The sequence below is a fragment of the Musca autumnalis genome, unplaced genomic scaffold, assembly GCF_047663935.1.
Source record: "Musca autumnalis isolate F117 unplaced genomic scaffold, ASM4766393v1 scaffold_5, whole genome shotgun sequence".
Classification (NCBI taxonomy): domain Eukaryota; kingdom Metazoa; phylum Arthropoda; class Insecta; order Diptera; family Muscidae; genus Musca; species Musca autumnalis.
This window is the reverse complement of record NW_027412088.1, coordinates 123,654,494-123,798,672: the sequence shown is the minus strand read 5'-3', so window position 1 is coordinate 123,798,672 and position 144,179 is coordinate 123,654,494. Positions and strand designations below refer to the sequence as shown.

Sequence of the window (144,179 nt, the reverse complement as noted above, 5' to 3'; positions counted from 1 at the left end):
CCACCTTGATACGCGTAAGCGTGGATCAACAAATTAAAGCTAGGAATAATTACGATAAAGATTAATAATATTATACCAATATGTCAGTAATAACATTCATGAACGTAAATTCTGATTCCTAAGTAACTAAAACGAACGATTTCTATAAACGAATAATTAAGAAATGATGGAATCCGATATTCGCTCTATTCAAGAATATGGAGACGAGTCATTGAACAATTCAATTTTAGTTTGCAAGATAGAATTTTACCGATTTGTTTCAACAACTAACTATAGTGGCCGATTTCAATGTAACGTACGAGATTACGTACTAGAGGCGGGAGGAACCGAACCGGTGAGGAGGTACCCAAAAATAGACTTTTGGGCCAGCAACGGATCTAAAACGACTTAAGGCGGTTCTGCTTCAAGTACTTGGGGGTAGAGATCAGCACCAAGTAGCAAGTCTATTGGGCTGTCATCGAAACTATCTGTTAAATCGAGATTAGGAAGTCGAGTCTTCAATTCTGAAATGGGTGGAGGCGAGTTCAATTTCCCTTTGACTTTAGGCAAGACTAATGCTTTTGTTTCCAAAAGTTTTGAGTTATTTTTTGGGGACGACAACTTAAGAGAACAAGTTTCTCTTGGTGTACCTGATTTTGACTTATCAGATAAAGATCCGGCAGGGCGACTAGAAAAGCCGATAGTTTTCTTAAGTTTCTTGGAAACAATTGAAACTGCCGACGAGGGGTCTATAAGAGCACGAACAGTGTGCGATTTGCCATTGTGAACTATATTCACTTTCGCAGTTCCCAGGAGCACAATATTATCTATTGAAGGGATAGGAGCCGGATTTAGCTTGTTTTTGTCGGCAGTTTTTCGATTTTTGACATTTGTAAAAGGCGGAGATGTGCATGGGCGGGACAAGGAAGAAGTAAATACTCGACTTTTGACCTTTGTAAAAGCCGCAGCGGAATTTTGTGGCGACAACTTACAATCAATGGCTCGAATTTTGACATGTTTCAAAGCCGGAGCGGAGCTTGGTTGCGACAAAGTGGAATTAAGTTCTCGACTTTGGACATAAGTAAAAGCCGGAGATGTCTTCAACGCTGGCGATGCAACAACTTTTCGAATGTGTGGTCGGTGGAGAAGGCTGTGGTGCCTGTGCTTTCAGCAGTTGCAACTTTGTTTGCTGTTACAGTTTTTAACAGCATGGCCACGACATAAGCAATTTATGCAATGATTATTCTTTTTAACAATTGAGAATTTGTCCTCAAACGATAGTTTAGAAAACTGGGGGCAGAGTCGCAAAACATGTCTCTGGTTAGGACAAATTGGGCAACAAGATTTCTGGGCTGAATAATTCGATGAAGTTTTTGATTTGGACAACGATTTATTCGAGGATCTAGATGCAGCAACATTCTTGGTCGACGATTGTGTCAGTTGATTCCCGTACATGTTGTAGATACAAACCAATATTTGTATCCTCTCTGTGAGGAAAACATCTACGTCATCATAAGAAGGCAACGACGACTTATTTTTTAAGCTTTGCTTCCACAGATTAAAAGTCAATTTTGGCAAACGCTGCAAACAAATACAAACTATTATTGGATCCCAATGAACCGTGACGACGTCATAGACAGTCATTGCAGCAAGACAACTACTAATCTCACGCTGGATGGTTTTCAAACCAGAGCAAGTTTTTTTTATCCAAGGAAGGGAGATTGAGCAATTGCTGGATGTGACTATTCACCACTATACGTTTATTGTCATACGTATCCGACAATGCTTCCCACGCTAAGGGGAAACTAGAATTGGTGAGTGGAAGTCTTGAAACGATTTCCCGAGCCTCACCGTCGGTTTTCTGCACTATGTTGTACAGACGTTCAACGTCTGAAACACGTGAATTTTTAACAAATAGAGTGGTGAATATGTTCCTGAACGATGGCCAAGACATAAAGTCTCCACTAAAGACTTCAATATCAATGGGAGGTAAGAACAAACTATTAATGCCGGCAGGGTCATTGGGGCAATTGGAAGAAGCTTCAGGCGGACCAAGTACGGAATGATGTGTGGGGAATGCAATAGTTTCACACAGGTACTGATGCTAATAGTCGACCAAAGTGACTTTTAGATACAATTATCAATTGCAATGAGAAAAGGCAATTGAGTTATTTCGTGTTGGTTACTATGGAGAGACCAAATGATCTGAAGCAAATCTAACCAGAATAACAACAACACGGATTGTGATATGCATGATCAACGCGACGTTGGATGATCAGTACACAACGATTTCAACAAAATTTGTGTGGACTGTATATGGGGAGATGTAAGAAACGAATTTAATGCACACGCGTAGGGGGACTGAAATTCGACCAATGATTTTGTTATTGTTCAAATTAGTAACCGAAAATGAATCGAAAAATACTAACACTCGCGGGTAGCTCACTTTTTTGGAAATCTGAGTTTACGTACCTAGTGTTAGTATGGTGATTTGATGTTAGAATAATGATGCAAAATCCATTCAAAGCAACAACAAATGATGACTTCAAATCTCGTTGTATTTCATACAAGAGAGGGAGCGGCAACAACAAAAGGGCTGGCTTTTATCCGGCTCGATGCGACCAAATGTTTAGGTGAGGACGGGGAAATCCGTTTGATGAGCAGTGGAGGGAGAAAAGAAATAAAAACACATGCAGTATGAATTTAAATATAATAATATGCTGGAAGTTTGTTGGTGATTCTTTTCAAACAACAAAATAGATTACATTTGTAATCGGTGATAGTGGCGACAGAAGCCTTTTAGTAATAGCGCGTAGACATTATTTCTCGACAAATGACTGATGACAAGTGAACGCAGAGGTTCTGAGTGATCGCAGAGGATCCCATGTCATATACTAATACAATTACAATTATTCCAGTGAGATTAAGAATGTAACAAAGTGAGCAAACCGACAACAACCGGTGCCCAGCGGCGATCCGCACACCACGGTCTCCGCAGAGGGAGTTGAAGAGGAGATGCCAGTGCGCCAATCAGCATCCGTGATTGATAGAGCAAGGGAAGTTGAGAGACAAAGTATCTAACTTATACAACCTGTGTGAGTGATACTTTACATATCACACAAACACATGTTCGTGGTACTTGATTTCACTAGCAATTCAAGTCGTTTTGGTTTTTTATACATAACAACAATAAATCATATCACTCATAGAATGATGTATTTCAATACATATAATGTGTTGGATTTGTTATTATCACTGTACAAGAAAATTGAACTTTTTTTAAAACAACAAGAAACTCCGCACAGCTTAGGAAAGAGGACCGAAAAAAAGAAAATAGGTGTAGCGGCGTTTTGAAAGCTTACGTCGGGAAGTAACGTAAATAGGCGTGGCAAGTTCCGCCCATTTCTACAAGTTTTGAAATATTCGACATCAGATTCCTTGGAATCCTTGCAGTTTAGGTATAAAGTGTATTTGGCAATATTACAGATAACAATGCTGGGTATCTTTTTATGAAAAAAATTTACCCTCATGCGAGTCACTGAACGGACCTTTTTGTTCCCTTTTTTCCAAAACTTTTAAAAACTCCTTTAAAATGTGATCGTATCAGATCAAAATATTCTACAAAATCATTTGTCATAAAATTTTACTATAGGTGGTCACCGAATACACCAAAATTCTAAATCGTACCTAAACGCCAGGAATCTGCCAAAAGTAAAATCACGTTTTAGTGTTAATCTTGTACTTTATCTGAGTTTATTAAGTTTTGTCCCACAAAACTTCATTCTAGATAGAAGACCTCAAAGACAAAAATATTCTCCATCAAATTTCATTATAAGTCGATGAATAAATGAAATATGTATTTACAATATATATCAAAAAAATATATACATCAATTTTGCCAACAAAACACCCAAATAGTTTTTGAATAAATTTGTATTGTTCTTTTTACGAGTTGATGCATGAAAGTAACATGAAATTTAGTTTTAGACGCAAGGTCTAAAAAAACGTAGACTATCCCCGCATTTTCACATACAATATCAGGAACCTATGACTTATCCTGATGACGTTATTTTATTTTATAGTACTAAAATACGTAATTTTACAAAGTCAGATCTGGGTTATCAATATTTTCCCTATATATATTCACAATAGATATTTCAAAAACAGTTTGGATCGAGCTCACATCTTCTGAAAGAATTTATTATGAAAAAACAACAAAAAAATATATTTTGTGACCGCAGATAACGAAAATGTGAATAACAACGGTAAAATATGGTCCTAAATCATATATAAAAAGCGAAAGCTTCTTTAGATGTTAAATATTATAGCTACAAATTTCTTTTGTTCAGAGACTCATAATGAAATTTGATTTGGAACATTTCTTCTTTGAAGTATTTTAGGAGATTTTGACTCAGTATTCAATAAATTTTAATTAAGAGTCTAAAAGTTTAACAAATAATTTCTACCTATAATATCTAATTTTGTAACGTCATTTTATTAACAAAGTATTTTACTTAGATATCAAGTTTGTTCTGCGACTTACAGTGAAATTTTGTGCAGAATATTTCTACTTTTAACACATTTCGTCTAAAGCTAAATTTCAGGTTACTTTCATGCATCATATCGAAAAAGGAACAAAACAAATTTATTCAAAAAAAATATTTGTGTGTTTTGTTGACAAAGTTAATGTATATATTTTCTTGATGTATATTGTAAATACATATTTCATTTATTCGGCAACTTATATTGAAATTTGATGGAGAATATTTTTGTCTTTGACGTCTTCCATCTAGAATGAAGTTTTGTGGGACAAAAATTAATAAACGCAGATAAAGATTAACCATAAATAGTAAAATTTTATGACAAATAATTTTGTAGAAAATGTTGATATGATACGATCACATCTTAAAGGAGTTTTTAAAAGTTTTCGAAAAAAGGGACCAAAACGATCCGTTTAGTGCCTCGCATGAGGGTTAATTTTTTTTCATAAAAATATACACTTGTCTACTTTTTTCGGTCCTCTTTCATAATCTGGCCGAATTATCATGCAATTATTTTTTGTGTTGTACAGTGTAATAATCATAGAATATCATTCAAATATGAAAGAGAAGACGAAACCTATTCATTAACGTAAATAAAAATATCTTTGTGTTTATTTCAGCTTGAGTCCATATTTTGTTGTAATTCAATTGTTTGTATAACAACAAAATATTTTAAAGTGGATATGAAATTGATTAGTTGCGGGCGAAGGGTAGGGAATACTATAGTTTCAGTTGTCACCAAACAACTTCATCAGTTCCCTTTTTCGCCGACTCTGTATCGATAAACAGGTCAATAAATCCATCTAGCGAATTAAATAAAATGAAAAATTTGCTGTATGGCCCTAAAGCTGTTTACCCTACAATTTGAGTTGAACTAAAGAATTTCATATCCACCACTGTTTTTATGTCATCTTTGCTTCGCAAAGAATACGAACATAGGAATGTTGCTTCAATAAGCGGGGGTAAAAACAACAAGAAAGTTGTTTTTGCATTACGCATTGGTCAACAAGGCCGTGCTGATGCCTATTATTGTTGTTGGCGTTTTTTATTGTTGGACTGCAGAATTTTACATCTTTCTGTTTATTTCAGCTTGAGTCCATATTTTGTTGTAATTCAATTGTTTGAATAACAACAAAATATTTTAAAGTGGATATGAAATTGATTAGTTGCGGGCGAAGGATAGGGAATACTATAGTTTCAGTTGTCACCAAACAACTTCATCAGTTCCCTTTTTCGCCGACTCTGTATCGATAAACAGGTCAATAAAGCCATCTAGCGAATTAAATAAAATGAGAAATTTGCTGTATGGCCCTAAAGCTGTTTACCCTACAATTTGAGTCGAACTAAAGAATTTCATATCCACCACTGTTTTTATGTCGTCTTTGCTTCGCAACGAATACGAACATAGGAATGTTGCTTCAATAAGCGGGGGTAAAAACAACAAGAAAGTTGTTTTTGCATTACGCATTGGTCAACAAGGCCGTGCTGATGCCTATTATTGTTGTTTGAATAACAACAAAATTGTTTGAATAACAACACAATTGTTTGAATAACAACAAAATATTTTAAAGTGGATATGAAATTTATTAGTTGCGGGCGAAGCGTAGGGAATACTATAGTTTCAGTTGTCACCAAACAACTTCATCAGTTCCCTTTTTCGCCGACTCTGTATCGATAAACAGGTCAATAAAGCCATCTAGCGAATTAAATAAAATGAGAAATTTGCTGTATGGCACTAAAGCTGTTTACCCTACAATTTGAGTCGAACTAAAGAATTTCATATCCACCACTGTTTTTATGTCGTCTTTGCTTCGCAAAGAATACGAACATATGAATGTTGCTTCAATAAGCAACAAGAAAGTTGTTTTTGCATTACGCATTGGTCAACAAGGCCGTGCTGATGCCTATTATTGTTGTTGGTGTTTTTTTATATTGTTGGACTGCAGAATTTTACATCTTTGTGTTTATTTCAGCTTGAGTCCATATTTTGTTGTAATTCAATTGTTTGAATAACAACAAAATATTTTAAAGTGGATATGAAATTGATTAGTTGCGGGCGAAGGGTAGGGAATACTATAGTTTCAGTTGTCACCAAACAACTTCATCAGTTCCCTTTTTCGCCGACTCTGTATCGATAAACAGTTCAATAAAGCCATCTAGCGAATTAAATAAAATGAGAAATTTGCTGTATGGCCCTAAAGCTGTTTACCCTACAATTTGAGTCGAACTAAAGAATTTCATATCCACCACTGTTTTTATGTCGTCTTTGCTTCGCAAAGAATACGAACATAGGAATGTTGCTTCAATAAGCGGGGGTAAAAACAACAAGAAAGTTGTTTTTGCATTACGCATTGGTCAACAAGGCCGTGCTGATGCCTATTATTGTTGTTGGCGTTTTTAATTGTTGGACTGCAGAATTTTACATCTTTGTGTTAATTTCAGCGTGAGTCCATATTTTGTTGTAATTCAATTGTTTGAATAACAACAAAATATTTTAAAGTGGATATGAAATTGATTAGTTGCGGGCGAAGGGTAGGGAACACTATAGTTTCAGTTGTCACCAAACAACTTTATCAGTTCCCTTTTTGCCGACTCTGTATCGATAAACAGGTCAATAAAGCCATCTAGCGAATTAAATAAAATGAGAAATTTTCTGTATGGCCCTAAAGCTGTTTACCCTATAATTTGAGTCGAACTAAAGAATTTCATATCCTCCACTGTTTTTATGTCGTCTTTGCTTCGCAACGAATACGAACATAGGAATGTTGCTTCAATAAGCGGGGGTAAAAACAACAAGAAAGTTGTTTTTGCATTACGCATTGGTCAACAAGGCCGTGCTGATGCCTATTATTGTTGTTTGAATAACAACAAAATTGTTTGAATAACAACACAATTGTTTGAATAACAACAAAATATTTTAAAGTGGATATGAAATTGATTAGTTGCGGGCGAAGGGTAGGGAATACTATAGTTTCCGTTGTCACCAAACAACTTCATCAGTAGTGCGATTCTGTAACTTTTTTTAATAACGAACTGACATCGGTAGTTAACGAAAATATTCGGTTGAGTTAACGAATGTGCTATTCTGTAACTTTATGTTAACGATTGTAGAAATCGTTAACTCATACCGACGGAAATCGATAGGAAGGAAATGTCAAATATTATATTTTAATATTAATTAAAATATATTTTGAAGCTGAAAACATTATTTCGTCGCGAGTACAAAACATAAAGCGTTTAAGAAGGAAACAATTCAGATTTTTGAAGGAATTTGGCTCAAATATGTGTCTTTTGGATGAATACGGAATGCAGTAAAGAAGGATTTCTTAAGATGTTTTTATTGTGTGTGTGATTTAAAAGTAATAAAAGTGATAAAGCCATCATTAATCTTTTTTAAAAGCGCAGTTGTATTTTTTTTAATTAAAAGTTGGGATCATATTTTGGGTTGTGGCGCTCTGTATGGAAATTCAGCTTTGATATTTGACATGACTTAAGCAGCTTCAGTGATCGTGGATCCACGTTACCGTCATTTGAGTTTATATATTCACAAATTCAATTCACGCCCACATGTAATGAAATTATAGCGGAGAGTATGAAAAGTTCGAAAATCCAATCTTATACGCCATTTTTAGCATTGTGATTGTTAGTGATGCTGAGTTAAAATCTATAAGATTATCACAGAGCAAAGTAGGTTATAGTAATACTATTCACGTGTTGGCCTCAATGCTAAATTAAAGCCAACGAAAGCCTCCTAGAAAGATAGTGTTACGGACATTGGTATAGGTCTTACATAGCAGTACCACACTTGAGTTCTTTTGAAGCATTAGATAACGTTTTTCCTCTTTAGTAAGTAAAACAAAGGTTAGCGTAGTCTTCATATGTAGGATAGCATGGGGCAGCTTCGCCACTGTTGCGCCTTCGCCAGCGCCGATTTAATTGATGCTACATGAAGGTGGTCTAAAGGAAATTTATGAGTTAATCGAAGATCAAAGAGAACTTTGATGATCTTTATGCAGATTCAATAAAATCGGCGCTGGCGAAAGCACAACAGTGGCGAAGCTGACCCATGTTATCATACATAGTTAACCCTTATGTAAACGCTTTAAGAAGATTTTTCTCAATAAGGCAGAATTTACCTTGTGTACACTCCTCATTAACATAACATATGCTCATATAAAAACGCCGTTTTTAAAAGAAATCAACAAAATATTGCAATAATGTACTGTCGTTAAGACTTAACAACAACTTTTTTTTGGTTGTAAACTTAACAATAATTTTCGGTAATTAACGACAAAATTTACCGACAAAAATTGTTAAAATTGGTATACAGAATAGCACTTACCGAAAATTATCGTTAACTACCGACATTCGTCGTTAATTCTGTCGTTAAAGAGTTACAGAATCGCACTACAGTTCCCTTTTTCGCCGACTCTGTATCGATAAACAGGTCAATAAAGCCATCTAGCGAATTAAATAAAATGAGAAATTTGCTGTATGGCACTAAAGCTGTTTACCCTACAATTTGAGTCGAACTAAAGAATTTCATATCCACCACTGTTTTTATGTCGTTTTTGCTTCGCAAAGAATACGAACATAGGAATGTTGCTTCAATAAGCGGGGGTAAAAACAACAAGAATATTGTTTTTGCATTACGCATTGGTCAACAAGGCAGTGCTGATGCCTATTATTGTTGTTGGCGTTTTTTATTGTTGGACTGCAGAATTTCATATCCACTTTAAAATATTTTGTTGTTATTCAAACAATTGAATTACAACAAAATATGGACTCAAGCTGAAATAAACACAAAGATGTAAAATTCTGCAGTCCAACAATAAAAAACGCCAACAACAATAATAGGCATCAGCACGGCATTGTTGACCAATGCATAATGCAAAAACAACTTTCTTGTTGTTTTTACCCCCGCTTATTGAAGCAACATTCCTATGTTCGTATTCTTTGCGAAGCAAAGACGACATAAAACAAGTAAGAAAAGTCTATAGTCGGACGGAGCCGACCATGGGATACCCTATACCACTATCCCTGGACAATCGCTCTCAACGGAACTTCTTTTCAATGATTGCGAAAATTTAATTATCAAATATCAGAGATGTAATGTATAATACTTATGACCAAAACCAAAAAGTTATCTAGCATGACAAAGACATTTTTGAAGCAGGAAAAGAAAATTTAGTTCACACAATCTAAAATGTAATGAAACCCACTTATGTACTACTACTACTTCCGTTGTTTAACCGCAACGTTATTGAAACTTTTACCAATTTCACACAAAAGTTTCAGTCCATTTAACCCGCTAATTATTATCTATCTTCACGTTGGTTTGAACGCTTCTTCTTCATCATAAACTCAAACTTTGTTTAAAATTTTGCGGGTTATTATTTTGACCTACAGAGCCGCTACAATGATGCTTAAAATTTTGTTTTTGGTCCATTTCATCCCCTGAACATTTCACGATCATCAACAAAAACTAATCATTTCCATTCTGGCCCGAACCCAACCTCCTTTAAAAATTCGTTACAATCGGTCCATAATTGCGGCCTTAAGCTTGTTTACAATTTTTAATGGACGGACACACATCGCTAAATCGCTTTATCTCATCGAGATATGAAATTCGGCATACCAAATAAGGGGTCTAGGGCGAATAGTTCGTGGTGTTACATAAACTTTTGGAGAGATAATAGGTAGAATGGGATAAAAGTGTGGTTCTCTACACAGAACCCATTATATATTAGGCAGAAGGCCCGTTATCTAGCAAACACTTTATTGCAATTTACATCAGAAATACATATATATTTCCTCAAGGAATTAAAATATCGACCAAAAATAAAATTTTTATATTTTTCATACAAAAGTAGTGGTCCATTTCACCCGCCAAAGAATATCAGATCATCATTCAAAATTGTAGGCATCTTTTTCGACCTATACTCTTGCCCGGTGAAAAATTTCGTGACTATTGATGTATAATTGCGACTTCTAGCGAGTTTATTATTACACTACAAACAAATAACGGAATATATTAGGCTGTAACTCTGTTATCTTATCATGCACACCAACATAATTGGCATCAATTGAAAGGTCAAGCGTTCCACTTTCAAGTATATCTCACTTGTCCGGAATGTCACTTCCAGGAATTAAGATATAAGCTGTATATTAAAAATTTTCACAATTTTCACACAAAAGTTTTGGTCCATTTAACCCTCTAAATATTATCCGATCGCCATCTCAAATTGCAAGCTTCTCCTTTGTGATATACTCTTACCTTATTTAAAATTACGCGTTGATCGGACTATTATTGAGACCTACAGAGCCGCTAGAAAATTGGATAAATATTATGTTTTTGGTCCATTTCACCCGCTAAATATTTCACGATCATCACCAACAAGAATAGGGATCTATTCTGATCTGAACCCGACCTCCATACAAAATTTCGTGACGATCGGTCCATAATTGCGGCCTGGAGCGTGTTTACAATTTATAATGGACAGACGGACGGACGGACTGACGGACGGACGGACACACATCTCAAAATCGCTCTATCTCGTCGAGATATGAAGATTGGTATACCACATTGGGGGTCTCCGACGAATATTTCGCGGTGTTACATGAATTTTTACCAAAACAAACTTATAATACCCTTTTCCACATTGTGGTATAGGGTATAAAAAACAGTGGTGGATATGAAATTCTTTAGTTCGACTCAAATTGTAGGGTAAACAGCTTTACGGCCATACAGCAAATTTCTCATTTTATTTAATTCGCTAGATGGCTTTATTGACCTGTTTATCGATACAGAGTCGGCGAAAAAGGGAACTGATGAAGTTGTTTGGTGACAACTGAAACTATAGTACTTCCTACCCTTCGCCCGCAACTAATCAATTTCATATCCACTTTAAAATATTTTGTTGTTATTCAAACAATTGAATTACAACAAAATATGGACTCAAGCTGAAATAAACACAAAGATGTAAAATTCTGCAGTCCAACAATGAAAAACGCCAACAACAATAATAGGCATCAGCACGGCCTTGTTGACCAATGCGTAATGCAAAAACAACTTTCTTGTTGTTTTTACCCCCGCTTATTGAAGCAACATTCCTATGTTCGTATTCTTTGCGAAGCAAAGACGACATAAAAACAGTGGTGGATATGAAATTCTTTAGTTCGACTCAAATTTTAGGGTAAACAGCTTTAGGGCCATACAGCAAATTTCTCATTTTATTTAATTCGCTAGATGGCTTTATTGACCTGTTTGACGATACAGAGTCGGCGAAAAAGGGAACTGATGAAGTTCTTTGGTGACAACTGAAACTATAGTATTCCCTACTCTTCGCCCGCAACTAATCAATTTCATATCCACTTTAAAATATTTTGTTGTTATTCAAACAATTGAATTACAACAAAATATGGACTCAAGCTGAAATAAACACAAAGATGTAAAATTCTGCAGTCCAACAATAAAAAACGCCAACGCACGGCCTTGTTGACCAATGCGTAATGCAAAAACAACTTTCTTGTTGTTTTTACCCCCGCTTATTGAAGCAACATTCCTATGTTCGTATTCTTTGCGAAGCAAAGACGACATAAAAACAGTGGTGGATATGAAATTCTTTAGTTCGACTCAAATTGTAGGGTAAACAGCTTTAGGGCCATACAGCAAATTTCTCATTTTATTTAATTCGCTAGATGGCTTTATTGACCTGTTTATCGATACAGAGTCGGCGAAAAAGGGAACTGATGAAGTTGTTTGGTGACAACTGAAACTATAGTATTCCCTACCCTTCGCCCGCAACTAATCAATTTCATATCCACTTTAAAATATTTTGTTGTTATTCAAACAATTGAATTACAACAAAATATGGACTCAAGCTGAAATAAACACAAAGATGTAAAATTCTGCAGTCCAACAATAAAAAACGCCAACGCACGGCCTTGTTGACCAATGCGTAATGCAAAAACAACTTTCTTGTTGTTTTTACCCCCGCTTATTGAAGCAACATTCCTATGTTCGTATTCTATGCGAAGCAAAGACGACATAAAAACAGTGGTGGATATGAAATTCTTTAGTTCGACTCAAATTGTAGGGTAAACAGCTTTAGGGCCATACAGCAAATTTCTCATATTTATTTAATTCGCTAGATTCATTTATTGACCTGTTTATCGATACAGAGTCGGCGAAAAAGGGAACTGATGAAGTTGTTTGGTAACAACTGAAACTATAGTATTCCCTACCCTTCGCCCGCAACTAATCAATTTCATATTCACTTTAAAATATTTTGTTGTTATTCAAACAATTGTGTTGTTATTCAAACAATTTTGTTGTTATTCAAACAACAATAATAGGCATCAGCACGGCCTTGTTGACCAATGCGTAATGCAAAAACAACTTTCTTGTTGTTTTTACCCCCGCTTATTGAAGCAGCATTCCTATGTTCGTATTCGTTGCGAAGCAAAGACGACATAAAAACAGTGGTGGATATGAAATTCTTTAGTTCGACTCAAATTGTAGGGTAAACAGCTTTAGGGCCATACAGAAAATTTCTCATTTTATTTAATTCGCTAGATGGCTTTATTGACCTGTTTATCGATACAGAGTCGGCGAAAAAGGGAACTGATAAAGTTGTTTGGTGACAATTGAAACTATAGTGTTCCCTACCCTTCGCCCGCAACTAATCAATTTCATATCCACTTTAAAATATTTTGTTGTTATTCAAACAATTGAATTACAACAAAATATGGACTCAAGCTGAAATAAACACAAAGATGTAAAATTCTGCAGTCCAACAATAAAAAACGCCAACGCACGGCCTTGTTGACCAATGCGTAATGCAAAAACAACTTTCTTGTTGTTTTTACCCCCGCTTATTGAAGCAACATTCCTATGTTCGTATTCTTTGCGAAGCAAAGACGACATAAAAACAGTGGTGGATATGAAATTCTTTAGTTCCACTCAAATTGTAGGGTAATCAGCTTTAGGGCCATACAGCAAATTTCTCATTTTATTTAATTAGCTAGATGGCTTTATTGACCTGTTTATCGATACAGAGTCGGCGAAAAAGGGAACTGATGAAGTTGTTTGGTGACAACTGAAACTATAGTATTCCCTATCCTTCGCCCACAACTAATCAATTTCATATCCACTTTAAAATATTTTGTTGTTATTCAAACAATTGAATTACAACAAAATATGGACTCAAGCTGAAATAAACACAAAGATGTAAAATTCTGCAGTCCAACAATAAAAAACGCCAACAACAATAATAGGCATCAGCACGGCCTTGTTGACCAATGAGTAATGCAAAAACAACTTTCTTGTTGTTTTTACCCCCGCTTATTGAAGCAACATTCCTATGTTCGTATTCTTTGCGAAGCAAAGACGACATAAAAACAGTGGTGGATATGAAATTCTTTAGTTCGACTCAAATTGTAGGGTAAACAGCTTTAGGGCCATACAGCAAATTTCTCATTTTATTTAATTCGCTAGATGGCTTTATTGACCTGTTTATCGATACAGAGTCGGCGAAAAAGGGAACTGTTGAAGTTGTTTGGTGACAACTGAAACTATAGTATTCCCTACCCTTCGCCCGCAACTAATCAATTTCATATCCACTTTAAAATATTTTGTTGTTATTCAAACAATTGAATTACAACAAAATATGGACTCAAGCTGAAATAAACACAAAGATGTAAAATTCTGCAGTCCAACAATAAAAAACGCCAACAACAATAATAGGCATCAGCACGGCCTTGTTGACCAATGCGTAATGCAAAAACAACTTTCTTGTTGTTTTTACCCCCGCTTATTGAAGCAACATTCCTATGTTCGTATTCTTTGCGAAGCAAAGACGACATAAAAACAGTGGTGGATATGAAATTCTTTAGTTCGACTCAAATTGTAGGGTAAACAGCTTTAGGGCCATACAGCAAATTTCTCATTTTATTTAATTCGCTAGATGGCTTTTTTGACCTGTTTATCGATACAGAGTCGGCGAAAAAGGGAACTGATGAAGTTGTTTGGTGACAACTGAAACTATAGTATTCCCTACCCTTCGCCCACAACTAATCAATTTCATATCCACTTTAAAATATTTTGTTGTTATTCAAACAATTGAATTACAACAAAATATGGACTCAAGCTGAAATAAACACAAAGATGTAAAATTCTGCAGTCCAACAATAAAAAACGCCAACAACAATAAAACAGTGGTGTAAACCTTGTTGACCAATGCGTAATGCAAAAACAACTTTCTTGTTGTTTTTACCCCCGCTTATTGAAGCAACATTCCTATGTTCGTATTCTTTGCGAAGCAAAGACGACATAAAAACAGTGGTGGATATGAAATTCTTTAGTTCGACTCAAATTGTAGGGTAAACAGCTTTAGGGCCATACAGCAAATTTCTCATTTTATTTAATTCGCTAGATGGCTTTATTGACCTGTTTATCGATACAGAGTCGGCGAAAAAGGGAACTGATGAAGTTGTTTGGTGACAACTGAAACTATAGTATTCCCTACCCTTCGCCCGCAACTAATCAATTTCATATCCACTTTAAAATATTTTGTTGTTATTCAAACAATTGAATTACAACAAAATATGGACTCAAGCTGAAATAAACACAAAGATGTAAAATTCTGCAGTCCAACAATAAAAAACGCCAACAACCTAAATAAAAATAGGTAAAAAAACTTTTTAAGTTAAACATACATTGCAATGTTTAAGATAAATGTACTAAAAATCAAAAAATAATAAAATAGATACAGTCGTGGGAATTATAAACATATGCATAGACTAGACTAAAATAAAACCGTGAGGCACGTCAATCGTCTACAATCGTTGATTAAAATGTTTGTTTTGTAATGTTACACTATAATTAGGCAGTTGTTCAACCGACAACGATGGACGTGTGATAAGTAGGGCTAGAATGTGAAAACAAGCTAGCAAGCTCGATTATAAGCGAGTTTTAGGGTTTCATAGTGGTGAGCGAGTAGTACTTTGTCGATTAAAGACAAATTACGAGCAGTGAAACGCTTCCTCGCCAGACAACAGTGTGAATGTCCAACGATAAACTAGTTGAAACATCTCTTTTATTTACATGGAGTGTATAAATATTGGAATTTCCATGAGCAAGAAATAGTAAGTAATTTCCTCACCGTCTGCGGGCCAACTGCCTAACGACGAATTAAACGATTCTTCTACCGCACATTAAGTCGATAATTTGTAGACAATTGACGTGCCCCACGGTTTTATTTTAGTCTAGTCTATGCATATGTTTATAATTCCCACGACTGTATCTATTTTATTATTTTTTTGGTTTTTAGTACATTTATCTTAAACATTGCAATGGATGTTTAACATAAAACCGTTTAACTTAAAAAGTTTTTTTACCTATTTTTATTTTTTAGTTTTTATTTCGCATTATGTTTAATTCGTTTAGTGCTTCATTATAGCAAGGTTTCTTGCCCGTTAGTTTATTGCAGTCCAACTCCTCTATACGTAGTCCCTGCAAAGATCTTACTCTACTAAGAGCCACGTAGGCTTGGCCTTCTTCAAACAGTTTCGCACCTAAGTATACGACTGCGTGATCCACAGTGCTGCCCTGCATTTTATGTATAGTAGAAACCCATGATAGTATTAAAGGCAACATTCTTCTTTCAGCCGTCCCGTAATTGTACTTAGCTGGAAACTGTATGGCTTTCGGGTGTATAAGATGTACTGTATAGTGCACTGTATTCTTCTTGTCAAGCCCTTTTATTTGATACCCATATTGGTGGGATTGATAAAAAATTGTTATCAGCCATTTGGTAGCGGCGGCCATCTTAGATTTCAATTTTGCATAGTAAATTGTATTCTACTTGTTGAGACCTTTCATTTGATACCCATTTTGAGGGGATTGATAAAACCTAAGTTATACGCCATTTTGTAGAGGCCGCCATCTTAGATTTTAACTTTATATAGTACATTGTATTCTACTGGTTGAGCACTTTCATTTGACACCCATATTGATGGGATTGATAAAACCTACGTTATCCGCCATTTTGTAGCGGCCGCAATCTTGGATTTAAATTTTTTATGGTATATTGTATTCTGCTTGTTGAGCCCTTTCATTTGATACCCATATTGATGGGATTGATAAAACCTACGTTATCCGCCATTTTGTAGCGGCCGCCATCTTGGATTTCAATTTTTTATACTATATTGTATTCTGCTTGTTGAGCCCTTTCATTTGATACCCATATTGATGGGATTGATAAAACCTACGTTATCCGCCATTTTGTAGCGGCCGCCATCTTGGATTTCAATTTTTTATAGTATATTGTATTCTGCTTGTTGAGCCCTTTCATTTGATACCCATATTGATGGGATTGATAAAACCTACGTTATCCGCCATTTTGTAGCGGCCGCCATCTTGGATTTCAATTTTTTATAGTATATTGTATTCTGCTTGCTGAGCACTTTCATTTGATACCCATATTGATCGGATTGATAAAACCTACGTTATCCGCCATTTTGTAGCGGCCGCCATCTTGAATTTATAATGATAATGAATAAATATAATTGTATTGTCACCAAAATCCAAGTGTATACAAAATTTCAGATTAATCGGTTGACAGGAAGAGGGTGAAATTTGAATTACTAAATTTGACCCAAGAATAAATAATAAATAATAAAACAAACGGGGTGAGCTAAATAAAACCATTTAAAAAAAGAAGTTAACAGTGCATTAAATACAATGTTCTCTTGTCAATGGAGTTAACAGATCAATGTGCTGTTCATAACAGCTAGCTGTCTGTTCACCGACAAATTAACATAACATATCCAACACATATAAGATTTAACAAACACCAACACAGATATCTTATTATATGTAAAATTAATCAGCAACTCCAACTGCTCCTACGCCGCAATTTGTATGCACTTTTCTTGCCAATTTATTTTTATGAAACACAGTTCTTATACTTCATATGAACTCTTAATAGTGCCCATTACTACACTACAGCACTTGAGATTATATAACCACTTTGTTTCCAAGAATCTCTGATAATTGCGGCTTCCGAGATCGAAAATAGACAAAATGATCAAACTGTAGGATGCTGTCACAACTGGCCAACACACGAAACAACTGAATATGGCACAACGTTGGAGTTGATTCTTAGACACAGCTACTTGTAAACATTAAGGGCAGCAATATAGCAAGGCAGGAAAAAGGAAAATCCTAAAAACTATAGAAGCACTAAGTAGTACAGACGTTCAATGTCTGAAAGACGTGAATTTTTAACAAATAGAATGGTTAATATGTCCCTGAACGATGGCCAAGACTCCCCACTAAAGACTTTAATATCAAGGGCAGGTAACAACAAACTATTAGTGCAGGCAGGGTCATTGGAGCAATTGGAAGAAGCTTCAGGTGGACCAAGTACGGAGGGAGAACCAGACTGCACAGGAATAGGCAAGATAGGCTTGTCCAATCACAAAATGGATGGAGGTGCTACTTCAGGAAGATTTAACGAATTTTAAGGGTGTGGTGAGGGAGCGATAACAGGTAAAGGAGTTTCATTGCCTAGAGGCTTAAGGCGTTCAATATGCTTGTCAATGGTAGACAAACTCCGGAGATAGGCAATGTAGGATGTACAATATTTTTCCTCAACGACATCATCTCGAATGTCGTGAGGAAGTTTTTTCATTCATCATAAGTGCACTTGACTTTAGACCACAATTTTCGAAACTCAGAACTGTGGATTTCGAAATAATATACATTATTGTTAGATTCATTTCTCTGTTCAAAGGAATCACACGTCTCAAAACGATGTCAGCAGCTCTAACAAAACGAGTAACCGGGGTGACTGACATTTTGCAATGTATATGAACAAAATCACCAAGGTAAATGAGCAAAACTTGCAATTAATTTGCAACAAGCAACTAAGAAAGGTAAAAAGAAGATACAATTCAAGCACAAATTGCTGTAGCTCCAAGGAAATAAGAAATGTCCACAAAAAAACTTCCAAAATTGTACAGTTGTACCGTAGAGATTTGGCAGGGCGATAGCAATTTTAAATCAAATGGGAGATAAGTTCAAGAACCTTTCTCAGGACGAACAAAAACTACTTTAATTTGGCCAAAGAATGCTAAAAAGTCTCAATTTTACAAAAGTTTATATGGTGCTACCAAGTGTAGGGTGTATGAAAAGGTGAGATTTTCCAATGCTGGGGTGTACTTGTCGAAATTCCTACGAATCAACGCAGATAAAATAATTTGTCAGAAATATGTCTTATTTGGTTGACACGTTGGTGCAAGGTATGCCAAAAGTAGGGTGTATTTGTCCAAAAATACCGAAACCCCTACGGAGACTCTAATAATTTTCCAAAATGTTTAACAAATATTGCCCAAAACAATATAAAAATGTCGAAAAACAAGTATTTTCACATATATTCTCTGCTAGAATTTGAAGGGTGAATTTGTCCAAAAATTCCAAAAACCCTACTGCCAATTAATTATATTTCAAAAAATCATCGAAAAATAGCTTTCAAAATTAATTATTAAAAATTTACAATGTGCTGTTTTACCTCACTGTGCTAACCTATCAACGGATATAGCAAAAAGAGGAATCGACAACACAATTGGCGCTAGCAGAGAAATGACTATATGTGAACAGTGAAGCTGCAAGTGAGTGCACAGGATCAGCAGAGTTTTTTAAGGGACGCTTAAAAAGGCAGGAAAGTTGTTGGTAGAATTACCAAGTAATTTCTCAAATTAGTATAATTACCTATTAGACAAAAAGTAGGAGAATAGAAAAACGACTGTATATGGGTAAATGTGAGAAACGAATTTAATGCTCTCGCGTAGGGGGATTGAAATTCGACCAATACTTTTGTTATTGTTCAGATTAGTAACCGAAAACAAAACGAAAAATACTAACACTCGCGGATAGCTCACTTTTTTGGAAATCTGAGTTTACGTACCTGGTGTTAGTATGGTGATTTTATGTTAAGATAATGATGCAAAATCCGTTCAAAGCAACAACAAATGATGAAATCAAATCTCGTTGTATTTCATACAAGAGAGGGAGCGGCAACAACAAAAGGACTGGCTTTTACCCGGCTCGATGCGACCAAATGTTTAGGTGAGGAAGGGGAAATCCGTTTGATGAGCAGTGGAGGGAGAAAAGAAATAAAAACACAAGCAGTATCAATTTAAATATATTAATATGCTAGAAGATTTGTTGGTGATTCTTTTCAAACAACAAAATAGATTACCTTTTGTAATCGGTGATAGTGGCGACAGAAGCCTTTTAGTAATAACGCGTAGACGTTATTTCTCGACAAATGACTGATGAAAAGTGAACGCAGAGGTTCTGAGTGATTGCAGAGGATCCCATGTCATATACTAATACAATTACAATTATTCCAGTGAGAGTAAGAGTGTAACAATGTGAGCAAACCGACAACAACCGATGCCCAGCGGCGATCCGCACACTACGGTCTCCACAGAGGGAGTTGTAGAGAAGATGCCAGTGCGCCAATCAGCATCCGTGATTGATCGAGCAGGAGAAGTTGAGGGACAAAGTATCTAACTTATACAACCTGTGTGAGTGATACTTTACATATCACGTACACGTACTTGATTTCACTAGCAATTCAAGTCGTTTTGGTTTTTATACATAACAACTATGTACCCAATAAATCATATCACTCATAGAATGATGTATTTCAACTACCTTTCCCGTTTAATTGCCTCACAACCTAAATCCCCAAAGTTTTTCATATAAATGAGTTCAAACTGTCCCGGTTAACTACTTTTCTATAAGTACCCAATTCGGACATTTTCTCGTCAAATATTTTCTCCAAAAGGAACATTTAATAATACTTTTATCGGTTTATTACCCGCACTGGTGTACCTGAATTGTGATGAAGATGTCCAGTGCTATATAATGCTCAATTTATGCTAAATTTCTTATTGGTTAAATAATACAACTTATATATTTTTAGACCTGAAATTAACTATTCTACTATACATCGTTTTGTTTCATGACGATTATGTTCTAATTGTTGTCATCTTCGTAAGGTTGAGATGAGATTTTTATAACTACTCATATGAGGTAGCTATGCGGGATTTTCGTAACTACCTTTCTCGCATAACTGCCTCATTCTTTTGGAATTTTATGGGAGGTAGTTAACCGGGGTGCAGTGTACATATAATGTGTTGGATTTGTTATTAACACTGTACAACAAAATTGAACTTTTTTTAAAACTACAAGAAACCCCGCACAGATTACGAAAGAGGACCGAAAAAAAGAAAACACGTGTATCGGCGTTTTGAAAGTTTACGCCGGGAAGTAACCTAAATAGGTGTGGCAAGTTCCGCCCATTTCTACAAGTTTTGAAATATTCGACATCAGATTCCTTGGAATCCTTGCATTTTAGGTATAAAGTGTCTTTGGCAATATTACAGATAACAATGCGGGGTATCTTTTTATGAAAAAAAATTACCTCTTTGTGTTTATTTCAGCTTTAGTCCATATTTTGTTGTATTCAAGTATTTGAATAACAACAAAATGTTTTACAGTGGATATGAAATTGATTAGTTGCGGGCGGAGGGTGGGGAATACTATAGTTTCAGTTGTCACCAAACAACTTCATCAGTTCCCTTTTCCGCCGACTCTGTATCGATAAACAGGTCAATAAGCCCATCCAGCAAATTAAACAAAATGAGAAATTTGCTATATGGCCCTAAAACTGATTACCCTACAATTTGAGTCGAACTGAAGAATTTTATATCCACCACTGTTTTTATGTCGTCTTTGCTTTGCAAAGAATACGAACATAGGAGTGTTGCTTCAATAAGCGGGGGTAAAACAACGAGAAAGTTGTTGTTTTTGCATTACGCATTGATCAACAAGGCCGTGCTGATGCCTATTATTGTTGTTGGCGTTTTTTATTGTTGGACTGCAGAATTTTACATCTTTGTGTTTATTTCAGCTTTAGTCCATATTTTGTTGTATTCAAGTATTTGAATAACAACAAAATGTTTTACAGTGGATATGAAATTGATTAGTTGCGGGCGGAGGGTGGGGAATACTATAGTTTCAGTTGTCACCAAACAACTTCATCAGTTCCCTTTTCCGCCGACTCTGTATCGATAAACAGGTCAATAAGCCCATCCAGCAAATTAAACAAAATGAGAAATTTGCTATATGGCCCTAAAAATGATTACCCTACAATTTGAGTCGAACTAAAGAATTTTATATCCACCACTGTTTTTATGTCGTCTTTGCTTTGCAAAGAATACGAACATAGGAGTGTTGCTTCAATAAGCGGGGGTAAAACAACGAGAAAGTTGTTGTTTTTGCATTACGCATTGATCAACAAGGCCGTGCTGATGCCTATTATTGTTGTTGGCGTTTTTTATTGTTGGACTGCAGAATTTTACATCTTTGTGTTTATTTCAGCTTTAGTCCATATTTTGTTGTATTCAAGTATTTGAATAACAACAAAATGTTTTACAGTGGATATGAAATTGATTAGTTGCGGGCGGAGGGTGGGGAATACTATAGTTTCAGTTGTCACCAAACAACTTCATCAGTTCCCTTTTCCGCCGACTCTGTATCGATAAACAGGTCAATAAGCCCATCCAGCAAATTAAAGAAAATGAGAAATTTGCTATATGGCCCTAAAACTGATTACCCTACAATTTGAGTCGAACTAAAGAATTTTATATCCACCACTGTTTTTATGTCGTCTTTGCTTTGCAAAGAATACGAACATAGGAGTGTTGCTTCAATAAGCGGGGGTAAAACAACGAGAAAGTTGTTGTTTTTGCATTACGCATTGATCAACAAGGCCGTGCTGATGCCTATTATTGTTGTTGGCGTTTTTTATTGTTGGACTGCAGAATTTTACATCTTTGTGTTTATTTCAGCTTTAGTCCATATTTTGTTGTATTCAAGTATTTGAATAACAACAAAATGTTTTACAGTGGATATGAAAGTGATTAGTTGCGGGCGGAGGGTGGGGAATACTATAGTTTCAGTTGTCACCAAACAACTTCATCAGTTCCCTTTTCCGCCGACTCTGTATCGATAAACAGGTCAATAAGCCCATCCAGCAAATTAAACAAAATGAGAAATTTGCTATATGGCCCTAAACGTTGTTTTACCCCCGCTTATTGAAGCAACACTCCTATGTTTCGTATTCTTTGCAAAGCAAAGACGACATAAAAACAGTGGTGGATATAAAATTCTTTAGTTCGACTCAAATTGTAGGGTAATCAGTTTTAGGGCCATATAGCAAATTTCTCATTTTGTTTAATTTGCTGGATGGGCTTATTGACCTGTTTATCGATACAGAGTCGGCGGAAAAGGGAACTGATGAACTTGTTTGGTGACAACTGAAACTATAGTATTCCCCACCCTCCGCCCGCAACTAATCAATTTCATATCCACTGTAAAACATTTTGTTGTTATTCAAATACTTGAATACAACAAAATATGGACTAAAGCTGAAATAAACACAAAGATGTAAAATTCTGCAGTCCAACAATAAAAATCGCCAACAACAATAATAGGCATCAGCACGGCCTTGTTGATCAATGCGTAATGCAAGTATTTGAATAACAACAAAATGTTTTACAGTGGATATGAAATTGATTAGTTGCGGGCGGAGGGTGGGGAATACTATAGTTTCAGTTGTCACCAAACAACTTCATCAGTTCCCTTTTCCGCCGACTCTGTATCGATAAACAGGTCAATAAGCCCATCCAGCAAATTAAACAAAATGAGAAATTTGCTATATGGCCCTAAAACTGATAACCCTACAATTTGAGTCGAACTAAAGAATTTTATATCCACCACTGTTTTTATGTCGTCTTTGCTTTGCAAAGAATACGAACATAGGAGTGTTGCTTCAATAAGCGGGGGTAAAACAACGAGAAAGTTGTTGTTTTTGCATTACGCATTGATCAACAAGGCCGTGCTGATGCCTATTATTGTTGTTGGCGTTTTTTATTGTTGGACTGCAGAATTTTACATCTTTGTGTTTATTTCAGCTTTAGTCCATATTTTGTTGTATTCAAGTATTTCAATAACAACAAAATGTTTTACAGTGGATATGAAATTGATTAGTTGCGGGCGGAGGGTGGGGAATACTATAGTTTCAGTTGTCACCAAACAACTTCATCAGTTCCCTTTTCCGCCGACTCTGTATCGATAAACAGGTCAATAAGCCCATCCAGCAAATTAAACAAAATGAGAAATTTGCTATATGGCCCTAAACGTTGTTTTACCCCCGCTTATTGAAGCAACACTCCTATGTTCGTATTCTTTGCAAAGCAAAGGCGACATAAAAACAGTGGTGGATATAAAATTCTTTAGTTCAAATCAATTTGTAGGGTAATCAGTTTTAGGGCCATATAGCAAATTTCTCATTTTGTTTAATTTGCTGGATGGGCTTATTGACCTGTTTATCGATACAGAGTCGGCGGAAAAGGGAACTGATGAAGTTGTTTGGTGACAACTGAAACTATAGTATTCCCCACCCTCCGCCCGCAACTAATCAATTTCATATCCACTGTAAAACATTTTGTTGTTATTCAAATACTTGAATACAACAAAATATGGACTAAAGCTGAAATAAACACAAAGATGTAAAATTCTGCAGTCCAACAATAAAAAACGCCAACAACAATAATAGGCATCAGCACGGCCTTGTTGATCAATGCGTAATGCAAAAACAACAACTTTCTCGTTGTTTTACCCCCGCTTATTGAAGCAACACTCCTATGTTCGTATTCTTTGCAAAGCAAAGACGACATAAAAACAGTGGTGGATATAAAATTCTTTAGTTCGACTCAAATTGTAGGGTAATCAGTTTTAGGGCCATATAGCAAATTTCTCATTTTGTTTAATTTGCTGGATGGGCTTATTGACCTGTTTATCGATACAGAGTCGGCGGAAAAGGGAACTGATGAAGTTGTTTGGTGACAACTGAAACTATAGTATTCCCCACCCTCCGCCCGCAACTAATCAATTTCATATCCACTGTAAAACATTTTGTTGTTATTCAAATACTTGAATACAACAAAATATGGACTAAAGCTGAAATAAACACAAAGATGTAAAATTCTGCAGTCCAACAATAAAAAACGCCAACAAAAAAATTTACCCTCATGCGAGTCACTAAACGGACCTTTTTGTTCCCTTTCTTCCAAAACCTTTAAAAATTACTCTAAAATGTTATCGTATCAGTTCAAAATATTCTACAAAATTATTTGTCATAAAATTTTACTATAGGTCCCCGAATACACCAAAATTCTAAATCGTACCTAAACGCCAGGAATCTGCCAAAAGTAAAATCACGTTTTAGGGTTAATCTTGTACTTTATCTGAGTTTATTAAGTTTTGTCCCACAAAACTTCATTCTAGATAGAAGACGTCAAAGACAAAAATATTCTCTATCAAATTTCAATATAAGTCGATGAATAAATGAAATATGTATTTACAATATATATCAAAAAAATATATACATAAATTTTGCCAACAAAACACCCAAATATTTTTGAATAAATTTGTGTTGTTCTTTTTTCAAGTTGATGCATGAAAGTAACATGAAATTTAGTTTTAGACGAAAGGTCTTAACAAATGTAGACTATCCCCGCATTTTCACATACAACATCAGGAACCTATAACTTATCCTGATGACGTTATTTTAGTTTATAGTACTAAAATACGTAATTTTACAAAGTCAGATCTGGGTTATCAATATTTTCCCTATATATATATTCACAATAGATATTTCAAAAACAGTTTGGATCGAGCACACATAATCCTCTGAATGAATTTATTATGAAAAACATCAATAAAATATATTTTGCGACCGCAGATAACGAAAATGTGAATAACAACGGTAGAATATGGTCCTAAATCATATATAAAAAGCGAAAGCTACTGGAGATGTTAAATATTATAGCTACAAATTTCTTTTGTTTAGAGACTCGTAATGAAATTTGATTTGGAACATTTCTTCTTTTGATGCAATCCCCAATAATTGAAGTATTTTAGGAGATTTTGACTCAGTATTGAATAAATTTTAGTTAAGAGTCTAAAAGTTTAACAAATAATTTCTACCTATAATATCTAATTTTGTAACGTAATTTTCTTAACAAAGTATTTTACTTAGATATCAAGTTTGTTCTGAGACTTACTGTGAAATTTTGTGTAGAACTAAATTTCAGGTTACTTTTATGCATCAACTCGAAAAAGGAACAAAACAAATTTATTCAAAAAATATTTGTGTGTTTTGTTGACAAGGTAGATGTAATTATTTTCTTGATTTATTTTGTAAATACATATTATTCGGCAACTTATATTGAAATTTGATAGAGAATATTTTTGTTTTTGACGTCTTCTATCTAGAATGAAGTTTTGTGGGACAAAAATTAATAAACGCAGATAAAGATTAACCATAAAACGTGATTTTACTTTTGGCAGATTCCTGGCGTTTACGTACTATTTAGAGTTTTTGTGTATTCGGGGAACTATAGTAAAATTTTCTGACAAATAATTTTGTAGAAAATTTTGATCTGATACGATCACATTTTAAAGGAGTTTTTAAAAGTTTTTGAAAAAAGGGACCAAAAAGACCCGTTTAGTGCCTCGCATGAGGGTTAATTTTTTTATAAAAATATACCCGCATTGTTGTCAGTAATATTGCCAATGACAGTTTATACCTAAAATGCAAGGATTCCAAGGAATCTGATATCGAATATTTCAAAACCTGTAGAAATGGGCGGAGCTAGCCACGTCTATTTAGGTTACTTCCCGACGTTAACTTTCAAAACGCCGATACACGTGTCTGCTTTTTTCGGTCCTCTTTCATAATCTGGCCGAATTATCTTACAATTATTTATTGTGTTGTACAGTGTAATAATCATAAAATATCATTCAAATATGAAAGAGAAAACGAAACCTATTCATTAACGTAAAAAAGAAGTTAACATTGCATTAAATACAATGTTGTCTTGTCATTGGAGTTAACAGATGTCTGTTCACCGACAAATTAACATAACATATCCATCCAACACATATAAGATTTAACATAAGAAATTATCATATCTAACAAACACCAACACAGATATCTTATTATACGTAAAATTAATCAGCAACTCCATTCAACTGCTCCTACGCCGCAATTTGTATCCACTTTTCTTGCCAATTTTTTTTTTTATTTTATGAAACACAGTTCTTACACTTCATATGAACTCTTAAGCAAATGGGCACTACAGCACTAGAGATTATATAACCACTTTGTTTCCAAGAATCACTGATAATTGCGTCTTCCGAGATCGAAAATAGACAAAATTATCAAACTGTAGGATGCTGTCACAACTGGCCAACACCCGAAACAACTGAATATGGACAACGTTGGAGTTGATTCTTAGGCACAGCCACTTGAAAACATTAAGGACAGCAATATAACAAGGCGGGGAAAAGGAAAATCCTAAAAACTATAGAAGAAAAAAAAACCAGAGGACTTGTAGTTTTAAGGCAAATTAGCGACCTCCGTAAAAGCTTTTCTTACCAAGAGGAAAATTACCACATACATGGTATTGCCAGGAAATAAAAACAGCGCTCCCAGGAAACAAATAAAGTTTAGACAGCTCCAAGCGAAACTATTTTATAACGGCCAAGGAAACAGTGGATTTTAATGCGAAAGTATTCCTTAAGAACGACAAATAAAATCCAACCCTTGACGCAGCTCCTGATCCTCAATAGTAAGTTGATAACAGATTCTTCCTTCAGAAAACAGCAGATGACAAACTCGATCAAATATTTATCACTCTTTAAACAATAATTTTGATAGATGGGTATCATTCTGTGAAAAACCAATAATCTGATTTTTTTTTCCTTTTTTAGACCTAGAGAATACGCACAGTTTCGCAGTTAGAACAAAATGACCCACATGTCTCCTCAGTTACCACCTTTTGTAACTTCGGCTAAGATACAGGGAATACTGCTGTATACTTAACTGACATCAAATTTCCAAAATCTATCATGGCCACTTTCTACTACTCGGGTCCCCCGATCCATAGCCTGAGACAACCCCTAAGCCGCCGAAGGTCTTGGTTCCAGATCAGCTAAGTGGGAAGCACATCCGCTAACGACCATTAAAACCGATATGATTTGAAAACTCGTTACAGTATTACAAAATTAAAACAACCAAAATGCCAAAAATAAAAATCTATAAATAGACCTATATTAATTGCGCCAAAAAACTCTCACGAATAAAAACAAAATCAAAAAGGAACTTTGAACATAAGTACTGGCATGTAACAACATAGCAATGTTATTCAAACGATGAAAATTAATATAACATTGTAAAATCTCGCACGGATGTCCAATAACGTGGAATGTGCGAGCGTGCCAAAGTAAATTCAGAAATCAATCAAGCTAAATCGCCACTACTAGATTTGCACCAAAACCGTGTACCATATATTTATGCAAAACATCGCACGACATGGAAAAGGAATTATTAGCTATGTCTTCTTACGTGATAATTAGTAATAATTATTACTTATGTTGCAGATTTTGACAGTTGTATAAAGGAAAATTGCTAAAAAAATGTTTCAGCAACATTTAGTAAGTAAAAATACACCCCTATTGTTGACGTCTAAAGCAGAGTAGAAATAAGTTTCGGATTATAGGCGCAAATGTTACGAAAAATCATATGCAGTTGATTGTTAAGTTTTATATTTCAAATTGTGCATTCTACATATTGTTAGATAAGTACGCCAAATCGAAAGGGGAAATAGAAATTGTATGTGAAAGCATGGGGTAATTGATGGTTTCACATTCTGTGTGCGTTCACACTACGTGGGCGATAAATTGACTAACGATAGAAATGCAGTCTTCTATATTGTTTGATTGGTCATAAATAGTAATAAATGTCACGCACTCAATATGTAGTCAATGTAAATGCATATCTAGTGATACATATACAGTTAAGTCATGCTAAACATGCTATATATATATATATATATATATATATATATATATATATATATATATATATATATATATATATATATTATAAGATTAATAATAAAAAGACAATCCAAGATAGAATAATATATTTTTCCAATTTGTCATATTATTATAATTGCTAAGCCTTCCATTCAGAAGACGTATGTTTTATATGTTCCTATAAACACAGTGCTTACAACTCGGCTACGCTCTCTTGCACACGTCCTCGTGGGCATCTTCAATTCCAGCTTCAATTAGACAGTAACTATAATTTAACAACCGTCATCTGCACTGGATTGTTATTGTAGCCTACATCCTTTAAATGTCTATAAATATGAAATGAAGTATACATTTAAGCAATAAGTTTAAGAGCAAGTATTCTTTCCAATATTCTGTTATGTATGTTGTCATTATCAATTTAAATAACGTTATATTCACATGCAAATAAAGACTAGTGAATATATTTTTAACTGTTATTCATTCCTGACTTCGGAATCGTATATGATTATGTAGTTTATGTATTTTTTAATATTTATGATTATTGAAATATATCCCCTCTTTTCCTATTAACCCGAAGGGATAAGACAAATCTTCGCAAAAGTTACTAATTAAATTATATGTAAAACCAACATTATTAACTATTATTTGTTCCGGCAAACATTGCCTGCAAAAATGTATACACTTGAATACTAATAAATTTTGACAGCTATTTCGAAAAAACCTACATTCTCTAGAAGAATTATATTCGTATAGAATCTGCCGAAAATTAAAATGTGAGCAGCAGTTCTCGTTTAAATATCTTGGTATAATTGTTTCGCTATTGAATGCATTGAACTGAACACTTGAATTTTCTACTGAGAACTATGAATTACCCTGCTCTCATCATTGTTTATGAATCACTGACTCCTTCCTATTTTCCCCCGGTTCTAAAAAATGCATGTTTATTAGTGGATCCAACGTGATTAATAATGTTTTAATACAAGACACGCTCGTAATAAATCTTTCATTTGCATGAACTATTTAATCATCTTCTTGAAACCCTATTAAAACAGTTACATTTTTAAAAATTGTGATGACCATCGAGATTCTGTCTTATAGCATTATGTTTACGGCTGCATCATTAGTATTCACTTGCGCAACTGGACCAGTGAAAATTTTGGCACCTTTATATCTATCAATACCATCTCCCCATCTCGGCGTTGGAACAGCTTTCCTATTCAGATATCTGAAATCTATGCCATTCTGTATTCGCAATTCTTCTTTTAAACCAAAAGACTATGGCTCGAATACGAAGATGATGAGTCCTGATAAGGTACATAGGTCAACATTCCTTAATTTTTCAACCACTTCCTGTATTCACTTGCTCATCTGGACTAGTCAGAATCATTCAAACTTATAATTTCTCACCGAAAAATTGGTATTTTACCATTATCAGAACAATATGTCTACTATTCTCTTTTATGTTCGGATTGTTTATACTTAGTATTTCGGTAAAGACATCCACTTCTAACTGAATCAGGTGAAACATATATAAATACAATTCTATTAGGAAAGTAGTCATGATCTATCGAAATTTGATATCATTCACCTGCGCAGCTGGACCAGTGAATGGCGGCATTGGAAGAAGTTGTCATTCTCTAAAAGTTGATAATATTCACTTGCGCAGCTGGACCAGTGAACATCTTTAGCCTTTTGTATCTATCAATTTCATCTCCCAATCTCGGCATTGGAATATCTTTCCTTTTCAGATCTCTGAAATCTATGCATTCTGCATTCGCCATCCTTCTTTTAACTAAAAGATTGTGGCTAGAATGCGAGGATGATGAGTCTTGAATAAGGCCATCATTCTTAAACTCTTTTACCATTCTGCGAACAACTTTTCTTCCCTCTAAATACATTTTACATAGCTTTAAAAACTCTGCTACCTCAAAATGAACATTTTGATTTGCTAATCCCTAAATGTGGGCTATCATTAGCAAATCTATATTTGGGTACTGGTATCAATTACATTATCGTGTAAAAACCAGAAGTTATCAATATATTCGTGTTCATGCAAATATAAATACACAACCCTTCTTTTCAAAAATAAGTAACAAAACGCAGTGCATGTCATCAAAATCTTAAATAATTTTCAACACAATAATTTAAGGACATGCCATTATTTACAAAAATAGATTTCATCGTTTGATTGTTCATCAAACACTCTGGTTTAGACAACAACATTGTAATCATGGAAGCTCAAGCATATTTTGAGTACATCTGCACTCAATTCTACATCTAATTTATACAGCTAATAACAGCTGCAACTGACCTTCCACTTTCTGCACATAGCACAACTAACACGTCCAATGAACACAACATGTAGAACATCATGACTTTGCGATGTTATACCACGAGACAATGATCGTAAATTTAAAGTTTCCCACTAAATTAAATTTTTGTGAAGTACATGCCTATTGATCCTTCCATTGAGTTATAGAACTTATTCTTGCGTTTATAGAATCCAATTTTCTTTTCTCAATTACCTGCCCTTCGGTCATTCATTTAACTTCCTTTGATCTTTCTTCACTTGAGTTGATATCCAATTCACAACCAGCATGATTTTAATTTATCGCTATGAGATTCCAATGCAAAATTGAACTTCCGGTAAGATATTCTGTTCTTTTCACATAGCATTTGTTTTTAGTTATTTTCCAAACGTTTATTCGAATCAGCGTTATATCAAATCTTTCAACCGTCCATTCTTTGAAGCAATTCGCCAATTGTTTTAAATATACATATGTATGTACATATATCATTACTAATCCAAATTAGCCTCAGCCCAAATTTTCCTTTTTGGCAGCTGATATTTGTTTCAGGATCACAAATAGAACGAGACTCCAAATCTAAGTTGTTGCTTCTTGATATTCAGTATCTGTTCTATGCGTATATTGTTTTTTGCGCATCCCATCGCTGCTTTATAAGATTAATAATAAAAAGACTTCTTTATGTTTCAACAATCCAAGATAGAATAATATATTTTTCCAATTTGTCATATTATTATAATTGCTAAGCCTTCCTTCCAGAAGACGTATATTTTATATGTTTCTATAAACACAGTGCTTACAATATATATATATATATATATATATATATATATATCGCCCGACCAACTTTCTACTGTTTCGAATGACATCTTCAGATTCCTGTACGGTTGCAAAATCGACAACGACCCTCATCTTCTCGTTCCTTTCGAATATTTTCCGGGCCGATTTTAAATTTGTTGGGAGCTCCAGTTTATTAAGTAGCATGTTCTTGACTTCCTGTAATGGTTCGTTAGAACATCTCAGCCCTCTGACGAAAATTTTACAACTTTATATTTGCTCTTGCATCCATATTAAATCCATTTGGTTTTCTTCACATTCTCGGCGTAAATTTTTCAGCTCTTGTTTCAATTCTTGGTTTTCTGTTCTCAATTGTTCATTTCGGAGCTCATTGAAGACATTTCTATTTTAACCTCTTCTATGTCTTTCTTCGTCGATAATGTTTTCAACTTCTCGTCGAGATTTGAATTGATAGTGCTGGTTATGAGATGTATTAATTCCACTTGTTGAAGGGGTTTCTATGTCGGGAGATATTTCATTTCTGTTCCGTTTTGAGGATTGAATATTAATTGTTTTCTGGCCAGCAGCTGAATGCGTTGGTGGTGTACGTTGCATGGTTACAATTCAAAACCAGAAAATTTTAACGGAAATAGTTCCTAGTTGGCAACACTAATTGATTTGAAATCGATAATCTTCGGAATGTTATCGCTTTTTATGAGTATATTGTCAGCCCTATGTTTGAACGACAAGGTCGGCGGATGTTATTGTTTTGATTTTGTAGTGTTAGTGCGAAAAAGGATTTTCCAGTGTAAATATAAAAGAAAGATTTGAGATTTTTGGGAAGAAATGGTGAATTTACTGACTTACGAAGCAAGCAGTAATGTCAGTTTCAACTTCGGAAGTGGTACTTGGCCTGCACTTCTGTACGGATTTATATTCAAAGTGCTGTGACGTCTCTTTCCACAGGTATTAATTGATTCCGTCGGAGCGGTTTCTCAGGAAGTCTATACGGTAAGACTGTAAACTAATCAAAATCAGGTATATAAGATACATTATATAAAGGTGGAAGGACGACACAGTCGGTACGCCTCAAGTCATCAGTTATTTGGCGGTATGTTAAAACTGCATATCGACACCAACATTTCTGAAGATTTGTATACCCTCCACCAAAATATGGAGGGTATAATTAAATTTGTCATTCCGTTTGTAACACATCCTAAAAAGTATATATATTCTCGATAAGGGTAAAATTCTATGTCGGTATAACCATGTCCGTCTGTTGAAATCAAGATACAGCTCGCAATTTTTAAGATAGAGCTTTGTGATTTGGTATAGAAGTTTCTAATACTCCTCGGATGTTTGGTATTGAAAAGGGCGTATATCAGTCTACGTTTTGACATAGTCCCATAGAACGGTTTTTTGTTTTATTATCCCATTAAAATGGCTGAAATTTGGTATTTAGTCTTCGTTGGGAGTATACAACTTTCCCCTAGAATTTTGTCTGTATATGTCCACGCCTTCCACAATGCGGACCGGGTCGGCTAATGTTTAGTATAAAACATGATTATTATAATTGATATATCCTTATTCCTTTAAGACACTTTGTACTTACGACCTTTTCTTTGTATCATAGGACGTGTTTTAACTTGTACTATCATTCTGTAACAAAAAACGCGATTTCCATAAAAGTAGACTTACGACCTTTTCCGACGGACGTATACCCAGAGCGTGTGTGGTGAAAAGAGAACACATGTATTCTTATGAGAACTACCGAAAAACGTCGAGCGTATACTTTTTGTAAGTTGAAAAAGTTTAACTTTGACAGAACGTTATTGTTTGTATGTGTGTGTTTTGTATTTTAAAAACAAAAGCCCAACAAAACATGAAATACAATTCATTGCAGAGGAAAATTATTTGTTTTACGAATAAAAACATTTAAGTAAGTTTCGGTCGCGGATTTTGTGTTTCAAATGTGATTTGGGACTCAACGTATTTGGGTAATACGGACGCTCAGAGAGCGTTGTTTTGGTTGGTTGGTGAAATGTTTGTGTACGTCCCGTCGTTATTTTGGGTTAGCAGTAAATAAAAAGAAAAGAAAGGAGAAATAAAAAGACAGTTTTTTCGTGTTGTAATTTGTATTTGATTAGAAGTCAAATCTTTTATTGAATAAATAAAAGGTTTTGGTAACGATATTACCTGATAGTTTGCAACGTTTTGCAGGGAAAATCTTACTATAAAGCGCGCGTTTCAACGATCCAAACGAAAGTAAAAGTAGATGATGAGAGTTGGGGAAATTTCAAATAACTCAACGAAAGAATTATCGTTAAAATCTGCAATGAAAATGTTACAAGGATGTAACAATAAGTAGGTTGCAGATTTTAACGATAATCTAGGCCACAACAGATTGGCCGTTGATAAGCGAACATAACATCAAAAATTAACTATTTAACTTGAACAGTCAGGGTAAATCTCTGTCACAAAGCCGACTGATGCTTGTTTTAATTAAAAACTCTAAACGCATGGAAAAGCGGACAAACTTGTATAAACATATGTATTGTATTGAACATACCTATTGTACTCTTTTTACTTTTATGCGTCAGGAGATGCACAAATGTATCCCTGATGTGATTTAACCGTCGCGAGATGTTGTTTGTTGCGTGATTTTATGGAGACTCAGTTTATTGAATAAAAAGGACTTAACTGTAGACCTTAATTGTATATGTATCACTAGACATGCATTTACATTGACTACATATTGAGTGCGTGACATTTATTACTATTTATGGTCAATCAAACAATGTAGACTGCATTTCTATCGTTAGTCAATTTATCGCCCACGTAGTGTGAACGCACACAGAAGGTGAAACCATCAATTACCCCATGCTTTCACATACAATTTCTATTTCCCCTTTCGATTTGACCTACTTATCTAACAATATGTAGAATGCACAATTTGAAATATAAAACTTAACAATCAACTGCATATGATTTTTCGTAACATTTGCGCCTATAATCCGAAACTTATTTCCACTCTGCTTTAGACGTCAACAATAGGGGTGTATTTTTACTTACTAAATGTTGCTGAAACATTTTTTTAGCAACTTTTCCTTTATACAGCTGTCAAAATCTGCAACATAAGTAATAATTATTACTAATTATCACGTAAGAAGACATAGCTAATAATTCCTTTTCCATGTCGTGCGATGTTTTGCATAAATATACGGTACACGGTTTTGGTGCAAATCTAGTAGTGGCGATTTAGCTTGATTGATTTCTGAATTTACTTTGGCACGCTCGCACATTCCACGTTATTGGACATCCCTGCGAGATTTTACAATGTAATTTTAATTTTCATCGTTTGAATAACATTGCTATGTTGTTACATGCCAGTACTTATGTTCAAAGTTCCTTTTTGATTTTGTTTTTATTCGTGAGAGTTTTTTGGCGCAATTATAATAGGTCTATTTATAGATTTTTATTTTTGGCATTTTGGTTGTTTTAATTTTGTAATACTGTAACGAGTTTTCAAAATCATAACGGTTTTAATGGTCGTTAGCAAATGTGCTTCCCACTTAGCTGATCTGGAACCAAGACTTTCGGTGGCTTAGGGGTTGTCTCAGGCTATGGATCGGGGGACCCGAGTAGTAGAAAGTGGCCATGATAGATTTTGGAAATTTGATGTCAGTTAAGTATACAGCAGTATTCCCTGTATCTTAGCCGAAGTTACAAAAGGTGGTAACTGAGGAGACATGTGGGTCATTTTGTTCTAACTGCGAAACTGTGCGTATTTTTAGGTCTAAAAAAGGAAAAACATCAGATTATTGGTTTTTCACAGAATCATACCCATCTATCAAAATGATTGTTTAAAGAGTGATAAATATTTGATCGAGTTTGTCATCTGCTGTTTTCTGAAGGAAGAATCTGTTATCAACTTACTATTGAGGATCAGGAGTTGCGTCAAGGGTTGGATTTTATTTGTCGTTCTTAAGGACTACTTTCGCATTAAAATCCACTGTTTCCTTGGCCGTTATAAAATAGTTTCGCTTGGAGCTGTCTAAACTTTATTTGTTTCCTGGGAGCGCTGTTGTTATTTCCTGGCAATACCATGTATGTGGTAATTTTCCTTTTGGTAAGAAAAGCTTTTACGGAGGTCGCTAATTTGCCTTAAAACTACAAGTCCGCAGGTGTTTTTATGTTTTTTATATTGCTGCCCTTAATGTTTTCAAGTGGCTGTGCCTAAGAATCAACTCCAACGTTGTGCCATATTCAGTTGTTTCGGGTGTTGGCCAGTTGTGACAGCATCCTACAGTTTGATAATTTTGTCTATTTTCGATCTCGGAAGACGCAATTATCAGTGATTCTTGGAAACAAAGTGGTTATATAATCTCTAGTGCTGTAGTGCCCATTTGCTTAAGAGTTCATATCGACGCCTCCAAACAATAGTATGCTAAGTCGACTTAGCATGTTTTCAAGTTCTTTACATTTTTATATTTAACGTCCTTTAACTTAAATTCAGTCAAATTTTGGTAATAATAGGACGATCCGAACAGAAGTTATAAACAAATATTTACTTAGCATAGTACTGAAGGTCAAAGAAATTTCCAAACTTTTAGAGCTTGTCCTGCAAAACTCGCTTTTCAGAATTAGCATACTATTATTTGGAGGTGTCGAACGTCCTTTAACTTAAATTCTTTCTAATTTTGGTAATGATCGGTCAATCCGAACAGAAGTTATAAGCAAATATTGACTTAGCATAGTACTGAAGTTCAAAAAAATTTCCAAACTTTGAGAGCTTCTCCTGCAAAACTCACTTTTTAGACTTAACTATTATTTGGAGGTGTCGATATGAAGTATAAGAACTGTGTTTCATAAAAATAAATTGGCAAGAAAAGTGCATACAAATTGCGGCGTAGTAGCAGTTGAATGGAGTTGCTGATTAATTTTACGTATAATAAGATATCTGTGTTGGTGTTTGTTAGATATGATAATTTCTTATGTTAGATCTTATATGTATGTGTTGGATGCATATGTTATGTTAATTTGTCGGTGAACAGACATCTGTTAACTCCAATGACAAGACAACATTGTATTTAATGCACTGTTAACTTCTTTTTTACGTTAATGAATAGGTTTCGTTTTCTCTTTCATATTTGAATGATATTCTATGATTATTACACTGTACAACACAAAAAATAATTGTAAGATAATTCGGCCAGATTATCAAAGAGGACCGAAAAAAGTAGACACGTGTATCGGCGTTTTGAAAGCTTACGTCGGGAAGTAACCTAAATAGGCGTGGCAATTTCCGCCCATTTCTACAGGTTTTGAAATATTCGATATCAGATTCCTTGGAATCCTTGCATTTTAGGTATAAACTGTCATTGGCAATATTACTGACAACAATGCGGGGTATATTTTTATAAAAAATTAACCCTCATGCGAGGCACTAAACGGGTCGTTTTGGTCCCTTTTTTCAAAAACTTTTAAAAACTCCTTTAAAATGTGATCGTATCAAATCAAAATTTTCTACAAAATTATTTGTCAGAAAATTGTACTATAGTTCCCCGAATACACAAAAACTCTAAATAGTACGTAAACGCCAGGAATCTGCCAAAAGTAAAATCACGTTTTATGGTTAATCTTTATCTGCGTTTATTATTTTTTGTCCCACAAAACTCCATTCTAGATAGAAGACGTCTGTACAATTTTGGAAGAGATAGCCGTTTAGCGGACTGTAGCGTGTAGAGAAAAGAAGCGGTGGCAGACTCCTTCAGAAATTGCAAACAGTAGAAGCAAATGAAAAGCGGTAGACATCGATTTATTTTGTTGCAGACAAAATAAGGTTTTATTTTACTGTAAATATTTCGTCTTGATGACGAGGCGGTATTTATTCAAGTGAGATGAAAAAATGCAGCCATTTGCACACATTTTTGGTTACAATTCAGCAAACGAAAAATGACAGCAAAGATATGAAATGGTAGCCTCTCAGAATTGAGAAAAAGCTTTATTATTTGAGGCTACCAGATCGTTTAGGACAAGTTTCATGTGTAATTCAAAAAATAGTTCATTTATGATAATTCAAATTCTTAATGCTAGTGGTTGAAGTCGCTTCAACATGGCGGCCTCCCTTGCGTTGATGCAACTTAGTAATCGCAGGCTCCGGATATAACCCAACCGAAGACCGTGCTTTGTGCGATTGGGGTACTAGACGACGTTTGAATTAATCCTGCCCTGAGGATCTTAGGAATGAAGTCGTTAGCCAGGAGGAGTTCAATATTTTTTGGGTTGTAAAAATGCGGATCTGCTAGATCCGTCAAGTGGTTGTAGATGGATTGTAATGTCTTCTCAGTGGTTGGTTCTGCCAAGATGGGTGAGAGTTGTTTCTTTACTTCTCCCGTGATTTGAATTTTCACCGTGTGATCATGAAAGGACTGAAGGTTGAGCGTGGCAAAAGTTTTTCCTCCTCTCTGGGTGACAGGTAACTCGATCCTTTCTACTAAGTTCATGGAGATGAGTGTTTGGGTTGCTCCTGAGTTTAGTAACTGCCGTACTTTATCACATCCTTCTGTGGTTATTACCTTTGCCAGGTCAGTTGGTAAGAAGATGTGTCTTTTTGCACGGCAGCTCAGTCTTTCGCTCACGTTGGATCACGTCGTTGCGCAACTGCGGAGGAAGATGGCTTCGACTTGTTAGCGGGAGTTCTGGTTTGACGCTTGTTGGACTGATTCTGTCTCGCTTTAGTGCTGGTGTGATCGGGGCTACGATTTGGTGATGGTGAACGACGAGATACGAAGGGCTTAGAAGAGGTTGTGTGATTTTTTGCGTCCATATGAAGCATTGTATGGTGGTTCTTGTCACACACCACACAGGTTTTGCGACTCGGGCACCACTACAATGTAATTTTAATTTTCATCGTTTGAATAACATTGCTATGTTGTTACATGCCAGTACTTATGTTCAAAGTTCCTTTTTGATTTTGTTTTTATTCGTGAGAGTTTTTTGGCGCAATTATAATAGGTCTATTTATAGATTTTTATTTTTGGCATTTTGGTTGTTTTAATTTTGTAATACTGTAACGAGTTTTCAAAATCATAACGGTTTTAATGGTCGTTAGCAAATGTGCTTCCCACTTAGCTGATCTGGAACCAAGACTTTCGGTGGCTTAGGGGTTGTCTCAGGCTATGGATCGGGGGACCCGAGTAGTAGAAAGTGGCCATGATAGATTTTGGAAATTTGATGTCAGTTAAGTATACAGCAGTATTCCCTGTATCTTAGCCGAAGTTACAAAAGGTGGTAACTGAGGAGACATGTGGGTCATTTTGTTCTAACTGCGAAACTGTGCGTATTTTTAGGTCTAAAAAAGGAAAAACATCAGATTATTGGTTTTTCACAGAATCATACCCATCTATCAAAATGATTGTTTAAAGAGTGATAAATATTTGATCGAGTTTGTCATCTGCTGTTTTCTGAAGGAAGAATCTGTTATCAACTTACTATTGAGGATCAGGAGTTGCGTCAAGGGTTGGATTTTATTTGTCGTTCTTAAGGACTACTTTCGCATTAAAATCCACTGTTTCCTTGGCCGTTATAAAATAGTTTCGCTTGGAGCTGTCTAAACTTTATTTGTTTCCTGGGAGCGCTGTTGTTATTTCCTGGCAATACCATGTATGTGGTAATTTTCCTTTTGGTAAGAAAAGCTTTTACGGAGGTCGCTAATTTGCCTTAAAACTACAAGTCCGCAGGTGTTTTTATGTTTTTTATATTGCTGCCCTTAATGTTTTCAAGTGGCTGTGCCTAAGAATCAACTCCAACGTTGTGCCATATTCAGTTGTTTCGGGTGTTGGCCAGTTGTGACAGCATCCTACAGTTTGATAATTTTGTCTATTTTCGATCTCGGAAGACGCAATTATCAGTGATTCTTGGAAACAAAGTGGTTATATAATCTCTAGTGCTGTAGTGCCCATTTGCTTAAGAGTTCATATCGACGCCTCCAAACAATAGTATGCTAAGTCGACTTAGCATGTTTTCAAGTTCTTTACATTTTTATATTTAACGTCCTTTAACTTAAATTCAGTCAAATTTTGGTAATAATAGGACGATCCGAACAGAAGTTATAAACAAATATTTACTTAGCATAGTACTGAAGGTCAAAGAAATTTCCAAACTTTTAGAGCTTGTCCTGCAAAACTCGCTTTTCAGAATTAGCATACTATTATTTGGAGGTGTCGAACGTCCTTTAACTTAAATTCTTTCTAATTTTGGTAATGATCGGTCAATCCGAACAGAAGTTATAAGCAAATATTGACTTAGCATAGTACTGAAGTTCAAAAAAATTTCCAAACTTTGAGAGCTTCTCCTGCAAAACTCACTTTTTAGACTTAACTATTATTTGGAGGTGTCGATATGAAGTATAAGAACTGTGTTTCATAAAAATAAATTGGCAAGAAAAGTGCATACAAATTGCGGCGTAGTAGCAGTTGAATGGAGTTGCTGATTAATTTTACGTATAATAAGATATCTGTGTTGGTGTTTGTTAGATATGATAATTTCTTATGTTAGATCTTATATGTATGTGTTGGATGCATATGTTATGTTAATTTGTCGGTGAACAGACATCTGTTAACTCCAATGACAAGACAACATTGTATTTAATGCACTGTTAACTTCTTTTTTACGTTAATGAATAGGTTTCGTTTTCTCTTTCATATTTGAATGATATTCTATGATTATTACACTGTACAACACAAAAAATAATTGTAAGATAATTCGGCCAGATTATCAAAGAGGACCGAAAAAAGTAGACACGTGTATCGGCGTTTTGAAAGCTTACGTCGGGAAGTAACCTAAATAGGCGTGGCAATTTCCGCCCATTTCTACAGGTTTTGAAATATTCGATATCAGATTCCTTGGAATCCTTGCATTTTAGGTATAAACTGTCATTGGCAATATTACTGACAACAATGCGGGGTATATTTTTATAAAAAATTAACCCTCATGCGAGGCACTAAACGGGTCGTTTTGGTCCCTTTTTTCAAAAACTTTTAAAAACTCCTTTAAAATGTGATCGTATCAAATCAAAATTTTCTACAAAATTATTTGTCAGAAAATTGTACTATAGTTCCCCGAATACACAAAAACTCTAAATAGTACGTAAACGCCAGGAATCTGCCAAAAGTAAAATCACGTTTTATGGTTAATCTTTATCTGCGTTTATTATTTTTTGTCCCACAAAACTCCATTCTAGATAGAACACGTCTGTACAATTTTGGAAGAGATAGCCGTTTAGCGGACTGTAGCGTGTAGAGAAAAGAAGCGGTGGCAGACTCCTTCAGAAATTGCAAACAGTAGAAGCAAATGAAAAGCGGTAGACATCGATTTATTTTGTTGCAGACAAAATAAGGTTTTATTTTACTGTAAATATTTCGTCTTGATGACGAGGCGGTATTTATTCAAGTGAGATGAAAAAATGCAGCCATTTGCACACATTTTTGGTTACAATTCAGCAAACGAAAAATGACAGCAAAGATATGAAATGGTAGCCTCTCAGAATTGAGAAAAAGCTTTATTATTTGAGGCTACCAGATCGTTTAGGACAAGTTTCATGTGTAATTCAAAAAATAGTTCATTTATGATAATTCAAATTCTTAATGCTAGTGGTTGAAGTCGCTTCAACATGGCGGCCTCCCTTGCGTTGATGCAACTTAGTAATCGCAGGCTCCGGATATAACCCAACCGAAGACCGTGCTTTGTGCGATTGGGGTACTAGACGACGTTTGAATTAATCCTGCCCTGAGGATCTTAGGAATGAAGTCGTTAGCCAGGAGGAGTTCAATATTTTTTGGGTTGTAAAAATGCGGATCTGCTAGATCCGTCAAGTGGTTGTAGATGGATTGTAATGTCTTCTCAGTGGTTGGTTCTGCCAAGATGGGTGAGAGTTGTTTCTTTACTTCTCCCGTGATTTGAATTTTCACCGTGTGATCATGAAAGGACTGAAGGTTGAGCGTGGCAAAAGTTTTTCCTCCTCTCTGGGTGACAGGTAACTCGATCCTTTCTACTAAGTTCATGGAGATGAGTGTTTGGGTTGCTCCTGAGTTTAGTAACTGCCGTACTTTATCACATCCTTCTGTGGTTATTACCTTTGCCAGGTCAGTTGGTAAGAAGATGTGTCTTTTTGCACGGCAGCTCAGTCTTTCGCTCACGTTGGATCACGTCGTTGCGCAACTGCGGAGGAAGATGGCTTCGACTTGTTAGCGGGAGTTCTGGTTTGACGCTTGTTGGACTGATTCTGTCTCGCTTTAGTGCTGGTGTGATCGGGGCTACGATTTGGTGATGGTGAACGACGAGATACGAAGGGCTTAGAAGAGGTTGTGTGATTTTTTGCGTCCATATGAAGCATTGTATGGTGGTTCTTGTCACACACCACACAGGTTTTGCGACTCGGGCACCACTCCCGAGTGTGGGCGGTACATAGACAGTTGAAGCAGAATCCTTTCTGCTGGGCCTCTGATCGTCTTTTCTGGACCGTCATTTTTGAAAAGGTAGGACAGTATTTTATAAGGTGCCGTTCTTGACATATGCGGCACTTTGGTACGCTAGAAGGATTGTGAAACGTAAGATTATATAAAATGTGAGCATAACGGTTAAAACTAACAGTTGGGGAGGATATAGAGTTTTACTAGAGGGCGAACAATTATTCCGTTTTGCGTGCGAGTTTCTGCCACACGAACTTTGGAATCTTTTCCCTTGAACACTTTTATTACTCGTCCAAGTCGCCACTCAGTAGGAGGAAGATTATCACCTTTGATAACAACAAAATCATCTGGAGCTAAATCTCGTTGAACTCGTTTCCATTTATATCTGCGTTGTAATTCGGAAACATATTCGCTTTTGCAACGTCTGGCAAAATTAAGCTGTATTGTTTTTAAGCGTTTCCACAAATTGTCGGAGGACGGCTCAGGTATAGCTACAAGAGGTGCACCGCGTAACAGGTGACCAGAAGTTAGAGGTACGAGCTCATTTGGTTCATCCGTTAGAGGAGAGAGAGGTCTGGAATTTAAAATGCTTTTGATTCTAACTAGCAATGTCGAAAACTCTTCATAGGTGCATTTATTGTTTCCAGCAGTCTTCAGCAAATGGGCTTTCATGCTCTCAAAGTCCACCCATATGTGGGGCATGGGGCGGAATGAAATGCCAGGTGAAGCCGTGTATGTTGTATTTGGTGACAAGGTTTTGTTCAGCTGACTTCAAGAACTTTATGTACTCTTGGGACAATATGCGACTGGCTCCGACAAAATTGGTACCGTTGTCAGAAAAGAGTTGATTTGGAAGGCCTCTTCGTCCAACAAATCGACTAAATGTTGCGAGAAATGCTTCAGAGGTCAGTTCTGAGCAAACCTCCAAATGAACTGCTCGAGTAGAGAAACAGACAAATATTGCTGTGTAACCTTTTTGCAGCTTAGCGTTGCGAAGATTGGAAGTTTTGAGGTCAAAAGGGCCAGCGAAATCAAGACCGGTGTTCGTAAAGGGCAGTGAAAAGGTGCATCGTTCCGGCGGTAGTTCGGCCATGATTTGATGTGATGTGCGGTGTTTGTAAATGGTGCATTTATGACATTTGCGGATACAATGGCGAACTGCACTTTTTAGTCGGATTACGAAAAATTCTTGGCGGATAGCCCTTAGCATTATTTGATGTTCTGAATGTAATAGAAGTTGATGTATAAATTCTATGAACAATTTACAGAATATCGATTTTTCTGGTAGAATTATTTTCTGGTCGGCCATTCACGCGAAGTATTTTATGCTTGTCTAAGAATGGATTCAAGGTAAGTAATCGGCTCCTTTTGGGAATCGGTTGGTTTGACACCAGGGCCTCGTATTCCCAGGCGTAGTGAGACATCTGTGCTAGTCTTATGAATCTGTATTTGACAAATGAAATTTCAGGGGCTAATGATCGGTCAATCCGAACAGAAGTTATAAGCAAATATTGACTTAGCATAGTACTGAAGTTCAAAAAAATTTCCAAACTTTGAGAGCTTCTCCTGCAAAACTCACTTTTTAGACTTAACTATTATTTGGAGGTGTCGATATGAAGTATAAGAACTGTGTTTCATAAAAATAAATTGGCAAGAAAAGTGCATACAAATTGCGGCGTAGTAGCAGTTGAATGGAGTTGCTGATTAATTTTACGTATAATAAGATATCTGTGTTGGTGTTTGTTAGATATGATAATTTCTTATGTTAGATCTTATATGTATGTGTTGGATGCATATGTTATGTTAATTTGTCGGTGAACAGACATCTGTTAACTCCAATGACAAGACAACATTGTATTTAATGCACTGTTAACTTCTTTTTTACGTTAATGAATAGGTTTCGTTTTCTCTTTCATATTTGAATGATATTCTATGATTATTACACTGTACAACACAAAAAATAATTGTAAGATAATTCGGCCAGATTATCAAAGAGGACCGAAAAAAGTAGACACGTGTATCGGCGTTTTGAAAGCTTACGTCGGGAAGTAACCTAAATAGGCGTGGCAATTTCCGCCCATTTCTACAGGTTTTGAAATATTCGATATCAGATTCCTTGGAATCCTTGCATTTTAGGTATAAACTGTCATTGGCAATATTACTGACAACAATGCGGGGTATATTTTTATAAAAAATTAACCCTCATGCGAGGCACTAAACGGGTCGTTTTGGTCCCTTTTTTCAAAAACTTTTAAAAACTCCTTTAAAATGTGATCGTATCAAATCAAAATTTTCTACAAAATTATTTGTCAGAAAATTGTACTATAGTTCCCCGAATACACAAAAACTCTAAATAGTACGTAAACGCCAGGAATCTGCCAAAAGTAAAATCACGTTTTATGGTTAATCTTTATCTGCGTTTATTATTTTTTGTCCCACAAAACTCCATTCTAGATAGAAGACGTCTGTACAATTTTGGAAGAGATAGCCGTTTAGCGGACTGTAGCGTGTAGAGAAAAGAAGCGGTGGCGGACTCCTTCAGAAATTGCAAACAGTAGAAGCAAATGAAAAGCGGTAGACATCGATTTATTTTGTTGCAGACAAAATAAGGTTTTATTTTACTGTAAATATTTCGTCTTGATGACGAGGCGGTATTTATTCAAGTGAGATGAAAAAATGCAGCCATTTGCACACATTTTTGGTTACAATTCAGCAAACGAAAAATGACAGCAAAGATATGAAATGGTAGCCTCTCAGAATTGAGAAAAAGCTTTATTATTTGAGGCTACCAGATCGTTTAGGACAAGTTTCATGTGTAATTCAAAAAATAGTTCATTTATGATAATTCAAATTCTTAATGCTAGTGGTTGAAGTCGCTTCAACATGGCGGCCTCCCTTGCGTTGATGCAACTTAGTAATCGCAGGCTCCGGATATAACCCAACCGAAGACCGTGCTTTGTGCGATTGGGGTACTAGACGACGTTTGAATTAATCCTGCCCTGAGGATCTTAGGAATGAAGTCGTTAGCCAGGAGGAGTTCAATATTTTTTGGGTTGTAAAAATGCGGATCTGCTAGATCCGTCAAGTGGTTGTAGATGGATTGTAATGTCTTCTCAGTGGTTGGTTCTGCCAAGATGGGTGAGAGTTGTTTCTTTACTTCTCCCGTGATTTTAATTTTCACCGTGTGATCATGAAAGGACTGAAGGTTGAGCGTGGCAAAAGTTTTTCCTCCTCTCTGGGTGACAGGTAACTCGATCCTTTCTACTAAGTTCATGGAGATGAGTGTTTGGGTTGCTCCTGAGTTTAGTAACAGCCGTACTTTATCACATCCTTCTGTGGTTATTACCTTTGCCAGGTCAGTTGGTAAGAAGATGTGTCTTTTTGCACGGCAGCTCAGTCTTTCGCTCACGTTGGATCACGTCGTTGCGCAACTGCGGAGGAAGATGGCTTCGACTTGTTAGCGGGAGTTCTGGTTTGACGCTTGTTGGACTGATTCTGTCTCGCTTTAGTGCTGGTGTGATCGGGGCTACGATTTGGTGATGGTGAACGACGAGATACGAAGGGCTTAGAAGAGGTTGTGTGATTTTTTGCGTCCATATGAAGCATTGTATGGTGGTTCTTGTCACACACCATACAGGTTTTGCGACTCGGGCACCACTCCCGAGTGTGGGCGGTACATAGACAGTTGAAGCAGAATCCTTTCTGCTGGGCCTCTGATCGTCTTTTCTGGACCGTCATTTTTGAAAAGGTAGGATTGGAAGTTTTGAGGTCAAAAGGGCCAGCGAAATCAAGACCGGTGTTCGTAAAGGGCAGTGAAAAGGTGCATCGTTCAGGCGGTAGTTCGGCCATGATTTGATGTGATGTGCGGTGTTTGTAAATGGTGCATTTATGACATTTGCGGATACAATGGCGAACTGCACTTTTTAGTCGGATTACGAAAAATTCTTGGCGGATAGCCCTTAGCATTATTTGATGTTCTGAATGTAATTGAAGTTGATGTATAAATTCTATGAACAATTTACAGAATATCGATTTTTCTGGTAGAATTATTTTCTGGTCGGCCATTCACGCGAAGTATTTTATGCTTGTCTAAGAATGGATTCAAGGTAAGTAATCGGCTCCTTTTGGGAATCGGTTGGTTTGACCCCAGGGCCTCGTATTCCCAGGCGTAGTGAGACATCTGTGCTAGTCTTATGAATCTGTATTTGACAAATGAAATTTCAGGGGCTAATAAAACGCTTTTTCGCAGACCACCAGCTTGAATCCTTTTGCATCCGTGTATAAATCGGAACACATATGCAAACACCCGTAATGTTCTATCCCAGGAAGAAAAACGTTCGAGTAGTGAGCCTCCACTAACTTGGGTATGGAGTGCAATTACCTTTTGCTCATGGACAACTTCTTGAAATTTGCATTGTTTTGGCCAATGTTGGGGGTCCTCGGATAACCATTTTGGTCCATGCCACCACAAATTGCTGGATTTTAATTCGGTGGCAGTACATCCACGAGTACCAAGGTCAGCTGGATTATCGACGGTTGAAATATGTCTCCAATTAGCATTGCCGACATTATCTAGAATTTCCGAAACTTTGTTGGCTACAAATGTTTTCCAATGGTAAGGGGGTTTACTGATCCATGCCAGTGTAATAGTGGAATCAGTCCATAAATGGACTTCATGATTCGCAACATTTAGATTTTCTATGACATTTTTTACCAACTTTGACAACATTGCTGCTCCACACAGCTCAAGTCTGGGCAGGCTTACAGTTTTGAGTGGTGCTACTTTACTTTTTGAAACAAGTAGATTAGTGTATGTAACGTTTTGTGCAGAAGTGGATCGGATGTATATACATGAGTAGTATGCTTTCTCTGAAGCATCACAGAAGCCGTGTATTTGAGTTTTGTTTTCAGGAGAGTAGTAAATCCAACGAGGAACTTTTATGTTCTGTATACCGGAAAAGTTCGAAATAAAGGAATTCCATCTTTCAAAGGAATGTGACTTAATCTCCTCATCCCAATTGGTTTCATCGATCCATAATTGTTGCATCAAGACTTTCGCAAGCACTATAATTGGAGTTAACCACCCTGCCGGGTCGAATAACTTTGCTACTATAGACAAAACATTTCGTTTTGTAATCGAAACAGTTGGTAACTCTATATGCGACACTTTGTAAAAGAAATAGTCCTTTAGTGCATTCCATTGAATGCCTAATGTTTTCGTTTCGCCGACATCCTCTATTTGTAGAAATTCTTCGCTAAGAAGATCCTCGGGGGGGAGATTTTGTAGAATCTGTGGATGATTTAAAGTTATCTTCTTTAGTGGAAAGCCGCCCGAATTAAGTAATTCTATTACCTCATGAAGATGAGATCTTGCTTCGGTTAACGAATGGGCTCCGGAAAGAATGTCATCCACGTAAATATGACTTTTTAGAATGTAAGATGCAGTTGGATGTGACACTTCACTATCTTCACTGAGTTGTAGCAGAGTTCGAATAGCCAAGTATGGGGCACAGTTTACTCCAAATGTAACAGTTTGCAAGCAATAGTCATGAATTTTCTCCTCTGGAGAGTTTCGAAACAGAATCCTTTGGAATTGTTGGTCATCTTTATGCACAAGAATTTGGCGGTTTTTTTTTTTTTTTTGTATGTCGCCATTAAATGCGTATTTGAAAAGTCTCCATTTTAAACGACGTTCATTAAGTCATTTTGTAAGGTGGGGCCCGTGTAAAGGATGTCATTTAGCGAGGGACCGTTTTCAGTTCTCTTGGATGCGTTAAAAACGACTCTGACCTTTGTTGACATTCTTTCAGGCTTAACTACGGCATGGTGTGGCAGGTAATAGCATAAGAAGTGTTCGTTGTCAACTATTTCTACACTCGAAGTTTGCTTCATGTGACCAAGCGATACATATTCGGAAAGAACCTTATTGTATTCGGCGGCTAGCTCGGGATTTCGCTCAAGGGTTTTTTCCATCCTTAGAAATTGACCCAGAGCGGCACGTCTTGAGGATCCGAGATACATATCAGGGGTTATGTGTTGTTTAAACGGAAGCTTTACTATGTATCTACCATCAGATCTACGGTTCACAGTCTTTTTGTAGAAATGCTCACACCACACGTCTTCAGCCGACATGGGTTTCTCACTGGGAACATCCTCTATTTCCCAAAACTTTTGTATTTGACTATTAAGTGGATCAATAGTTGCAGTCCAAGAGGCAAATGAAACGACAGATTGTGATACGGGCTTGGCACTAAGGATCCACCCAAATTCCGTATTTTGGGCCAACAAATTTCCAGAAACATTCTTTTCAAGTCCAGGTTTCATAATTGTTGGTAGTAAATCGCCACCGATGAGGAAGTCAATAGGAGCGGGTTTAAAGAAGTTAGGATCAGCTAACTCCAGAGATTTCATGTAAGCAAAGTCTTGAATTGAGGTTGGGGAAGCGGGCATTAAGTGATTCATGTTTGTGATCACGATAGCGGAAACGGTCACCTTGAAATCTGATTTCCTAGACTTTAACTTTACTTCGCATGTCTTTGAAGAATTTTCTAAAAGCGTTCCACCCAGACCTGAAATCATCGTATGTGATTTCGTTGTCGGAATCTTGAAACGATTTATAATGCGGCTAGCAACAAAGGACTCTTGTGATCCCTGGTCGATGAAGACTCTAATAGTGAAACTAATACCTGGATGTTCTACATCCACCAAGGCTGTTGGTAAAACAGTTTTTTGACCAGATTGTGGGAAATTATTTTGAACATTAAATGTATTGGAGTAAGCAGCCGCGGATGTGTAGGCAATTCATCGTAGAAAGCCTCAATGTGATAAGACGCGGATGCTGATCTTGGAACTTGCGAATTTGGTTGGAAATGATTGTCTCCACCATAATGTAACAGTGTGTGATGCGGTTTCTTGCAGATTTGGCACAAGTATTTACTTTTACATTTCTTAGAAGTGTGTCCATATGACAAACAGTTCTCGCAGATTTGGTTTTCAGAAACAAATGTTCTTTTTTGTAAATATGACCAGGCACGAAACTTGGAGCAAGATCTTAAAGAATGATCTTGGTGACATGCTTTGCTTGCCTTATGAGATGTGTCAGTAGATGCATTGTACGTATTGAATTTGTGGGAACTGTGGTTGTTGTTGGATGGTTTCCTCATGTCATATATGGACTCGATCATATCTAATCTCTTGGAAATAAAATCATCTAATTGATCCCATGATGGCATTTCCTTATGCATACGGTCGGCAATACCAGGGTACATGGTGGTACCACCAAACAAGACAGTGTTGGCGTACAAGTCCTTACGGATATCAACATCGCACTTCATGATGGAGTTGTAAGTGGTTTCGTGGATACCGCAGGCTTCCATACCCAAGAAGGAAGGTTGGAACAATGCTTCTGGGAAACGGAAACATTCATTGCCAATGGTGATGACATGACCATCGGGCAATTCGTAGCTCTTTTCCAAGCTGGAGCTGGTGGCAGCGGTGGCCATTTCTTGTTCAAAGTCCAAAGCAACATAGCACAATTTTTCCTTGATGTCACGAACGATTTCACGTTCAGCGGTGGTGGTGAAAGAGTAACCACGTTCAGTCAAGATCTTCATCAAGTAGTCGGTCAAATCGCGACCAGCCAAATTTAAACGCAAGATAGCGTGAGGCAAGGCTGTAACGAACACTTGACGGTGTTTGCAAATACTTCCTTTAGAAGTATCATGTTCACAGAAACATACATTTCGGCATAAACAAACACTAGTAACAGGACTACGGGAGTTTTTAATTTGCTAGCAATAGCAGTCGGCTGGGGGGTTCGCGTCCTGTACTAATATTTATCTGTTCGAACGTTGCAATAATAATACTTAACTCCCTTTTTAACATAAGAAATTTGTATTTGGCCAATAATTACCTAGGTCCCCTGAAACTAATTGACCCCTGTAGACCTACTAATCTGTCATGAAAAAATTAAGAAATAAGAAATGGTATTGATTTAGGTTGTTTTTCCTTGGGCGACTCCTCGGTGGTTTTTGGAGCGCTAGCCTCATTACCCACCCTACCTATGGTTCTACTCGGCGAATACATTGTTATAGAACCCCTTAACTAATGAAAGAAACTAGATTTTTATTTCGTTTGCAACATCTACTTTAGGGAAACTCCACAAGTTTAAAATTTAGAGATCCATATTATATATCCAATTTATTCAACTTATTGCATGCATGTAAATAATAAAAAATCTTAAATATAATATCGCCAATAATAATTCAGTATAGTTTGACATTTGTTTTCATTTTGTAACTTAGTGCTATTGAGGGAAACAGAATTAATTACTATACTTTATAGAATGTAAATAGAAATTACAAGAACGTAGGATTTGATAAACCGACAACTTTATAATCTAGATGTAGGGTGCTTTTTCGAAAGCAAAACAAAACTAATAAAAGTAGAAAAAAGATAAAAGTAGAAAAAAGAGATAAACCACAAAAGTGAAAAGATGGATTATTCGTTGATTATTCTTTGTTACGGATAAGTGTGAAGTAAAATGGGGTGTTTAATAAAGCAAAAACAACATTCACTTACCATACAAACAGCTGATATCCATTGAAGAGGCCTCCCAATTGATGTCGTTCGATGTATGGTTATTATGCTGGAACAAATCTATACGCTTAAGGTTTTGAATATTTCATTAAGTTAATCACTGATTTCAACGTTGTGGCATATCCCTGTTTAGATTAATTTATGCACTATAACTAGGTTTCTTTGTAGGTTTAATTTTAATAATAACATTATACTTTTCCTGACACTTTCTATGAAATTTTTATGCATTACTTTATGTGTATTGTATTACATGCAAATTTTAACAATCAATTACAATTATTATATTTTAATTCACTTTTCAATATCCACTGATGTATTTTTAACTCTTCAAACCGTTCAATTCAACGCGTCACACAAAACTAGATTTTTGTGAAGAATGCAAGAAGAAATTAGTTGAAGGTCATAATTTGTTGTTGTTTTACAACAGCAATTAGAGACAGAAGAAGAGGAAAAATGATCAATGAATATGGAACAGCTATTTTGGTTGTCGTCAAATCAAAGAGAATGCAAAAGAGTCAGGAAAGTTTTATATGAAGTTTTTGTTGTTATCAATACTTAAGGTTTGTTTCTTTCTTCTAAGAGGATCACAATTGAATTCTCTCTGTAACCAGGTTGGTTCCAGATGAAGTTCCAATGGATATTAGGGAGGTCCAATAATATTAAAATACTGTTCAGAGGTGCCGCTACTGTGAAATCGCTGGTCGAGAAGATTTGAAAATTGCTCCAAAAATAAAAACGACCAAAACTCCAATACTTAGTTTGATTACCAAATCATGAATCCAAGGGAAATTTGGTGAATTCAAATGATGTTCGAGACTGCACTTCTGTATGATGGTTCTATACTTTTCAACCATCTGAAATCCACGTTTGTAGAATGCTTGGGGTACTGATGACACTTTCCTGTGAAAATAATGAGTTCACCCACTGTTCAACTGTTCTTGACTCCGGATATAATGTTATGACCCGTCTATTTGGACATGTGACAATTGATGGCTTGGAGAAGACACGCCATGTACAGTTGCGTTGAAAGTGCAAATTTCACCTTAAAACTTCTTATTGATTTTGGTATTGGACAGGTTTGTTGGATATTCGTCTGCAGATAAGGAAAAAAATCGTTTTCCTTGGATAGATATAAACGAAACCTCCACCATTTATGTCGGGTCGCTCCAAAATCTGGAGCTAACCTTACAATTTCCAAGTAAGGAGTAAGTTTTCCTAAATATTTCAAAAATTACCACTTTTGTTCAAATATATTTGAGTAATAAAGTTTACCTTTTGATATTTTAATTGAATTTTCGAATAATTATAATAATATCCGTATATAGGAAAATTATGACACTTTATTTTTTTATGAGGTTAAATTTTTTTTTAACTTAAGGATCAGAAGATAATTTGAAGTGTACTCTATGCGGATTTACAGCGAAAAGAATGTACTTAGGAAAAAACGTGTTTCAAGAAACCTCTAGTTAATCGATTTTTAAGGGGTTAAAGCGTAATGCCAAAATTGGTAGAAGGTGATAAATGTTGCCAGATTGCGACATACCAAAAGGAATTGAAGATAATCAGATCGATAACTCTTGGAATATTGGAATCGGTAGATATTACGACCGTTAAATTTATTTCCTTTATATTTAAAAATAAAACAATCAAAAATCGCAATTTCTTAATGAAAGTTCACTACAAAACCGCATAATTCGGGCTCATTGAGCAACAGAATTAGGAGGAGAAAGAACTTTCAAGGCCTGATATCCTTACCATGAAAAGTTCCTACCAGTTTTCCATCCATATCTTCCAATATGTAGTAATGGCTTCCAAGTTTTTCGCGAACTTTCGCCTTAATAAAAACTGGAGCCAATTTGGAGTTAAATTTCTTCTCTAAATTGCTCTGGGCAAAATTTCTCCTAAAGACTTCTTGTCCCACATTAAAGGTAGTTAATCTTGTTCTAAGATTATACTGATCTTTATTTTTTTCATAGGCATCTTTTATATGTTTCCTGATATCATTGCGAATAATCTGGAGATGATCTTCCCTTGCTAATGTTACCTGAGGTTCTTCTAAGACTTCTAAGTTTTTTAATAGTTTATATGATGACCCGTGGGTTATCATATTCAGCCCGAAGAGAGCACGATATGGTGTCATGTTTATAGCCTGATGATGAGAGTTTCGTAGTGCACAGCATATGGAACTTAAATGTTTGTCCCAAAGTTGGTGATCTGTTTTTATATATGCTCTGATTCCGGCTATCAACGATCGATTTACGCGCTCGGACGCATTTGACTGCGGCGAGTAATACGCAGTATACGAATGGGTTATTCCATAAGAAGTGAGAAAGGCATTGAAGTCGTGAGCCTTGAACTGCGTTCCATTGTCACTCACAATGGTTTCTGGCACACCGAACATGTGGAAAATATGTTTTTCAAGAAATTCTTGAATGTTGGAAGACGTAAATTTTCGGAGTGGACATACCCAGTGGTATTTCGTGAGGTGATCCAAGACTATTAGTAGACCTAGTAGACCAGACTTACTACGTGGATAGGGTCCCAGAATATCTATATAAAGTCTTTGAAAGGGTCTGAAAGTTGCAATTTGTTTTCCCATTGGGGGTTTCATTATAAAATTTGGCGGCTTTGTCGCTTTGCAAACTTCGCAAGACTTTATATAGCTTCGGACGTCCCGTACCATCCCTGGCCAGTAAAAATTTCTTCTGAGAATTTCTAAAGTCTTAACAGTCCCACCGTGAGACGCTATGGGGGAATCATGAGCCCTACTCAAAACAGATTTCCTCAGATTTTCTGGAATCCAGAGTTTCCAGGCAGAGTTCTGTTGATCAGGGTCCCCCGAATAATGTTCCGCTCTCAGGTATACATATTCATCGACTATTTTAATGTCAGGATATTTTTCTGAATTCTCAGACACCTTCTTTTTAAGTTCCTCATAGTCTTGATCTTTAAAGTGGAGAGAATTCAAATCCACTTCGGGTTCAACCATGTCCAGACTATCGACAGATGCTTCCGGTATTCGAGAAAGAGCATCCGGTACAATATTGTCTTTTCCCTTTCGATGGCTCACAGTAAAACGAAAGGATTGAAGTTGAAAAACCCACCTTGCCAATCTCCCACTCAAGTTTGGCTGCTTCATCAGCCACACCAAACTAGAGTGGTCAGTGATAACTTCGAAGTCCTGCATTTCGAGATAGCATCTGAAGCGTTTTATCGCTTCTAGAGCAGCCAAGCACTCGCGCTCGGTAACGCTATAATTGCGTTGTGCCGAATTAAGCTTTCTGCTCATAAATGCTATAGGACGTTCTCGGTTATCACTGTCCAGTTGGATAAGCACAGCACCAATTCCATAGTCGCTGGCGTCACAATGCACGAAAAATTTCTTCGAAAAATCCGGGTTTATAAGGACAGGTGCAGAAGTTAAAAGTGTTTTAATTCTTTCAAATGCACTCTGTGCCTCGGGTGTCCACACGAACTTCTTTTTGGTTGATACCACTTCGGTTATCGGGAAGACTTCGGTTGAGAAGTTCTCAATAAACCGACGGTACCAACCCGCAAGTCCGAGGAACCCTCGAACCTGCTTCAGGTTCTTTGGAATAGGCCAGTTTATGATCGAGCTGATCTTATCGGGATCGGTGGTTATCCCGCCATTTCCAATAACATACCCTAAATAATTCACACGTGTAACGCAGAATTTACTTTTCCCTATATTTAGGGTCAAATTTGCCTTTTTAAATTGTGAAGCAATACGAACCAAAACCTCTATATGATCCTCAAAGCTTTCGGAAACAACCACTAAGTCATCCAGGTAGCCAAATACGCAATGTCGGAGATCTGCTGGTATGATCTCATCCACAAGACGGCACATAGTCTGTGGAGCATTACAAAGCCCAAAGGGCATCACGACGAATTGGTATAAAGGTCTACCTGGGATAGTGAAGGCTGTTAGAGGTTTGGAAGCTTCATCTAAAGCTACTTGCCAATAAGCATCCTTAAGGTCTAACTTAGTTATTAGATTGGCTTTAGGAAGCCTAGCAAAGATGCCTTCTATCGACGGAAGAGGGTATGCGTCTTTTTTGGTAACGCTATTCAATTTGCGTGCGTCTAAGCACAATCTAATTTTGCCTGGTTTTAAAACAAGCCTCATCGGCGAACTCCAGGCTGATGTTGAAGGTTCGATTACTCCCAAAGCAAGCATTCTGTCGATTTCTTTGAAAATCACCTTTTCGACAGCCGGTGATACCGGATAAAATCTTTGTTTGATTGGAAGTGCGTTGCCTACGTCGATAGAATGTTTAATTAAAGGCGTTCGACCTAAGCCTTGAATTTCAAAGTTAGGGAATAGTTTTATCACACAAGCGAGTTGTTGTTTTTGGACAGTGGAAAGAGGGTATGAAATATCTTGGTTTGGATCATCTGTACCATTCGGTAAGTCAGTATTAGGTTCTTGTAACTCTGATATATCTTCAGGATGATTAAGTGATATCATGTCAACAGAGCCGAGAAAATTTTCGAACAGATTAAATGCTTTGAAAAAATCAATACCCAAGATTATCCTTTGGGATATCGAAGGAATTAAGAATAGCTTAATGGGGTGTGTTTGGTTTTTAAAGGTTATTTCAACATCTAACCAACCAACAACTTTTTGAGGACTTCCATCAGCAGTTTTTACATACGCTTTAGTTTTTGTAAAATTGTCGTATTTTTCAAAATCAGTGGTTGCCAGATCAGCGCCTAGACAACTTATATTGGCTCCTGTGTCCAGGAGACCAAATTCTTTAAAGTCCAAAAAAGAAACTTGAGCGTAGAAACGCTTATCCTTGAGATCGTTGACTATGGCGGATACTAAAAACCTTCTACTTAGCTTCCTTAATGTCCAATATTTTCGAAGCCTTACAGTAGATCTTTTGGGTTTTGAAAAACAAGTTGTGGTTAGAGTGTCTACATTGAAAATTTTATTTCTTTTTTCTATGTAATTCTCCCATCGTACATGGTAAGGAAGAATCGGATATAACATGTTGGAAACATTATTACTGAATTTTGAATTATTCTCAGGTTTAGAGAGAATCTGTTTTATTTGGCTTGAAATTTCTGGTTGAGTAGAAAGTCCGGTTTGAGTAACGAAATCTGTTTGAGTAATGGCATTTTTTGAAGAAGTTTGTTTATGTACTATGGTTCCACTCTGGGAACTGGAGGTCTTACGTTTTTTGAAGGCAAAGCTTTTTTTGCCAGACAAATTTTGCAATTAGGTTTGTAAACCTCTTTTGCCCCGCAACCATAGCAAAATATCTTCCTGTCTTTAAGACAATCTTCCCAGTGATGTCCGACTTCTTCACAATTCCAACACTGAATCTTGTTCGGATATGTTTTGATGGCATCAACTGAGGCGTCAACTAAGGCAGAGTTAACAGACTCAGAAGTGTTTTCTTCTATGTCCAACTCGGATATTTGTCTTCTAGGTTGAGGTAGGTTGACATTTCTAGTTAGTAAATTCCTTCTGACATGTTCGTCACTCAAAAAATTTTCTCTTTTCTGCACAAGTTTACGCAAATGAGAAATTGAGTCTATTTGTAGGTATAACAAATCTTGCCTTATTTCAGGTCGAAGATTTCTTGTGATGATTTCCACAAGTTCTGATTCTGACATTGGGGAACTAAGCCTGTCAACAATGGAAGATATAGCTTCATAGAATATGTCGAAGCTTTCAGCAGGTTTCTGCTTCCTATTCCTCAGTTCTTCCCTAATATCAAAGCAAGTCTTAAAGTCACGATATTGTGATCTCAATGCTAAACAAAAATGATTCCATTCTACATTGAGCACTTGCTTTCGGTACCGCCAGTACCAGTTTTTGGCTTTACCGGTTAATAGAATATTAAGATGTTTACAAATCAAGGAAAAGTCACCGTTAAAATTATCGTTGGTAAGGGATTGCAATCGGTATATAAATTCCTCGACATTTAACCCATTTGGGGACCCGTCAAATTGCAAATGCCAACTATGAATTATCGAGCTGATTTTATCCGCGGAAAAGTTAAATGACGACAGACTAGAACTATTTCCGGAATCATTTGAGGATGCAGTATTAAGATTTGGATTTAAAGAAGTATCTCTTTGTAATGCATTGTCATTAGATGAGTTAGAACAATCATTATGTTGTTGAATTGGTAAAGGGTTGTTTGAAGATCTAGGAAGTATGTTTAGATTACCTAAAAGTCTAGTTATGTTTTGTTCTATTAAGCGATTTAGCTCATTCATATCTACTACAGATTGAGTATTATTATTCTGAAAAGATGTTTGAGGTCTATGTCTTGGTGGAGTATTCATATGTTCAGGATTTATAGAAGAAGTATTTGAATCCGGATTACTTTGAGTGTAACTTCGAGTGTTATAGTGAAAAGCTTTGGCTCCTCTCGGTTTACCTTTTTTATTGCCTTTACTACCTGAAGGATACGACTGAGTAGGGTTTTTAGGTAGTGGAAGAGGAATTTCTACCTCTGAATCAGTTATAAATGTATACTTTCGAAGGTCTGCCAGATTGCAAGATTTCTTGCAGATCGGACATTCTGCTGAAGTTGCCAAAAATGTCTCTATGCAACTTCTATGAAAAATGTGAGAACATTCTTTTATTATCAAGCATTCTTCACTTTCTGAAATCGGCTCTTCACAAATGAAGCAGTCCAAAATAGTGTCAGCGTTTGTAGCTGTATCCGAAGGTGGTATATTAGATGTTGGAGGAGGAGTTCGACTAAGCGACATGTTTATAGTATTAAGTTTGTAATGGTTCAGAAAAAGATTATAAATTAGAGGAAATGTAAGTCCGGAAAATCAGAATTTGTAAACACAAAAGCATTTAACTGAATACGTATCAGATAGTACTAATATGTTTTTTTTTTTTTAATTTAAAAACAATAAAAATGTATGTATGTATAAAGGAGTTTCCAAAAAGATTACGATGTGAAACGAAATAAAACGACAACTAACAAAAATCAATACAGGAATGCAAATATTGTCTATTAAGGTTTATGGTAACGTAAAGATCAGTGATATCAACAAACCAATTTGAATCCAATTACTACGAGACCTGAAGGATTCCTCCAAAATAATCTGGACAAAGATCTGCAGACAGCAACATCTTTGTAATCCTGAGATATATTTAGAGGTAATTGATATCTAGTTTATATTCACTGATGCAAATAAGATAACATAAATCCATTACTTGGTTTCATTCTCAATATTTTTGCTTTCATAAATCTAGAAGAAATATACAACTACTAAACGGTTAGTCTGCTCGAAACTTTGAAACCTCAAACAACCAAAAATATCCAGAGAAGTGATGTATATTTTTCCACATAAATGTCTACAATCACATTGAAAAATCGCAAAGCAACTTAAAGTTTGAACTCTAAAATGTAATAAAATTTGAGCCGAAAGGAAGATGGAGCTCCTTCGGCCCCACGTGCTGGGCGCCAATTATTGTAACGAACACTTGACGGTGTTTGCAAATACTTCCTTTAGAAGTATCATGTTCACAGAAACATACATTTCGGCATAAACAAACACTAGTAACAGGACTACGGGAGTTTTTAATTTGCTAGCAATAGCAGTCGGCTGGGGGGTTCGCGTCCTGTACTAATATTTATCTGTTCGAACGTTGCAATAATAATACTTAACTCCCTTTTTAACATAAGAAATTTGTATTTGGCCAATAATTACCTAGGTCCCCTGAAACTAATTGACCCCTGTAGACCTACTAATCTGTCATGAAAAAATTAAGAAATAAGAAATGGTATTGATTTAGGTTGTTTTTCCTTGGGCGACTCCTCGGTGGTTTTTGGAGCGCTAGCCTCATTACCCACCCTACCTATGGTTCTACTCGGCGAATACATTGTTATAGAACCCCTTAACTAATGAAAGAAACTAGATTTTTATTTCGTTTGCAACATCTACTTTAGGGAAACTCCACAAGTTTAAAATTTAGAGATCCATATTATATATCCAATTTATTCAACTTATTGCATGCATGTAAATAATAAAAAATCTTAAATATAATATCGCCAATAATAATTCAGTATAGTTTGACATTTGTTTTCATTTTGTAACTTAGTGCTATTGAGGGAAACAGAATTAATTACTATACTTTATAGAATGTAAATAGAAATTACAAGAACGTAGGATTTGATAAACCGACAACTTTATAATCTAGATGTAGGGTGCTTTTTCGAAAGCAAAACAAAACTAATAAAAGTAGAAAAAAGATAAAAGTAGAAAAAAGAGATAAACCACAAAAGTGAAAAGATGGATTATTCGTTGATTATTCTTTGTTACGGATAAGTGTGAAGTAAAATGGGGTGTTTAATAAAGCAAAAACAACATTCACTTACCATACAAACAGCTGATATCCATTGAAGAGGCCTCCCAATTGATGTCGTTCGATGTATGGTTATTATGCTGGAACAAATCTATACGCTTAAGGTTTTGAATATTTCATTAAGTTAATCACTGATTTCAACGTTGTGGCATATCCCTGTTTAGATTAATTTATGCACTATAACTAGGTTTCTTTGTAGGTTTAATTTTAATAATAACATTATACTTTTCCTGACACTTTCTATGAAATTTTTATGCATTACTTTATGTGTATTGTATTACATGCAAATTTTAACAATCAATTACAATTATTATATTTTAATTCACTTTTCAATATCCACTGATGTATTTTTAACTCTTCAAACCGTTCAATTCAACGCGTCACACAAAACTAGATTTTTGTGAAGAATGCAAGAAGAAATTAGTTGAAGGTCATAATTTGTTGTTGTTTTACAACAGCAATTAGAGACAGAAGAAGAGGAAAAATGATCAATGAATATGGAACAGCTATTTTGGTTGTCGTCAAATCAAAGAGAATGCAAAAGAGTCAGGAAAGTTTTATATGAAGTTTTTGTTGTTATCAATACTTAAGGTTTGTTTCTTTCTTCTAAGAGGATCACAATTGAATTCTCTCTGTAACCAGGTTGGTTCCAGATGAAGTTCCAATGGATATTAGGGAGGTCCAATAATATTAAAATACTGTTCAGAGGTGCCGCTACTGTGAAATCGCTGGTCGAGAAGATTTGAAAATTGCTCCAAAAATAAAAACGACCAAAACTCCAATACTTAGTTTGATTACCAAATCATGAATCCAAGGGAAATTTGGTGAATTCAAATGATGTTCGAGACTGCACTTCTGTATGATGGTTCTATACTTTTCAACCATCTGAAATCCACGTTTGTAGAATGCTTGGGGTACTGATGACACTTTCCTGTGAAAATAATGAGTTCACCCACTGTTCAACTGTTCTTGACTCCGGATATAATGTTATGACCCGTCTATTTGGACATGTGACAATTGATGGCTTGGAGAAGACACGCCATGTACAGTTGCGTTGAAAGTGCAAATTTCACCTTAAAACTTCTTATTGATTTTGGTATTGGACAGGTTTGTTGGATATTCGTCTGCAGATAAGGAAAAAAATCGTTTTCCTTGGATAGATATAAACGAAACCTCCACCATTTATGTCGGGTCGCTCCAAAATCTGGAGCTAACCTTACAATTTCCAAGTAAGGAGTAAGTTTTCCTAAATATTTCAAAAATTACCACTGTTGTTCAAATATATTTGAGTAATAAAGTTTACCTTTTGATATTTTAATTGAATTTTCGAATAATTATAATAATATCCGTATATAGGAAAATTATGACACTTTATTTTTTTATGAGGTTAAATTTTTTTTTAACTTAAGGATCAGAAGATAATTTGAAGTGTACTCTATGCGGATTTACAGCGAAAAGAATGTACTTAGGAAAAAACGTGTTTCAAGAAACCTCTAGTTAATCGATTTTTAAGGGGTTAAAGCGTAATGCCAAAATTGGTAGAAGGTGATAAATGTTGCCAGATTGCGACATACCAAAAGGAATTGAAGATAATCAGATCGATAACTCTTGGAATATTGGAATCGGTAGATATTACGACCGTTAAATTTATTTCCTTTATATTTAAAAATAAAACAATCAAAAATCGCAATTTCTTAATGAAAGTTCACTACAAGGCATAACCTTCATAGATGGGTACAGTGTGGGAGACACCATCACCAGAATCCAACACAATACCAGTGGTACGACCAGAAGCGTACAATGACAATACAGCCTGGATGGCTACATACATAGCGGGTGTGTTGAAGGTTTCGAACATGATTTGTGTCATCTTCTCGCGATTAGCCTTGGGGTTCAAGGGAGCTTCAGTCAACAAGACGGGATGTTCTTCGGGGGCGACACGCAATTCATTGTAGAAAGTGTGATGCCAGATCTTTTCCATATCGTCCCAGTTGGTGACAATACCGTGTTCAATGGGGTATTTCAATGTGAGGATACCACGTTTGCTTTGGGCTTCATCACCGACATATGAGTCTTTTTGGCCCATACCGACCATGACACCTTGATGGCGAGGACGGCCGACAATTGAGGGGAAGACAGCACGGGGAGCATCATCACCAGCGAAACCGGCTTTGCACATACCGGAACCGTTATCAACAACTAAGGCAGCAACTTCTTCGTCACACATTTTGTTTGCGTGTTTTACTGTATTGATGAACTGAAGAACAAACGAACCACAAAGCTTGACAGCTGAACTACGAACAACCTGTCCTCTTTCGCTCCCCACCTATGTATGTCCTAAAAAAGAGATAGTGAAAAAGAAAAAACACACACATCACATATAAACCAAGTCTGGTTAACAGAAATACAAAAGACGACACAATTCAAACAATGCGCGACTTTTGACAACATACTTCGATCTCTGTCAGCCAACTCTACTCTCACTGCACGTCAGCAGTCGTCAACACCACCGGCTGTTAGGCGCTGCACACTGATCTCTTTACAATGTAAAGTTTACATATGGTCTGTTCCTTCACTTTTGAAAATGGTAAAACCGGCAAAAGTAGTAAAACTTGTAAACTGCTCACAAATGAATTGTATGGTGTCAGAAGTAAAGGAACGCTTTTCGAGTAAAAAGGGGTTGGAGATTATTGCACGTAAAGGAACAGAGCTAAAAGTTCATTCATACGTACCGCATACTGAGCATTTTCAACATTACCTCCGCTTGCGCCAACAGCGCTGTTAGAAGTCAGCCAACTCTTTTTGTTTGTACGTATAGTTGTGTGTGCATAACATACCCTACCCAACTTCAACCGCCGCAACCGAACTACATTCATTTCCTACTCAGAACACCAAGAACAAGTGAGTGTGGTCAACTCTCTTTTAATAGTTAAAGTCGAACATACCAACACACGAAGTACAACAACAACAAACCAGACTCATGCAAATGACGCACATTTGAACTGGATATTACGCGGATGTGTGCAGAAATAATTAATTTGTTTATAATTATAAACTGGCATAATAATGACAAAAAGTTATTACATTACAAACCATAATTGCACAATAAAAAAATAATAAGGAAATAATCAAGAATGTATGTGTACATTAACAACAAAAGGAATTCCAACATAATTTGACAAAACTTAAAAAAAAATCCTCTAGAAGAAAACGAAAGCAAGAGAAGTAACAAAGGAGAAATACAACAATTCCACCAGTAACGGCAGCAAAAGTCAAAAAACCAAAAAAGGTATTTGAATTGAATTACAACAAATAAGACAACTAACGTATTTACAAAGTTTACAGTAGTTGTCTTTCTACGTGATAATTTATTGCAAAATTTTACTGAATATTGTCTTTTATTCAAAATTTGCCGATTGAGAAATTTCTGCAGATTCCGGAGGAAATAGTGTTCAGTACATTTAAGAAGAAAAAAGACAACAATTGTTGTGATGATAAAAAGCAACAATGAAGAAAATTTAGTGTCATTCTTAAAATGAAGGAATGAGTATAAACCTGTTGAATGTGTTTTAAAGATGCATTATAATAATCGAGTAGTTAATTTGTTAATATTGCATTGTTTCAAAATAGATCCAAGGCTAAACAACCATTGAATGTAAACGTTTGTTGGAAATTAATGAAATGCTCTGAAGCAAATTGTCTGCAAAACAGCTTGTAACATTCATAAAAATTGTTACAAAATAGTATCGAAAGAGATTAACTCCATTCGAACACAATTGGCATTGAATTATAGTACGTTTATATATAGATGGATTTAATAAATCTATTGGATCTCAAAGGTCAATTACTCTGCGTGTCGATAATCGGGAAAAGAAGTCGGCGGAAGATATCGACATGAATGCCCTAAAAATCGATTAATAACTAATCGATAATTTTTATGATCACTTTTGAATAAAAAGTAAAAGGATTAAGTGGTGAAGTGATCGACTGATCAAAATTTATATATTTTTTTTCTTTGAATTGTTTTTGTTTTGAAATAAATTGTTGACCGCCAGCGTCAAAGTGTTGAATTGAAATAAATTCTCTTTTTCTTGAATAACAATAAACAACACGTAAGTATCTCCAGTATACTTGTGTTGTGTGTGTACTTGTGCTTTGTACCTAGAATTTCAATTTGTTGTTTGTCGCGCCGTACAACAACAAGTCAATCTTGGTTCCTGAAATATCTTTATTTTTCTGGAACCTTATAAGTCCTTTCGCCTGGAACGGAACTTATACATAGTCCTTCGAGCCAAGAAAGCGAAAACCCCTAAGAAATTAGTATAATTGCAATTTCTGAAAAGAAATTTTTACTAATTTTTTGTATTGGAAAGAAGAAGCATTTCTAGTTATTTTGTTGTTGTAGTTGTTTGAATTGTGCTGAAAAGTACTTGAACGCTTCACGTAAATATAAATTAATAATTGAAACACTGTCACTGATCATAAAATATATAACATCATTTTATACGTTTAATGTTTTTGTCAAAGGTCATAAACATAACAAAAAACGATAATTGAAAAAAACACCCTCTCACTTAAATTGTTGTTGTTTACATTACATTTGTAATTTCTATTATATTAGTGCGCTACATTCAATAACTACTCGATTACTTGTTGTGGGTACTCATTTACCAACATCACATAAATTGAAGTTTAATTAGTGACGCAGTAACGTAAAATCCGTAACGTAATCGTAAAGTAACGCAATACCCGTAGAGAAAACTGCAAATTGCGTTACACATAATTTCATTTCATTTGCAGAATTAAAAGAATACTAAAATAAAAATATTAATAAACGATTTCGTATAAGTTTTTTAAATAAACTGTAGCATACAATCTGAGAGGCTTGATTTATGAGTTCATGAAAGAACACTGAAATACTCCTGCTGTAAACAAATGGGTATGGCATGCTTTTGTACCACGGCCTTATAACTCGCCGGAGGTGTGGGTTCTTTCCATAGTTTACCGGAGATTAGCTACATTACCAAATTTTATATGTTGTAACAAGCATGCACGATATAATTTTGAAGATGCAAATACAAAAAGAGTGTAAAGAAAAGAAGTTTAGGATTCCCTTGAGATTATATACGGGAAGCGCCGATGGTTTGCACAAATCCCTTTTGCCCACCCTACCATGTTACTCAGCATCCACTGCCAAATTCGAGTAACCCATAATCAGTATCCCCCACTAACTACTGGTGCCTATCTTAGTCAAACTCAAATGAAGATTCAATTCATGGTTAATTCAACCAAAGTTTTAATAACAATTTCAAAAACCATATTCTAAGAAAACTTAAACAGACTATATTATAATCTAAGTTGCTTAAGACATTGGCAGCAATGACAAAAACATAATTCAAAAGCAGAATAAAGATCTATTTGGTAATACATTATATTTTGTTTCAGCTAAAAATTCGATATTGGTTTGTGTGTATGTTCGAGGTATGAAGAAAGAGGACTTTAAAACTGTAACAGCTAGTTTAGAAGCCGAGTTAAATGACCTTCTGTTTAGGAATGGTGGTTTTATTTCGGTAAAGGGCTGTTTACACCATCTATCAATGCCATATGAGCTGCCATTTCTTTCACCCATTCGACATTCTCTATGTTTGTCAAAATTGACGTCATCCATACAACTTTCAATTTGTGCGTTCATACCTACAAGTGTTATTTTCGTATGACATAACCTATAAATATAAAAACAGCTGTTTTTGTCATTGTTTACATTTATTGTTGAGTTGCAAATTTGCGCAAATTTTAATTTTGGTTGAAGGAAAATGAATATCTAGCATGTTTGTTGTGGTAGAATAGGTTTTTGGGGTTATAGAGGCATTTATGTTTTTGCCACAAAGCAATCATTTCCAAGACTGCTTCTTTCGACCAATCGATCTGAAAATTACATTATAAACACCCTTTGTTTACTTTTCTAAATATTTAAATATACATAACTTTCCATTTTCTTTTTTAAAAGATTTTGTTTTTCTTTTTTGAGACAGAAAACAGCTGATAAATTTATGTTTACATACAAGAATGCCGTATCAAATAGAGCGCTCCCTAAATGAAAAATTTACATATGAGTTGCCAAATCATTTTGATAGATGAAAATTTTCATAGTGGTCACACTATGTGTACAACATTCGCAGGTAGAAAATTTGACATCTCATACCACATTGATAGATGGTGTAAACAACCCTTTACAATTATTACGAGAAAGCAGAGGCAAAATTACAAAAAAATAGAATATCTAAGCATAGAGAGCACAAATGGAAACAGTTATAGCTAAATTATTATGATCTCTATTAAATGAGATTTTAAACGGGGTATATGTTGCTCTCTATGTTGCCTAGGCAAAATACTCAGATGAATCAGTGACTTTTAAACTGTACTGAGCAATTGTAAGCTGGTAATACTGACGTTTAAGCAGTATTCCTAGACCATAAAATATGTTTCATTTCCGGGAAAAGGAATATGAAAATGGAAACTTAACCTAATATTTAGGTATGTTCTTCAATGTCTAATATATAAAAGGCAATGTGTGTATGTTAGTATGTTTGTTTGTTTGTATGTTTGTATGTTCCGAATAGACTCAAAAACGGCTGAATAGATTTTCTTGAAAATTTCAGATAATGTACTGGTAACATCGGTGATGAAAATAGGCTATATAATTTTTTGAATGGTCGTCGCGGAAGTGAAATATCACGGTCATCCCAAATTATTCAAAAATGTATTATTTCAGATAATATACCTTATTTTAGTAAGCGTGACTACAAAACCGCTATAACACTGGCTTCAATATGTGGGATAACGCGGTCAACTCCATAGTTTGGAATACAGTAAAATCCCGATAACATGAGATGTCACTATATAGAAATTCCGAAAAATCGATTGGGAAATCTTATGAAATTTTGTATGTGGTGTTTTTAGGTCTGAGAATAGGTCGTAATCTTTTTTTTTTATCAAGCTATGTGTAGTGACCGGTGGTCCTCCCCACAAATTGTTTAAGAAAACCGCGAAATTCAAGATACTTTTTAATATATTGTTCACAAATTGTTTGCATTGCTATGATAATTACTGTCTTGACTCTGAATGATCATTGCGGAAGTGAAATATCGCGTTCATCCCAAAATTTTCAAAAATGTATTATTTCAGTTAATTAGAACGGTCGTAAGCTGTTTTTTACTGCTAAGAATAGCGACTGGTGGTCCTCCCTACAATGTTTTTAAGAAAATCAGAAATCTTTGATATTTTTGAACGTATTGTTTACAGATTGTTTTCCCTGAATGATCGCGGTCATCACAAAGTTTTCAAAAATGTGTTATTTCAATTAATATACATAATTTTAGTAAGCGTGACACAAAAATGATGTGAACACTAGCTTGAACAAGTGGGATAGCGCGGTCGTGAGCTATTTTAATATTAGTAATTACCGTCTTGACACTGAATGGTCTTCGCGGAAGTGAAATATCGCGGTCATCACAAAATGTTCAAACATTTATTATTTCAGATAATATACATCATTTTGCGTGCCTAAAAAATGCTATAAACCCTGAACACTAAACAATAAGTGGGAAAGCGCGATCAACTCCACATTTTGGAATACAGTAAAATCCTGATAACTTGAGATGTCACTATCCAGAGGTTAAATCCACCAAAAATAGCGAAAATCAGGCGCCACCCTTCTATGGGAGCTATATCAAAACGAGGACGTATACTGAAAATTCTCTGCAAGACTGTTTACGACCCCCAAAAGTGACTATATCTCCAAACTATCGAAAATCGGGAGGTACTGCTTTATGGGAGCTATATCAAAACGTGAACCTATAACTGTTCCGTTCCGTTCTATGGGAGCTATATCAAAACGTGGACCTATACTGACAATTCTCTGCAGTAATAATTACGACCCGAGACCAACAATCCAATATATAGCAATGTTAATTGACGTGCACCGATCATTATATGTGGGTCACAAAGTGCTTTAAACTGTCAATTTATGGTGAAGGGTATAATAAAAGAGATTTTATATCTTAAATTTGGGGGTACCATTACATAGAATTTATGTCAAAACATTGACTTATATTATGAAGTTTCTAGAGGGATGCCTAATTATGGCTGTATCAATGCTGGATAGATAACTAAAGTTTACACGGAGAACCCAAACAACGGGCCAGCAACGCGGACCGGGTCAGCTAGTTTACAATATTTTTCACCAAATTTTAATAAATAAAATTTGGAACAATCAATCTTGCCCTGAGAGTAACGGTACTTGATTATCAACAAAAAAGAGAATCAATTTTATAACAATTTAAACATAAGAGAAGGGCTTGAAATTGATTGGTCCAAAACAGGCTCAATTAATAAGAGATGTTAACACTTACATACATACTGTTGGGTTCCATCGATGAAAGGCCTTTCATAACTGGGTGCCCGAAGTTAATGAGGTATTTTAATGTTGATGATGTTGACTGCGATTTCATGCACATCGTATTTATGTAAAATGTGTGTTTTTCTATATGATGATGATTAGGTGTTAAATATGTAAATGAAGAACAATAACCAATTATTTGCCAATTGCTTTTGCACAATAAAATTTGATCAACTTTTCCCCAAATTTACGATTGCCGGTAATTTTGTTTCTCCTTCTTCTCACTGCTTCATACACACAGACACACTAGGTAATTTAACTTCTTAAATATTAATACTTAGTATATAAAAGCTCCTTCATTAAATTATTCAGGTTATTTCCATATGCCACAACACCTTAATTGCTCCGGACTTCTTTAAATAGCGACTTCAAAGTAAATATATTTTCCACAGATTCGCAAATTCAATTCACAGACCACGAATGTAGAATATTTAGAGAGCACCGGCAGCTAGGCAAAACACACTGTAACTGGTGCATATCATAAACTGCGTAGAAAAAAGGGTAGCTTGTCATGCGGACAGACGAATAGCGGAATGGATCGATAAATCTGGTACAATAAAAACAGAGGGAATAAGAGACAATTTCTACAAGAGAATTATTACAGTATTCACCTTGATCAATTGGAGTCTGCAAAGAAGGGCATCTAACGTCCCCTCTGCCACGGAGGCGTTGACGAAAAAAAGCAAATTTGAAATAAGGTTATCTCAGCTGCAGACTTTGCCCTTAGCAAAATTATAACCGTATGTCTCAATCTTAGCTACTTTGACAACACTTTCACAATTAACCAGGAATATTTTCGACCAACCTTTGGAAAATAGCAAGCTGACGTCATAATAGAACCAATAAAACATTTGGTTTACTTACACTCGCTTGTTGATTGAATTTATGTTAGGTCATTCAGACCAAAAGCTTGTATATTATAATGCAATCAAAAACACTCAGTAAAAAAAACTGAAATTTTTCCACAAATCAAAACTTCAAAACAGCATAGAGTGATCTGTGCTGGCGAATAGTTGAAACCAAATGAACAAGATGGGGATCACGAACCTACTTTTCTAGCCTCGCCTATTTTCCAATCAAGTAAAATAATTTCCTTACAACCACATTGCACAATCAATATGGCTTCGACAGAAAAGAACAGATCTATGATCACGAAACATAAGTAAATTTTTGGCTCAATTCTAAATCAAATCCATACAGGCAATTTTAACCTTTTGAAAGCATACTTTGAGGAGGAACGTGATACATCCTTAACTGCATTACCTGCCAATCTTTGTATATGTATTGGGGAGAAAACTAAATACATCTACATACCGGAAATTCATCACAAGCGCCACTACATATACCCCCCAACCAAAATCAGATTTCGGGGCTGAAAGGCATGAAATCTGATACCGCTTGTGATGATCTATTGGCGAATATCCTTTGCATGATAGTTTCCTATATATTTTCCACGTAGGTCCTCTAATTCATAATATGAATTTCCTAGCTTCTTCCGAATCCTAGCCTTAACAAATGTAGGAGCCAGTTTTGCATTAAATCCAGTTTCGAAATTGCTTTGTTGGAAATTCCGGCGAAAAACCTCTTGGCCGACGTCATAGGACACAACCCGCGAACGGAGATTATACGCCCTCTCATTTCTTTCGAGCTTTTTTCTCATAATATCATTGGCTTTATGACGAATGATGTCGAAAGAATCAGATCTGTCAAACTGTATCGACCTGTCATCTAGCATCCCCAAATTCCTCAGCAGCCTATACGTGGAGCCATTGGTCACTATATGCTGGCCGAAAGCCATGAAATATGGCGATGTACCAATGGATGAGTGAACGGTCGATCGAAGGGCACAAGAAATTTTACTGAGGTTCTCATCCCAGTCTTTTTGGTCAGATCGTATGTAAGCTTTGATCGCTGATATAACCGACCGATTCACTCTCTCCGAAGCGTTCGCTTGGGGAGAGTGAACAGCGGTAAATGTATGAGAAACTCCATAACTACGTAGCAAGTCGTTAAACTTGTTCGCTTTAAATTGGGTCCCGTTGTCCGAGACTACAACCTCCGGAACTCCGTAGGTGTGAAACAACGACTCCTCCAAATACTGAACCACAATATCTGCCGTAAATTTTTTTACTGGGTGAAGGAAACAAAATTTGGAGAAGTGGTCTAGGACTACAAAAATCCCTATTGATCCTGACCTAGACCTCGGATACGGACCTAAGAAGTCTACAAATATCTTTTGGAAAAACCTATGCGTCTCTCCGGTATTTCCCATTGGAGGTCTCATGACAAAATTAGGGTGTTTTGTAGCTTTACAAATTTCACACGAGTTTATGTAATCCTTAACGTCGTTTACCATATTTGGCCAGAAATAGTACCGTCTCAGACGTTCCAGTGTCTTGTTTATGCCTGAATGAGAGGAAAGGGGGTCGTCATGGTGTCTTTTTAGTAATTCCGGTACAGCCTCAGCTGGAACCCATAGTTTCCAGGCCATATCATCGGTTGTTTGATCCCCTGTTGCGTGTTCCATCCTTCTATACACGAAACCATCAATGACCTTCAAGTCAGGAGTATGGTCTATATTATTTTGAACTCTTCTAAGCAATTCTTTGTAACCTTCAGATTGAAAATGGGACGAACTGAGATCAATAAATACTCCTCTACAGTTTTCAATTTCACAAATACCTCCCAGTTCTGGGAAATGTTCAGAGTTGGCGCGGGAAAGAGTATCAGGAACCACGACATAAGCTCGGAATTTCTTAATGCTTAGCATTGCTGCCAAACATTCTTGTTCGGTGACACTATAGTGCGTTGGGCTTGATTTAGCTTCTTAGACATAAATGCTATCGGAAGCTCATCACCCTCCGCATTCTTTTGCACCAATACAGCTCCTATACCTGTCTTGCTTGCATCACAGTGAATGAAAAATGTCTGTGAAAAGTCTGGACTATGCAAGACAGGAGCTGAGCACAAAATGGACTTTAAATCTTCAAAAGCTTTCTGAGCATCTTCATTCCAAGAGAATCTCCGATTAGGTTTTACTAAATCACTTAATGGTGCAGAAGGGGCAGCGTAATTCCTGATAAATTTCCTATACCAACCTGACATTCCCAAAAACCGACGAACTTGTTTCACTGATCGCGGTGTTGGAAATTCAGATATAGCCGAAACTTTATCGGGATCAGTTCGGATAACTCCGTTCCCTAGTACATGTCCGAGATACCGAACTTCACTCACGCAAAATTTACTCTTCTCGACGTTAATAGTCAAGCCGGCCTGACGTAAACATCTTGCCACCTCACCTAAGACCTCCACATGACGCTCAAAAGTTGGAGATACCACAAGAAGGTCATCCAGGTAGACGAACACTTCGGTCCTGAGAGACGCTGGAATCACCCGGTCCATGAGCCTGCACGTGGTCTGCGGCGCATTGCAGAGACCAAAGGGCATGACCTTGAAATGATATAGCGGCCTCCCTGGAACCGTGAATGCCGTCTTACCTTTCGACGACTCCTCAAGTGGTATCTGCCAAAAGGCATCCTTGAGGTCAAGGCTACTAATAAATTCGGCCTTAGGGATACGACTAAGAATGCCGTCAATATGCGGAAGCGGGTATGCGTCACCTACTGTAAGCGAGTTCAACTTCCTGCTATCTAGGCAAAGTCGGTTTTTACCAGGTTTACGGTGTAATACCACTGGCGATGACCAAGCACTAGAAGACTCCTCTATCACCCCCATGGATAGCATACGGTCTAGCTCTTCATATATTAGCTTCTTTATCGCAGTGAGACAGGAAAGTGCCTCTGTTTCACAGGCTTGGCATTTCCCGTGTCAATTACATGACATAATACATTCGTTTTGCCTAAGCCTTCCTTAGCGAATGAGGGAAACAAACCTATGACTCTCTGCATATCCGACTGTTGAGGTGGGGAAAGTAGCTTATCACCCAAAATCTCATTGAGGTCAATAAAAGGATACATCCGGTCAACACTAGGCAGAATAGAACTGGGAAGCAAGTCAAACAACCGCCAAAAATCAATACCCAAAATAAGATTTTGAGATATACTGGGGACAATAAAAATCCTTATGTTTCGCTTGATCCCGCGGAAAACAATGTCGGTGTGTAGAACGCCAACAACATTCTGCGACTTCCCGTCGGCTGTCTTCACGGATGTATTTAAAATTTTGTAAGGTACATTGGATGCCAGAAACTCCGAAGCTGTATTGGACCCTAAACAAGTAACGGAAGCTCCCGTGTCGAGTAAGCCTATCATACATCTGCCTAGTAATTCAACTTCCGCATAGGGTCTAACATCCCTCTTCCGATCAAGAACTGACACGGAAAAACATTTTCTTACAGACTTGACATTCTGCCAAAAATCCCTCATACGCCGACTTGATCTGTTAGAACTCCTCTCCTCACCAAAGATTCTATTACGAACCACATAATAATTCTTCAACCGTTCGTGGAATGGTATCAAAGGACAAGGCCCGTTCCTAAATTTTGCACAAGGTTCAACCTCACGACTTAATATGGTATACTTCTCAGGTCTATTTCCTGACTTAGAGTTGTCATCAAATTTATTTTCGGTAAAATCAGAGTCATGTCCGGGTTCATTAAGTGTGTCATTATCAAGTAAGCAATATTTATCTGTGGACTTTACTTCATTTCCGAATGTTTTTGACTGTTGGTTGTATTCGGTGCACCCTTGGGTGCTGCTTGATAGTTTTTTGGATTTGCGGTGCATTTTCGACAGTTTGGCTTGTAGGTTTGTGGAGCCCCATAACCGTAACAAAATACGGATCGCTCCTCTACACACTCTTGGTAACGATGTCCTAACGCCCTACAATTCCAGCATATTAAAACCACTTCTGAAACTTCATCACCTGGCTTAAGCAACTCCGGCGGTTCGGATTCGACAACAATTTCAGATAACCTTTTCTGTAAATGGCCAACTCTGTTACCTCCTACCGCATGTCTCCTATTTAAGTCCTGGATAAAAAATGCCCGTCGGCGGCATATATCCCGCAGTTGTGCAATTGAGACTATTGTCATATTGAGGATCTCATGTTGGATCTCGGGTAAGAGGTTTCGCCGCAAAATTTCCACTAAGGTCCCTTCATCAAGGGGCTGACATAACCTATCCGCTAGTTCAGTAACTGATTCATAAAATGAATCGAAAGACTCGTGTTGTTTTTGTCGCCGATCTCGGATCATATCTTTATAATCAACGTCTGTCCTTGAATCTTTATACTGGCGTCTTAATGCTAAACACAGTACTGGCCACTTTACGGCATCGACTGATTTGTGAAATCGCCAAAACCAGTCGTTGGCCTTTCCCGCAAATAGTGTAGAAGCATTACCACACATTATGTCGAAATTTCCGTTCAAGGTCTGATTAGTCAAAGCCTCAACTCTATAAATAAAGTTATCGACCGGTAGAGAATTCGAGCTCCTACTAAATCTAACCTTCCAATTAAACATTATTTGGCTAACCTTATCCGGCCTAAGCAGTAAGTCCTGAACATTGGAATTGGTATTAGACGCGAAACGATTAGGTAAAGGTCTGTCTGAAGAAATATTATGGGGCTCCGAACTGGTATTCCTGGCAGCAGAAGATATACCCAACATCTGTTCGAGAGTCCTTTGCTCAACATCCGGTAACGTTTGCATTACAGGGGGCCTATTCAACGTAGGATATGACGTACTTGGATTCTGATTAGGATTCCAACTCAGTCGAGACATAGTATCCTGTATACTCTTTTCTACCATCTGGGTAATCTGACTCTCCAAATTGGTCACAAACTGTGATTGATAGGAGGCTACGGATCTAGATACTAGCCCTTCAATGTTATCTAATGTAATATTCGACATAGCTGATGTCAACCCCGTGGCAGAATTTGTTGATTGAGAAGGAGATGGACCATCTGATTGTTGAGTTAAAGTTGACATAGTATTATCAGCTGTCCTATTCGAATCAAATGTCTTTGCCTTTGATGCTGACCTAGTTGTCATAGGTGATGTCGACCTACCTTTAGACGCTTGAGATGTGGACGCAGATGCATCTTTCGTAATCCTGCTATTACAAATGGGACAGGTCGAATTGTTTCTAATATAGTTGGAAATGCAAATCCTATGGAACAGATGTCTACAGACCGACTCAGCCAAAGTTGACTTATCCGTGATACCAGAGCGACAGATTCCGCAATTCGGAACATTTTTCTCCGCTGCTAGAGAAGCAGAGATATTCTCGTCACTCGGAACTAAAGCCATTCTCCAGGTAATAAATTCAAAACCCACCAAACGACAAAATAACCGTGCGATCCGTTTGATAAAATGCAGATACTAGCCCAAAAATAAAAAATACCTAAAACAATACGTAACAAAATAACAAGGAAATATAACAAATTTCACATTCAAGATAAGAATGTTTGCTAGTTTGACTATAAACGGCAACCAAAAGCTAATAGGGGGTTTTCTTGCTAAATCTCAGAGGGAAACCAATACATCCTTAGGAAAGAAAAAGGATAGAAAAGAATCAGAACAACACAGCTTTACCTTGGATACAAACGTCATCGATAACATTTGCATATTCCAACAATAAAAATAGATTGTAAATCAATCTAAAAGAGTTCGTGTAAAGGTCAGCTTTAGACATGAAGTCCATAACAACCGCATTCCTTTACCCAGAAACCCACCAGACCAATTCTCAAAATAGATTAGGGGATAACAATATATATCTGGTTACATTCAACAGCTTATCGCCTTTAATGAACAGTAATTTCCAAGGATAATATGTTAAGCAATAATAAGGAAAAAATTTGGAGCATAGAATGAAAGCAGGAAGAATAAAATTGGACCTGAGTGATGACACAAAATATACGAGATATTTGACTGCTGACTATGTAAAATGTATTTCACTCGGGCCCCACGTTCTGGGCGCCAAAAATTTATTTCTGTAGCATACAACCTGAGAGGCTTGATTTATGAGTTCATGAAAGAACACTGAAATACTCCTGCTGTAAACAAATGGGTATGGCATGCTTTTGTACCACGGCCTTATAACTCGCCGGAGGTGTGGGTTCTTTCCATAGTTTACCGGAGATTAGCTACATTACCAAATTTTATATGTTGTAACAAGCATGCACGATATAATTTTGAAGATGCAAATACAAAAAGAGTGTAAAGAAAAGAAGTTTAGGATTCCCTTGAGATTATATACGGGAAGCGCCGATGGTTTGCACAAATCCTTTTTGCCCACCCTACCATGTTACTCAGCATCCACTGCCAAATTCGAGTAACCCATAATCAGTATCCCCCACTAACTACTGGTGCCTATCTTAGTCAAACTCAAATGAAGATTCAATTCATGGTTAATTCAACCAAAGTTTTAATAACAATTTCAAAAACCATATTCTAAGAAAACTTAAACAGACTATATTATAATCTAAGTTGCTTAAGACATTGGCAGCAATGACAAAAACATAATTCAAAAGCAGAATAAAGATCTATTTGGTAATACATTATATTTTGTTTCAGCTAAAAATTCGATATTGGTTTGTGTGTATGTTCGAGGTATGAAGAAAGAGGACTTTAAAACTGTAACAGCTGGTTTAGAAGCCGAGTTCAGTGACCTTCTGTTTAGGAATGGTGGTTTTATTTCGGTAACAATTATTACGAGAAAGCAGAGGCAAAATTACAAAAAATAGAATATCTAAGCATAGAGAGCACAAATGGAAACAGTTATAGCTAAATTATTATGATCTCAATTAAATGAGATGTTAATCGGGGTATATGTTGCTCTCTATGTTGCCTAGGCAAAATACTCAGATGAATCGGTGACTTTTAAACTGTACTGAGCAATTGTAAGCTGGTAATACTGACGTTTAAGCAGTATTCCTAGACCATAAAATATGTTTCATTTCCGGGAAAAGGAATATGAAAATGGAAACTTAACCTAATATTTAGGTATGTTCTTCAATGTTTACAATATTTTTCACCAAATTTTAATAAATAAAATTTGGAACAATCAATCTTGCCCTGAGAGTAACGGTACTTGATTATCAACAAAAAAGAGAATCAATTTTATAACAATTTAAACATAAGAGAAGGGCTTGAAATTGATTGGTCCAAAACAGGCTCAATTAATAAGAGATGTTAACACTTACATACATACTGTTGGGTTCCATCGATGAAAGGCCTTTCATAACTGGGTGCCCGAAGTTTATGAGGTATTTTAATGTTGATGATGTTGACTGCGATTTCATGCACATCGTATTTATGTAAAATGTGTGTTTTTCTATATGATGATGATTAGGTGTTAAATATGTAAATGAAGAACAATAACCAATTATTTGCCAATTGCTTTTGCACAATAAAATTTGATCAACTTTTCTCCAAATTTACGATTGCCGGTAATTTTGTTTCTCCTTCTTCTCACTGCTTCATACACACAGACACACTAGGTAATTTAACTTCTTAAATATTAATACTTAGTATATAAAAGCTCCTTCATTAAATTATTCAGGGTATTTCCATATGCCACAACACCTTAATTGCTCCGGACTTCTTTAAATAGCGACTTCAAAGTAAATATATTTTCCACAGATTCGCAAATTTAATTTACAGACCACGAATGTAGAATATTTAGAGAGCACCGGCAGCTAGGCAAAACACAATGTAACTGGTGCATATCATAAACTGCGTAGAAAAAGGGTAGCTTGTCATGCGGACAGACGAATAGCGGAATGGATCGATAAATCTGGTACAATAAAAACAGAGGGAATAAGAGACAATTTCTACAAGAGAATTATTACAGTATTCACCTTGATCAATTGGAGTCTGCAAAGAAGGGCATCTAACGTCCCCTCTGCCACGGAGGCGTTGACGAAAAAAAGCAAATTTGAAATAAGGTTATTTCAGCTGCAGACTTTGCCCTTAGCAAAATTATAACCGTATGTCCCAATCTTAGCTACTTTGACAACACTTTCACAATTAACCAGGAATATTTTCGACCAACCTTTGGAAAAAAGCAAGCTGACGTCATAATAGAACCAATAAAACATTTGGTTTACTTACACTCGCTTGTTGATTGAATTTATGTTAGGTCATTCAGACCAAAAGCTTGTATATTATAATGCAATCAAAAACAATCAGTAAAAAAAACTGAAATTTTTCCACAAATCAAAACTTCAAAACAGCATAGAGTGATCTGTGCTGGCGAATAGTTGAAACCAAATGAACAAGATGGGGATCACGAACCTACTTTTCTAGCCTCGCCTATTTTCCAATCAAGTAAAATAATTTCCTTACAACCACATTGCACAATCAATATGGCTTCGACAGAAAAGAACAGATCTATGATCACGAAACATAAGTAAATTTTTGGCTCAATTCTAAATCAAATCCATACAGGCAATTTTAACCTTTTGAAAGCATACTTTGAGGAGGAACGTGATACATCCTTAACTGCATTACCTGCCAATCTTTGTATATGTATTGGGGAGAAAACTAAATACATCTACATACCGGAAATTCATCACAAGCGCCACTACCCCTCCAAGCATTTGGAAGTTAAATATATCTTCTCTCAGTAAATGCGTCTCCGAAAAGTGCCTGCATTCAGTTAAAAATGCGAATGTTGTCTTTTTACAGGAACAAATATGTTGTTATCGCTTTTTTATCCGTATGTGGTCACAACTGCGCAACTTGCAGTATTATAAAAAGCGACACTTTATGTTGTACAAAAACAAATGCTTAAAGTCTGGAATATTGATACTACTCTCTATTATAGAGTAATGTTTTCAAAACAATAGTGGCAGCATTACAAAAACAATTCATTAAGCGAATTGTAATGAAAGCAAATAAGTAGAAAAAAACGTGAGTTGATTGACGTGATTTCTTCAGTTCTTGTGACGTTCTGTTAGCAATCGGTACAAACTTGATACAAAAATTTAAATGAAAATAAGACTGTTTAGATTCTTTATTGTATACCTATTAACAACTTTTATAAAAAAGTAAATCAAACGTATTATTCATTTGAATTCAATGTTAATGCGGTTATAAAAGGTGCATTGCATTATATTTTTTTTTTTCCTTTTTGATAAATTTTATAATAAAATGCGTCTTTTATAACCGCATTAACATTAAATTCAAATGAATAATAATAATATGATTTAATAAACAATAAAGAAACTAAATAGCCTTTTGCAAATACTGTCGGTTCCGTTACTACTAAAAGTTTCGTAAACGGTACCTGCATGAGTACCTAATGCACACTTAAAGTGCCCCGCTTCCGACGCTCCAACTGAATCGCATAAGAAACATACAACAGTGTCGGAAGCGATAATAGAGTTTGGACCGCATAAGTGGAACAGTTTCTTTAGTCATGTTTGTCTTTTCGGAAACAAATGCGACTGTCGCAGTAGACACAACAATCCGTTTTCAGTGACTTTTGCGTCAAGCAAGCGATAGAAAATGTTTGGAGGGTACAAAACTTATATTGAAACAAAGAATAAAGTAAAAATATATATATATATATATATATATATATATATATATATATATAAACATAATTATAAATAAAAATACATTAAATAAAACAAAAATATTTTTTACTAACTCCACTTTATTTTACAATAAATAAATCTTCGAAGTTATTGCGAGTAATAAATATTAAACATAAATAAATAATTAATTAAATAAAAAGGAAATATGGGTTCTGCAATTTGTACTAGATTTGAATACGAAAATGACAACATGTGTCAAAAAATTTTGAATACTGCCGAGACAGATTTTTCTGATTCATTAATTGAAACAAAAATAGAAGCTTTAGACGAAGATTGGGTTAGTGTAAAAAATTCGTTTGAAAGTGTCTACTTTGCTGAAGACAAATTGGTAGATACAGTTTTTAAGAAAACGGCTAAAGAGAAGTTGGGATAACAAGGGAAAATATCAAACAACAAAAGCGAATCTCATGGAAATTTTAAAGAAGCGCAAAGCTTCGTCTTCTAACAATACAGCTGGGGATTTTACAAATCCATCACTTTTTCATAGTTCAGCAATGTACCCTCACAATACTACTTTTGACATGTCAGAAATTTGCATAAAAGTGCCTCCGTGTGATACACCCGACTTCTATGGAAGTTATGAAGAATGGCCAGCGTTTCGGGACTTATTCACAGCAATTTATGGTAGTCATCGTCAATTAACATCGGCACAAAAGTTGTACCACCTGAGAAACAAAACAAAAGGTGAAGCAGCAAAAATAGTAGAAAGGTATCCACATTCTGATCAAAACTTTTCACTAGCCTGGGAAGCCTTAAAGATGAGGTATGAAAATAAAAGGGTCCTCGTAGACAATCAATTGAAAATTCTGTTTAATATATCTACCGCAAAAACAGAGAACATTCAAGACATCAAAAGAATTCAATCAACAGTTACCGATTGTTTGGCTATTCTAAAAGCACATGGGGTAAAGATAGAGCAATGGGATCCAATCATAATATATTTGTGTTCCACAAAACTACCAGTAGAAACTCTAACATTATGAGAACAATCGTTAGAGTCTCAATCAGATTTGCCTTTTTGGTCCCAAATGGAAGATTTTTTGATAAACAGACACCAAGTTCTTGAAAGAATAGATAGTCTTAGAGGAAAAATGCTTCTACAAAACGTAAATTCTGATTATTCAGGACAACATAGTTTAAATTACACACATACGAATAGATGCGTTTTATGTGGAAAAAACCACATTTTAAAAAACTGTCAAAGATTTAACAATTTTTCTGTCAGTCAAAGAATGGAAATAGTCCGTGAGAAACATTTGTGTAATAACTGCCTAGCAAGTGGACACATATCACTAGAATGTACCAGTATGCATAGATGTCTATACTGCAAGAGAAAACACCACACAAAATTGCACATATCGAATATGACATCGCAATCAGGATCGGTACCAAAGGACTTGCATTATTCACCTTCTAGTACGGAACATCAGACTAGTACACATATAACGAATGATGATATACCTGGTTCATCAAATGTGTTAGATCAACATTCCAATGTAGACACTCATGTATCTCTGAGTCAAGATGATGTTATGTTGCCAACTGCACTTGTACAACTTAAACATGCGGGGGAAATCTTTACGATCAGAGCACTTATAGATTCGGCTTCAAAAAGAACGTTTTTGACGCACAGAATAGTGAAGCGTATTAATATACAAACTGAAAGCGCAAATTTCAAAGTGAGTGGGCTAGGTGGAACAGTGGTGGCTAACGCAGATAAAGTATGTAGAATTGGGTTATGTAATAATAAAAGAAATTTTGAACTGAAAACGCAAGTAATAGTAGTAAAGCATTTAACAAGCCTTTTACCCTCCGAAACCGCTATGTTGTCAGATTTAACAGATATTCAAAATCTAAAACTAGCAGATCCAGGGTTCTTAATTTCTGCTCAGGTTGATATGCTGATAGGGAGTGACGTAATACCATACATTATATTAGATGATGTAAAAAGGAATATTTTAGGAAATATGGTGGCCCAGAACTCTGTTTACGGTTGGTACATTTATGGTCCAATTATACGCCAAGAACATTCCTTAGCAACAATAGAAATATCAGAGGAGTCAGAAAATATTATAGAACTGCTTAAGAAATTCTGGGAACAGGAGGAAATACATTCACCCCAAATATTATCAGAAGCTGACGAATATTGCGAGAGATATTATACTCGAACAACTTATCGTAGGCAGGACGGTAGATATGTTGTTAGGTTGCCCTTTAAAGAAGAATTCCCTAACGCAATATTTTTGGATTCATCCAGATTCATAGCAAAGCGTCAGTATGAAAATATGGAGAAAAAATTACAAAAGAATAGTGATTTGAAAATTACATACAATGAGGTTTTAAATGAATATTTATCACTCGGCCATATGGACAGAGTTAGTTCGAAAGAATTTAAGAATGATGGAAAGTATTATTCTTATTACTTACCTCACCATGCAGTTTTTAAACCTGATAGTGTTAGCACAAAAGTGAGAGTTGTGTTCAACGGTTCGCGGAAAACAAGAAGCTCATATTCCTTAAATGATGTGTTACATACAGGCCCAATTTTACAAAATGATCTAACGTCCGTACTTTTAAATTGGCGTATGTATCAATATGTATTTAACGGAGACACTGAAAAAATGTACCGTCAAATAATACTACATAAATCTGACATTTCAAAGAATATTATTCAGAGACAGTGTTCCGAATGAAATAGAAGATTATGAATTGAACAGAGTAACATTTGGGATAAATTGTGCACCCTATCTAGCGATAAGAACATTATTGCAGCTAGCTTCTGAAGAAGAAGTTGATAAACCCCTTGCAGCACAAATACTTAGAAATGAAACTTATGTTGATGATATCTTGACTGGCGGTCATACCCTTGAGTCTGAATTGGACGCGCGAAATCAGCTTTTATTGACATTAAAGACAGCTGGATTTCCGCAAAAAAAAATTACAGCGAATAATAAAGTTCTTTATCTCAAATACCTGAGGAAAATTTATTAAATTCTGATTTTTTAAAAATAGAAGATATGAGTTGCGCAAAAACGTTAGGCATTCAGTGGAATGCAGCTACAGATACGTTTTCATACAATATTGATAAATTTGAGCTGGCAAATTCTATAACGAAAAGAAAAAAACTATCTGCAGTATCAAAATTATTCGATCCTGCAGGTTGGTTATCACCTCTAATTATACAGGCGAACATTCTTTTACAAGATTTATGGCTGGACGGAATAAAATGGGACGAAGAAGTATCGCCTTCCATTTTTTGGAAGTGGAGAACTTTCGTAAAAGAATTCGAAGATATACACTTAATAAAGATACAAAGATGGGTATGTTTTAGTCCAGAAAACAACGTTCAGATACACGGTTTCTGCGACGCGTCTGAGAAAGCATACTGTGCTACATTATACATACGTTCAGAAAATAAGCAACGATGTAATGTGCATTTGTTAGTGGCTAAGAGTAAAGTGGCACCATTAAAAAAGATAAGTGTGCCAAGGTTAGAGTTATGTGGGGCTGTATTACTTTCTTCTTTAATAAAGAGTGTAATGTTAAACGGAAAATTCAATGTAAATTCCATATATTTATGGACAGATTCAACCATAGTATTAGCATGGTTAAAAAAGCACCCATCCTCCTGGAATACATATGTTGCAAATAGAACAACAATGATATTTCAGAATGTTGAAAATGCAAAATGGAAGCACGTTTCATCAAAATGTAATCCTGCTGACCTTGGTACTAGAGGCAGTAGTGCAAAGGATTTAGTAAACAATTCGCTATGGTGGAATGGTCCAGTATGGTTATTAAGTCCTGAAGATAAGTGGCCAGAATCTAATTTAACTTTACCAGAGCCACCGGAAAAGAAAAACGCTACGGTGTTTAATACTACGATTGTTGAAAGTGAACTAGTATCGAGGTATTCTTCTTATAACAAGGCGCTGTGGGTGGCTGGTTATATAAGTCGATTTTTAAATAGATCTTTAAAAAACAAATCGTCCATTTGTATAGACAGACAACCAAATTTACAATTACAGAAATAAAATGACAAGTTATATACAAAAGAAGAATGGGATAAAATTAAAAAAATGCTTTCCCACGAAGAGCTAAACCAAGGAAACATGCTTCTTGTTCGATTGACACAGAGGTCTTACTTTTCACAAAAATATGATGATTTAATTAATTCTAGAAATGTTTCAAAACATAGCACGTTAAGATCTCTAAACCCATTTTTAGATAAGAACAAAGTAATTAGAGTGAATGGTCGGCTGGCTAACACAGAGATGACATACGATGAACGATTTCCAATAATAATTCCAAATTCATCACATTTCTGTAATATTTTTCTCGATTTTGTTCATAAAACACTATTACACGAAGACATATCACTCATGATGGCAACCGTAAGAACACAGTTTTATATTCCAAGATTAAAACGAACTATAAAAAAGTATGTTCATAACTGTGTAGTATGTGCCCGATACAAACTAAATTTACAATCACAGATTATGTCGGCGTTGCCAGTTGAAAGATCTTCATTAACATTGCCATTTACTTATGTAGGGGTAGATTTTGCTGGTCCATTCCAGATAAAAAGTGGAACTTTGCGAAATTCACCATATCAGAAAGCATATACTTCTGTATTTGTTTGTTTTTCAACAAAAGCAATCCACTTAGAAGCCTGCTCCAATTTATCATCAGATGCATTTTTGGCGGCTTTTATACGATTTGTAGGAAGACGAGGCTTACCAAAAAAATTATGTCAGACAACGGTACTAATTTTGTAGGCGCTAATCGTCAATTGAAGTCTGAATATATTCATTTTTTAAAGAGTTCGTCCGAAGAAATCTGTAGAAATACTCAGCGCATGGTTTTGAATGGAAATTTATACCACCAGGAGCTCCACATATGGGTGGCTTATGGGAGGCAGGTGTTAAAAGTTTTAAATTGCATTTTAAAAAGGTTATTGGGGAACATAAGTTCAACTTTGAGGAATTTAGTACACTTCTAGTTAGAATTGAAAGTGTTTTAAATTCAAGACCCATAACACCACTATCTGAAGATCCTGATGATTTGGAAGCTTTGACGCCTGGACATTTTCTTCGCGGTGGATCCTTAATATTTGCACCGGAATTCCCAGACGATAATTTATCAATAATAAATAGATGGGAAAAGTTAAAGATTCTTCATCAAAACTTTAGCAGGAGATGGAAAACCGATTACCTTCATGAATTACATAAAAGATACAAGTGGCAAAATCCAAAAGGTGATGTAAAAGAAGGCGATTTCGTACTAATAAAAGAAGATCAACTACCACCAAATGAATGGAGAATGGGAAGAGTCATCGACGTTAATAGAGGAAATGATTGTCATGTAAGAGTGGTAAAAATAAAGACATCTACAGGTAATATATATCGACCTATAGTTAAGCCTTGTGTGCTTCCTGTCAGTAGTAGTTCTTAATTGATACACGTGTATGAGAGTAATATAAATTATATTTATTATAATACACCCGCGAATGTGGGCTGTTCTCTCCTCTTTCTTTTTCTATTTTCATGTCGACTTAAGAAGTACGCAATATGAATGCTGGATCAGTAGAACTTTGCATGCTATGTTTTAATAATCATCCATTACGAATGTGTCCAACGTTTAAACAAATGACCCCCGTTCAGAGAGAATACGTAGTTAGAGTGCATAAGTATTGCATAAATTGCTTGGGGAAATCACACTTCGTACGCTCGTGTTCTTCTCAAAGAAATTGTGAAATTTGTGGAATGCGCCATCACACTATGCTGCATCCAACGCCAACACCAAGGATTGCTGTAAGTAACACCGTAGGAATGTATGGCAATAACAGACCAAGGGCTGATTTATACACGAGGGTGAAACAACAGCATGAACTTCAGTATCAGAATCAAATGCGAATTTGTATCCAACTAATCCTACGAGACTCAACTCGAAAGCACGAAGGGCAATAAAAAGGCAACAACTACAACAACCTCTACCGCAGTATCCATTACAGCCGCAAACACTGCACGTCTTGAGGATCCGAGATACATATCAGGGGTTATGTGTTGTTTAAACGGAAGCTTTACTATGTATCTACCATCAGATCTACGGTTCACAGTCTTTTTGTAGAAATCCTCACACCACACGTCTTCAGCCGACATGGGTTTCTCGCTGGGAACATTCTCTATTTCCCAACACTTTTGTATTTGACTATTAAGTGGATCAATAGTTGCAGTCCAAGAGGCAAATGAAACGACAGATTGCGATACGGGCTTGCCACTAAGGATCCACCCAAATTCCGTATTTTGGGCCAACAAATTTCCAGAAACATTATTTTCAAGTCCAGGTTTCATAATTGTTGGTAGTAAATCGCTACCGATGAGGAAGTCAATAGGAGCGGGTTTAAAGAAGTTAGGATCAGCTAACTCCAGAGATTTCAGGTGAGCAAAGTCTTGCGGTTGGGGAAGCGGGCATTAAGTGATACATGTTTGTGATCACGATAGCGGAAACGGTCACCTTGAAATCTGATTTCCTAGACATTAACGTTACTTCGCATGTCTTTGAAGAATTTTCTAAAAGCGTTCCACCCAGACCTGAAATCATCGTATGTGATTTCGTTGTCGGAAACTTGAAACGATTTATAATGCGGCTAGCAACAAAGGACTCTTGTGATCCCTGGTCGATGAAGACTCTAATAGTGAAACTAATACCTTGATGTTCTACATCCACCAAGGCTGTTGGTAAAACAGTTTTTTGACCAGATTGTGGGAAATTATTTTGAACATTAAATGTATTGGAGTAAGCCGCCGCAGATGTGGTAGGCAATTCATTGTCGAAAGCCTCAATGTGATAAGACGCGGATGCTGATCTTGGAACTTGCGAATTTGGTTGGAAATGATTGTCTCCACCAGAATGTAACAGTGTGTGATGCGGTTTCTTGCAGATTTGGCACAAGTATTTACTTTTACATTTCTTAGAAGTGTGTCCATATGACAAACAGTTCTCGCAGATTTTGTTTTCAGAAACAAATGTTCTTTTTTGTAAATATGACCAGGCACGAAACTTGGAGCAAGATCTTAAAGAATGATCCTGGTGACATGCTTTGCATGCCTTATGAGATGTGTCAGTAGATGCATTGTACGTATTGACTTTGTGGGAACTGTGGTTGTTGTTGGATGGTTTCCTCATGTCATATATGGACTCGATCATATCTAATCTCTTGGAAATAAAATCATCTAATTGATCCCATGATGGCATTTCCTTATGCATACGGTCGGCAATACCAGGGTACATGGTGGTACCACCAGACAAGACAGTGTTGGCGTACAAGTCCTTACGGATATCAACATCGCACTTCATGATGGAGTTGTAAGTGGTTTCGTGGATACCGCATACCTTCCATACCCAAGAAGGAAAGTTGGAACAATGCTTCTGGGAAAAGGAAACGTTCATTGCCAATGGTGATGACTTGACCATCGGGCAATTCGTAGCTCTTTTCCAAGCTGGAGCTGGAGGCAGCGGTGGCCATTTCTTGTTCAAAGTCCAAAGCAACATAGCAAAATTTTTCCTTGATGTCACGAACGATTTCACGTTCAGCGGTGGTGGTAAAAGAGTAACCACGTTCAGTCAAGATCTTCATCAAGTAGTCGGTCAAATCGCGACCAGCCAAATCCAAACGCAAGATAGCGTGAGGCAAGGCATAACCTTCATAGGTGGGTACAGTGTGTGAGACACCATCACCAGAATCCAACACAATACCAGTGGTACGACCGGAGGCGTACAATGACAATACAGCCTGGATGGCTACATACATAGCGGGTGTGTTGAAGGTTTCGAACATGATTTGTGTCATCTTCTCGCGATTAGCCTTGGGGTTCAAGGGAGCTTCAGTCAACAAGATGGGATGTTCTTCGGGGGCGACACGCAATTCATTGTAGAAAGTGTGATGCCAGATCTTTTCCATATCGTCCCAGTTGGTGACAATACCGTGTTCAATGGGGTATTTCATTGTGAGGATACCACGTTTGCTTTGGGCTTCATCTCCGACGTATGAGTCTTTTTGGCCCATACCGACCATGACACCTTGATGGCGAGGACGGCCGACAATTGAGGGGAAGACAGCACGGGGAGCATCATCACCAGCGAAACCGGCTTTGCACATACCGGAACCGTTATCAACAACTAAGGCAGCAACTTCTTCGTCACACATTTTGTTTGCGTGGTTTACTGTATTGATGAACTGAAGAACAAACGAACCACAAAGCTTGACAGCTGAACTACGAACAACCTGTCCTCTTTCGCTCCCCACCTATGTATGTCCTAAAAAAGAGATATTGAAAAAGAAAAAACACACACATCACATATAAACCAAGTCTGGTTAACAGAAATACAAAAGACGACACAATTCAAACAATGCGCGACTTTTGACAACGAACTTCGATCTCTGTAAGCCAACTCAACTCACACTGCACGTCAGCAGTCGTCAACACCACCGGTTGTTAGGCGCTGCACACTGATCTCTTTACAATGAAAAGTTTACATATGGTCTGTTCCTTCACTTTTGTAAATGGTAAAACCGGCAAAAGTAGTAAAACTTGTAAACTGCTCACAAATGAATTGTATGGTGTCAGAAGTAAAGGAACGCTTTTCGAGTAAAAAGTGGCAAAACTTGAAGATTATTGCACGTAATGGAACAGAGCTAAAAGTTCATTCATACGTACCGCATACTGAGCATTTTCTACATTACCTCCGCTTGCGCCAACAGCGCTGTTAGAAGTCAGCCAACTCTTTTTGTTTGTACGTATAGTTGTGTGTGCATAACATACCCTACCCAACTTCAACCGCCGCAACCGAACTACATTCATTTCCTACTCAGAACACCAAGAACAAGTGAGTGTGGTCAACTCTCTTTTAATAGTTAAAGTCGAACATACCAACACACGAAGTACAACAACAACAAAACAGACTCATGCAAATGACAGCTTTGGTTCGTTACTGTAGCTGACAAAGATCTTCATTTTTCTATGGCCGCCAAGAACCGCACACTTGAACTGGATATTACGCGGATGTATGCAGAAATAATTAATTTGTTTATAATTATAAACTGGCATAATAATGACAAAAAGTTATTACATTACAAAACATAATTGCACAATAAAAAAATAATAAGGAAATACAGTCGAAATCGTTTATAACGTCGGTCAAGGGACCGACGGAATTTGTCGCTATAACCGATATGTCGTTATAAGCGATAGGACTATAAAGGGCCCCAGAGATTTGGGACTTTTGGATATGGTCGTTATAACCGATATGACGTTATAAACGACGACGTTATAAGCGATTTCGACTGTAATCAAGAATGTATGTGTACATTAACAACAAAAGGAATTCCAACATAATTTGACAAAACTTAAAAAAAAATCCACTAGAAGAAAACGAAAGCAAGAGAAGTAACAAAGGAGAAATACAACAATTCCACCAGTAACGGCAGCAAAAGTAAAAAAACCAAAAAAGGTATTTGAATTGAATTACAACAAATAAGACAACTAACGTATTTACAAAGTCTACAGTAGTTGTCTTTCTACGTGATAATTTATTGCAAAATGTTACTGAATATTGTCTTTTATTCAAAATTTGCCGATTGAGAAATTTCTGCAGATTCCGGAGGAAATAGTGTTCAGTACATTTAAGAAGAAAAAAGGCAACAATTGTTGTGATGATAAAAAGCAACAATGAAGACAATTTAGTGTCATTCTTAAAATTAAGGAATGAGTATAAACCTGTGGAATATGTTTCAAAGATGCATTATAATAATCGAGTAGTTAATTTGTTAATATTGCATTGTTTCAAAATAGATCCAAGGCTAAACAACCATTGAATGTAAACGTTTGTTGGAAATTAATGAAATGCTCTGAAGCAAATTGCCTGCAAAACAGCTTGTAACATTCATAAAAATTGTTACAACATAGTATCGAAAGAGATTAACTCCATTCGAACACAATTGGCATTGAACTATAGTACGTTTATATATAGATGGGTTTAATAAATCTATTGGATCTCAAAGGTCAATTACTCTGCGTATACTTCCAATAAATATTCAAAAAGAAGATATACAAAAAAAACCAAAAAGTAAATTTGACATTCTGTTTTATTGGTTTACATATGTACATCTTTCATGTAATTTCAAATTATCCCAACAAACCATTCGGTCTGAAGTAACGAGAAACTAAAAATATATATTTACATATGTATCAGCATCAACTCACAATAAGCCGACAGATTTCATGGAGAAAAACGTTTTGATAATTATACAACTATACTATACAGGCAAGCATTTCCAATAATATTCTTTGAAGTTACTTTGGTACATTGAGTCTCATTCCTTGTGGAATGTACCACACATGTATTCAACAATTCTAAATAAAAGCACTCTTCGTTGAATTGTGTGTGTAATACTCCGTTTGCAATCAACCGGATTTAATGAACCCACTGGGTTTCAAATGTCGATTCCATAGCCCAACCGTTAAATAAATCCCCAAAAAAAGGTTAACAGGCAAAAAGCTCTAAATCAAACGCCGTTTAAGAAAATTAAACCACAACTTCACAATGCTACGGATGAAAGTTCTGATTATATATCTTTACCACCAGATCATCAAGCAATCTTATAAAGAACTTTTTCAATATCAAGATATCACTTTCGGAAAAATAGTTTAACTTACATGCCAATCCGAAATTTTCTTCAATGAAGCCAAGATAACCATCTGTATTGTTTTATTCCTAACTATTCCTAACCTTATGTTCACACATATAATAAGTTCTTACGTCATGCACTGAATCGATACTACTACTTTTAATCAAATCCTGCCCATTCCCGGCCATCAGTTAGATGATACATGGAGACTACAAATACTAAGTTGCGTTACCGCAAGAGGGCCCGGCATGTTGAAGCGAGTTCAACAACTTTTCATAATACAATACATTTTTATGTCAATTAGGTTTAAATTTAAAGTTAAAGTCGACAATCAACTGATATTTATTTCAATAATATGGCAACCTTATATCCAAATGAGCTTTCACTCACTGGAGCAAAGGCTGTCTGTCATTTCTTCTCTATTCCAAACGTTTCTGTATTTACACAAAATGTCTAACAAATAAAACAAATTTACTTGTCGTACAAAAGCTGAAGCAACAGGAACATCCAATAAACCTCACACCGCAAAGAAAAATACTGCCTTTTATTTTCCCAACAAAACGCTTAACAATTGAAGAGTTGCCACCGCAGACCCGCTAATTAAAACTTGGATAAAAGCTATCAGTAGCGTTTATGTGGTGAAACAAGCGTTTCATTCAATGTTTGAATACCAACAGCAAGAACCCTATATGCTCACACTTTAATAAGTCTTACATACCTCGTCTCCAACTTTCTTAAACAAGATTTCCTCCAAGAAATGACAAGATGATAGCGGTGGACGTGATCCAAAAAGATTCTTTTATCCCTCAGAGGCTCGATAGGACCATGAACAATTTTGGAAGAGTTAGCCGTTTAGCGGACTGTAGCGTGTAGAGAAAAGAAGCGGTGGCAAACAGTAGAAGCAAATGAAAAGCGGTAGATATCGATTTATTTTGTTGCAGACAAAATAAGGTTTTATTTTACTGTAAATATTTCGTCTTGATGACGAGGCGGTATTTATTCATGTGAGATGAAAAATGCAGCCATTTGCATACATTTTTTGGCTACAATTCAGCAAAAGAAAAATGACAGCAAAGATATGAAATGGTAGCCTCTCAGAATTGAGGAAAAGCTTTACTATTTGAGGCTACCAGATCGTTTAGGACAAAGGAGAAATACAACAATTCCACCAGTAACGGCAGCAAAAGTAAAAAAACCAAAAAAGGTATTTGAATTGAATTACAACAAATAAGACAACTAACGTATTTACAAAGTCTACAGTAGTTGTCTTTCTACGTGATAATTTATTGCAAAATGTTACTGAATATTGTCTTTTATTCAAAATTTGCCGATTGAGAAATTTCTGCAGATTCCGGAGGAAATAGTGTTCAGTACATTTAAGAAGAAAAAAGGCAACAATTGTTGTGATGATAAAAAGCAACAATGAAGACAATTTAGTGTCATTCTTAAAATTAAGGAATGAGTATAAACCTGTGGAATATGTTTCAAAGATGCATTATAATAATCGAGTAGTTAATTTGTTAATATTGCATTGTTTCAAAATAGATCTAAGGCCAAACAACCATTGAATGTAAACGTTTGTTGGAAATTAATGAAATGCTCTGAAGCAAATTGCCTGCAAAACAGCTTGTAACATTCATAAAAATTGTTACAACATAGTATCGAAAGAGATTAACTCCATTCGAACACAATTGGCATTGAATTATAGTACGTTTATATATAGATGGGTTTAATAAATCTATTGGATCTCAAAGGTCAATTACTCTGCGTATACTTCCAATAAATATTCAAAAAGAAGATATACAAAAAAAACCAAAAAGTAAATTTGACATTCTGTTTTATTGGTTTACATATGTACATCTTTCATGTAATTTCAAATTATCCCAACAAACCATTCGGTCTGAAGTAACGAGAAACTAAAAATATATATTTACATATGTATCAGCATCAACTCACAATAAGCCGACAGATTTCATGGAGAAAAACGTTTTGATAATTATACAACTATACTATACAGGCAAGCATTTCCAATAATATTCTTTGAAGTTACTTTGGTACATTGAGTCTCATTCCTTGTGGAATGTACCACACATGTATTCAACAATTCTAAATAAAAGCACTCTTCGTTGAATTGTGTGTGTAATACTCCGTTTGCAATCAACCGGATTTAATGAACCCACTGGGTTTCAAATGTCGATTCCATAGCCCAACCGTTAAATAAATCCCCAAAAAAAGGTTAACAGGCAAAAAGCTCTAAATCAAACGCCGTTTAAGAAAATTAAACCACAACTTCACAATGCTACGGATGAAAGTTCTGATTATATATCTTTACCACCAGATCATCAAGCAATCTTATAAAGAACTTTTTCAATATCAAGATATCACTTTCGGAAAAATAGTTTAACTTACATGCCAATCCGAAATTTTCTTCAATGAAGCCAAGATAACCATCTGTATTGTTTTATTCCTAACTATTCCTAACCTTATGTTCACACATATAATAAGTTCTTACGTCATGCACTGAATCGATACTACTACTTTTAATCAAATCCTGCCCATTCCCGGCCATCAGTTAGATGATACATGGAGACTACAAATACTAAGTTGCGTTACCGCAAGAGGGCCCGGCATGTTGAAGCGAGTTCAACAACTTTTCATAATACAATACATTTTTATGTCAATTAGGTTTAAATTTAAAGTTAAAGTCGACAATCAACTGATATTTATTTCAATAATATGGCAACCTTATATCCAAATGAGCTTTCACTCACTGGAGCAAAGGCTGTCTGTCATTTCTTCTCTATTCCAAACGTTTCGGTATTTACACAAAATGTCTAACAAATAAAACAAATTTACTTGTCGTACAAAAGCTGAAGCAACAGGAACATCCAATAAACCTCACACCGCAAAGAAAAATACTGCCTTTTATTTTCCCAACAAAACGCTTAACAATTGAAGAGTTGCCACCGCAGACCCGCTAATTAAAACTTGGATAAAAGCTATCAGTAGCGTTTATGTGGTGAAACAAGCGTTTCATTCAATGTTTGAATACCAACAGCAAGAACCCTATATGCTCACACTTTAATAAGTCTTACATACCTCGTCTCCAACTTTCTTAAACAAGATTTCCTCCAAGAAATGACAAGATGATAGCGGTGGACGTGATCCAAAAAGATTCTTTTATCCCTCAGAGGCTCGATAGGACCATGAACAATTTTGGAAGAGTTAGCCGTTTAGCGGACTGTAGCGTGTAGAGAAAAGAAGCGGTGGCAAACAGTAGAAGCAAATGAAAAGCGGTAGATATCGATTTATTTTGTTGCAGACAAAATAAGGTTTTATTTTACTGTAAATATTTCGTCTTGATGACGAGGCGGTATTTATTCATGTGAGATGAAAAATGCAGCCATTTGCATAAATTTTTTGGCTACAATTCAGCAAAAGAAAAATGACAGCAAAGATATGAAATGGTAGCCTCTCAGAATTGAGGAAAAGCTTTACTATTTGAGGCTACCAGATCGTTTAGGACAAGTTTCAGTTGTAATTCAAAAAATAGTTCATTTATGATAATTCAAATTCTTAATGCTAGTTGTTGAAGTCGCTTCAACAACGTCAAAGACAAAAATATTCCCTATTAAATTTCAATATATGTTGCCGAATAATATGTTTTTACAATATACATCAAGAAAATAATTACATCTACTTTGTCAACAAAACACACAAATATTTTTTGAATAAATTTGTCTTGTTCCTTTTTCGAGTTGATGCATAAAAGTAACCAGAAATTCAGTTCTACACAAAATTTCACTGTAAGTCTCAGAACAAACTTGATATCTAAGTAAAATACTTTGTTAAGAAAATGACGTTACAAAATTAGATATTTATAGGTAGAAATTATTTGTTAAACTTTTAGACTCTTAACTAAAATTTATTCAATACTGAGTCAAAATCTCCTAAAATACTTCACATATTGGGGATTGCATCAAAAGAAGAAATGTTCCAAATCAAATTTCATTACGAGTCTCTAAACAAAAGAAATTTGTAGCTATAATATGTAACATCTCCAGAAGCTTTCGCTTTTTATATATGATTTAGGACCATATTCTACCGTTGTTATTCACATTTTCGTTATCTGCGGTCGGAAAATATATTTTATTGATGTTTTTCATAATAAATTCTTTCAGAGGATTATGTGTGCTCGATGCAAACTGTGCTCGATGAAATATCTATTGTGAATATATATAGAGAAAATATTGATAACCCTGATCTGTGTTTGTAAAATAACGTATTTTAGCACTATAAACTAAAATAACGTCATCAGGATAAGTTATAGGTTCCTGATGTTGTATGTGAAAATGCGGGGATGGATTTTTTAAGACCTTTCGTGTAAAACTAAATTTCATGTTACTTTCATGCATCAACTTGAAAAAAGAACAATACAATTTATTCAAAAATATTTGGTTGTTTTGTTGGCAAAATTGATGTATATATTTTCTTGATATGAAATATCTCCCGACATAGAAACCCCTGCAACAAGTGGAATTAATACATCTCATAAGCAGCACTATCAATTCAAATGTCGATGAGAAGTTGAAAACATTATCGACGAAGAAAGACATAGAAGAGGTTAAAATAGAAATGTCTTCAATGAGCTCCGACATGAACAAGTTGAGAACAGAAAACCAAGAATTGAAACAAGAGCTGAAAAATTTACGCCGAGAATGTGAAGAAAACCAAATGGATTTAATATGGATGCAAGAGCAAATATAAAGTTGTAAGAGGGCTGAGATGTTCTAACGAACCATTACAGGAAGGCAAGAACATGCTACTTAATAAACTGGAGCTCCCAACAAATGTAAAATCGGCCCGGAAAATATTCGAAAGGAACGAAACGATGAGCGTCGTAGTCGATTTTGCAACCGTACAGGAATCTGAAGATGTCATTCGAAACAGTAGAAAGTTGGTCGGCTCATATATGTATATATATATATATATTGTTACGAATGTAACTAATAGGTTTAGGTTAATTAGTTTAATATCCGTTAATTTAATAATTTGAATTGTAACGTAAAGTTCTATTACACAGTTACTTTATTCAAGCAACAACAACTAAAATGTAGAATTCTCTTCATCATTCTAGTTCCATTTGTTTTGCCATAATCATTCAATTATCGCCTAGTTGCTATTTCTTGCATTTGTTTGTTGTTGTAATTACGTCATTAGTGTGCAATTGTATTTATCTTCCCCCATGTATGTGAGTACGGTTGTTCGCTTGGTGCGAGTGTGCGTCTGTGTGTTTGTTGTTAGTAGGCTTCTCGAGGTTGCCAGATGCATGCTGTAGATACTTCCAAACGATGAATGTGGGCATATAAATATCAGATGACGGGCAAACCGTGATCAGTTGTGAATTTTATCGCGAAATGTAAACGTCGACTAGTAAAGAAGTAAAGTAAAGCTGTGTACTTAGCTATAACAGTCAGTTCCTAATAAGTGTAATAAAGTAAAGAAAGCATTGTAATCTAACACGAACCCTGTTTATCGGGGAATAAAACAACGTCTAGACGGAGATTGGTTAAACCTAATGCCGTAACAATATATATATATATATATATATATATATAGAACGAGACTTAGCACCTTAAGACAACAACTGAAAAGGCTTACACTTTGTCTCAAAACAAAAATAATGACAATAAGTAAAGAATATAGAATTACTGTCAAAGAAGATAGAATGAGAATCAAGGACACATGGCTCTCCTGAAACAGAGACCGGAAACTAATAGCTGGAAAGAATAAGGAAGAGTTAAAGAATATCTATGGCGACATTATCACTGTCATAGATATAACTTACGAACATCTACCCTCCGAAACCCCATCAAAAAACTAATTAAAGCACCCAATGTTACCTTGCTAAATCTCACAATTCAGTCTTATAACATTAATGGAATGAAAAACAAATACCTACATCCTTCTTTTTTATTTTCATAAACAAGCACGATATTATAATACTACAGTAGTCCACGCATATAAGCACATCTTATATAAGAAAAAAAAAAAAACGTATGTAAGAAACTTTTTTTCAAAACACCATGCCTTTTACCACATTCGTCATTGTATAATCATTTTATATAAGAAAAAACGCCTGTAAGAAATACGTTTGAAACACCAAATCTGAAAATCACCGTTACAATAACTTTATATAAGAACATTGACAACACTTAAATTCGTGAATAATGGTCGCAAGTCGCACCAAACAAAAACTACATGTAACATGTGTATGAATATAGATGGGATTCTACCCGGTATTTACCCAGGTTTTGGGTAAATACCAAATAAATATCTTTCTTTGGTGTTTATTTGGGTAAATAAAATTTTATTAAATCAAAATTTTGTTTTTCTGTCAGACAGAAAATCAAAAAGAATACCAGAAAAGCGTTAAAACCACGCGGACTAAACTTTTTATACGTCAAATCGGTCGCTGGAGTTGCTTGTGCGAAACAGTTAGCGAAGAATGCAAAATTTATAGCTTTTTTTGAGGAGGACGCAAATCTCAAGATTATCCGCTGAAATCGTGGGTTAATCCATCTGATATATCATAAAGTTTAGATTTCGATCCAGCATTTATGATTTTCTGCAAAAATATATACAACAAACTGGTTTCAAAGCTGTCAAATACCGAAAATTTAATGTCACAATATTTGAGAGATTTATCAAAATATGGACCAAAATTTATCATATTTTAACTTGCTCCGTATCCAAAAACGGTAATTTTATTCATAGTCATTTAAAATTTGGTAAAACAATGCGTTGTCGCATCTAATTTCATGATTTTAGTTTCTGTAGTTTATACCCACAATTTGGGTAAATACCCGGGTATGTACCCATTTCTACCCAATTTACCCATTTTAATGGGTATTTACCATTTGAGTATTTACCCATTTCTCATCTCTATGTAGTATGAATGAGTTTGAAAATATTTTTAACGACAAGTTCTAATATTCAATCAAACACATAAGTATTGGTCATACATGTTCGTTCTACATAACAAGCTTCATTCTTTTTCTAGATTTATCTTCAGTCTATTGCTTTTTTGGTATTGTGAACACGCAAAAATGAATTCAAATAAGAAAAGAAATGTTTTGACAATGAAAGCAAAAATGAAAATTGTAAAAGAAATACAAAGTGGAAAATCAAGAAAAGTGGTGGCAAAAGAAAGCAATTTCAAAGAATAAATTTTGCCATCATTTTTGTTAAAATATAATTTAGAAGACATAATGCCGATGAAAGTGGACTTCTTTATAAGGCCCTGCCGAATGGGTCATATTGCTATAGGAATGAAAAAATTAGTGGGCTCAAGACACCAAAAGACAGGTTAACATTGTTATTTATAACAAATGCAACCAGGTCCGATAAATATGTTTATTCAATCGGATAATATAAACAACCAAGATGCTTTCGCGGAAAAATATTCCTAATCCCTACAAATTCAATAAGAAAGCTTGGATGTCCAGTGTTATATGGAGTGAAATCATTAAAGAATTGAGCGAGAATCTCAAGAAAAAAGTGGAAAAAAATTAACTACTCATTGAAAACGCGTCTTGCCATAAACTTGACTACACACCTGAGAATATTGAAATCATATTTCTACCTCCATGTACCACCAGATCGATTCAAACATTGGATCAAGGTAAATAGGAATAAAAGGATTATCAAAATGTATATTTACCGAAAATGAATCTTTCAGTTCCTTCATTTATTCGTAGGAATAATTAAATAATTTAAAACCCATTATAGAAAAAACCTAATACGTGAACAAATTTTGGCTATTGAATGTGGTTATATGGATCAATTTCTCAAAGATATAACCGTACTAAAATCGCTATACATAATAAAACGATCTTGGTGGCTTGTAACCCCAGACACCATAAAAAACTGCTTCAAGAAGGCTCGAATTTACAAAGATGATAATTCAGGTGACCTAGAGGTCGAAGAAGTCACTTTGGAAGATGAATATACTTAAATTCTAGGGTCAGTAAATGAATTTGAAAATCGATATTGTTTTGGTGGATTGGATGGATAATTAGTGAAGTACACGATCGTGAATCCGAAGACGAGTGTAATGAAATCGAAACAACATCAAGACCGACTAGAAAAGAAGCCATCAATGCTTTATTTATTCTTAAACAATATATGGATACGGATGATTTAAATATTATAAATATTTTATATCACCAAAGAGATAAGTCCCTTATCCAGAAAAAAAAAATGAACGAATATTTCTTTAAAGACTGAGCTACTAGCCTAAGTACAAAGTACATGAATTTCTATGTTAAACAATGAATTTTTGTTTTTTATGTTTGTTATTGTTCCTAAATGAAATCTTTTTTGCTTTATTTTTACTTTTCATTAAACTTAATTAAATACTTAACAAATAAACAATGTTTAACTTGTTTTTGGTCTACCTTTCTTCTAAATGCACGCATATAACAAACTAGTTTCGTATATAAAATAAATTGATGTAAGAAAAACACACATATAAGAACAAATTTGCCGAATTTTTCCGAGTTTCTTATATGCGTGGTCTACCTTAACTAAAACACATCTCATAGAAAATAAATTTGAAAATGTTAAAAAATACTTCCCTGGGTTTACATTATATAACATACTTGTAATAAAAGAGCACACATATGGGCGTGGGATCGGTGGCACAATATTCGGTATAAAGCAAACAGTTACAAATATGGGTTTAATGCATCGTATTATAACATATGAAAATATGCATACTTATCAATTTTTCACACACCCAGGATCGTTATTTACTGTCATACCCCAGTATTGGATACCCGCTCAATGGACAAACGACTTTAATAAGATGTGTAAACTGTTCGAAGAAAATGACGTTAGCAACCCGATTTTAATAGGTGACCTTAATTCAAGAATAGGGGAAATTACAAAAGATTTAAATGAAGTCTACCAGGAAAAAGAAAGCCTAACCCCCATTATTACAAGTCTTCTTTTGTTATATTTTGGATTTACCGAAGATTTAGAGCGTTCCGCTTAACTTAAAGTTAAAAGTGATGATTGAATTTCAATGAGGAGCTTCTTGGCATTAACTTTCAATGTAAAAATTATATTTTTAATGCCTCCAAATTGGTTTATTTTGCGTATTCCAATCCATAAGATAGTAAAAGAACACATATAAAAACAGCCCTAAGGATAAAACTATAAATTGAAAGGGATCCAACTAATAGAGCTTTGCACAAACAATAACCTCTTAATTTTGAATGGTAGGACAAAAGGAGACGAGGAAGGAAATCAGTAGGCGAATCTGTGAATGATATTTGTGCGGTGTCCCAGGAGATTTTAAATCTTGTTGAAGAATTTTTAGTGCAAGATGCAACGTGGTCAGATCACTTGCCAATAAGGTTGGGAAAAAAATACAAACAGAATATACCGACAACAAACGTCTAAATCTATTGCACAAGCTAGCGTGGAATGAAAACAAAGCAGGCAGTTATCGTACAAAATAATAGCCCTAAGGATAAAACTATAAATAGAAAGGGATCCAACTAATAGAGCTTTGCACAAACAATAACCTCTTAATTTTGAATGGTAGGACAAAATGAGACGAGGAAGGAAATCAGTAGGCGAATCTATGAATGATATTTGTGCGGTGTCCCAGGAGATTTTAAATCTTGTTGAAGAATTTTTAGTGGAAGATGCAACGTGGTCAGATCACTTGCCAATAAAGTTGGGAATAAAAATACCAACAGAATATACCGACAACAAACGTCTAAATCTATTGCACAAGCTAGCATGGAATGAAAACCAAGCAGGCAGTTGTCGTACAAAACTAAAACAAAAATCCTTAAGCAGATCCAACGACCTAACACTGGAGGAACTTGGAGCCAAAAATCCATGGTAGAATTATAAGTGTCATCATGCACGACAGAAAGTGTTTTCGCTACTGAAAAGCAACAATAAGAATATTACGCCTGAAACCAAGAGGAAATATTTAGACTCCGTAAAGAGATACAAAGAAATATGCAAAAACAATAAACAAGAACATAATATAAATCTAATAGATACAAAAAAACACGTCAGCGACTCAAAGCAGTGGTGGAAAGCAAATGAAGAATCAAAAGTTTCAAACAAGTTCAACCATATCTTCAGATACATTTAATAATTACTTCCAAGAACTCTTAAATCGCCCGAGGGTGTTTGTTAGTTCACCTACCAGGCGCGTCCCCACCGGCCACCGACGTAGCCCCGAAATGATTTTAGTTCCCATAGGATATTAGCTTATGTTACACATTTTTTTAATTTTTGAGTAAAATTTTAAACTATTTTAAATTGTTCAAGAAATATGTAAAGTAGTTGGAAGTATTGCAGAGAATTAGTTAACTACATTGGTATACTTATTGTCCAACATATTTGAAAATATAAAAATAATGAACAAGTTAGGCTTTTTGAGCAATTTTATGCATAGTTCTTGTTAAGTTTTAAGGTGTTGATTAAGCGTTTAATCGGAATTTTAGGCTGACTGTAGGTTTTACTGAGTTCAGAACAATTCGTTTATTTGTATTTATTGAACGTTTGTAACATGTTAGGTCCAATACTTTGGCTTATAAACAACATCCAGAAAAAACATTTTTGTGATATTTTGTTTTTGAAATTTTTATAAGAGCAATTCAACAATTAAATGTAAAAGGATTGCTTATTCTTTGTGGTTTTAAGTGTTTGTATATTTTCCCTAACACGTTTTTATAATGAACTATTTTGAAATTCATAACAATTACAAATTCTTTATTATGTTTGAAATTTGCAATAAAAAAACTATGTGTATCAACCATTTTTTATGATATAATCTCTGTTCCACCGCAGTGTCGTAAATGTCTATTGGACAAAAGGATTTTTCTGTCAAATTTTTATGTTTTGTTCGACCTTTCGAATGTTTATAAAATCAGGATTATTAAGCCCGGTGCGCTTCGCTACCACGAATAAGGTAAAATATATTTTGACAAATTTATTTGTAGGCCAATTTTCGTCACTCATTGCAACTTTTATTAAAATCGGGTATATAAAGCGTGTTTGGTGCATCAAATACATGAAATCGGACGAAAATATATATGGGAGCTATATCCAAATCTGAACCGATTCCAATATAATTTGAAAAATTTATTTCTAGACCCAATTCCGTCACACATTCCAAATTTCATTGAAATTGGACATACATAGCGTGTTAAATGCATAAAATACATGAAATCGGCCGAAATTATATATAGGCGCTATATACAAATCTGAACCGAATTCAGTTGTAGATCATTTTAGTCCGATTTATTTCTAGACCAAATTCCTGCACACATCCAAAATTTGGAGACATTATCTTTTACCATTCTATAGATATTTGCATAAAAAATCTAAATTTTTTGGAGGTACCTCCGATTCTGATGCTATATCTCCGGATCAACGCGGAATTTTAGAAGTTTGTATAGTCTATGTTACCTTCAGGCCATGTAGTGATATACTCTGAAAATTTCTGAAAATTTCAGGAAGATCGGTTCAGCGGTTTTTGAGTCCATAAACTTAAAACAAACAAACGTACAAAGATTTTTCTACTTTATATATATTGATTTATTACATATTATTTCCAATATTTCAAAATTACAATGAATTTCATCTTCAGAGATTTTTCTGTCGATTACTCTTTGGATAAAACCAGAAGAGAACGTCATAGAAACCCACAGCAATTGTATTTTGGGAAGTACTTTCAATGGATGCACATTTCTAGAAATGTTAATTTTTCCTGCTTCGGTAAAGGACCTTGTGACGACAAACGAAATCTAAAACCTGATCGGAAACAGGTTCTTCTTCGTCAAAATCTCAACAAGTACCTCTCGACTTTGCGGACAGGAATATATCCTGAGCCTGTGTGAATTAAAACTTCCATCTATAGACAGATCGAATTGCGGCTACACAGCCAAAATCCTTAAACCCAAAAACTATGCATTAGGAGATTTTCAGAAATTTGTAGCCATTTTCGGACGTATGAACTTGCAAACAAAATATGGATTTTTATCATTGATCACAAGTGTTGCGGAGGAGGTATGAAGAAATGGACGTGACCGACATAGTTCATTTTTAGAGTAGATCTTATTTTGGGAGTCGTTCCTTTTGAAAGATATTGCGCCACCGGTCATTTCAGTTCGCCACAGTATAACTTTCACCTTATAACTCTTATGTCAGGAAATATGGACTTGCCCACGAAAAACTTAATTCCGCTCTAAAGTGCACTTAAACAACTATTTTGAAGGTTTGTGAGAGAGGTACCCCAGTATGGCCCATTTTCGAGCAAAAACTAAGTTTGGAAACAATATTACTAAATCCCAAGTTTGGACCAAATCTGTTGCTCCGTTCAAGAAACTCGCGCATACCACTTTAGCTAAAATTCTTGAAAATTGGGGAGAAAATACCAGAAGAAGTAGACCGAAAAGCACCATCATCGAATTTTGTATATATAAGGCGCGCTGAAATATTGTGATAAACAAAGTTTGGACCAACGCAGTATCCGGTTCGAAAGTTGTCGTGCGCACTAGCCACTACACATTATTTCCGTAGGTGTTCTTTACAGCTTTCGGGGCATCTTATTTGGAAGTATAGACTTGCCAAATAACTTGTACGGTACTAATAGAAGCCCCGAGAACACTTGTTGCAAAAAAGCAAAGCGTTTCCAGAGAGTTTCTTTATTTATTAATTTATTTATTTTATTTCTTTTTTCTTATAACTGAATTATTAGCATAAAGGAAGTGAAGCCATGACCATTGAGGTCTTAAGCTTACACAGCTTATCCAGAGAGGTCTAAAACTGCACTTAGCTGAAATTTTTTGAAATACTCTGCGGAAGGTTTGCCGAAAGGTTGATCTGTTTGAGAATTATCGTGCTCCCCAGGCGGCTACCCAGGTGAACGGACATAGCTATGTCGACTCCAAGTTTTCTGAAACAGATTTCTTCCAAACACACTTTGGCCCCAAATCCATCATTTCGATGATGCACATTTTGGCTAAAGGCTGAGAGTATAAAAAATGAAGATTGGGAAAAATTGTGTTTATGGATTTTTGGTAAAATAATGTATACATGTATAGACCTTGGATTGGGCGACATAATTTCATTTTAAACGAAGTTAAGACTGGATTCCAGAGATTCCCTTGTTCCTGATAAATCTATGAGAAGATCCAGAATTTCTATAAGTGAAGTCCGACGATTGGACGCCTAAATTTGTCTATTGACAGAAGCACGATTGGGCGACAGAATTTGTCATTTACATAACTGCGATTAGGTGCTAGAATTTCTTGATGGATAGACTAACTATTGCTCAGCATTAGTTCTCGGCCTTCAGAAATTCTTTGCGATATGTAGACATCGGATTTTTGCATATTTTTGAAAATTATAATGTTAAGATATTTGAAAATTAAATGTTATGATATTTCTAAGGTTTTCCGTTGTATTCGCTTTCTTTTGGTCTTACCGAAGTGATATCACTGAATTGATACGCCCAAAAATATATAGGATTATTAAAATATTCATTGTTTTGACCATATATTAACTGTGACATATTGTCAAAAAAGTTCTAAAAACAAGATAAAATTGGCCAAGAAATCTTGCGCCATATAAACTAAAAAATAATATTGAAAATTATTTTATCAGTAGAATAAGTCTAAAATAAGGTTTACATCTTTGCTAAATAAGACATTTTCGTTAACATGAACTTTCAAATTTTGGTCAGGTGGCCCCCCCCCCCCCCCCCCCCCCCGAAATGAAATCCTGGCTACGTCCCTGCCACCGGCGGATAGGGGGTGGCGGATGATCGTACTACCATATAATGAACTATTTTGAAATTCATAACAATTACAAATTCTTTATTATGTTTGAAATTTGCAATAAAAAAACTATGTGTATCAACCATTTTTTATGATATAATCTCTGTTCCACCGCAGTGTCGTAAATGTCTATTGGACAAAAGGATTTTTCTGTCAAATTTTTATGTTTTGTTCGACCTTTCGAATGTTTATAAAATCAGGATTATTAAGCCCGGTGCGCTTCGCTACCACGAATAAGGTAAAATATATTTTGACAAATTTATTTGTAGGCCAATTTTCGTCACTCATTGCAACTTTTATTAAAATCGGGTATATAAAGCGTGTTTGGTGCATCAAATACATGAAATCGGACGAAAATATATATGGGAGCTATATCCAAATCTGAACCGATTCCAATATAATTTGAAAAATTTATTTCTAGACCCAATTCCGTCACACATTCCAAATTTCATTGAAATTGGACATACATAGCGTGTTAAATGCATAAAATACATGAAATCGGCCGAAATTATATATAGGCGCTATATACAAATCTGAACCGAATTCAGTTGTAGATCATTTTAGTCCGATTTATTTCTAGACCAAATTCCTGCACACATCCAAAATTTGGAGACATTATCTTTTACCATTCTATAGATATTTGCATAAAAAATCTAAATTTTTTGGAGGTACCTCCGATTCTGATGCTATATCTCCGGATCAACGCGGAATTTTAGAAGTTTGTATAGTCTATGTTACCTTCAGGCCATGTAGTGATATACTCTGAAAATTTCTGAAAATTTCAGGAAGATCGGTTCAGCGGTTTTTGAGTCCATAAACTTAAAACAAACAAACGTACAAAGATTTTTCTACTTTATATATATTGATTTATTACATATTATTTCCAATATTTCAAAATTACAATGAATTTCATCTTCAGAGATTTTTCTGTCGATTACTCTTTGGATAAAACCAGAAGAGAACGTCATAGAAACCCACAGCAATTGTATTTTGGGAAGTACTTTCAATGGATGCACATTTCTAGAAATGTTAATTTTTCCTGCTTCGGTAAAGGACCTTGTGACGACAAACGAAATCTAAAACCTGATCGGAAACAGGTTCTTCTTCGTCAAAATCTCAACAAGTACCTCTCGACTTTGCGGACAGGAATATATCCTGAGCCTGTGTGAATTAAAACTTCCATCTATAGACAGATCGAATTGCGGCTACACAGCCAAAATCCTTAAACCCAAAAACTATGCATTAGGAGATTTTCAGAAATTTGTAGCCATTTTCGGACGTATGAACTTGCAAACAAAATATGGATTTTTATCATTGATCACAAGTGTTGCGGAGGAGGTATGAAGAAATGGACGTGACCGACATAGTTCATTTTTAGAGTAGATCTTATTTTGGGAGTCGTTCCTTTTGAAAGATATTGCGCCACCGGTCATTTCAGTTCGCCACAGTATAACTTTCACCTTATAACTCTTATGTCAGGAAATATGGACTTGCCCACGAAAAACTTAATTCCGCTCTAAAGTGCACTTAAACAACTATTTTGAAGGTTTGTGAGAGAGGTACCCCAGTATGGCCCATTTTCGAGCAAAAACTAAGTTTGGAAACAATATTACTAAATCCCAAGTTTGGACCAAATCTGTTGCTCCGTTCAAGAAACTCGCGCATACCACTTTAGCTAAAATTCTTGAAAATTGGGGAGAAAATACCAGAAGAAGTAGACCGAAAAGCACCATCATCGAATTTTGTATATATAAGGCGCGCTGAAATATTGTGATAAACAAAGTTTGGACCAACGCAGTATCCGGTTCGAAAGTTGTCGTGCGCACTAGCCACTACACATTATTTCCGTAGGTGTTCTTTACAGCTTTCGGGGCATCTTATTTGGAAGTATAGACTTGCCAAATAACTTGTACGGTACTAATAGAAGCCCCGAGAACACTTGTTGCAAAAAAGCAAAGCGTTTCCAGAGAGTTTCTTTATTTATTAATTTATTTATTTTATTTCTTTTTTCTTATAACTGAATTATTAGCATAAAGGAAGTGAAGCCATGACCATTGAGGTCTTAAGCTTACACAGCTTATCCAGAGAGGTCTAAAACTGCACTTAGCTGAAATTTTTTGAAATACTCTGCGGAAGGTTTGCCGAAAGGTTGATCTGTTTGAGAATTATCGTGCTCCCCAGGCGGCTACCCAGGTGAACGGACATAGCTATGTCGACTCCAAGTTTTCTGAAACAGATTTCTTCCAAACACACTTTGGCCCCAAATCCATCATTTCGATGATGCACATTTTGGCTAAAGGCTGAGAGTATAAAAAATGAAGATTGGGAAAAATTGTGTTTATGGATTTTTGGTAAAATAATGTATACATGTATAGACCTTGGATTGGGCGACATAATTTCATTTTAAACGAAGTTAAGACTGGATTCCAGAGATTCCCTTGTTCCTGATAAATCTATGAGAAGATCCAGAATTTCTATAAGTGAAGTCCGACGATTGGACGCCTAAATTTGTCTATTGACAGAAGCACGATTGGGCGACAGAATTTGTCATTTACATAACTGCGATTAGGTGCTAGAATTTCTTGATGGATAGACTAACTATTGCTCAGCATTAGTTCTCGGCCTTCAGAAATTCTTTGCGATATGTAGACATCGGATTTTTGCATATTTTTGAAAATTATAATGTTAAGATATTTGAAAATTAAATGTTATGATATTTCTAAGGTTTTCCGTTGTATTCGCTTTCTTTTGGTCTTACCGAAGTGATATCACTGAATTGATACGCCCAAAAATATATAGGATTATTAAAATATTCATTGTTTTGACCATATATTAACTGTGACATATTGTCAAAAAAGTTCTAAAAACAAGATAAAATTGGCCAAGAAATCTTGCGCCATATAAACTAAAAAATAATATTGAAAATTATTTTATCAGTAGAATAAGTCTAAAATAAGGTTTACATCTTTGCTAAATAAGACATTTTCGTTAACATGAACTTTCAAATTTTGGTCAGGTGACCCCCCCCCCCCCCCCCCCCCCCCGAAATGAAATCCTGGCTACGTCCCTGCCACCGGCGGATAGGGGGTGGCGGATGATCGTACTACCATATAAGGAGGAGGTCCACAAGATGGTAGACGAAGTGAGCGACGGCATTGCTAAGCTCACAACACACAAGAAGCAGCTGTCTGGGGCTCAACGACGCAAGTTCAGGAAGCAACGGGCAAGCAAAAAGCCTATATCACACGATGCTCCCAAAGGGATCATGAACGCTCCCTCCACTTCTTCGGAAGTGGCGAAGAGGATCAGATCCCCCGAAGAGCAGAACGCTGTAAAGCCGACAAAGAAGAAAAAGAGCTCCACATCTCCAAACGTTTCGAGTGCACCGCGTCAATAACCACGCAAAGGAGACTGTTCCGAGAATCCTTTGACAGAGGGGGACAAAGTCAGCTCGAACGTGAAGAGGGTGTGCAAAGCCGCAAAATCGACTGCAGTGTCTGGGGATTCTGCGAAGAAATCCCGGACCCGGCAGAAGAGGAAGAGGGCTGCGGAGACTGGTAGAGAGCCCCCATCTTACGCCAAGGTAGCCAAGAAACGGTACAGGGACGAACTCTGCTATGCAGTGATCGATACCAATAGAGGTTCCGGAAAGCGTCCCACAGACCATCTTCCAGCAATTGAGGAAATGGTCAACAATAAAATATTGGATTACATAATGAATGGAGGTGATCCAATTCAAATTATCAGCAGCGGGGTCAAAGGGGACGTGATGGTGTTCCAATTTGCCCAGCATGCAAACGTTGCCGCCCTCAAGCCGCAAAATCGACTGCAGTGTTTGGGGATTCAGCAGCGGGGTCAAAGGGGACGTGATGTTGTTCCAATTTGCCCAGCATGCAAACGTTGCCGCCCTCAAGGATATTAGCAGCAGCCTAAAACCTCCATGGGAAAGCGGCAAACTAAAGTTGGAGAGGAAAGACCAAATTCCTCAACTAACAAAGACTTCGGTATTCGTCAGGGACTGGGGCAGCAAGTTCGAGACGGAGCGCATGCTCGAAGTCTTTGGTCGCCAAAACAAGGACTTGGACGTTAAGAGATGGGAGGTCTTCCACAGGGAGGAGCAGGAGGACGGAACTCTCCTTGTGGTCGGAATTGACTATCTCTCCATGGCCAGTCTAACAAAGACTGAGGGCAGGGCTTTCTACATCTACAACGCTGTCCGCTTCAAAGCTGAAAAGGCGGTACTCGGCGAAAACGAGGTTTTACCTCCCAGCAAAAATGAAAAGGGAGTCGATGCTGTAATCACCGACTCTCAAGAAGCCCGGACCAATGATTGAGGTCATCCAGATAATCCTCCATCGGAGCGTAAAATCTATATTGAATTGATCCAGGAACCTTGGACTATTCAGAAAAAGGTCTCTGGACTAAACCATATAAACTACCAACTGTTTAATGCAAATACAGGGTTTCGACTGAGAACCTGTATAATATGTCTCTCCAGAGTTGTCAACATCGGACACAACTGTGCTGAAGCTGGGGAATGGCAACATATACCTTGCGTCAGTATATTTACCTTTCCACTCGCCGACACTACCACATACGTCGGAACTGCAGCGGTTGGTGAGGAAAGCAAAACAAACAGGTAACGAAGTTTTAGTAGGTAGCGATACTAACTCACACCACATTGCGTGGGGTAGTGCTAATACTAACAAAAGGGGCCAAGCGCTTTTAGATTTCTTGAATACTAACGACCTAATAACCCTTAACATAGGAAATAAAGCCACCTTTGTTAACAAGATTAGGGAAGAGGTACTAGATATAACAATATGTTCCGAAAATCTTATAAACGATGTGCAGAATTGCAGGGTCTCGGCAGAGCACTCCTTCTCAGATCATCGGTATATAAGATTTGAACTAACACGACCACCGCCGAAACCTATAAGTTTCCGAAATAAATCCAAAACCAACTGGATAAAATTTGGAATACTAATAAGAGAAAGGCTAGGGCAAGATAGCTATGAATCCCTAAGCACGGAAGATATAGACAGAAATTTCAACATTATAACGGAGGTCTTAGGAAATCTGCCTACGAAAAACCCTAGATGACAGGTGAAATTCGAAACAAAGGCAAAGAGATACGAAGGCTTTACAATACAGCTCGACGTAAAAAATTAGCTGTATTCTGGGACAACTATCACACAAAACTTAAAGAATACAACAAAATGACTAGCGCAAAGCGCAATTCCTGGAAACTCTTCTGTGAACAGGTAGACAGCATAAATGATGTATCAAAAATAAAAAAGTTTTTATCGAAAAGCCATACACAAACCGAGATTATGGTGAAGGATATGGGAAATAAGATGGAAACAATCGATGACACGCTGGGGCTTTTGCTGAATACACATTTCCCGCCGAGCACTGCAGTGCACGCAGAGGTGCCGGTAGTTAGGGAACATGTTACAGAGGAAGCACCAACAATTGATGAAGCGATGGTAAAGGATGCCATCAAGAGTTTCAAACATTTCAAAGTAGCGGGACCGGAAGAAATATTTCCGGCCTTACTCCAGAAAGAGATGGACTACATTGCGTCCAAACTATCTGGAATTTTTAACACATGATGCTAAAAATTTGCGTATACCCCTAAAGCCTGGCAGGACGCGAGGGTAGTATTTATCCCCAAACCTGAGAAGCCAAGTTACGCAATTCCTAAGTCTTATCGTCCGATAAGCCTAACTTCTTTCCTGCTTAAAACCATGGAACGAAAAGTCGATACCATGATAAAGAGCAAGATTCCAAACGATATGCTTAAATACAAACAACATGCATACGTTAAAGGTAGATCAGTGGAAACCGCATTACATGAGGTTGTATACCACATCGAGAGAAACTTCGACAGGAAGATGTATACACTAGCGGTATGCACTGATATTGAGGGTGCTTTCAATAACGTCAGCACCGAAACCCTTATCCAATCCTAAGATAAATTTCAGGTGAAACGGGCCCTTCGATACTGGATAAGCCACATGCTAAGGAATAGATCGATAAGCTGCGGGCTGCTTGACGTAAAAGTAAAGGACAAAGTTGGTCAGGGTACGCCGCAGTGGGGGATTTTATCCCCACTCCTATGGGTCACTACCATAAATAGTATATTAAGGACTTTAACCGATGAGGGATTTGACCCAGTCTGCTATGCAGACCACGTTATAATACTACTGAGGGGTAAGAATCCAAACTTGCTGCGCAGAAGAGCTGAATCAGCCCTAAAACTAGCGTACAACTGGGCTAGACCAAGAGGTCTTAACGTAAACCCGGAAAAAAGGAAATATGTCTGTTCACTAGGAAAACAAAACTGGGACACTTTTAAGAACCAGTTTTCCTAAACAAGACAATAAATATTTCCAACAAAGTTAAATATCTGGGAGTAATCCTGGATGGGAGACTTAAATGGAAAGACTATATTCAAGAGAGAGCTAACAAAGCTTATAGGTGTTGGTCAACCTGTAGGAGGGTTATAGGCTCCAAGTGGGGTCTTAATCCTAGGATGACACACTGGCTATACAAAAGCGTAGTTAGACCTATTCTAACATACGCTTCAGTAGTTTGGCGGGCAGCTATGGATAAAAAGTGTAATATTAAAATATTACAGAAAGTCCAACGAATGTGCTTTTTAAGTGTAAGCGGCGCAATGAGGACAACATACATACACCCAATAGAAATCCAGATAAGGTATGAAGCGGCTGTCGCAGCTATCCGACTTAAAGCGATGGACGAGTGGATCAGTAAGGACCACGTAACATACCATCAAAACATTATACGGGTAACAACGGGAGAGTCAATGGACAACATTGTATCGGACCGTATACCTGAAACAATTGTATTCCAGACAGAGACTCGTGGATCGGTGGAACTCTAGCACAAATGCCGACTGGAAACTATTGTTAAGCATAGTACACACGGTCCAACAAAACTGACAGTCATCGAGGTCTATTTCGTTAAAATCAAAGTCTAGCTGAATAATTACTTTCCTAATCACTAAATTATACCTTAAGTGTTGTATTTCAATCATTTTTAGCTAACAACAAGTTTTTATTTGCCAGAAAATTGCCGTAGAAGTACGTTGACTGTCAGTTTTGTTGGACCGTGTGTATTATGCTTTATACAGACGGCTCCATGCTAGGTGGGAGAACGGGACTGGGTCTTTTTATTGAAGAACAAGAGACCGAAATATCTCTTGGTTTGCCGGATCATAATACGGTCCATCAAGCGGAGATCCGAGCGACTACAGAGTGTCTGAACTGGCTTAATGCGAACACGAGACCAACTACTGTAAACGTCCTTACGGACAGTAAAACTGCAATCAAAGAAATAACATCCAAGACAGTAAAATCACAAACAGTCTTGGACTGTATAAATTCGATTAACAGCTATTCTCAACATGGCTCGGTGCGTATAATATGGGTACCGGGACACGCGGGGAATAGAGGTAATGAGATAGCAAATTCTCTGGCAAAAAATGGAAGGGAATTAGCAACAGTAAACTTAGGGAATCCAAAGCCACTAAACGCGTCTCGGCTAGAGTTAAAAACTTGGGCAAAAAATGCCCACTTATGGAGAGGAATTAGGGAGAACCGCAGAAATCCTATGGGGAGACCCAAATGAGGAAAAAACTAAAAACCTATTACTGCTAGGTAAGGCAGAGTTGAGTAGACTTAAAGGTGTCCTTACAGGTCACCTGGGTTTACAAGCTCATCTGCACAAAATTAATTGTGCAGACAACAGCGTATGCAGGGCATGCGGAGAAGATGACGTCACATTGGAGCATTTTCTCTGCCAATGCCCCGCTTTCGCAAACATCAGATCCCAGTTTTTAGGGAACGACGCAATACCAGATCTTAATCAGATAATTGTAGACAAACTGAAACAATTACGGGATTTTGTTAAGGGAACAGAGTTCCTTAAATAAAATACAGTAGAGTCTCCTTCTTCAAGAACCTAGTCTAGAGCGCACAACAGGCCTACTTCACCCCTACTTCGCCCCTCTTTTCAACCTAACCTAACTCCTAAATCCTGAGCAGAAAGCAAAGCATATAAGCTACGCGTCATTTCATTATACAGATCAAATTCTAGACAGAGACATTCGCTTGGTAGAACTAAATACCATGTTGAAGAAATTGAAGTTGAACAAAGCACCAGGAGAGGATCGAATACCGTATCAGTATATTGTCTACGCTCCAGAGGATTTTCATAAACAACTCATAATCAGATACAACAAAATCTTAAATACCGGGATTATAGATAATACTTGTATTAAAGCCGGCGAAGGGAATTATCAATTGGCTTTTCAGCTTTTTGAAATTATGCCTTTTTTAGCGAAAAATCGAACTCTTTAAGTGTCTAGTATTCTCAAATAAATGAGAATCACACTCACTTTTCGGCTTTTCCAAAAAATACCTGAACAAAAATATTTGCAAACAACTATCAGCACGTATCAACTAAGAACTCATCGAGTTCTGTAAGTTGAGAAACATCATCACAGTTGCCTGTGAGTGATTGTTGTTGGAATTTATTACAAACTCCCTTGCACGTGCCAAATAAATGAGAATCACACTCACTTTTCGGCTGTTCCAAAAAACATCAGAACAAAAATATTTGCAAACAACTATCAGTACGTAGCACTTTGTAGTAGAGGGTAATAAATGAAGTTAAGCCATTGGGGAATACTCCAGCTTAACCAATCAAATGAGATTGAATCTTCAACAATGAACAAAACAAACAAAAAACAGCGAAAGGCACGCGAAAGGGAGTTTGTAATAAATTCCAACAACAATCACTCACAGGCAATGTGATGATGGTTTTCAACCTACAGAACTCGATGAGTTCTTAGTTGATACGTGCTGATAGTTGTTTGCAAATATTTTTGTTCTGATGTTTTTTGGAAAAGCCGAAAAGTGAGTGTGATTCTCATTTATTTGAGAATACTAGACACTTAAAGTTCGGTTTTCCGCTAAAAAAGTCATCATTTCAAAAAGCTGAAAAGCCAATTGATAATTCCCTTCGCCGGGATGAAATTATGATATTGTAGCGATCAGTACAATTTTGCAACACTGTCAGTTCGTTTTGAAAAACATTACTCTCTGCAGTAGAGGGTAATGAATGAAGTTAAGCCGAAAATCTTATAAACGATGTGCAGAATTGGAGTGTCTCGGAAGAGCACTCATTCTCAGATCATCGATATATAAGATTTGAACTAACACGACCACCGCCGAAACCTATAAGTTTCCGAAATAAATCCAAAACCAACTGCATACAATTTGGAAAACTAATAAAAGAAAGGCTAGGGCACGATAGCTATGAATGCCTAAGCACGGAAGATATAGACAGAAATTTCAAAATTATAACGGAGGTCTTAGTAAAGTCATTCGAAGAAAGTTGTCCCCTTCAAGAGAGGAAATCTGCCTACGAAAAACCCTGGATGACAGGTGAAATTCGAAACAAAGGCAAAGAGATAAGAGATAAAAATTAGCTGTATTCTGGGACAACTAACACACAAAACTTTTTTTTATTCTAAATTCTTTATTTTTTCAATATATTTTATTTTTCTTTATTTTTCAATATATAAAGTTGTCCCCTTCAAGAGAGGAAATCTGCCTACGAAAAACCCTGGATGACAGGTGAAATTCGGAACAAAGGCAAAGAGATACGAAGGCTTTACAACAGATCTCGAAGTAAAAAATTAGCTGTATTCTGGGACAACTAACACACAAAACTTTTTTTTATTCTAAATTCTTTATTTTTTCAATATATAAGGGCCTCAGCGCCATAAGGCATTTTAGAGGCACGTTGGCAATGTTATATAACAATTTTATGAATAAAAAAATACAAAATGTTCTTATAAATAAGTTTAGCAGTATAATTTACAATGATTATTATTTATAAAAGGAGCTCTTCAACGTTTTATAGTAAATGCAACTTTAAATTAGCCTTAAAGAGTGAAAAAGATGGAATATTCTTTATTCAAGCGGCAAATCGTTAAACATTTTTCTGCCAAAATGTTGACTGCGCTGTTTGGTCGTTTCAGTTCTGCAGAGTACAACATGTAATTGATCGTTATTTCGTGTGTTATGAAAATTATGATTACGTGTAAAAGTAGTAGTGTGATGACCCAAGTTATATAGGCATTTAAAAACATATAGCAAAACTTGTAACTTATGAATGCCATAAAGTGGTAAAACGGTTGGAAATACATGTTTATAAAGAAGTACTGTAGAGTATGTTAGAGGCAAATTCGCAACTGACTTTAAGCCTTTATTTTGCATTCGTTGTATTAATTTCAGATTTGTACAACGACCATATCCGTAAATAATTGCTAAGTAATTGCAATGACTTTGGACCAGGGACTGAAATAATAAAAATTTTGTTTGTCGATCAAATTTATTTCTGAATTTGTACAATAGACCTATTGCAGGAGGCACGTTTGGACTTTACACTCTCTATATGTCGGTCCCAAGCAAGATTGTTTTGGATATGAATTCCTAAGTACTTGACCTCTGGAACTTCTGGAACCACGTTCCCATCTACAATAAGACTAAATTCATTCTTATACGAACATGGGGTCTGAATCAAATTAACTTTGTTTGGTAGAATTCAGATATAACCTGTTTAATCGGGCATACTCAAAAATCAATGACACCGTCTTCATGTCTATACGGGTATATTAGACATATGTCATCAGCATAAACATAGAGTTTGCCAAAGAGCTGAAGTTGAGCCAGATCATTAATGTAAATTGTTAACAAAAGTGGACCTAAAACGCTACCTTGGGGCACGCCATAACTCACTGACCTGAGGCTACTCTTGCTACCATTAGTATCAGCAAATTGCCTTCTATTTTGAAGATAATCCTTTATCAGCAATAAATTATTTCCCAGTACGCCGTAACTATCAAGCTTATTTATTAAAATGCTGTGATCTACAAGATCAAAAGCTTTACTAAGGTCGTAAAAAATACCCGCCACACCAACGTAACCATTATCCAAACCACTGTAAATACCATTCAAAACACTAATTGTTGCCTCCTCCGTACCACAGCCTTTTCTGAAACCATACTGATGGTCATGTAATATATTATTATGCATGAAGAATGTATTTAGTTGCTCATGGATTAATCTTTCAAAGATATTATCAATAACTGATAAAATTGAAATAGGTCGAAATGATTCAGGTTTCCTAGAGTTCTTGTCTTTTGGTATTTATGGATCTTTAAGATGTCTGGATATACACCACCACGTATCAATGTATTAAATATACATATTTACCAAATGAGGTGCGATTAAATTTGCATAGGAACGTATTAATTTGAATGGAATAGCATCATGACCACAACTTTTACCTTGTGGCATTCCTGTTACCAAATCCCTAATCTCATCATAACTCACACACTGAAAAATAAAACTACTAGTGCAATACGACCCCTGCCAACATTTTTTCAATTTTTGAAAGATTGTTCGCTTAGATTAATCTTCTGTGATTCCCCACGGCGATCATTGGGTGATTGTTTACGTTGGGAATCACTCTTCTGGAAGAGCAACAGATGATTGTTACTAACATTTTTGATTTTGTTGCATATAATTCTCATATACACTTTCTACAGAACTTTGATATAAATGGCACGTATAATATTATGAGTATTGACAAACCACACATGTCCAGGTTTTGCCAAGTTTAACCAAAAGACAACATAGTGACTGAGGAAACAGTACTGAGTACAGTGCCTATAACAAATAACCACAACATAAAGGAATAAATAAAAACCATAACAAAGCAGAAAAGAAAAAGAAAACAAAAGCAGAAAACTAATCAACAAATAAAAGAAACAAAAAACAATTGTTCTATTCTTTTTTTAATTTTTCTTTACATGTTAATCTGCGATTCTTCCTCGCGATTCGCTTCCCGGACACAGTTACTTTATGTCGGCGATTCGCAGGTTATCATTAAGCGCGCTCTTCCGCGATTGAATTGATCTTCCCCGCGAATCGCAGATTATCTTTAAGCGATTAAAAATTTGAAAAAATGTTTGCAGGGATGGTTCTCATTGAATTAAAATTATCTGTGTTATATGTTATGATACCATTTTTCAATTGTTGAACTGAATTAAGAAAATAGTGGTTTAACTTTTCAGCAATGAGCGTTTCTTCCTTAACAATTTCACCGTCATTTTCTTCAAGCAGATATGTCTTACTTGTCTCTCTACCAACAGTGTGGTTTATAAACTGCCATGTTTTCTTAGGATCATTTTGCATTTTGGTTAGATTTGACGAGTAATAAGTATTCATAGATTTTCGGTAAGCTGTTTTAATTACATTGCTAATCCGTTTGAGACACTCTCTTATACTTTTATTGTTTGGCTTTTTTCTTCGAAGTTTTAATAGCTTGTCCTTGAAAGCAAACAGTTTATAAAAGTTGCCTGTTATCTAAGGAGCGATTTTTGTCTTTAAATTGTATTTTACACTCTTTTTAATTTTGCTATTTTTAATAGCAGCTTGAATACATGACAACAAGTTGCATGTATCCATTACAGGATCGTCAGTGTAAGACAAACGTGGCAATTGTTCTTGTAGAAAATGTTTGGCTTTATTAAAGTCGTAACGAATAATGTCATGAGAAAGAATATCAGACTGCTCAATACTCAAATCAATAAGACAAGAAACAATGTTATGGTCTGACAAATCATGCTTTATATGCTGTTTATACTATAGCATTTTGCAGGGTTAACCCTCATTATCAGGATTTGTTTGCCTAATCTCATCAAATTTATGAAGATTTACCATACAAAGTTAAATCTTTTCATGACCGGATTTGTTTGAGATCCTGCACAAAATCTGGATACTAATGTAATCCAACACTGTTTTTGTACTAAAAAATGCAACTCATTTCCCACTGTGCGGAAAGTTGCAAGCGTGTTCACAAACCATTTGTTTACATTTTGTACGTTGTCAGAGGTAAGTAAATAAATATTATAAATATTTATTTGATTTGAATAACAAAATAAAATAGCGCTTATATTTCTTCGCAGGAAAAGCAAGAAGGAAACGTTGATCGCAAATTTCAAAAGTCAATTTCGTAAATTGTTGTCCATAAACAATGTTCAACAACCAGTAGAAACAACAACGGTGTCGATCACGATGGACGATGGTGTCCCCTGACAACTAACCACCCAATATATTGGGTTTAACATTCTATAGCATGTTTCCGCGAAAGCCACAGATATTTGCGATGTGATCAGAAGAACAAGAAACCTTGTTGACCTCTTATGGGAGCTACGCTTAGCATTGTAGTATGCAAATATTTGTATACTAACCTGTCTAAATACCACTGTGAAGACAGCAACGTGGTTCCTCCTCATGACACCAGTTGACCATCTTCATGATGAGAAGTAATCGCCATTGGAATCCCTCCGGCACAATTTTATGGACAGGCTTCTTTCACCCAGGCACGTCAGGAGAGATCTTCCTGATTTATAGAGAGAGTTCCAAAGGTACAAGCGATAACCTCTAGATCAGTTAGACTATCGGGAAGGCTTCACAGGCATTCACACTCATGCAGTTGCGAGGCATTACAAAGATACAGAGTGAATCTGTAACTATTCATTTCATTACTTTAATAACTTTTAATTGCAACGTTCCGATGAAGGCGTAGTTGTTATGGCGAATTTTGGAAAACCCAATACAAACAATTCTCTATAACATCAATGGCCTGTGACAATTTAAATGGCACAAATGTTGTGGTGGGGAAGGTTTTAAGAGGTTTGTGTATTATAGGAAAAATGGATGAGAATTCAAGACAGGATACCGACAACGGTAAATAAGGTGCTACCATTACAAAATCTTATTTTCATTTTTTATTTAATTTCATTTTAATTTTAGGACATTGTCATAGCTGATTGCGGTGAAATCAAACCAGGACAAAATGGGGGTATTAATGATAATGACGAAACCAATGAAAGTACCATTTTCCCAAGATTGGGAACACACATTCAAGGAATATACGGTAAGAAGGATACACTAGAACTACAATACAATTTGTAAATGTGTTTTGTTTGCAGCCCAAATGATGGCAATCATTTCTTTACAAAACAGCAATATTACAATGCTCGTCGGAAATATCGCAAGGCAAATCGTTATTATAATCTTTTACGCAAACGTTATAATTGCAGGAATTGGAACATCTGAAACGTTCTGGTGAAGTTCTTAAGAAATTTGATAGTTTTTCTGCCGTCAATCAACTAAACTAAACAACCGCCATCTATTGCTTGTCGCGAAGTCTTACGTTTGGATCCAAAATGTGGTAAAGCTTATTATCGCCTTGGTCAAGTCCAAATTGAGCTTAAAAATTATGAGGAAGCGATAGAAAATGTTAGGAAAGCACATGAAATGATACCATACTACAAAAAATAATTTAAAAAATTAAGTTTCAGTGTTTTATTTAGAAATGCACTTAAAACTAGAAAATAATTTGTCGCTTAGCCTCAATAAATATATTCTTTCTCATGATGGAATCTCTCAAATAAAACGCTTACATTTGAATTAAAAATTGTGACAATATTGAACGGCAAGCGTTTTATTTGAGAGATTCCATCATGAGAAAGAATATATTTATTGAGGCTAAGCGACAAATTATTTTCTAGTTTTAAGTGCATTTCTAAATAAAACACTGAAACTTCATTTTTTAAATTATTTTTTATTTTTAACTTTTTAGTAAATACATTTTTTGACCACTGAGAACAAAATTATAGTCAATTTTGGCCGTAAATTTAGATAAAAACTTTAAAATGTCTGAAATCGTGTAGTACCGTTATATAAAGGCTATACCAAAACCAGGACTTATGTCCATAATTTTTTATGGGGAAGATTCTGTACCATTAGAGATTCCAAACGCCAAGTTACAGCCAATTCGGCCTAAAAATGAAGATAAAATCCCTAAAAAACTTTAAATCGGATAGTACCGCTATATGGGGGCTATACCAAAACCTGGACCCATGTTCACAATTTCTGGTGGGGAAATGCCTGTATCATTGGAAATCCCAAATGCCAAATGGCAGCTAATTCGGGCAAAAATGAAGATAAAATCCTCAAAATACCTGAAATCTGGTGGTACCGCTATATGGGGGCTGTAGGGAAAATTTGGCCCATATTTATGTATTGTCTTCCAAATCTGAAAAGTGTACAAATTTCAGTTCGATTGGTCAACTGCAACTGCGTTAAAAAATGAGTTACTAAATTTGAACTAAATCGGGTGGTACCGCTATATGGGGGCTATAGGAAAAGGTCGACCCATATTGGATTTGGTTTCACATTCATGTATTGTCCTCAAAATCTGAAAAGTGTGCAAAGTTTCAATTCTATTGCTCAACTGCAACTGTGTCAAAATTGAGTTACCAGATTTGAAATGCAAGTTAAATAAAACACCATTAAACACTGTAAAATGGACCAATCTTTGTTTTAATTTAATATTCATGCATTGTCATCCAAATCTGAAAAGTGTGCACAGTTTTAGTCCGATTGGTCAACTGCAACCGTGTCAAAATTGGGTTAACAGATTTGAAAAGGGGGTCAAGTTATTAGACACCGTAAAAACACTGCAATTTAAATAAAACACTGTAAAATTTCTAAAATGGACCAATATTGGTTTTGATTTCATATTCATACATTTTCATCCAAATCTGAAATATGTGCAAAATTTAATTCGATTGGTCAACTGCAACTGTGTTAAAAATGAGTTACCAGATTTGAAAAGCATGTAAAATTGAGCACTGTGCAACACTGTAAAAATGGACCAATATTGGTTTTGATTTCATATTCATGTATTGTCATCCAAATCTGAAAAGTTTGCAAAGTTTTAGTTCGATTGGTCAGCTGCAACTGTGTGAAAAATGAGTTACCAGATTTGAAAAGCAAAATACCGAAAATCGGGTGGTACCGTTATATGGGGGCTATAGGAAAAAACGGACCCATATTGGTTTCGGTTTCATATTCACGTATTGTCATCTAAATCTGAAAAGTGTGCAAAGTTTTACTCCGATTGGTCAACTGCAACCGTCTTAAAAATCAGTTACCATATTTGAAAAGGGGGTTAAGTTAGACACCGTAAAAACACTGTAAGAATGGACCAATATCGGTTTTGATTTCATATTCATGTATTGTCATCCAAATCTGAAAAGTGTGCAAAGTTTTAGTACGATTGGTCACCTGCAACTGCGTGAAAAACGAGTTACCAGATTTGAAAACAAAATACCGGAAATCGGGTGGTACCGTTATATGGGGGCTATAGGAAACAATGGACCCGTATTTGTTTTGGTTTCATATTCATGTATTGTCATCTAAATCTGAAAAGTGTGCAAAGTTTTAGTTCGATTGGTCAACTGCAACCGTGTTAAAAATCAGTTACCAGATTTGAAAAGGGGGTCAAGTTAGACACCGTAAAAACACTGTAAGAATGGACCAATATTGGTTTTGATTTCATATTCATGCATTGTCATCCAAATCTGAGAAGTGTGCAAATTTTAAGTTCGATTGGTAAACTGCAACTATGTGAAAAATGAGTTACCAGATTTGAAAAGCAAATTAGATAAAACACTGTAAAACAGTGTAAAAATGGACCAATATTGGTTTTGATTTCATATTCGTGTATTGTCATCCAAATCTGAGAAGTGTGCAAAGTTTTAGTTCGATTGGTCAACTGCAACCGTGTTAAAAATGAGTTACCAGATTTGAACTAAACACACACCAAGGCAAGTTAAATAAAACACTGTAATAAAAACAATATTGTCGGAATTAAATCGTGCCAAACAATTGATGGCTAACAACAATCGTTCGCAATGGCGAATCTGAAGAAATTATTAAACCAATTAAGGGGCCATACAAAACAAAATATATGTGTATGTATTTAATTATCTCAGGTATAACATAAACAATTTTAACTAATTCAATTTGGTCCAATATTTGTCTTTTTTAATACAGACGAAATGTTGGCGCTACACTGTTGAAGAACATTTGAACTGCCAGAGCGTCGGTCTGAGGACAACAACAGGATGCCTTCTTTCTCATGAAACAAGTTGAGGATGTTGAGTTTACCGTTGCATCAACACAACAGGATGTTCACGATGCAGTACCTGCTTGTGTGTATCGCAGTGACCATCACTGCTACGATGTAAGGGACGGGTTTCCTCCACCCTGACAGGCTTGAATAACATTCACACTGATGCAGTCGCGCTTGCAGTACAGTGTGAATTCCGTCGCAGTACAGTGTGAATTCCGCCATCCATCGCAGAACCATCGAAGAACGTCAACTGCCAACGCAAACACTAGTAGTTTTAGCCCAGCTAAGACGCGGATGACGTATTGAGCCCGAATTGATGCCACCAACAAACCATACACTGCATTTATTTAGATGTGAATAGGAGCAGTATTTTGAGCAAATACAAATTTGATGGGGATCATCCCAGTTGAACTAAAAATTACAATTATATATGTATATATAAATTTTATTATGAATAAACACAGGTCAATTTAAGCTAAAATCGTTCGACAATGGGCTCGCTTTTAAATTACAGTTTGAATCATGTATACTTAAAATCGCACAATGCTACAACAATTATTAAATAAATTTTTTGAGGGTAAGGACACATTTAGCAGCAAAATACATATCTCATATTGCATGCGCCTTTCAACAATAACTCTATTATTAAATCGTACAATACGATTAAGATCAGTCTTTGAATATGGCCCAACAAAATTTTACCATGAAATTATTTTCGGGGTACACATTAATAAAAGCTATAACGTCTGATTCAATATCACCATCCTATATAGCATCATATATTTCTTATATTGCCAAGTCTGCCTTGAAACTAAACTGGGTGATCGTTTTGCATATCCATTGACTGGAGAGAAAAGGCAGAAACACTATCAACGCACTTGGACCCATTCTAACGCCACTGTTCCAAATAATTACTGCTGTTATATCCACAACTGAAAATTATTTAATATTAGCATATCTAGAACATAATAGAAGAACTGATTAGCCTCACTCATAGATATGTTGGAAATAATTCACTTACTTACGTTTCCTTATCAGCAGAAACTAGATTTTCATCTTTGGACACGGAAAGAATTAAATTGTCAGGCAATGGTGTATCACTAATGATGCCCTTCTCTTCTGTTCGCCCAAATTCTTCATTAAAACTATACGGATCATCACGTTGTCCATATCAAATGTTTCCACAACTTTATCTGATCATCTTTCTCGCTGCTGTTTTCATTTGCATTTTGGAAATATTTCGGCTATGTACCGACAAGTCATTTGTTCAGGTTCTCCAATGTTGGAAACGGTGATTTCCGACTCAGCCGCTTTACGATATTGTATACAGGTATCCAGGAAACTGCCAATACGTTCACTTACTAATGCTGTTGCATGCGTTTCCCGACATTTACACATTTATTTTAATCGTTTTTTTAGCAGTTAGATAAATAATTAAAGTATAGTTAAGTATGTTGATTTTTTGTTTATTTTGTGTTTTTATGTATACGCAAACAAAAGTCAGCTGATATTTGTAACCGCAATAAGGCATATATAAACGGTTAAGATTAACCCACTGGATCTTTAAATCCCACAGGGTTAACCTTCAATAGTATAAACGCCCTATTACAGAAAATTTTTCAATGTGTTTATCAATGTTGGTATAAACGTGATCAATTGAAGTACTACTTAGTTTTCGAGTAATCAATGTATGACAGTTCCTGAAATCAAACGACGAAAGCAAATTAACCAAGTCGTTGGAAACTGAATTTTGTAAAACATCGATGCTTGCATCTCCAACAAGAATGCAAGAATTAGCAGAAATTTCTACAAACAAGTCTTCCAGCATATTTGAAAATAAGGATTTGACACACTTTGGAGACCTATAAAAAGTGCCTAACGTTAATGTCATGTTCACACGAGCCTGTCGAACGACGTACACGAATTAACCCGTTTCCACGACACCATTCGTAATTAACAGAAACCAACAAAATTTCCTTCATTTTTGTTTCCTTGTTTTCACAAAAATTTGAACAGAAAACACATAAAATATACATTAAATAAATAGAAAAAGCAATAGACTTTCCTGTATCTTCTATGTTTAATTACACACAATTCATTCATTTTTTTCATAAATTCTGAATAATTTTGTATTTTCAATATATTTTTATATGTTTCTATTTTCAAAATTAAAGAGAGAGAGAGACATTTCAAAACAATGTTTGTGTATACAGACTTCCAGTTATTTGTATCCTTTTTGTTTCTGATTTTTTACGCGATTTTGAACTAATGGACAAGAAATGTGTGTAGAATTAAGAAGAAAACACATCCATCTTCCGTCTGCATCTATATAAAATGTTTAGTTCATTAATTTTCATTCATTTTTTTTCCTTTTTTCTAAAAATGTTTGTGTTTTCAACAAATTTTTCAGTTTTGAATTTAGAAATGTCATAATTAATTTTTTTGATAAATTCTGTCATTTGTTAGGGATGGGACATACTTATTCGTCGTTCAGAGAGTATTTCTAATTGAACGACGTAGAAAAATCGTCGTTCGTTCATAGACTTTTGTGTGGGGAAATAAGTAATTTATTCGTAGTTATGGGTCGAACAACGAATAGAGAACGAACGACGTACCGTGGAAACGGGCTATAAGGGTCTACCTTTTAGTTTAACATTATGGCTAATATATTGCTCTACTTTGTAAAGCACATTATTTCTTATATACAAAGATGCACCGCTGTAACTATCCGACCTGCAACAATGTACAACATTATAGCCCGGAATCTGATATATTTGAGTTAGATTGTTATTAATCCATGTTTCCTGTACAGCTATTATCATAGGCAATACAGAAAGATTTGCAATTATGTTTTTTAGCCTATTAAATTTAGAAATCGATGAAATGCTCCTAGTATTTATCGATAAAATATTAATACTTTTTTAATTTTTCTTTAAATTAGCATTAAAAGAATTTAAATCTCTAAAATATTTATTAAATATCATTGAAAAAAAGTGAAATAAACAAGAAATATTAATGCAAAAAAATATAAAAACTTATGAAGGAGATTCAAAATCAGCATCCGAATTATCAACATCTTCATTATAATTGGATTTGCGTCTTTTATCTTGATAAATTGTAGCTTCCTTTAATATGTTATCAACATCACTCATATCTCTTATCAATCTAGATCTCGACAGTTCCCCTCTCTTTGCAAAAATTCGACCATCAATTGCATAAACACTTCTGTATCCTATTTTCTTCAAACTCTTTGCATAATTCAATAATGTCATAGTCTCCTTACTCAAGAAGTCATTAACGTAATTTTTTTTTGTCCTCATTTTCTTTTAACTTCGGTTTTATTGACATCAAAACATCCTTTGATTTCTTCGAATCGAATTTCACGACAATAGACCGATTTTTATTATCGTTTTTCTTTTTTAAAAAGTAGACATCACAAATTGTACCAGGAGGAATTTCAACTCCAGCATCATGTGAAAGTTTCACAATGTTTTCAGTAGCTGTTAACTCATTAGACGTTATTCCCATAACAACGCAATCATATTTCACCCTTTGGTCATTCAGAAATTTGACCGACTTTTTTAATTCACTGACTTCGAGCTTTAGTGCTCTATTCTCTATTTGCACGACTTCAAATTTTTTGTTATTTTCTTGAACTCCTCTAAGTATTTCGCCAAATTGCTTTGACATAAAACCCATAGCCTCTCTCATTTCGTTCAGCTGATCCAACTTTTTCCGTTCTGTTTTGATCGCTGCTAACTCCAATGTAACTGAATCAGTGTTATTGTTGTTATTTTTGCACTTGAGTTTGCTGCATAAGTGACAGACGAACTCTTCGTTTTAATTTTGTACAAGATGCTCAAACTGACGTTTATTGAGAGAGGTGGAAACAACGTGATATTCTCTCTCACATTTATCACACTCTATGCTTTCCTCATCTTCCTCAACAACCAATTTGCATTCAACGCAAATGGTTTGTTTATCTTTAACACTCCGTCTGCTTTTTTGGCATATTTCACAAATTTCACGTTTATATTCGTTTACTCGAAACAATCACTTGGTTTTGATGATTTAAAAACGTCTATATATTTTTTAATTTTTTAAAAATAATATTTTTTTGCGGAGCTTATTTAACTTGACGTTTACTCATCCAGGGTTGCCAACGTCTTTTTTCTTAAAGAATACAACAAAATGACTAGACGAGCAAAGCACAATTCCTGGAAACTCTTCTGTGAACAGGCAGACAGCATAAATGATGTATCAAAAATAAAAAAGCGTCAAACTATCTGGAATTTTTAACGCATGCTTAAAATTTGCGTATACCCCATAAAGCCTGGCAGGACGCGAGGGTAGTATTTATCCCCAAACCTGGATTTATTAAATAATATTTTTAAGTGGCCCATCAAGGCGTGGATTTATTAAATAATATTTTTACGTGGCCCATCAAGGCGTGGATTTATTAAATAATATTTTTACGTGGCCCATCAAGGCGTGGATTTATTAAATAATATTTTTACGTGGCCCATCAAGGCGTGGATTTATTAAATAATATTTTTACGTGGCCCATCAAGGCGTGGATTTATTAAATAATATTTTTACGTGGCCCATCAAGGCGTGGATTTATTAAATAATATTTTTACGTGGCCCATCAAGGCGTGGATTTATTAAATAATATTTTTACGTGGCCCATCAAGGCGTGGATTTATTAAATAATATTTTTACGTGGCCCATCAAGGCGTGGATTTATTAAATAATATTTTTACGTGGCCCATCAAGGCGTGGATTTATTAAATAATATTTTTACGTGGCCCATCAAGGCGTGGATTTATTAAATAATATTTTTACGTGGCCCATCAAGGCGTGGATTTATTAAATAATATTTTTACGTGGCCCATCAAGGCGTGGATTTATTAAATAATATTTTTACGTGGCCCATCAAGGCGTGGATTTATTAAATAATATTTTTACGTGGCCCATCAAGGCGTGGATTTATTAAATAATATTTTTACGTGGCCCATCAAGGCGTGGATTTATTAAATAATATTTTTACGTGGCCCATCAAGGCGTGGATTTATTAAATAATATTTTTACGTGGCCCATCAAGGCGTGGATTTATTAAATAATATTTTTACGTGGCCCATCAAGGCGTGGATTTATTAAATAATATTTTTACGTGGCCCATCAAGGCGTGGATTTATTAAATAATATTTTACGTGGCCCATCAAGGCGTGGATTTATTAAATAATATTTTTACGTGGCCCATCAAGGCGTGGATTTATTAAATAATATTTTTACGTGGCCCATCAAGGCGTGGATTTATTAAATAATATTTTTACGTGGCCCATCAAGGCGTGGATTTATTAAATAATATTTTTACGTGGCCCATCAAGGCGTGGATTTATTAAATAATATTTTTACGTGGCCCATCAAGGCGTGGATTTATTAAATATATTTTTACGTGGCCCATCAAGGCGTGGATTTATTAAATAATATTTTTACGTGGCCCATCAAGGCGTGGATTTATTAAATAATATTTTTACGTGGCCCATCAAGGCGTGGATTTATTAAATAATATTTTTACGTGGCCCATCAAGGCGTGGATTTATTAAATAATATTTTTACGTGGCCCATCAAGGCGTGGATTTATTAAATAATATTTTTACGTGGCCCATCAAGGCGTGGATTTATTAAATAATATTTTTACGTGGCCCATCAAGGCGTGGATTTATTAAATAATATTTTTACGTGGCCCATCAAGGCGTGGATTTATTAAATAATATTTTTACGTGGCCCATCAAGGCGTGGATTTATTAAATAATATTTTTACGTGGCCCATCAAGGCGTGGATTTATTAAATAATATTTTTACGTGGCCCATCAAGGCGTGGATTTATTAAATAATATTTTTACGTGGCCCATCAAGGCGTGGATTTATTAAATAATATTTTTACGTGGCCCATCAAGGCGTGGATTTATTAAATAATATTTTTACGTGGCCCATCAAGGCGTGGATTTATTAAATAATATTTTTACGTGGCCCATCAAGGCGTGGATTTATTAAATAATATTTTTACGTGGCCCATCAAGGCGTGGATTTATTAAATAATATTTTTACGTGGCCCATCAAGGCGTGGATTTATTAAATAATATTTTTACGTGGCCCATCAAGGCGTGGATTTATTAAATAATATTTTTACGTGGCCCATCAAGGCGTGGATTTATTAAATAATATTTTTACGTGGCCCATCAAGGCGTGGATTTATTAAATAATATTTTTACGTGGCCCATCAAGGCGTGGATTTATTAAATAATATTTTTACGTGGCCCATCAAGGCGTGGATTTATTAAATAATATTTTTACGTGGCCCATCAAGGCGTGGATTTATTAAATAATATTTTTACGTGGCCCATCAAGGCGTGGATTTATTAAATAATATTTTTACGTGGCCCATCAAGGCGTGGATTTATTAAATAATATTTTTACGTGGCCCATCAAGGCGTGGATTTATTAAATAATATTTTTACGTGGCCCATCAAGGCGTGGATTTATTAAATAATATTTTTACGTGGCCCATCAAGGCGTGGATTTATTAAATAATATTTTTACGTGGCCCATCAAGGCGTGGATTTATTAAATAATATTTTTACGTGGCCCATCAAGGCGTGGATTTATTAAATAATATTTTTACGTGGCCCATCAAGGCGTGGATTTATTAAATAATATTTTTACGTGGCCCATCAAGGCGTGGATTTATTAAATAATATTTTTACGTGGCCCATCAAGGCGTGGATTTATTAAATAATATTTTTACGTGGCCCATCAAGGCGTGGATTTATTAAATAATATTTTTACGTGGCCCATCAAGGCGTGGATTTATTAAATAATATTTTTACGTGGCCCATCAAGGCGTGGATTTATTAAATAATATTTTTACGTGGCCCATCAAGGCGTGGATTTATTAAATAATATTTTTACGTGGCCCATCAAGGCGTGGATTTATTAAATAATATTTTTACGTGGCCCATCAAGGCGTGGATTTATTAAATAATATTTTTACGTGGCCCATCAAGGCGTGGATTTATTAAATAATATTTTTACGTGGCCCATCAAGGCGTGGATTTATTAAATAATATTTTTACGTGGCCCATCAAGGCGTGGATTTATTAAATAATATTTTTACGTGGCCCATCAAGGCGTGGATTTATTAAATAATATTTTTACGTGGCCCATCAAGGCGTGGATTTATTAAATAATATTTTTACGTGGCCCATCAAGGCGTGGATTTATTAAATAATATTTTTACGTGGCCCATCAAGGCGTGGATTTATTAAATAATATTTTTACGTGGCCCATCAAGGCGTGGATTTATTAAATAATATTTTTACGTGGCCCATCAAGGCGTGGATTTATTAAATAATATTTTTACGTGGCCCATCAAGGCGTGGATTTATTAAATAATATTTTTACGTGGCCCATCAAGGCGTGGATTTATTAAATAATATTTTTACGTGGCCCATCAAGGCGTGGATTTATTAAATAATATTTTTACGTGGCCCATCAAGGCGTGGATTTATTAAATAATATTTTTACGTGGCCCATCAAGGCGTGGATTTATTAAATAATATTTTTACGTGGCCCATCAAGGCGTGGATTTATTAAATAATATTTTTACGTGGCCCATCAAGGCGTGGATTTATTAAATAATATTTTTACGTGGCCCATCAAGGCGTGGATTTATTAAATAATATTTTTACGTGGCCCATCAAGGCGTGGATTTATTAAATAATATTTTTACGTGGCCCATCAAGGCGTGGATTTATTAAATAATATTTTTACGTGGCCCATCAAGGCGTGGATTTATTAAATAATATTTTTACGTGGCCCATCAAGGCGTGGATTTATTAAATAATATTTTTACGTGGCCCATCAAGGCGTGGATTTATTAAATAATATTTTTACGTGGCCCATCAAGGCGTGGATTTATTAAATAATATTTTTACGTGGCCCATCAAGGCGTGGATTTATTAAATAATATTTTTACGTGGCCCATCAAGGCGTGGATTTATTAAATAATATTTTTACGTGGCCCATCAAGGCGTGGATTTATTAAATAATATTTTTACGTGGCCCATCAAGGCGTGGATTTATTAAATAATATTTTTACGTGGCCCATCAAGGCGTGGATTTATTAAATAATATTTTTACGTGGCCCATCAAGGCGTGGATTTATTAAATAATATTTTTACGTGGCCCATCAAGGCGTGGATTTATTAAATAATATTTTTACGTGGCCCATCAAGGCGTGGATTTATTAAATAATATTTTTACGTGGCCCATCAAGGCGTGGATTTATTAAATAATATTTTTACGTGGCCCATCAAGGCGTGGATTTATTAAATAATATTTTTACGTGGCCCATCAAGGCGTGGATTTATTAAATAATATTTTTACGTGGCCCATCAAGGCGTGGATTTATTAAATAATATTTTTACGTGGCCCATCAAGGCGTGGATTTATTAAATAATATTTTTACGTGGCCCATCAAGGCGTGGATTTATTAAATAATATTTTTACGTGGCCCATCAAGGCGTGGATTTATTAAATAATATTTTTACGTGGCCCATCAAGGCGTGGATTTATTAAATAATATTTTTACGTGGCCCATCAAGGCGTGGATTTATTAAATAATATTTTTACGTGGCCCATCAAGGCGTGGATTTATTAAATAATATTTTTACGTGGCCCATCAAGGCGTGGATTTATTAAATAATATTTTTACGTGGCCCATCAAGGCGTGGATTTATTAAATAATATTTTTACGTGGCCCATCAAGGCGTGGATTTATTAAATAATATTTTTACGTGGCCCATCAAGGCGTGGATTTATTAAATAATATTTTTACGTGGCCCATCAAGGCGTGGATTTATTAAATAATATTTTTACGTGGCCCATCAAGGCGTGGATTTATTAAATAATATTTTTACGTGGCCCATCAAGGCGTGGATTTATTAAATAATATTTTTACGTGGCCCATCAAGGCGTGGATTTATTAAATAATATTTTTACGTGGCCCATCAAGGCGTGGATTTATTAAATAATATTTTTACGTGGCCCATCAAGGCGTGGATTTATTAAATAATATTTTTACGTGGCCCATCAAGGCGTGGATTTATTAAATAATATTTTTACGTGGCCCATCAAGGCGTGGATTTATTAAATAATATTTTTACGTGGCCCATCAAGGCGTGGATTTATTAAATAATATTTTTACGTGGCCCATCAAGGCGTGGATTTATTAAATAATATTTTTACGTGGCCCATCAAGGCGTGGATTTATTAAATAATATTTTTACGTGGCCCATCAAGGCGTGGATTTATTAAATAATATTTTTACGTGGCCCATCAAGGCGTGGATTTATTAAATAATATTTTTACGTGGCCCATCAAGGCGTGGATTTATTAAATAATATTTTTACGTGGCCCATCAAGGCGTGGATTTATTAAATAATATTTTTACGTGGCCCATCAAGGCGTGGATTTATTAAATAATATTTTTACGTGGCCCATCAAGGCGTGGATTTATTAAATAATATTTTTACGTGGCCCATCAAGGCGTGGATTTATTAAATAATATTTTTACGTGGCCCATCAAGGCGTGGATTTATTAAATAATATTTTTACGTGGCCCATCAAGGCGTGGATTTATTAAATAATATTTTTACGTGGCCCATCAAGGCGTGGATTTATTAAATAATATTTTTACGTGGCCCATCAAGGCGTGGATTTATTAAATAATATTTTTACGTGGCCCATCAAGGCGTGGATTTATTAAATAATATTTTTACGTGGCCCATCAAGGCGTGGATTTATTAAATAATATTTTTACGTGGCCCATCAAGGCGTGGATTTATTAAATAATATTTTTACGTGGCCCATCAAGGCGTGGATTTATTAAATAATATTTTTACGTGGCCCATCAAGGCGTGGATTTATTAAATAATATTTTTACGTGGCCCATCAAGGCGTGGATTTATTAAATAATATTTTTACGTGGCCCATCAAGGCGTGGATTTATTAAATAATATTTTTACGTGGCCCATCAAGGCGTGGATTTATTAAATAATATTTTTACGTGGCCCATCAAGGCGTGGATTTATTAAATAATATTTTTACGTGGCCCATCAAGGCGTGGATTTATTAAATAATATTTTTACGTGGCCCATCAAGGCGTGGATTTATTAAATAATATTTTTACGTGGCCCATCAAGGCGTGGATTTATTAAATAATATTTTTACGTGGCCCATCAAGGCGTGGATTTATTAAATAATATTTTTACGTGGCCCATCAAGGCGTGGATTTATTAAATAATATTTTTACGTGGCCCATCAAGGCGTGGATTTATTAAATAATATTTTTACGTGGCCCATCAAGGCGTGGATTTATTAAATAATATTTTTACGTGGCCCATCAAGGCGTGGATTTATTAAATAATATTTTTACGTGGCCCATCAAGGCGTGGATTTATTAAATAATATTTTTACGTGGCCCATCAAGGCGTGGATTTATTAAATAATATTTTTACGTGGCCCATCAAGGCGTGGATTTATTAAATAATATTTTTACGTGGCCCATCAAGGCGTGGATTTATTAAATAATATTTTTACGTGGCCCATCAAGGCGTGGATTTATTAAATAATATTTTTACGTGGCCCATCAAGGCGTGGATTTATTAAATAATATTTTTACGTGGCCCATCAAGGCGTGGATTTATTAAATAATATTTTTACGTGGCCCATCAAGGCGTGGATTTATTAAATAATATTTTTACGTGGCCCATCAAGGCGTGGATTTATTAAATAATATTTTTACGTGGCCCATCAAGGCGTGGATTTATTAAATAATATTTTTACGTGGCCCATCAAGGCGTGGATTTATTAAATAATATTTTTACGTGGCCCATCAAGGCGTGGATTTATTAAATAATATTTTTACGTGGCCCATCAAGGCGTGGATTTATTAAATAATATTTTTACGTGGCCCATCAAGGCGTGGATTTATTAAATAATATTTTTACGTGGCCCATCAAGGCGTGGATTTATTAAATAATATTTTTACGTGGCCCATCAAGGCGTGGATTTATTAAATAATATTTTTACGTGGCCCATCAAGGCGTGGATTTATTAAATAATATTTTTACGTGGCCCATCAAGGCGTGGATTTATTAAATAATATTTTTACGTGGCCCATCAAGGCGTGGATTTATTAAATAATATTTTTACGTGGCCCATCAAGGCGTGGATTTATTAAATAATATTTTTACGTGGCCCATCAAGGCGTGGATTTATTAAATAATATTTTTACGTGGCCCATCAAGGCGTGGATTTATTAAATAATATTTTTACGTGGCCCATCAAGGCGTGGATTTATTAAATAATATTTTTACGTGGCCCATCAAGGCGTGGATTTATTAAATAATATTTTTACGTGGCCCATCAAGGCGTGGATTTATTAAATAATATTTTTACGTGGCCCATCAAGGCGTGCATTTATTAAATAATATTTTTACGTGGCCCATCAAGGCGTGCATTTATTAAATAATATTTTTACGTGGCCCATCAAGGCGTGCATTTATTAAATAATATTTTTACGTGGCCCATCAAGGCGTGGATTTATTAAATAATATTTTTACGTGGCCCATCAAGGCGTGGATTTATTAAATAATATTTTTACGTGGCCCATCAAGGCGTGGATTTATTAAATAATATTTTTACGTGGCCCATCAAGGCGTGGATTTATTAAATAATATTTTTACGTGGCCCATCAAGGCGTGGATTTATTAAATAATATTTTTACGTGGCCCATCAAGGCGTGGATTTATTAAATAATATTTTTTACGTGGCCCATCAAGGCGTGGATTTATTAAATAATATTTTTACGTGGCCCATCAAGGCGTGGATTTATTAAATAATATTTTTACGTGGCCCATCAAGGCGTGGATTTATTAAATAATATTTTTACGTGGCCCATCAAGGCGTGGATTTATTAAATAATATTTTTACGTGGCCCATCAAGGCGTGGATTTATTAAATAATATTTTTACGTGGCCCATCAAGGCGTGGATTTATTAAATAATATTTTTACGTGGCCCATCAAGGCGTGGATTTATTAAATAATATTTTACGTGGCCCATCAAGGCGTGGATTTATTAAATAATAATTTTTACGTGGCCCATCAAGGCGTGGATTTATTAAATAATATTTTTACGTGGCCCATCAAGGCGTGGATTTATTAAATAATATTTTTACGTGGCCCATCAAGGCGTGGATTTATTAAATAATATTTTTACGTGGCCCATCAAGGCGTGGATTTATTAAATAATATTTTTACGTGGCCCATCAAGGCGTGGATTTATTAAATAATATTTTTACGTGGCCCATCAAGGCGTGGATTTATTAAATAATATTTTTACGTGGCCCATCAAGGCGTGGATTTATTAAATAATATTTTTACGTGGCCCATCAAGGCGTGGATTTATTAAATAATATTTTTACGTGGCCCATCAAGGCGTGGATTTATTAAATAATATTTTTACGTGGCCCATCAAGGCGTGGATTTATTAAATAATATTTTTACGTGGCCCATCAAGGCGTGGATTTATTAAATAATATTTTTACGTGGCCCATCAAGGCGTGGATTTATTAAATAATATTTTTACGTGGCCCATCAAGGCGTGGATTTATTAAATAATATTTTTACGTGGCCCATCAAGGCGTGGATTTATTAAATAATATTTTTACGTGGCCCATCAAGGCGTGGATTTATTAAATAATATTTTTACGTGGCCCATTGTTGCCATAAAAATACAACACTGCAACTCAAATGTACTAAAACTTGTATTAGTTGTTAACGCGAAATTAAAACATATGATTGAACATACATTTTCACTTTTTTTCGGTTAACAAATTTTCTTCTTCTTTTGTCATCAATCGTAAGATACAGACATATACTTTTAATAAATATATTTTGAATTGAACAAGGTGTGTTTCTCTTGACTTTGGTTCACGCATATTCCACATAAGGATTACTAACATAATCCCAACAAAGGTTATGGGCCCAGAAATCAAAAGTACAAGAGGTTAACTTGAAATTATTTGGAAATTTTTGCGGTTTACTATTGTTTTATCCGGTGTTAAAAAACAAGATTAAAATGTCAACCTCAATTGCTAATATTGAAAAGTTGAATGGCGAGAACTTTGGATCATGGTGTATTCAGGTAAAAAGTTTGCTGATAACGTTGGATCTTTGGAACACGGTGACAGAAGAATGCCCTGGAAGTGATCCGGAAAAGGCTGTTTGGTTAATGAACGACAGGAAAGCCCTTGCCACAATCACCTTGTGCGTTAAGCCCAGTGAGCTGATTCACATAAAAAATTCACTTACCGCCAAGAGTGCATGGAATGCTTTAAATTCAGTCTACAATGCGTGTACAGCGTCCAGAAAAGTCCAATTGTTTAAAAAGCTGGTGCGGTTTAAAGTTAAATTCCATGAAAAATTTGCTCCACAAATAAATGAATTTTGTAGCACTGTTGACGAATTAAAAGAAATTGGTGTTCTTTTAAACAAAGAACTTTTAAGTGTTTTACTTCTTTGCTGTTTACCAGAAGAAATGGAAAATTTTGTTGTTGCCATAGAATGTCGTGATAATCTGCCAACATACGATAATTTAGTCTCGAAAATTTTGGAAGAAGAAATGAGACAAGGAGACAGAAATAATTCACGTGGTTCTGAGACAGTTTTTGCGGCGAATTCGAAATATGGTCAGAAAACGAACAAAAAATATAACAACAACAACTATGATGGTAAGAAATGGAGTAAAAATAATAATTCCAATGATGGTGATGGAAACAACAACGGTAAGGTGTATAACAATAACAACAACATTAAATGTTTTCGTTGCGGGAGAAGAGGCCACATACGATCTCAGTGCAAAAGAAATGATAAAAGAGACGGTGATTATGCCTGTTCATTATTTGAAGGTGACACTAACTTAAGAGAGTCATGGGTGTTGGACAGCGGCGCGACGTCACATATGTGTAGGAGAAAAGAGTTATTTGGAACATTAAGAGAAACAAAACAGAGTATAATTTTGGCATCAGGAGAGACGATATTTGCTGAAGGTGTTGGTGATATTTCACTCAAAACACAGATGTCAACTCTCACTTTACACAACGTTTGGTATGTACCGCAGTTGCACTCAAACTTTATCTCAATAACAAAAGTTATCAAAGCTGGCCATACGGTAATATTTGAAGGCAAAAAGGCGAGAATAAGAAGTAATGATAACAAAAATATATTGACAGCTGATTTGAGTAATGATATGTTTGTTGCGAATTTGAATATTATAAGGAACACGCAAAGAATTAATTCAGTAAAAGACGATATTGTCACAAGTAAATGGCATCAAAGGTTCGGTCATATAAATTTAAGTGATTTAAATAAATTGTCGGCGAGAAATATGGTTAAAGGTTTACCATCGAACATTTCCAAAAATATAAACTGTATGACGTGTGCAATGTGTAAAATATCGGCAGTTCCATACAAAACATACTCGAGTGTACAAAGTCGTGATGTTTTGGAATTAATTCACACTGATGTATGCGGGCCGATGGGAACTACGTCATTAGGTGGTTCATCATATTTTATCACCTTTATCGATGATTACACACGATACATTTCTACGTATTTTTTAAAACGTAAGTCAGATGCATTTAATGCATTCTGCAATTTTGCTGCGATTGCGGAGAAGCAGACTGGCCGCCAAATAAAAGTAGTCCGGAGTGATAATGGAACGGAATTTCTTAATTCCGACTTTAAAAGATTTTTCGCATCCAAAGGTATTATTCATCAAACAACCGTTTGCTATTCCCCCCAACAAAATGGAGTGTCTGAGAGGGCGAATAGAACCCTTTGTGAAATGGCTAGGTGTTTATTAGATTCTTCAGGTTTGCCACAGAATTTGTGGGGCGAAGCAATAAACACAGCAACGTATCTAAGAAATAGGACTCCAACAAAAGTGCTTGATGACGTCACCCCTTTCGAAAAATGGTATGGGCGTAAACCATCAGTACACTATTTTAAGACGTTTGGCTGTGATGCCGTAGTGTTGAAAAAGGGACCCAAACCAAAGGGTGGTAAATTTTTGCCTAAAGGTATTAAATTGAAGTTTGTTGGATACCAGAATCATACAAAAGGCTACAGATTGTTTAATCAAAATACCCGACAGATTGTTACGGCTCGGGATGTAATATTTTTTGAAGATTCTTTTGAAAAAATCGCTGACATTGAAGAGAGCGAATGCAGTTCATTTTGTACCGAAATTTTAAAGCCTATAAGAGAAGAGAATAATAGAGAAAGTGATGTGATGGAAATGTCGTGTGAAGACAATCCAGAGGTGTTTTCGGATGAAGAAATAATACCCGAACAAAATATAATAACACCGCCAACGGATAGTGAGACGGATCGAGAGGAAACAATAATTGTTGAAAACAAGAGAAAGCGAGGAAGGCCAAAGGTTGTCAAATCAGGTCGTGTGGGCAGACCTCGAAAAGTGTATTGTACAGAAAGTGGGCCAGAGATGTTAAATTCTATTATCGAAAATCCAGCAACTGTTATTGAGGCCTTAAGTTCGGATAATGCTGAGATGTGGAAGGAGGCGATGTCTATTGAATACAAAAACTTAATCGAAAACGAAACGTGGGAACTAGTTGAAAGACCTGTGGATAAAAATGTGATCGGATGCAAATGGGTTTTTGCAGTTAAACGAAGGCCAGATGGATCTATTGAAAAATATAAGGCACGGTTAGTAGCCCATGGATGTTCTCAAAAATATGCCGTTGATTACCAGGAAACTTTCGCACCTGTAGTAAGACATTCGGTAATAAGATTATTATTGGCGTTGGCAGCACAGCATAAATTATATGTGAATCATATTGACATAACAGCTGCTTATTTAAATGGAAACATCGAAGAAGAGGTGTATATGAAACAACCATTAATGTTTGAAGACAAAAATAAACCGAATGCTGTTTGTAAACTAAAGAAAGCTCTATATGGCCTGAAACAAGCCGGACGCGAATGGAATAAACGGATAAATGATATTTTGATTGAAATGGGATTCGTGAGATGTAAATCGGATACGTGTGTCTATATTCTCAGAAATGATGATTGTATAAGCTACATAGCAATTTATGTCGACGACATGCTTCTAGCATCATCAAAACAAACGGAAATCAATAACATGATTGGTCGTCTCAACAAATACGTCAAAGCAGTTGATCGTGGCCCAATAACATTTTACTTGGGAATGGAAATAAACAGAGACGGTTTAACTGGCGATATAACAATTCATCAGAAGAAATATGCTGAAGAAGTTTTGGAAAGATGGGGTATGGCGGATTGCAAACCAGCGGCTACACCTTGGGTTAATGGTGCAGTTTTAACCAAATGCGAAAAAGATTGTTCTGATTTGGATACAAAGGAATACCAGAGTTTGGTTGGTGCATTAATGTATTTAGCCGTGATAACGAGACCAGACCTGATTCATGTGGTGTCAAAACTTTCGCAATACAATTCGCATCCGCATAAGGAACATATGCAGGCTCTAAAACATATGCTGAGATACTTGAGAAAAACTGTCGAGAGTAAGATAACATACTCAAATAAAATTAACAATTTTGAATGTTTTGCAGACGCAGACTGGGGCAGTGACATAAGTGATAGAAAATCTTTCTCGGGACATGTAATATTTTTCTCTGGAGGCCCCATTGCTTGGGAATCACGTAAGCAGTCTGTGGTGGCTTTGAGTACAATGGAAGCTGAGTACATTGCTCTTTGCCAAGGAACTAAAGATGTCGTGTTTCATCGTGTATTATTACAAGAGATGGGTTTTGAAGACTATGTTGTACATCCTACCATTATTTACTGCGACAACCAAGGAGCACAATTTATGGTCAAAAATCCAACTGTACAGAAGAAGAGTAAACATATTGATATACGTTACCACTACATACGGGACAAGTATGCAGATAAGGATATCGATGTTGACTATGTTACCTCGGATGAAAACGCGGCGGATATCTTAACAAAATCATTAAGTAAACAAAAACATGTCAATGGTTGTAATATGTTGAAACTTGAAATGTAATACTATTTGTATTTAAAAATTTTTTTTAGTGCATTTGATTTGAGAGGGCGATTGTTGCCATAAAAATACAACACTGCAACTCAAATGTACTAAAACTTGTATTAGTTGTTAACGCGAAATTAAAACATATGATTGAACATACATTTTCACTTTTTTTCGGTTAACAAATTTTCTTCTTCTTTTGTCATCAATCGTAAGATACAGACATATACTTTTAATAAATATATTTTGAATTGAACAAGGTGTGTTTCTCTTGACTTTGGTTCACGCATATTCCACATAAGGATTACTAACATAATCCCAACAATGGGCCACGTAAAAATATTATTTAATAAATCCACGCCTTGATGGGCCACGTAAAAATATTATTTAATAAATCCACGCCTTGATGGGCCACGTAAAAATATTATTTAATAAATCCACGCCTTGATGGGCCACGTAAAAATATTATTTAATAAATCCACGCCTTGATGGGCCACGTAAAAATATTATTTAATAAATCCACGCCTTGATGGGCCACGTAAAAATATTATTTAATAAATCCACGCCTTGATGGGCCACGTAAAAATATTATTTAATAAATCCACGCCTTGATGGGCCACGTAAAAATATTATTTAATAAATCCACGCCTTGATGGGCCACGTAAAAATATTATTTAATAAATCCACGCCTTGATGGGCCACGTAAAAATATTATTTAATAAATCCACGCCTTGATGGGCCACGTAAAAATATTATTTAATAAATCCACGCCTTGATGGGCCACGTAAAAATATTATTTAATAAATCCACGCCTTGATGGGCCACGTAAAAATATTATTTAATAAATCCACGCCTTGATGGGCCACGTAAAAATATTATTTAATAAATCCACGCCTTGATGGGCCACGTAAAAATATTATTTAATAAATCCACGCCTTGATGGGCCACGTAAAAATATTATTTAATAAATCCACGCCTTGATGGGCCACGTAAAAATATTATTTAATAAATCCACGCCTTGATGGGCCACGTAAAAATATTATTTAATAAATCCACGCCTTGATGGGCCACGTAAAAATATTATTTAATAAATCCACGCCTTGATGGGCCACGTAAAAATATTATTTAATAAATCCACGCCTTGATGGGCCACGTAAAAATATTATTTAATAAATCCACGCCTTGATGGGCCACGTAAAAATATTATTTAATAAATCCACGCCTTGATGGGCCACGTAAAAATATTATTTAATAAATCCACGCCTTGATGGGCCACGTAAAAATATTATTTAATAAATCCACGCCTTGATGGGCCACGTAAAAATATTATTTAATAAATCCACGCCTTGATGGGCCACGTAAAAATATTATTTAATAAATCCACGCCTTGATGGGCCACGTAAAAATATTATTTAATAAATCCACGCCTTGATGGGCCACGTAAAAATATTATTTAATAAATCCACGCCTTGATGGGCCACGTAAAAATATTATTTAATAAATCCACGCCTTGATGGGCCACGTAAAAATATTATTTAATAAATCCACGCCTTGATGGGCCACGTAAAAATATTATTTAATAAATCCACGCCTTGATGGGCCACGTAAAAATATTATTTAATAAATCCACGCCTTGATGGGCCACGTAAAAATATTATTTAATAAATCCACGCCTTGATGGGCCACGTAAAAATATTATTTAATAAATCCACGCCTTGATGGGCCACGTAAAAATATTATTTAATAAATCCACGCCTTGATGGGCCACGTAAAAATATTATTTAATAAATCCACGCCTTGATGGGCCACGTAAAAATATTATTTAATAAATCCACGCCTTGATGGGCCACGTAAAAATATTATTTAATAAATCCACGCCTTGATGGGCCACGTAAAAATATTATTTAATAAATCCACGCCTTGATGGGCCACGTAAAAATATTATTTAATAAATCCACGCCTTGATGGGCCACGTAAAAATATTATTTAATAAATCCACGCCTTGATGGGCCACGTAAAAATATTATTTAATAAATCCACGCCTTGATGGGCCACGTAAAAATATTATTTAATAAATCCACGCCTTGATGGGCCACGTAAAAATATTATTTAATAAATCCACGCCTTGATGGGCCACGTAAAAATATTATTTAATAAATCCACGCCTTGATGGGCCACGTAAAAATATTATTTAATAAATCCACGCCTTGATGGGCCACGTAAAAATATTATTTAATAAATCCACGCCTTGATGGGCCACGTAAAAATATTATTTAATAAATCCACGCCTTGATGGGCCACGTAAAAATATTATTTAATAAATCCACGCCTTGATGGGCCACGTAAAAATATTATTTAATAAATCCACGCCTTGATGGGCCACGTAAAAATATTATTTAATAAATCCACGCCTTGATGGGCCACGTAAAAATATTATTTAATAAATCCACGCCTTGATGGGCCACGTAAAAATATTATTTAATAAATCCACGCCTTGATGGGCCACGTAAAAATATTATTTAATAAATCCACGCCTTGATGGGCCACGTAAAAATATTATTTAATAAATCCACGCCTTGATGGGCCACGTAAAAATATTATTTAATAAATCCACGCCTTGATGGGCCACGTAAAAATATTATTTAATAAATCCACGCCTTGATGGGCCACGTAAAAATATTATTTAATAAATCCACGCCTTGATGGGCCACGTAAAAATATTATTTAATAAATCCACGCCTTGATGGGCCACGTAAAAATATTATTTAATAAATCCACGCCTTGATGGGCCACGTAAAAATATTATTTAATAAATCCACGCCTTGATGGGCCACGTAAAAATATTATTTAATAAATCCACGCCTTGATGGGCCACGTAAAAATATTATTTAATAAATCCACGCCTTGATGGGCCACGTAAAAATATTATTTAATAAATCCACGCCTTGATGGGCCACGTAAAAATATTATTTAATAAATCCACGCCTTGATGGGCCACGTAAAAATATTATTTAATAAATCCACGCCTTGATGGGCCACGTAAAAATATTATTTAATAAATCCACGCCTTGATGGGCCACGTAAAAATATTATTTAATAAATCCACGCCTTGATGGGCCACGTAAAAATATTATTTAATAAATCCACGCCTTGATGGGCCACGTAAAAATATTATTTAATAAATCCACGCCTTGATGGGCCACGTAAAAATATTATTTAATAAATCCACGCCTTGATGGGCCACGTAAAAATATTATTTAATAAATCCACGCCTTGATGGGCCACGTAAAAATATTATTTAATAAATCCACGCCTTGATGGGCCACGTAAAAATATTATTTAATAAATCCACGCCTTGATGGGCCACGTAAAAATATTATTTAATAAATCCACGCCTTGATGGGCCACGTAAAAATATTATTTAATAAATCCACGCCTTGATGGGCCACGTAAAAATATTATTTAATAAATCCACGCCTTGATGGGCCACGTAAAAATATTATTTAATAAATCCACGCCTTGATGGGCCACGTAAAAATATTATTTAATAAATCCACGCCTTGATGGGCCACGTAAAAATATTATTTAATAAATCCACTGTTAGCGCAATGAAACACGGACACGTAAATGTTCAATGAATTCTTTATTAGAACTAAAAATATGAAAACAAAAGTAAATCCAAATAAGCTGAGGTGGGAGATTAAATAAAAATAATACCGTTACTTGAGTAGTTAAATTATCTCAATATTTAGCACAGACTGAATTTGAGTTGAAACCAAAATAGAATGGTACAAAAGAGAAATAGCAATACCTTACATACTCCACCTCAACGAAAATTCATATAAACAAAAAATCATTTACAAAAACAAAAATTAAGTAAATCACATAGATAATGATGTTTAACTTTAGGCAAAGATTTTGTCAAAATGTCAGCTACATTTTCGTTTGTAGAAACATACGTTATAAACATTTCTTTTAATTTAATTTTCTCTTTAATAAAATGGAATCTAATATCAATGTGCTTGCTTCGCTTCAGAGTCATCTGGTTGGTTGATAGAAATTGCGCTCCAACATTATCGCATCTTATTTCGGTAGGCATCTGGACAAGGTAACCAAACCCCATCTCCTTCAATAGACTTCTGTGGAATGCAATCTCTTTGGCACCTTGACATAACGCAATGTATTCAGCCTCCATAGAGCTCAAGGCCACCACATGCTGCTTCTTGGACTCCCAACTAATAGGACCTCCTGCGAAAAATAAGAAGAAACCACTAAAAGATTTCCGATCAATTGGATTTGACCCCCAATCGGCATCGGTGAAACATAACAAGTCATCTTTCTTTTTAAATGATATTACCAACTTCGGATAACTATTTAAATATCGCAGCACATGTCTTGCAGCTTTATGATGTTCCTTATGTGGATGAGCGTTGAACTGAGATAATCTGGAAACAGTGTGTGCAATGTCCGGGCGAGAAATTGTGGCTAAGTACATAAGGCTCCCAATGAGTGATTGATACAATTTTACATCTTCTCCTTCACAATTTTCATCATCACACTTTGTTAGCACTGTTCCCGACGGCAGAGGTGTTGCTGAAGACTTACAGTTTTGCATATTCCACTCTTCCAAAAGTTCCTTGACAAACAAGTTTTGATGTATACTTATAACACCTCTGTCACCACCTCTTTCCACTTCAAGACCAAGAAAATTATCGACTGGCCCTTTATCTACTGCTTCAATATGTCCATTTAGCATTCTTACGATATTGTTCAGTACGTCACTCCTATTACAAACGATCAGCATATCATCGACATAAATTGCAATAATGCTCAGCTCTTCCTTGTTACTGCTGACGTAGACGCACGTATCCGTTAAGCATTGTTGGAATCCGATAGTATTTAAAACTTCGTTTATTTTTACATTCCAATCTTTTCCAGCTTGTTTCAGCCCGTACAATGATTTTCTCAATTTACATACTTTTCCTTTATTTTCTGGATCCTCAAAAATTTTGGGTTGGTGCATATAAATTTCTTCCTTTAAAATGCCATTAAGATAAGCTGATTTGACATCTATGTGGTTTACCAAAAACTTAAATTTTGATGCAATAGCCAATATTAAACGAATTGTACTGTGTCTTACAACAGGCGCAAACGTATCAGAATAGTCCTCATTAGCCTTCTGAAAACAGCCAAGGGCAACCAATCTCGCTTTATATTTATTTATTTTACCGCCAGCATCTCTCTTTGTGGTAAAAACCCATTTATTTCCAATTACGTTTTTATTTGCTGGTTTATCCACCAACTCCCACGTACAATTCTTCAATAAAATATCGTATTCCGTTTTCATTGCCATTTTCCATTTATCCGCGTCTGGCCTATTCATTGCTTCTTTTACAGTTTTGGGATCACATTCAATTTCACTCAATTCATTAAGAACTTCTGGAGTAGACTCTCTCAAAAAATATTTGCTAGCTCTTCGCACATTAGCATCATCATTATTTCTTTTTACCCGCGGTCTTCCTACAGTACCTGTTCTTAATATGCGCGGCCTTCCCCTCTTCCTCTTCTCTCCAGCCACACCGTCATTGTCACTCATTTCTTCAAATATTTGCACATCAGATTCATAAATCGATAAGTTGGGATTTGTTGACGGTGGAGGTGGTGGGGGTAACAGTTCTGCGGGCTCCCATTCATGTATTACGATGTCACTATTAGTGTTGTTGCTGGCACTAGGTGTTGTTGTTGCTGGTGCATATGACTGCATATTGTCACTGCTCTTTTGTTCTCTTTGAGTGATTAACCATTCAACACTATTCTCTTCAGCACAATTATCATCAGTTACGTTGGAGAACATATTCTCGAAAAATACAACGTCTCTTGATATCACTATCGTTCTCTTTATTTTGTTGTACAGCCGATAACCTTTTGTTGTTGTTGAATAGCCGACAAATGTCAAAACATCACCTTTTGGCTCCAATTTATTTCTTCCAGGCTTTTTATTCAAAACAACTGCATTACAACCAAATACCTTAAAATGGGAAACCGATGGTTTATGACCGTACCATTTTTCAAATGGCGTACTATTTTTTAATAACTTTGTGGGCGAACGGTTCCTTATATAAACGGCGGTGTTGACAGCTTCTGTCCAGAGGTTTCTTGGAGTATTTGATTCGGCAATCATACATCTCGCCATTTCCATTAACGTCCTGTTAGCTCTTTCAGCTATACCATTCTGCTGAGGTGTATAGATGGTCGTAGTCTGATGTATGATTCCACGTCTCTTTAAAAAATTATCGAACTCAATAGACAAATATTCGGAACCGTTGTCACTCCTTAAAATTTTTAATTTTTTACCAGTCTGATTTTCGGCCATATTCAAAAAGTCTTTAAAAACATTTAACACATCAGACTTTTGTCTCAAAAAATAAACATAAATAAAACGCGAGAAGTCATCAATAAATGTTACGAAATATAACGAACCGCTTTGTGATGCAACACGCATAGGACCACACACGTCGCTATGTACAACTTCTAATTGTTTTTTCGTACATATTTCATTTATTGATCTGAACGGAACAGATTTTATTTTACATTGACTACAAATCACACACATATTTTCCGCGTTTGAAGAGATTTTGTTAACATTGATACCGCGAACCATTTCGTTATTTACAAGTTTTTCAATGTCTTTATAATTTAGGTGTCCGTACCGTTTATGCCATAAAATTAAATCCGAGTCGTCAACATTTAGCATCGCGAAATCACGTTTACTTTCAAAATATGTTTTGAATATTCCATTTTCTAGTCTTGCTTCAAATATCATTTCTTTTGATGGTTTATTTACGAATGCTTTATCTTTTGTAAATCGCACTGAATTACCATTCTTAATTATTTTGCTCACCGACAAAAAATTTGATTTTAATCCCGGCACAAAAAATACGTCACATAGTGTAATGTCAGCATACTCTGATTTTACAGTTACATTACCTATGCCTTTCGTACTAACACTCTCTCCGGATGCTAAAAATATTTGTTGTTGGTGATCTCTCAGAGAGGTAAATAGATTTTTGTTTCGACATATGTGAGAGGATGCTCCGCTGTCCAAAATCCACATGTTATCATCCATTTCATTTGGATGCTGGTTCGCACATAACACAACGGGATTATGAGTGGAATTTCTGCATTCCGATTTTATATGCCCACGTCTTCCACATGCATAACATTTAATATTTCTATCCCTTTTACGCT

At 35.7% G+C, this 144,179-nt stretch overlaps 3 protein-coding genes and 1 pseudogene across 3 annotated transcripts; 1 reads left to right on the top strand and 3 right to left on the bottom strand.

Annotated features, from left to right (window-relative positions):
* Positions 1-47,782: 47,782 nt before the first annotated feature.
* LOC141386744 (uncharacterized) lies at positions 47,783-48,562 on the bottom strand. Its single transcript, XM_073955664.1, has one exon. It carries the CDS (start codon positions 48,560-48,562, stop codon positions 47,783-47,785), a length of 780 nt encoding a protein of 259 aa, XP_073811765.1.
* A 233-nt stretch (positions 48,563-48,795) lies between these two features.
* Positions 48,796-61,354, bottom strand: LOC141386743 (actin-5C-like). Its single transcript, XM_073955663.1, has 3 exons — positions 60,779-61,354; positions 53,435-53,763; positions 48,796-49,808 (listed from the first exon to the last, which is right to left on the bottom strand). Exons 1-3 carry the CDS (start codon positions 61,291-61,293, stop codon positions 48,796-48,798), a joined length of 1,857 nt encoding a protein of 618 aa, XP_073811764.1. The 5' UTR covers positions 61,294-61,354.
* A 23,997-nt stretch (positions 61,355-85,351) lies between these two features.
* On the bottom strand, positions 85,352-86,358 carry LOC141405054 (actin, cytoplasmic A3a-like). Its single transcript, XM_073989033.1, has one exon. The coding sequence runs from the start codon at positions 86,297-86,299 to the stop codon at positions 85,433-85,435; it is 867 nt and encodes a 288-aa protein (XP_073845134.1). The 5' UTR covers positions 86,300-86,358; the 3' UTR covers positions 85,352-85,432.
* Positions 86,359-116,321: 29,963 nt separating this feature from the next.
* On the top strand, positions 116,322-116,879 carry LOC141386742 (uncharacterized; annotated as a pseudogene).
* The last annotated feature ends 27,300 nt before the right edge of the window (positions 116,880-144,179 follow it).

What these genes read in the sequence shown, in the direction of transcription:
- LOC141386744 (XM_073955664.1), bottom strand. Translation starts at nt 48,562, where the DNA reads ATGAATCACTTAATGCCCGCTTCCCCAACCTCAATTCAAGACTTTGCT.
- LOC141386743 (XM_073955663.1), bottom strand. Translation starts at nt 61,293, where the DNA reads ATGTGTGACGAAGAAGTTGCTGCCTTAGTTGTTGATAACGGTTCCGGT. An exon ending in ATCTATGAAGGTTATGCCTT is followed by an intron (nt 53,764 to 60,778) that starts GTAGTGAACTTT and finishes TTTTACTGTGAG; the next exon opens with CCATCGAAAGGGAAAAGACA. An exon ending in TTCCCCCATAGCGTCTCACG is followed by an intron (nt 49,809 to 53,434) that starts GTGGGACTGTTA and finishes ATACTTCTAAAG; the next exon opens with GAAGTATTTGCAAACACCGT.
- LOC141405054 (XM_073989033.1), bottom strand. Translation starts at nt 86,299, where the DNA reads ATGTGTGACGAAGAAGTTGCTGCCTTAGTTGTTGATAACGGTTCCGGT.